Source organism: Pistacia vera, unplaced genomic scaffold, assembly GCF_008641045.1.
Source record: "Pistacia vera cultivar Batoury unplaced genomic scaffold, PisVer_v2 Contig829, whole genome shotgun sequence".
Classification (NCBI taxonomy): domain Eukaryota; kingdom Viridiplantae; phylum Streptophyta; class Magnoliopsida; order Sapindales; family Anacardiaceae; genus Pistacia; species Pistacia vera.
In genome coordinates, this window is record NW_022196700.1 from 853,249 (window position 1) to 993,321 (window position 140,073).

General features: G+C 35.4%; 11 protein-coding genes, 1 long non-coding RNA gene, 1 other non-coding gene and 1 pseudogene across 19 annotated transcripts; 9 read left to right on the forward strand and 5 right to left on the reverse strand.

Annotated features, from left to right (window-relative positions):
* Positions 1-1,005: 1,005 nt before the first annotated feature.
* LOC116118023 lies at positions 1,006-1,112 on the reverse strand. Its single transcript, XR_004126076.1, has one exon. It is a non-coding gene; the product is annotated as a small nucleolar RNA R71 (small nucleolar RNA).
* Positions 1,113-35,236: 34,124 nt separating this feature from the next.
* LOC116117995 lies at positions 35,237-43,335 on the forward strand. Of its 3 annotated transcripts, none has more exons than XM_031403977.1 (20): positions 35,237-35,358; positions 35,812-36,639; positions 36,741-36,809; positions 36,904-37,102; positions 37,176-37,230; positions 37,632-37,757; positions 37,872-37,934; positions 38,339-38,420; positions 38,523-38,582; positions 38,691-38,743; positions 38,826-38,992; positions 39,413-39,590; positions 40,290-40,347; positions 40,455-40,511; positions 40,595-40,840; positions 41,349-41,410; positions 42,124-42,180; positions 42,312-42,405; positions 42,519-42,659; positions 43,161-43,335. In XM_031403977.1, the coding sequence occupies exons 2-20, from the start codon at positions 35,917-35,919 to the stop codon at positions 43,254-43,256; spliced, it is 2,586 nt and encodes an 861-aa protein (XP_031259837.1). In that variant the 5' UTR covers positions 35,237-35,358; positions 35,812-35,916; the 3' UTR covers positions 43,257-43,335. The 3 variants fall into 3 exon arrangements, with proteins under 3 accessions (XP_031259837.1, XP_031259836.1, XP_031259838.1); XM_031403976.1 differs by having other exon boundaries at positions 35,258-35,576; XM_031403978.1 differs by having other exon boundaries at positions 35,258-35,491.
* A 1,824-nt stretch (positions 43,336-45,159) lies between these two features.
* Positions 45,160-46,990, forward strand: LOC116118020 (organelle RRM domain-containing protein 2, mitochondrial). Its single transcript, XM_031404010.1, has 3 exons — positions 45,160-45,315; positions 46,539-46,607; positions 46,701-46,990. The coding sequence occupies exons 1-3, from the start codon at positions 45,198-45,200 to the stop codon at positions 46,940-46,942; spliced, it is 429 nt and encodes a 142-aa protein (XP_031259870.1). The 5' UTR covers positions 45,160-45,197; the 3' UTR covers positions 46,943-46,990.
* A 5,389-nt stretch (positions 46,991-52,379) lies between these two features.
* Positions 52,380-54,588, forward strand: LOC116118006 (organelle RRM domain-containing protein 2, mitochondrial-like). Its single transcript, XM_031403994.1, has 3 exons — positions 52,380-52,625; positions 53,853-53,921; positions 54,015-54,588. The coding sequence occupies exons 1-3, from the start codon at positions 52,508-52,510 to the stop codon at positions 54,254-54,256; spliced, it is 429 nt and encodes a 142-aa protein (XP_031259854.1). The 5' UTR covers positions 52,380-52,507; the 3' UTR covers positions 54,257-54,588.
* A 3,053-nt stretch (positions 54,589-57,641) lies between these two features.
* On the forward strand, positions 57,642-66,119 carry LOC116118003 (arginine biosynthesis bifunctional protein ArgJ, chloroplastic). Its single transcript, XM_031403989.1, has 17 exons — positions 57,642-57,871; positions 57,976-58,101; positions 58,842-58,965; positions 59,202-59,275; positions 60,268-60,312; positions 60,524-60,574; positions 60,670-60,738; positions 60,840-60,898; positions 61,136-61,205; positions 61,555-61,635; positions 61,718-61,804; positions 62,211-62,333; positions 62,576-62,638; positions 64,553-64,630; positions 64,704-64,849; positions 65,490-65,560; positions 66,023-66,119. The coding sequence occupies exons 1-17, from the start codon at positions 57,812-57,814 to the stop codon at positions 66,103-66,105; spliced, it is 1,410 nt and encodes a 469-aa protein (XP_031259849.1). The 5' UTR covers positions 57,642-57,811; the 3' UTR covers positions 66,106-66,119.
* Positions 66,120-66,896: 777 nt separating this feature from the next.
* LOC116118010 lies at positions 66,897-69,684 on the reverse strand. Its single transcript, XM_031403997.1, has 3 exons — positions 69,067-69,684; positions 68,183-68,572; positions 66,897-67,553 (listed from the first exon to the last, which is right to left on the reverse strand). Exons 2-3 carry the CDS (start codon positions 68,537-68,539, stop codon positions 67,128-67,130), a joined length of 783 nt encoding a protein of 260 aa, XP_031259857.1. The 5' UTR covers positions 68,540-68,572; positions 69,067-69,684; the 3' UTR covers positions 66,897-67,127.
* A 992-nt stretch (positions 69,685-70,676) lies between these two features.
* LOC116118011 lies at positions 70,677-72,094 on the forward strand. Its single transcript, XR_004126070.1, has 3 exons — positions 70,677-70,824; positions 71,465-71,535; positions 71,998-72,094. It is a non-coding gene; the product is annotated as an uncharacterized LOC116118011 (long non-coding RNA).
* Positions 72,095-72,506: 412 nt separating this feature from the next.
* LOC116118009 lies at positions 72,507-75,151 on the reverse strand. The gene is made up of 3 exons (XM_031403996.1): positions 74,677-75,151; positions 73,793-74,182; positions 72,507-73,163 (listed from the first exon to the last, which is right to left on the reverse strand). The coding sequence occupies exons 2-3, from the start codon at positions 74,147-74,149 to the stop codon at positions 72,738-72,740; spliced, it is 783 nt and encodes a 260-aa protein (XP_031259856.1). The 5' UTR covers positions 74,150-74,182; positions 74,677-75,151; the 3' UTR covers positions 72,507-72,737.
* Positions 75,152-76,503: 1,352 nt separating this feature from the next.
* LOC116118008 (beta-glucuronosyltransferase GlcAT14C) lies at positions 76,504-80,091 on the forward strand. Its single transcript, XM_031403995.1, has 4 exons — positions 76,504-77,193; positions 78,354-78,429; positions 78,513-78,628; positions 79,418-80,091. Exons 1-4 carry the CDS (start codon positions 76,668-76,670, stop codon positions 79,930-79,932), a joined length of 1,233 nt encoding a protein of 410 aa, XP_031259855.1. The 5' UTR covers positions 76,504-76,667; the 3' UTR covers positions 79,933-80,091.
* A 1,680-nt stretch (positions 80,092-81,771) lies between these two features.
* LOC116117987 lies at positions 81,772-89,965 on the forward strand (annotated as a pseudogene).
* A 17,278-nt stretch (positions 89,966-107,243) lies between these two features.
* Positions 107,244-110,516, forward strand: LOC116118012 (protein FAR1-RELATED SEQUENCE 6-like). Of its 2 annotated transcripts, XM_031404000.1 has the most exons (3): positions 107,244-107,306; positions 108,644-109,536; positions 109,940-110,441. In XM_031404000.1, the coding sequence occupies exons 2-3, from the start codon at positions 108,804-108,806 to the stop codon at positions 110,029-110,031; spliced, it is 825 nt and encodes a 274-aa protein (XP_031259860.1). In that variant the 5' UTR covers positions 107,244-107,306; positions 108,644-108,803; the 3' UTR covers positions 110,032-110,441. The 2 variants fall into 2 exon arrangements, with proteins under 2 accessions (XP_031259860.1, XP_031259859.1); XM_031403999.1 differs by having other exon boundaries at positions 108,644-110,516.
* A 3,354-nt stretch (positions 110,517-113,870) lies between these two features.
* LOC116117996 (F-box/LRR-repeat protein At4g14103-like) lies at positions 113,871-116,256 on the reverse strand. Of its 2 annotated transcripts, none has more exons than XM_031403980.1 (4): positions 116,088-116,256; positions 114,694-115,663; positions 114,447-114,605; positions 113,871-114,323 (listed from the first exon to the last, which is right to left on the reverse strand). In XM_031403980.1, exons 2-4 carry the CDS (start codon positions 115,645-115,647, stop codon positions 114,024-114,026), a joined length of 1,413 nt encoding a protein of 470 aa, XP_031259840.1. In that variant the 5' UTR covers positions 115,648-115,663; positions 116,088-116,256; the 3' UTR covers positions 113,871-114,023. The 2 variants fall into 2 exon arrangements, with proteins under 2 accessions (XP_031259840.1, XP_031259839.1); XM_031403979.1 differs by having other exon boundaries at positions 114,694-115,684.
* Positions 116,257-126,893: 10,637 nt separating this feature from the next.
* On the forward strand, positions 126,894-129,970 carry LOC116117989 (transcription termination factor MTERF5, chloroplastic-like). Of its 2 annotated transcripts, none has more exons than XM_031403965.1 (5): positions 126,894-127,200; positions 127,562-127,638; positions 128,277-128,335; positions 128,429-128,644; positions 128,731-129,970. In XM_031403965.1, the coding sequence occupies exons 2-5, from the start codon at positions 127,568-127,570 to the stop codon at positions 129,738-129,740; spliced, it is 1,356 nt and encodes a 451-aa protein (XP_031259825.1). In that variant the 5' UTR covers positions 126,894-127,200; positions 127,562-127,567; the 3' UTR covers positions 129,741-129,970. The 2 variants fall into 2 exon arrangements, with proteins under 2 accessions (XP_031259825.1, XP_031259826.1); XM_031403966.1 differs by having other exon boundaries at positions 128,277-128,332.
* A 2,006-nt stretch (positions 129,971-131,976) lies between these two features.
* On the reverse strand, positions 131,977-134,408 carry LOC116118015 (F-box/LRR-repeat protein At4g14103-like). 2 transcript variants are annotated; one of them, XM_031404003.1, is made up of 4 exons: positions 134,322-134,408; positions 132,788-133,754; positions 132,534-132,668; positions 131,977-132,408 (listed from the first exon to the last, which is right to left on the reverse strand). In XM_031404003.1, exons 2-4 carry the CDS (start codon positions 133,748-133,750, stop codon positions 132,151-132,153), a joined length of 1,356 nt encoding a protein of 451 aa, XP_031259863.1. In that variant the 5' UTR covers positions 133,751-133,754; positions 134,322-134,408; the 3' UTR covers positions 131,977-132,150. The 2 variants fall into 2 exon arrangements, with proteins under 2 accessions (XP_031259863.1, XP_031259862.1); XM_031404002.1 differs by having other exon boundaries at positions 132,510-132,668.
* Between the last annotated feature and the right edge of the window lie 5,665 nt (positions 134,409-140,073).

Here is a 140,073-nt window from a genome sequence, read left to right on the forward strand (position 1 = left end):
GTTGCCGGGGATTTGTTTAAGTTATTTAATTTTCTTGATAACGTGTGCTTTAATTATTGATATTATTTTTTTGTATTATTTAATTTTTATTATTTTTATTTGGGTTACTTCCTTTTCTTTTTCTTCTTTGGTGTGTTAGTTTTTGAATGCAAGGTCATCGATCACTGGATAAAAAAATTAGTTCCTTACGTCAATCAAGTGGATTTGATTGGTAGACAGAGGAAGGAACCAGAACTTCTTGAAAATTCATCAGATTCAGAGTTGTCAGATTCATGTTCAGAGCCAAAGATAATGGCAGAATTACCTCGACCTATGAAGGAGTATGCACATCCTACCATAGGAACGTTGCCATCTTGCATAGTGCTGAATGAGGAAGAAAGGAATTAAGAACTGAAGAACATTCACTTTCAGATGTTATTGTCATTCCATGGCATAGCCACAGAGGATCCGCTTACCTTTATTCGTGATTTTTATTCTACTGTTCAAACTTTTCCTTTACAGAGTTTGACAGAGGATCAGTTGCGGATACCTTACATCGATCAAGTGGATTTGATTGGTAGACAGAGGAAGGAACTAGAACTTCTTGAAAATTCATCAGATTCAGAGTTGTCAGATTCATGTTCAGAGCCAAAGATAATGGCAGAATTACCTCGACCTATGAAGGAGTATGCACATCCTACTATAGGAAAGTCGCCATCTTGCATAGTGCTGAATGAGGTAGTAAGGAATTACGAACTGAAGAACATTCACTTTCAGATGTTATTGTCACTCCATGGCATGGCCACAGAGGATCCGCTTACCTTTATTCGTGATTTTTATTCTACTGTTCAAACTTTTCCTTTACAGAGTTTGACAGAGGATCAGTTGCGGATACATTGCTTTCCTTACACATTGAACGATGCAGCAAAGAGATGGTTCATGACCTTGACCCCGGCTTCACTTACCATGTGGGATGCAGTTTACAACAGATTTATTGGTAAATTCTACTCTCATGCTAAGACTGCCGAACTGCGAGGTAAGATTGCCACCTTTACTCAGATAGAAGGTGAGTCATTCCATGAGGCTTGGAAGCGTTTTAAATTATTGTTGGTTCAATGTCTACATAAAGATATCCTTTAGAATTGCTTAACCAATTTTTCTATGATGGACTGACATAGGCTTGCCAAGCCATAGTTGATAATGCTGCAGGTGGCGCTATAGGAGAGAAGACTGCACAAGAGACATACAAGCTATATGAGATGCTTGGAGCAAACTCGTAGCAGAAAAGTGTTAGAGGAAGATCCAAGGGAACTTATGAAGTGAACAATAACACTGAGCTAACAATGCAGGTTTCAGAGCTGACTAAACAAAGGAAGACTATGTGCAATATGCTGATGGGACAACGACAAATTAACTCTTTAGAGGTATGTTCTACTTGTGGTAATAGTGGGCATACAACTAACATTTGTCCTTCTAGTGAGAGTTTTCCAGAGTATGTAGAGCAAGCAGGTGCGATGAATTCCTACAATCAAAGGCCCAACAACCCATTTTCCAATACTTACAATCTAGGTTGGAGGAATCATTCTAACCTTTCTTGGAGTAATAATCAACAAGTGAGCTTTATTCAAGTCTCTCAGAAGAACAACCAGAATTTTGGGTAGAGATTTCAGTAGCAAGAGGCACCCATAAGGAAGTTGGAAGTCCAAATAGGGCAAATAGTAGAAGTGGTTCAAGGACATGTTCCTAGGAAATTACCAAGCCAACCTGAGCAAGCAAAAGCAATCACAACTTTGAGAAGTTGTAAGGTAATCACTAAAGAAATTAATTCTAAAACTAATGAGAAATTGGTTGATAATGTAGGGAATGATAAAGCCAAGGAGAAGCAACCAAGTGCACCCGTTCAGATTGAAGATATTAGCTCTACTGTGTAATATTCTTTCTAGCTAGTAGTTCTTTGGAAAAATATAAGAAAAACTCACTAAACATATTATAGAAATTATATATATAAGTATGAAATAGAGGGCCCATAACTATTTTTTCTTTATATACAAATCTCTATATCAAGTAATAAGTCACAAAAATAAACTCAAAAATACAGTCCGACAATGTTGCCTTTCTCCTCCGCTACTTGACGTCCCATCCGACCGCATCTAATCTACTACCTGCAAAAACAGTGAAATCAACGGAGTGAGAACTAATTGCTTAGTAAGTAAACCCACAATACTTCTATTCTTTCTCCATTACTCAGATCCTGGATTTTCCTTCCTTACACCAAACTTCTCAACTCTTCTCTGCTCTTTCAAAGATTCTAGTTTCTCACTTACCGATATGTAAGCACAAATAAGGAAACTAACTCAGGATAGTAGAAATGGCATGATGCATATGCACAAATGCATAAACTTTTTTCTATGCAATGCATTTTCTTTTCTTTTTTTCTGATTTTTTTTTTTTTTTTTTTTTTTTTTTGCATTTCTTTCTTTTTTCTGTTTCTCTTCTTTCTTTTCTATTTCTATTCTTTGTTTTCTGTTTTTCTTGCTTTTTTATTCTTTCTTGCTTTTCTATTCTTTCTTTCTTTTTTATTCTTTTTTATTCTTTCTTTCTTTGCCGATCGGACTCGGTTGAGGCATGGATTTGGAACCTTGGCCGTGTGAGTGTATTCTTAAATTCTTTCTTAGGTATAGTCCTCATCCACATGCACTTCTTACAGACTGTACAAATTATTCTTTCTTATTCTTAGGCCGCTCACAAAAGGCGGCGTGCATGCGGGGCTATTCTTCTTCTCGGTCACTCACGGGCTCCCCATCGCAACAACCTTCTCTTTTCTTATCCTTTTATACTTCTTTTAGTAAAATTTCAGTTTTGAAGTATTCTTTAATTATATTCTTTAGAGGATGATTCTATAATTTATTTCTTTTCTTTCTTTCTCTTTATTCTTTAATGTTCTCATACATGTATATGTGTATGTAAATATGCTCATTCTTTCCTATTCTTTCTAAATGCAAATGTAAGAATGTAAGAATGCATTATGGCATATAAAGATATCATTATGGAACCAGTATTCTCTACCATCAACATTTCCATAACAAAGTAATAATCTAACATACTCATATATATGCACTTTCTTTGACATTTCATCAAACACTTTACATGCACATACAATCCCTAAATTGGTTACACTTCCACATATTTCTCAAGTCACCAAAATTGGAGCAAACAACTCCCTAAAGCCAACAATCAACCTAGCCGAAATTCATCCTCAACCTTTCTACATCCATTCTTTCATTTTTCATCCAAAATCCCATCAGCTCAACACATACAAATACATCACCTCTCATCACATACTAATAAATCAATTCTCATCACATACTAATAAATCAATTCTCATCACATATAATAAATTACTTCTCATCACATATAATATATTACTTGTCATGGCCATGAAATTCACATATCAAACAACCTCAATTTTCAGTCCATAATTCTCATCATCCAAACACACATACAACATATAAAAATTTCTCTACACAAGTATTTATCCAATCAAAGCTAAAGTTGGATTTACTTACCTTGAATTTGAGCAATTCCAACACTATAATCTCTCTTTGGTAGAATTCCCCTTCCTCTTAAACCCTAAGCATATAAAACCATAAGAATTCAAAACTTCAAAATTTAATCTCACATCTTGGTGCAAGAATCTTACCTTTGGATGCTTAAGATTGAAAATCTATCAAAATTGAACTAAAATCCTATGAATTTCCTTGAAAATTGAGTGAGGAAATTTGAGAGAATTTAGGGTGAAGGTGGCGTGAACTATGGGTAGAGTGGCTAGGGTTTCTCTTCTTGAATCCTTATTACTACATAATAAGATACATAGTTTCCCATTTTACCCTTGCACTTTCTAAAAATTCCATCTATGTCCCTTAGTCAATTACAAGAAGGCCCTCATTTTTATTAACTTCTCCATGTTATTCTATTTCTTTTCACTCCCCACTTTTTCAACTAATTATGAGTGAAAAGACCATTTTACCCCTAATAACATTTTAAAGAATTTCCTTAACACTTGTCTAGGATAACTTTAACAGAATTCAACTAAGGGTATTAGGGCATAAATAAAGTTACGTACCTTGATGTGGGCGTTACATACTGTTGCTCCACCGAAACCTTATGTTCCATATGTGCCATTTCCGGGTCGATTAAATAAAAGCAAATGGGATAAGTCCTTCTCTGACATTTTTGATATTTTGTCCAAAGTGAATGTTAACTTGCCTTTGCTTGATGTGATTAGGAACATGCCTGCCTATGCAAAGTTCTTCAAAGACTTGAATACATGGAAGTGTAGATATGAGCCGAATGAAAAAGTGATGATTTCTATGATAGTAAGCGCAGTGCTTCAATGCAAACTGTCGCCCAAGATGAAGGATCCTGGAAGTTTTATTATCAATATCATGGTTGGTGTGGAAAAGGCAATGTTGGTTTTAGATGCAAGCATCAATCTCATGCCCTATTCGATTGATCAACACTTGGGACTGGGAGAACTAAAGCTTGTGACAATGACTCTATAATTGTCAGATCGTTCTATCAAGTATCATAGAGGTATCGTTGAGGACATTTTAGTTCAAATTGATACACTAATTGTCCCTGTTGATTTTGTGATTTTAGATATGGAGATGACATCAAATCGTGACAATGAATTGCTAATTTTGCTTGGACGTCCTTTCATGGCCACCACGAAGACGATTATTGATGTGTAGAATGGATGACGGTTTTAGATCAAACTATTGAATTTTCTGTTTTCAAATCTTTATCTTGTCTTGCAAATACTAACGATTGTTTTCTTGTTGGCTCCTTAGATCCTATTATTTTCTCTAGTTTTATGCAGAATGAGACGAAAGATAAATTGGAGTTCGCCTTGATAGTAGAGGATGAAGAGTTCCTTGACCAAGAAGCTGAGAAGTATGTTGAGCTACTGAATCGTGAAGTTGTTGAGATGATTGATAAAGAGTTGGGGATAGCAATAGAACAAGTAGATGTTAATATGGTTTCGTCCACTAACTCCCCACCTAAGTTAGAGCTCAAACCATTACCACTTATATTGAAATATGTGTACTTAGGAGATAGTCAAACCCTTCTAGTGATTATAGCGTCAGACCTCACTTTAGAGGAAGAGGAAAAACTACTTAGAGTGTTGAGTGAGTATAAAGCAGCCATAGGATGGACCATAGCTGATATTAATGGAATTAGCCCTACTATGTACATGCATAGGATTCTATTAGAGGAGGAAGCAAAAATTCTAGGGAAAGTCAAAGAAGATTAAACCCGAATTTGAAAGAAGTGGTTAAAGCTGAAATCTTGAACTCCTTGATGCTGGGATAATTTATCCAATTTTTTATAGTACGTGGATGAGTCAAGTCCATGTGGTACCTAAGAAGTCAGGTATTACAATGGTAAGAAATTCTGATAATGAATTAGTACCAATGAAGATGACAACGGGTTGGAGAGTTTGTATCGATTATAGGAAGTTGAATTCTGCAACAAAGAACGATCATTTTCCTCTTCCTTTTATTGATCAAATGCTTTAACGATTGGTTGGTCATACTTACTATTGTTTTCTTGATGGTTTTTCAAGTTACAACCAGATTCTTACCGCACCTGAAGATCAAGAGAAAATGACATTTACTTGTCCGTTCAGAACTTTTGCATACAAGAGGATGCCATTTGGATTAAGCAACGCTCCTGCCACATTCCAAAGGTGCATGATGTCCATCTTTTCAGATACAATTGAGAATTTTAATGAGGTATTTATGGATGATTTTTATGTTTTTGGAACTTTGTTTGATGATTGCCTTAGTAAATTAACTTTAGTGTTGAAAAGATGTGTAAAGACAAATTTGACTTTGAGTTGGGAGAATAGTCATTTCATGGTTAAACAAGGCATTGTTTTAGGACATGTAGTTTCTAGTAAAGGGATTGAAGTAGATAAGGCAAAGATAGATGTGATAGCTAAATTGCTGCCACCTACATCTATGAAAGGTGTGTGTAGTTTTCTTGGTCATGTAGGTCTCTATAGGCATTTTATTAAGGATTTTTCAAAAATTAGTAGGCCTTTATGTAACCTATTAGCTAAAGAAACAACATTCGAATTCTGTGATGAGTGCCTTATTGCTTTTAATACTTTGAAAGAAAAACTCACCTCTGCTCCTATTCTTATGTCACCCGATTGGTCTCTCCCCTTTGAATTAATGTGCGATGCTTTCGATTATGCTTTAGGAGCGGTTTTAGGATAATGTGTTGAAAAACTGTATCACGTTATTCATTATGCAAGTCAGACTTTAAATGATGCTCAGATTAACTATTCCACCACTGAAAAAGAGTTTTTGGCTGTTGTTTTTGCTTTAGAAAAGTTTTGTTCTTATTTGATTGGGTCTAAAGTGATTGTTTATTCTGACCATGCTGCTTTGAGATATTTGATGTCTAAAAAGAATGCTAAGCCTAGGTTGATTAGATGGATTCTATTGCTGCAAGAATTTGATTTGATTATCAAGGACAAGAAGGGAAATGAGAATGTAATGGCTAATCATTTGTCGCGACTAGTGGATATAACAAGCCACGAAGATCATAATCAAGAAGGGGATTATTCTCTTAATGAGACTTTTCCGGATGAACAACTTTTTTCTATACGTGGAAAAGAACCTTGGTATAAAGATATAGTGAATTACCTTGCATGTGATATTTTAAAATGTAATGTCTCACTTGGCAAGTATTCACTGAATATCCTATAGAGAGAATCTAGAGAATTGCTAGTTTAAAAAGGGTGTTCGTCTAATTTTTTTATCCTTAATCCAGTTATAACATACTATTACACAAAGATTATTTCTCACATATATAAATCCACATTAAATTTCTTCACTGAGACAGTGTGTGCAATCCTCTCACCAGCTTGACGTCTCCTGACCACTACAATCTAATACCTGCAAAAATAAGGAAAGCAACGGGGTGAGCTATAAATGCTCAGTAAGTAAACCAAATCTAATTATGCTCTTACTCAGTTGTCCCTATTTTCACAATACAGCAACTAAATTTTTGCTTGCTTTCTCTCCTTATTCTCAGGCGTACTACTTAGCAGTCTTCTATTTTTCTCAAATCTTTCTAAATCCTTCTAGGGCTATGCTATTCTTTATCATTTTATTTCTCTTCTCTGCTAGATTATAACTTTATAACTTTCTGTTTCTTTCTCTACTCAACAAATCACTAAGTTTTCTTGCTATTTGTCATGTTTCTAATTTCTGTTCTTTTCTAGCATGTATTTAATTTCTGTTCTTTTCTTGTATATCTCTAATTTCTTTTCTATTCTCGTAGGCTTCTATTTTCTTTTCTTCTCTATTCTCATGGGTTTCTATTTTCTTTTCTTCTTTATTCTCATGGGCTTCTATTTTCTTTTCTTGGCTAGTCAGACACGCAATAATAAATAAAATGTTTAATCTATGCATAAATGCATAAGATGCAATACACATGAAATGTCTGATGCATATGCAAATGATCATGTTTGTATTCTTTCTGAAAATTCTTTTCTTTTCTTTTCGAAATTCCTTCTGTTTTCTATTCTTATTCTATTTTTCTTTTTTTTTTTCTGTTTCTTATTCTATTTTTCTTTCTTTTTGAACTCTTTATGTTTTTTGTTTCTTATTCTATTTTTCTTTCTTTTTGAACTCTTTATGTTTTTTGTTTCTTATTCTATTTTTCTTTCTTTATGAAATTCTTTCTGCTTTCTATTCTAGTTTGTCGATCGGACTAAGCTGAGGCATGGATTTGGAACCCTGGCCGTGTGAGTGTATTCTGAAATTCTTTCTGGGTACAGTCCTCAACCACATTCACTTCTAACGGACTGTACAAATTCTGTTATTCTATTCTGAGGCCGCTCACTGATGGCGGCGTGCATGTGGGAAATTTCTGCATCTCTGTCACCACTAGCTAATGCAGCGAATGCTCATAGGTTCCCCATCGCAACAGCCCTCTGAAAACATGCTCTGTAAATCTGCAAAATAACTAGCTAGACATTTCCAATAATTATAAAATTTCTGAAATATATGCTATGTCATGCATTTATATGCTGTCTATGCATGATCCCAAAATACATGTCTGACTCTGGCATGTATTCTATTAATTCTAAGGCTTTTATTTCTATACTTTTTTGAAAAGCCCAAAGTTCTATTCTACTAACACACTTAAATTAAACATTTTCTATTTTATTCTTTATTTCTGAATTCTATGCATCGTGTGTACGTACGAGATTCTATAATTTCTACATAATTCTGTAATTCTTCAATTCTATCATGCTATGTAAAATGTACACGTACACAAGTACATTAGCTCTCACAAATTTTACTCTTCTATAATTCTGTTAGTGAGATATTAAAACGGCACAATTCAACTAGGGAATGAATTCTACATTTTGGGCAATCTGATTTCTTCTATAAAAATCTATGCCACAACTTAGGTATTAAGTCTACTAACTTGCCCAATTATACTACTAGTTTTTCTCAAACTTATATGTCACATAACCGTGTTATTAAACAACTCTCTAATATTTTTCTAATGTAAAAAACATGCCTTGTACAACTTTCTAAATACAAATCTTAATGCCATAAATTTTCATTCTCTTACATGACCATCAACTTCAATTGTTGTACATGCCCTTCTTTCTTCTCTTCTTTTGGCTACATTCTATACATTAATCTATATTGCCATATTAATCATTGTAGATTCAATCTAACATATGGCACAACATATATACTTTGGCTAAATTCTAGTTTCTTTCTAACATTCTTAACTAAACTTTTGGCCAATACAACCTATTCTCAAGATCTTATAGCACAAGTCTATAACTTGTAATAAATAACAAGGCATGAAAACTATACTCATACTGATCAATTTCTAAAATGGTCATGTATTTAATATATAAACCAAACTTCTATTTCTTTGATGTTTCTTTTGATATCTTTACTTGGGAAAGCATTTCTATTCTTTATACAATAAAATCACTTATTACATGTTGTTTATAATTAATCTCAAAACAAGAGACAACAATATACTCCTTTGGCCAAGCCATTATTTGGATGATCTTTCTAAATTCAAGTACACAAACTTTGAGAATTTATTATGGCATATTGATATGTCATGACATAATCTACCATTCTTTGCTATTAACAATGCCATATCAAAGTAACAATTTAACATACAATTCCTTTCTAACACTTTCCCAAGGCCATAAGTTTCACAAGTTCTAATTCAATAACTAAAATATAATGCGCTGTTCAAGAAATACTAAAGGTTCAAGTAACTTGAACCATGCACTAAGAGCCATTTATCTCATTGAACTAACATGGCCAAGTGATATTCTAAATTTTGGCATAACAAAATGCACTCTTGAATACTAAAATTTACACTTGGTTAAGCCTAACATAACCTTTCTACTCAAATTCTTTCCTTTCTCTAATAATTTCTTCTATAGGATTGAACCAACTCATGCATGCATTTCTCTTTGGATTTTCGTCAAACAATTCATATGCACATGCAAATACTTAGTTGGCCACACTTCCACATCTCTCCAAATCCACCAAAATTGGAGTAAAAACTCCCTAACTTTAGCTTTAAATCTGGCCGGTTTCAAATATTTTCAACACTTTAAAATTTCATCACTAATTCTTCCATATTTCATCCAAATCACCACATACTCAAGCACTACTTCTCATGGCTTAAAATTTACACATCAAAACAACCCATAATTCCCACCATACAATCACATACAAACATACAAGAATCAATCTACACAATTATTGCTCAAATCAAAACTAAAATTGGGTTTACTTACCTTGAATTTGTGCAACACTAATGATATAACCTCCCTTTGCTAAAATTCTCTTTCTCTTGGACATTTGGATGCTTTCGGATTGAAAATCTACAAAAATTTAAGCCAATTCCTATGAATCCTCTTTGAAATTTGGTAAAGAAGTTTGAGAGAAATTGGATGAGGGGTGGCATGTACAAGGGATAGAATGGCTAGGGTTTAGTTTATTGAAACCTTATAACTAAATAAATATGTATATTTCCATTTTGCCGTTGCACTTTTATGATAATTCCAATTATGTCATACGTGCATTTACTGATATACCCTCACTTTCAATAGATCTAACACATGTTCTTGGTCATTTTCACTCCCCACTTTTTCATCTAGTTGTGAGTGAAAAGACCATTTTACCCTTATTATTTAATTTCTTTCTATTACTTATTGTCCATAACCTTTCTACCACTCTATTCTCATGGCTAGCACACTTAGTACATTATATTTATCATACTCAATATTCACTTGAACACGTGATTCTGTGTGAAATGACCATTTTGCCCTTATTGAAACTTTTATAGAATTACTTTATAAAACTAGTAAAATATATTCACTATGACTATAAAATAATCCCTATTTGTTTAAAAAGCATATGTATGAATGTGGGTATTACATAAAACCTAATCTAACGTTTCAGGAAAAGAAGAAATTTTTATCCATGGTGAAGCACTATTTTTGGGATGACCCTTATTTGTTTAATGTAATACCCAAGATGTCAAAGGTATGTTCCCAACTCAAAATAGTCATTTAGATGTTAATTTTATTTTAAAAAGCATAAAATCTAACAAAGGGCAAAATAGTCAATTCATTTGGAACGGTATGAATCAATTATCCATAAAAGGGTATTAGGGGCAAAATAGTCATTTTGCCTATGGATAAGCATTGCAAAAGTCAAGGATGAGTAGGCTTAATTGCATTTAATGGCATTAATTAAGTAATGAAAATGTTTAGTGCCAAATGACCAAAGTGCCCTTTTATACCAAATGACCAAAATGCCCTTTTATAAAGAATTAAGGACTTATGAGTTATACAATTAAAATAATTGGGCCAATAGCATAATTTTGGAAAATTAACGAAATATTTACCTATAAATGAGAGGAAATTCGTTCAAGCCTAGGGAGATATCATTTCTTCAACCTTTCTTCCATTTTCTCTCAAATCTTCCATGAAACAAGCTTTCTCTCTCTAAGTTTTAAAGGAGTATTGCATAATTTTTCAAGGAGAACAAGATAGGAGCCTTGGATCTTCAATTTGAAGGGTTTAAGGTAAGGATTAAAAATCCTAGTTTTGATGTGATTTGAAGATTTGAGGTAGATGTTGAGATATAATGTTATATATGTAGAATTAAGGTGTAAAAGAAGATAAAGGCAAAGGATTTGGTGGGGGAATTCTTTAAAAAGGTAAGGAAGAACCTCCCATGACTTTAGGGATTATGCTAGGGTTTGTAGATTTTAATGAAACCTTAAATTAAGGTTTTAAGGCATGTAATTAAATGATGGCAAGTGTAGTTGAACTCATTAATGTTATTTATTGCCCTGAATTTATTATACATGAAGTTATTGCCATTAATTTTTTATGAGTTGTTATGTTTTAATTGAAGAAAATGAAGTATTGATGTTGATTGTGGCAAAACTTGTAGTATTGGAGGCCACATGGTGTTGAATAGTTGCTATTAGAAGTGCTGATGTGTTGTGTTAGGAAACGACCCAGTTACGCAGCGGAAAACAAAATTAACATAATCAACGTGGATCGTTCCTTAGAACCAAGATCCGGGTACAAACTTACAGTTTATACAATATATATTAAATCTGCAGAAAAATCAGTTCAAGGTTTGAGAAATCATACGCATGTTTGGAGGCTCCTCTAAGTTGTCTCTAAACGTATTTGCTACCGACCCAAGTGTAGAATCGAACCGATGTAGTCCACACGAAGATAATCGCAAGGAACTAAAGAGGGATTTGCTAGATACTCTTTAGCCTTAAGAACAAAGAAGAAAAATCAAAGAAAAACTTTGATTCTTAGCTAAACCAAAATCTGGCGTGGGAGAGTTAACAAAGGGGCTGTAGTTTTTCTCTTTTCAATGAAAAGAATGAATGAATAATATCTCTCACAAACTTTTAAGTAAACTTATTCTTTTATAGTCAAGTTTAATTGCCCTATTCCCTTATGGAATGGGCTTGGGCTCTAACCCAAACACCCCTTGTTTCCAAACACTCCCATTTGGATATTTTAATTTTAGTTTATCATTATCTCAATTAAAATCAATTAATATATATATTTAATACATTAACATTTGACAATAATGATAATTTATTTAAATATATGCGAACACATATTTAAACGTAATCTCACTTATTTAATTTTTCTAATAAATTAAATAAAGGCTACGACCTTAGCAAATTTAATTGCATTGTGAAATTACCAAAATACATTTTCGCCTAAAAAGATGAAAACACCATTCTTTCTTCCTGGCTCTTAAATTATCTTCTATGTGTGTGACCCATAGGCTCCTCATCATACCGTCAGTGTATGGTATCACGTTTAACACCAATTAATCGTCTGGCTTTACACAAACCAAGATTGACCTCTAGCAAGGCATCATGACCACCCGATAGATTCAGATTCAATAATGTAGCTACCTGTCAACGATATGGTTATCGTACAATTCGATTCTTTCATCATCCGTTATCTTGACGAGATCGAGGCATAGAAGTAGTGTCAACCTTCGGTTACCCTCGATATTGTGTATTCAGTTACTGGACCAATGACCTGTATTATAAACTAGATAGAGCAACAACTCAATCCCACTGTGGCCACAGTTTTAGTGTCATTGCCATTTACTGAATTGCACCGTGAGATAACTTCTCTCGTACCCGGGAGTGATGAATCCTCTGTTTATCCACCATAGTCTTTATACACTCCTTGATGTAGCCAATCACCACCGTATTGACAACTCTGAATATAATTGCGTTAGGCTAGTGTCAAACTACACCAATCGGTGCACAAGGCACTTTGGTGATCTCAAGTCTAAGGATCACATGCACCACCATTCGTTAGAGGATTTGTTCCATAAACACTGGGGTTACCATCCATATGGAATCCTTTGGTGAGTCAGTCCAATGAACTTGCCTACAGCAAGCACCCATGTATTGCACCAGGTTGTTACCAAACAACCTTGACAAGTGAGATCAGTCACTGCCTTTCGACAAGGTCGTTAAACACTATGATAGCCTTACCGTGTTATTTGTGCCCTTACTTCAGAATAATACTGGGGCTACAGATGTTTCTAGAATGGCCACCATATGTGTTCATAGGGTTCTCACTATCAAGATTTGAAACACTTGATACCCTCGTCATGGTTCTACCATTCTAAGGACATATATCTATACATACAATGATGATTTACGCGATATAGTATAAAATGCCGTTTATTGATCAATGAACATTATTATAAAGAGTCAATTCTACAATAATTGATTGGTTCTAGGGCATCTACTCTAACAATCTCTCACTTACACTATAGCCAATCATTCATGTATTTAATACCAAATGATCTCAAGTGCCTTTCATGCTTCTGCTGCGACAGAGGCTTTGTTAGTAGATCTGTGAGATTGTCGTCCGTATGCCCTTTACTGATATGTACATCTTTCCTCTAAACCATCTCTCTGATGAGATGGAATCGTCTGAGCATGTGTCTGGACTTTTGATGAGACCGTGGTTCCTTGGCTTGAGCAATTGGTCCATTGTTGTCACAATAGATGTCTATAGGATCAACAATCGTAAGAACCACACCAAGTTCAGTAACAAACTTCTTAATCCAGACAACCTCCTTGGCCGCATCTGACAATGCAATATACTCAGCCTCCATTGTAGAGTCCGCTACAATGCTTTGCTTGGAGCTCTTCTAGCTCACTGCACCCCCATTGAGACAAAATACAAACCCTGATTGTGATCGATAATCATCTTTGTCCATTTGGAAACTAGCATCATTGTATCCCCATTGAGACAAAATACAATGATACAATGATGCTAGTTTCCAATTGAAACTGAATCAGTGAGTGTAACGCCCTGCTTGAGGTACGTACTTTAGATTTGCTGTATTACTTAAAAGTTCATTGATTCAGTTTCAATTGAGTTGGTATGTTGTATTGGTTAAGTGTTTGTCATGGTTTTGGTTGAGATTTGGTGAATTTTGGAAATCCAATCTTCGCCGCGGCGATGAGGTGCTGCACCCACAAGTAGGTTCTGTCGTGTTTCGCCGGGGCGACGGAATGTTCTTCGCCGCGGCGAAGAGCCTACTTTATATGTATTTTATATGTATTTTATTATGTACATGTTTTATGAGTATTTGAGTAAAAAGCGGCTATTACATTTTTTGTATCAGAGCCGAGATTTTGGGATTTGACAGTGTGCCATTCTCATCGCCACGACGTCCGATAGCCGACTGTGTAAGTTAATTCTTTCCTTACTTTAAGTGTGTTCTTAAATTGATCAAGTATGGTTGTTTTATAGATGAGGCGTAGTAACAGGAGAAAGGGTAAGAGTGTGTTGAACGAGGGAGAATCCTCTAACCCACCCGAACCAACTCTCCCTACCCTGGACGAGATGATGATTCGAACAATTGTACAGCAGGTATTAGCGGAGAGTCAAGGAAGAGTTGGTCAGGAGAGAACCGAGACCCCCAGTAGAGTACCGCCCACAAGACCAGAGCGAGAAGGGCCGATACCTCAGACAGTACAGACTCAGGTTGATGCGATTTAGGGGCTTGCAAACTAGCATCAGCTGCCAGCATTTAGGGGTACTAGGGATTCGTTAGAAGCAGAATAGTGGTTTAAGTCCGTAGAGCGAACGGCCGCACTGTTTCCCATGAATGATAGAGAGAGGATCAGATATGCCAATTTCTTATTTAAGGGAGATGCCCAAATTTGGTGGGAACTAATGGAGGAGACTCATGATATGGCCTCAATGACCTGGGAAGAATTTAGAAGATTGTTTGAGGTCGAGTACCGAACAGAAGATCGAGTACATGAGAAAGTCCAAGAGTTTATTCATCTGAGGTAGGGGACTAGTACTGTGAAAGAATATTCAGTTAGATTCAACTCTCTCGCTAGTTTTGCACCCAGAATAGTGTATACACCAGAATTAAGGAGAGATAAGTTTATGCAAGGGTTAAGATTAGATATTGCCCGAGATGTTATGACAGGAGCCGAGCCCCCTCATACCTATAGTGAAGCTCTAGCAAGGGCTTTAAGGGCAGAGATCTATGTAAACAAATATCTGGCAGNAATGTATATATTTAATAAAAGAAAAATTTGGGCCCAACTTTTTATACTATTTTATTATGTACATGTTTTATGAGTATTTGAGTAGAAAGCGGCTATTACATTTTTGGTATCAGAGCCGAGATTTTGGGATTTGACAGTGTGCCATTCTCATAGCCACGACGTCCGATAGCCAACTGTGTAAGTTAATTCTTTCCTTACTTTAAGTGTGTTCTTAAATTGATCAAGTATGGTTGTTTTGTAGATGAGGCGTAGTAACAGGAGAAAGGGTAAGAGTGTGTTGAACGAGGGAGAATACTCTAACCCACCCGAACCAACTCCCCTACCCTTGACGAGATGATGATTCGAACAATTGTACAACAGGTATTAGCGGAGAGTCAAGGAAGAGTTGGTCAGGAGAGAACCGAGACCCCTAGTAGAGTACCGCCCACAAGACCAGAGCGAGAAGGGCCAGTACCTTAGACAGTACAGACTCGGGTTGATCCGATTCAGGGGCTTGCAAACCAACATCAGCCGCCAGCATCTAGGGGTACTAGGGATCCGTTAGAAGCAGAAGAGTGGTTTAAGTCCGTAGAGCGGACGACGGCACTATTTCCCATGAATGATAAAGAGAGGATCAGATATGCTAGTTTCTTATTTAAGGGAGATGCCCAAATTTGGTGGGAACTAATGGAGGAGACTCATGATATGGCCTCGATGACCTGGGAAGAATTCAAACGATTATTTGAGGCCGAGTACCGAACAGAAGATCGAGTATCGAAAAGAAGATCGAGTACCGAACAGAAGATCGAGTACATGAGAAAGTCCAAGAGTTTATTCATCTGAGGCAGGGGACTAGTACTATGAAAGAATATTCAGTCAGATTCAACTCTCTCGCTCGTTTTGCACCCGGAATAGTGTATACATCGGAATTAAGGAGAGATAAGTTTGTGCAAGGGTTAAGATTAGATATTACCCGAGATGTTATGACAGAAGCTGAGCCCCCTCATACCTACAGTGAAGCTCTAGCAAGGGCTTTAAGGGCAGAGATCTATGTAAATAAATATCTGGCAGAAGGGTTATCTCTAGTGGTACCCAGTGAACCATCCACTATCGTATAGCGGGAGAGAGTAGAGGTTACAAGGAACAGAGATGTAAGGGCCAAGAAGAAGTTTCAACCCAAGAGGAACATGAGAGACTGGCAGAACAAGCGACCCAGGACAAAAGGGTTTCCCCCTTGTGCTAAATGTGGGAGGAGCCATTCAGGAGAGTGTTTGAGGGACAGAAATGTATGTTGCAGGTGCCGACAGCCAGGGCATCTGATGAGGGATTGTAAAGTTCCCCTTCCACCAACTCCTCTTCCACCTGTGGCTCAGACTTTTAAAGGTACCAATGCCAGAGTTTTTACAGTGGCACAGGGTGAAGCCGAGGCCAGTCCATCAGCTGTAACTGGTCAGTTGTTATTTCATGCTGTTTCCTTATATGCTTTAATTGATTCTGGGGCTACCCATTCTTTTATTTCTCATGGAATGATCGAGAAATTAGGTTTAAAACCTATTAGAGTGAGTCAACCTATTAAGATAGAGTTACCTGATGGAGTGAGTGTGTTGACTCAAGAAATGTTATTGGGAGAATCCATAGTGATCCATGGACAAGAGTTAGTAGTTGATTTAATAGTTTTTGATATGCCTGACTTTGATGTGATATTAGGCATGGATTTCCTAGGGAGGTATGGAGTAGAGATTGATTGTCGGAGGAAGAAAGCGAGATTTAATCTCGATAGTGGAGATAAATTTAGTTTTGGAGAGGGCCATCAGTTGAGTATGTTAATTAGTAGAGTAAAAGCTAGAAAGATGTTGAGGAAGGGGTGTTCTGGATATATTGCTCATGTAGTACAGAGTGGTGATGTTCCACAACCAGATATTCAGAGGGTGCCGATAGTTCGAGAATTTTTAGAAGTGTTTCCGGAAGACTTACCAGGTTTGCCACCGGAAAGAGAGGTTGAGTTTAGTATTGAACTAGCACTAGGAACAACTATATCTAAAGCCCCTTACCGAATGGCCCCAGTAGAGTTTCAGGAATTAAAGAAGCAACTCCAAGAGCTTTTAGATAAAGGTTTTATCCGACCAAGGCATTCTTCCTGGGAAACTCCAATTCTATTTGTTAAGAAGAAGGATGGGATACTACAGATGTGTATTAATTACAGAGAGTTGAATAAAGTGACAGTAAAGAATAAGTACCCGCTACCTCGGATAGATGATTTGTTCGATCAATTGAAGGGAGCATCAATATTCTCCAAGATTGATTTGAGGTCAGGGTACCATCAAGTAAGAGTGGCTGAGCAGGATATAGCAAAGACTGCTTTTCGTACAAGGTATGGGCACTATGAGTTTGTAGTGATGCCGTTTGGATTGACGAATGCCCCAGCCGTTTTTATGGACTTGATGAATAGAGTATTCCATGACTGTCTAGATCAGTTCATCATGGTGTTCATTGATGATATTCTGGTTTATTCTAAATCGAGAGAAGAGCATGAGGAACATTTGAGAATAGTGTTGCAACGGTTGAGAGAAAGGCAGTTGTACGCTAAATTTTCTAAGTGTGAGTTTTGGCTCAACCAAGTAATCTTTCTGGGCCATACTGTGTCTAAAGAGGGCATTTCAGTAGATCCGAGTAAGATAAAGGCAATACTTGAATGGCAGAGACCGAAGACAGTAAAAGAGGTCCGAAGTTTCTTAGGCCTGGCAAGTTACTACAGACGATTTGTTGAGGGGTTCACCGAGTTGGCTAAACCATTGACAGCTCTTACCAAACAGAAGACTCATTTTGTATGGTCAGAAGCTTGTGAGGGATGTTTCCAAGAGTTGAAGAAGAGGTTAACATCAGCTCCAGTGTTAGTGTTACCATAGGAGGGTGTAGACTATGATATTTATACGGATGCCTCATTGCAAAGACTTGGGGCGGTGTTAATGCAATTAGGTAGGGTGATAGCATATGCCTCTCGGCAACTGAAAGAGTATGAGACAAGATACCCTACGCATGACTTAGAGTTGGCAGCCGTGGTCTTTGCATTAAAGATTTGGAGGCATTACCTTTATGGGGCCAAGAGTAACATTTACACTGATCATAAGAGTTTAAAGTATTTCTTTACTTAAAAGGAGCTGAATATGAGACAGAGAAGGTGGTTAGAGCTGGTTAAGGATTATGAATGTGAGATCAAGTATCAACCGAGGAAAGCCAACGTAGTAGCCGATGCCTTGAGTAGAAAAGCTTATTTGTCCCGACTCACTAGGCAGAAAGAGTTAATAGAAGAGTTTTGCAGAGAGCAGATCGAAGTGATTCCGGGAAGGATTGCCAGGTTAGAGATTCAGTCTACTTTATTGAAGGAAGTTAAAGAAAAACAAATGGCTGATGAGTGGTGTCAGAAAGTAGTGCAGCAAGTGTTTGAGGGCAAGACAGTGGAGTTCCACGTAGTTGATGGTGTCCTCTATTTTCGAAATCGGTTGTGCATTCCTCCGAATGATGAGTTGAAAAAGAGAATTCTTTTAGAAGCTCATGACACACCGTACACTGCTCATCCTGGAGCAACCAAGATGTACCAAGATGTAAAGAGAGGCTATTGGTGGCCAGGTATGAAGAAGGACATAGCAGAGTTTGTAGCTAAATGTCTAATATGTCAACAGGTGAAATCAGAACACCAAAGGCCGTCAGGATTGCTTCAGCCACTTAGTATTCTGGAATGGAAATGGGAGAGTATTTCAATGGATTTCATCACAAGTCTCCCTAGGGTACAGAGAGGTTATAATGCTATATGGGTGATTGTGGATAGATTAACTAAGTCCGCTCATTTCCTTCCAGTAAAGAAGAGTATTACCTCGGATCAGTTGGCTCAAATTTATGTGAAAGAGATAGTCAGGTTACATGGTGTACCCAAGATCATAGTGTCAGACAGAGATTCCAGATTTGTTTTAGCTTTCTGGGTGAGTTTACAGAGGAATTTGGGTACCCGTTTGGCATTCAGTACTGCCTATCATCCTCAGACGGATGGCCAAATAGAGAGAACNCTCAAACCAACCCATTGTTGAATTTGTTCATGGTGTTCTTCGTTTCGTTAAGCAATCACCAAAGTAGATATCAACAATTGAAAATATTAAAAAGATAAAAAGAAAGAATGAAAGCAAAGCAAAGCAAACGGAGATCTTCTCATTTCGATATTGATGATAAAAAAACAACTACAACACGGGAACTTAGCAAAAAAGCCCAGTTAAATTTTGACATCCGTGACCTTCTGGTCATCTTTTAACACATTTTCCGGGGGCTCCACCGCAGGTGAAGGTGGCGGCTGCGACGGAGGGAGAGGAGCACGAATCTGAAACGATGGCTGGGCATGATTCGATGGTGGAGATGAAGGCTTATCTACGATAACATTGTCAGAGATGGGGTGTGAGAGATCATCAAAGTCGATGAATACGCTCTGTGAAGGCCTTCTTTGATGGCGACTGGCTCTGGCAGACATAATGTTGTTTTTTTTTGGGACAGAGTGGGAGAGAAGAGAAAGAGAGATTGTGATTTGAAGCAGATTGCAGATAATGTATGTATGGGAAGAGATCAGATTTATAAAGATTTTCAATTGAAAAATATTTGCTTAAGTCATGGTTGACTTTTCTAGTCTTTCTATTAAGGCAATAATAGGTTAGGTAGTGATTATCCGATTCCTGGATTTATGGGCTCGGAGAAGATGCATTTTAAGATGTTAATATTTATTAAGTTAAAAATTAATTAAATAGTATAAGAATTTATTATATTATTTTAGAAACCTCGTTGGGGATTATTGTTATTATAAGTTTATAACATATTTTACGGGTATTTATGTCTTTAGCCCTTAAAATGTTCTATTTTTTTGTTTAATAGTATTTTTAGTAAGTAATTATATTAATTTATTAAATGTTAAAATAGTATTTAATTATTTACCATTTTAATATTCTTGATGTATCTCCCCTGAATTACACATTAAATTGACTAGATTAACTTCTGTAGTTTCTCCGATTTAAGAGAATTGATTTAGAAATTCAAATATTATTATCTTAATTTCTCAAGGAAGTTTCCTCACATTTATTGATGACCCTTTCGTGGTTAAAGAACTTTGCACTTACCTCATTTCAAACTAGCAATAAAGAATCGATTACAATTCAATCTTACAAATTCTCTTTTACAATTTTAATACGGCAACTTGTAATTGGTCATCTTGTAATTGATAAAGCAGAAAAATTTATCAGAAATCAATTACGAACTGTCACATGGGGGTTATGAGTGAAAATTTATGAGATTAAATTGTAAGTATAATATTGTCTTCAAATCAATAGTGTGTCTATATAACTAGGTCTTAATTGACACAAGATGAAAGAAAGTATTATCTTAATAATTTACTTTATTAAACTAACGGTTAAAAGGTATTTGATAAATACATTCAGAACGTGATTATATAAATTAATTATGAAATAATTTATTTTTAAAAAAAAAAATAATAAGCTCAAAAGTATTTAGGATTCAAAATCTGTTTTCAGAAAAGACAACTTCAAAAATATCCGAAGAGTAAATTCAAATCCTAACGTTTTTTTTTTTTTTTTTTTATAAATAAGTTTTAAATTAAAATAATAAAATAATAAAAACATTGAAAATAAAAAGTAAAATACTAAAATGGGCCGACAAATGCCTATGACAATTGACAATTAGGTCGGCACCATCAATGATGTCGGTAATTTGGTCAAAAGATGCAAATTTTGTCATAGCAAGCTAGAAAAAAATTCTCAATATGATAAAATCGTCAAAACGAAGTTATTAACAACGTATACGTGGCCCAGATGCTCATGACCCCATTTCTTGATGTTATGAACCCAGTATCCTAACCTCAAGAAATTGACTTCATGTCACGAAACCAATCATTTGAATCAATGAAATACCATAAAATTGCATCCGCCACCATAAAACATTCGCCAAACAATGATATACAAATAAACAAGGGCGTTGTATCATGTTGGGATGATATCACAACACCATTTGAGAATGACTATTGTGAAAAGAAAAATAGCGATTTAAAAGCCTCAACGATAGAATCAACTTCCATGTAAATAGAATCAATTCCTCCAACTACAAAAATCACAACTTAAGAAATGAGTTATAATCTATTAGTTGAACAACCGAAAACATATGAATAATACTATACCACCAACCCTCTCTACAAACTTTCTCTCATAACTCTCGCAATTGGTCAGTTTCCAACGAGTCTTATATAGGTCTCACTAATTAATTGCGAACTGTCACATCAGTGTTGTGAGAGAAAGTTTGTGAAAGTGGTTGTTGGTGTAGTATTGCTCGTTTACAGCAAATCTCACATGAGTCCCACTAATTAATTGCGAACTGTCACATCAAGGTTGTGAGAGATAGTTTGTGAAAATGGTTGTTGGTATAGTATTGCTCAGTTTATAACGAGTCCTACATGAGTCCCTCTAATTAATTACGAACTGTTACATTAGAATTGTGAGAGAAAGTTTGTGGAAAGTGGTTGTTGGTGTAGTATTACTCAAAACATATTGCTAAGCCCACATTTGAGCACAAAGCCCAATTTTAAGTATGAGGAGAACATTATCTTTTAGTGTTAAGAAATCGTTTCATGCCACAAAATTGGACATTTAGAATCACATTGAATCAACTATCACTTAAATAGAATCAATTCCTCATACCACATAAATCATACACTAAGCAATGAGTTACAATCTACTAATCAAAACAAAATCAAAAACGTATTACTATCCAAATTTGAGGACTGACCTTATTTTAAATACGAGGAGATCACATCTTAGTGTTAAAAAATTTGCTCATGCCACAAAATTGGACATCTAATCAATAAAACACTATGAAATTGCATCCCCTACCATAGTACTCACCAAGCAATGAATCAACAAATCAAAGGTGGTATCATGTAAAGGTTACTATATATACTAAGACACCACTTGAGTATGGATTTTAAGATACGAGGAGATTCACATCTTAGTGTTAAAAATCTGCTTCATGCCACAAAATTGGACATCTAATTAATAAAACACTATGAAATTGCATCCCCTACCATAGTATGCTCACCAAGCAATGAGATGCAACAAATCAAAGGTGGTATTGTCATGTAAAGGTTCTATATATACTAACACACCCTTGAGTATGGATATCAAAACAAGAAATAACGTTTTATATGACTAAAACAATATAATTGGCTCCTACTACATGTGAGTCACAATTTGATTTGTGTTGAAGTGACGGTAACGGCATATTATTAGTCAAAATCTGAGCACATATCTAATCTATTGACATGTAATGCCCCGCTTGAGGTACGTATTTAAGATTTGCTGTATTACTTAAAAGTTCATTGATTCAGTTTCAATTGAGTTTGTAGGTTGTATTGTTAAGTGTTGCCTTGGTTTTGGTTGAGATTTGGTGAATTTTGGAAATCCAATCTTCGCCGGGCGAAGGAGAATCTTCGCCGCGGCGATGAGGTGCTGCACCCACCGGTAGGTTCTACCGTTTTTCGTCGGGGCGACGGTGTTCTTTGCCACGGCGAAGAGCCTAACAAAAAGTTTCTTGAGTTTTCTAGAGAATTCTTCATTTGGGGCATAATTATTATTCTACCCTATTAGTAGGAATAGTGGGGAGTAAAATGTAAGGAAATTAAGTAGAGAATGTGTTGGTAATAAGGGTGTATTTGCAAAGAATCAAAAGATATGGATGGAATTTTCAGGAAGAGCAGGGCAAATGGGAAATGATGGATATTATATGAGCTAAAAAGGATTAAGTGTAGAGAAAATCTTCATTTCACCCTTTCCACCACGCCATAACCATTCTCTAACTTCTCTCAATTCTCCATCCAATCTTCCAAGATTTCTAAGGAGCTTTTGGGTAATTTTTTAGTAAAGATTTCATCTAAAGCATCCTAAGGTAAGATTCTTGCTTTAGATAGTTTTGCTTATATTTGTATCTTGAAGCCTTATGGTTTTATGGTTAAGGTGTAGAGAAGGGACAAGGTACTAAGGAGAAAGTATTATTGGACCTCTCCATTAAAGGTAAGTAAATCCAAACTAAATTGAGATTTAAGAATTTATGAGTAGAGATTGTGTATGTATGTATGTATTATGCTTGTTGAGAAATTGAGATGTTATGAGTATGTATCTATGTTGATATGAATTTAATTGTTTATGAGAAGTGTTGTGATTGCATGATGATGAGTTGAGTTTGATTGAAGTTGGAGGGAGTTTTGAGCAAACCCTATGGGAGTGTTTGCGCTTGACAGGAAAAGAGTGTATGAGGGAGTTTTCCTCCCATTTTGGATGATCAAAGAGAAAGTAGATTATAGATAAGTAAGCTTTGGCATGCACATGAGTTGTTTGAGGAAATGCTTAAGTGAATCTACCCTGTCACAGCTATGACTTTCTAAGTGAATTTTGGGCACTTACGGATTGAACTAGGCTGAGATCAAACATCAAAGTTGTAGCCCTATTTTAAGCTTTAAAACGAGACCAAAACCGTAGCAATTTGATGTGTATAACGCAAGTTATGCCCTTTTTAGTGTGACATGTGCCAAATGACTATCTTTGATGTACCATTGCATTTAGGCTTTTCATAAGTGCATTAATGAGCATGAGCCGTCCATGCATTAATTATGCATTATAGAAATAGTAGAGAACTTTGAGTGTGAGCTTTATTAAGAGAGAAAAGAGAGTAGAGTAGGTTGGCGATGGAGAGCCCGTGAGTAATGGGTAGAGTATTCCTGCATGTACGCCGCATTGAGAGAGCGACATAGTAGAGAGAGAGAAGTTGTGTAGCCCGTGAGAGTACATGCGGATGAGGGCTATTCCGAGAGTACCCGAGAGAGAGTTTATACGCTCACTGGCCAAAGGTTCCGAATCCAGGCATAACCAAGTCCGATCGGCTAGAATGAGTAGAAGGCATGTAGAGTGGGGGTGAGTCTCGGCCGTGCCTTCGGTAAGATAGGCCGTGACTACTAAAGAGAGTTAGTAAAAAGAGTTATGAGAAAGAGAAAATAGAGAGAACTATAAGAGGGAGAGTTGAGAATTGTAAGGAAAGAATAGAGAGAGATAGTTACGGGGATAGATGCGTAGAGGTTTACTTACTGAGCATTAGTTGTGCTCACCCCGTTGTTTTCCATGTTTTGCAGGATCTGGTGAGGACACGGTCGTGTGGCTCGCCAGCGAAGGGAAATGGCTACTGTCCACCTTGTTTTGATTTTTTGTACATGATACAACTTTGTATAAAGAATGTATATATTTAATAAAAGAAAAATTTGGGCCCAACTTTTATACTATTTTATTATGTACATGTTTTAGAGTATTTGAGTAAAAGCGGCTATTACATTTTTGGTATCAGAGCCGAGATTTTGGGATTTGACAGTGTCATTCTCATCGCCACGACGTCCGATAGCCGACTGTTAAGTTAATTCTTTCCTTACTTTAGTGTGTTCTTAAATTGATCAAGTATGGTTTGTTTTGTAGATGAGGCTTAGTAACAGGAAAGGGTAAGAGTGTGTTGACCGAGGGAGAATACTCTAACCCACCCAACCAACTCCCCTACCCTTGACAGATGATGATTCGAACAATTGTACAACAGTATTAGCGGAGAGTCAAGGAAGAGTTGGTCAGGAAGAACCGAGACCCCTAGTAGAGTACCGCCCACAAGACCAGAGCGAGAAGGGCCAGTACCTTAGACAGTACAGACTCGGGTTGATCCTTCAGGGGCTTGCAAACCAACATCAGCCGCCAGCATCTAGGGTACTAGGGATCCGTTAGAAGCGAAGAGTGGTTTAATTCCGTAGAGCGACGACGGCACTATTTCCCATGAATGATAAAGAGAGGATCAGATATGCTAGTTTCTTATTTAGGGAGATGCCCAAATTTGGTGGGAACTAATGGGAGAGACCATGATATGGCCTCGATGACCTGGGAAGAATTCAAACGATTATTTGAGGCCGAGTACCGAACAGAAGATCGAGTATCGAAAAGAAGATCGTACCGACAGAAGATCGAGTACATGAGAAAGTCCAAGAGTTTTTTCATCTGAGGCAGGGGACTATACTATGAAAGAATATTCATTCAGATTCAACTCTCTCGCTCGTTTTGCACCCGAAATAGTGTATACATCGAATTAAGGAGAGATAAGTTTGTGCAAGGGTTAAGATTAGATATTACCCGAGTGTTATGACAAGCTGAGCCCCCTCATACCTACAGTGAAGCTCTAGCAAGGGCTTTAAGGCAGAGATCTATGTATAATATCTGGCAGAAGGGTTATCTCTAGTGGTACCCAGTGAACCATCCACTATCGTATAGCGGGAGAGAGTAGAGGTTACAAGGAACAGAGATGTAAGGGCCAAGAAGATTTCACCCAAGAGGAACATGAGAGACTGGCAGAACAAGCGACCCGACAAAGGGTTTCCCCCTTGTGCTAAATGTGGGAGGACCATTCAGGAGAGTGTTTGAGGGACAGAAATTATGTTCAGGTGCCGACAGCCAGGGCATCTGATGAGGGATTGTAAAGTTCCCTTCCACCAACTCCTCTTCCACTGTTGGCTCAACTTTTAAGGTACCAATGCCAGAGTTTTTACAGTGGCACAGGGTGAAGCCGAGGCCAGTCCATCACTGTAACTGGTCAGTTGTTATTTCATGCTGTTTCCTTATATGCTTTAATTGATTCTGGGGCTACCCATTCTTTTATTTCTCATGGAATGATCGAGAGTTAGTTTAAACCTATTAGAGTGAGTCAACCTATTAAGATAGAGTTACCTGATGGAGTGAGTGTGTTGACTCAAGAAATGTTATTGGGAGAATCCATAGTGATCCAGGACAAGAGTTAGTAGTTGATTTAATAGTTTTTGATATGCCTGACTTTGATGTGTATTAGGCATGGATTTCCTAGGAGGTATGGAGTAGAGATTGATTGTCGGAGGAAGAAGCGAGATTAATCTCGAAGTGGAGATAATTTAGTTTTGGAGAGGGCCATCAGTTGAGTATGTTGATTAGTAGAGTAAAAGCTAGGAGATGTTGAGGAAGGGTGTTCTGGATATATTGCTCATGTAGTACAGAGTGGTGATGTTCCACAACCAATATTCAGAGGGTGCCGATAGTTCGAGAATTTTAGAAGTGTTTCCGGAGACTACCAGGTTTGCCACCGGAAAGAGAGGTTGAGTTTAGTATTGAACTAGCACTAGGAACAACTATATCTAAAGCCCCTTACCGAATGGCCCCAGTAGAGTTTCAGGAATTAAAGAGCACAACTCCAAGAGCTTTTAGATAAAGGTTTTATCCGACCAGGCATTCTTCCTGGGAAACTCCAATTCTATTTGTTAAAGAAGGGGGATACTACAGATGGTATTAATTACAGAGAGTTGAATAAAGTGACAGTAAGATAAGTACCCGCTACCTCGATAGATGATTTGTTCGATCAATTGAAGGGAGCATCAATATTCTCCAAGATTGATTTGAGGTCGGGTACCATCAAGTAAGAGTGGCTGAGCAGGATATAGCAGACTGCTTTTCGTACAAGGTTGGGCACTATGAGTTTGTAGTGATGCCGTTTGATTGACGAATGCCCCAGCCGTTTTTATGGACTTGAAGATAGAGTATTCCATGCTGTCTAGATCAGTTCATCATGGTGTTCATTGATGATATCTGGTTTATTCTAAATCGAGAGAAGAGCATGAGGAACATTTGAGAAGTGTTGCAACGGTTGAGAGAAAGGCAGTTGTACGCTAAATTTTCTAAGTGTGAGTTTGGCTCAACCAAGTAATCTTTCTGGGCCATACTGTGTCTAAAGAGGGCATTTCAGTAGATCCGAGTGATAAAGGCAATACTTGAATGGCAGAGACCGAAGACAGTAAAAGAGGTCCGAATTTTCTTAGGCCTGCAAGTTACTACAGACGATTTGTTGAGGGGTTCACCGAGTTGGCTAAACCTTGACAGCTCTTACCAAACAGAAGACTCATTTTGTATGGTCAGAACTTGTGAGGATGTTTCCAAATGAAGAAGAGGTTAACATCAGCCAGTGTTAGTGTTACCATAGGAGGGTGTAGACTATGATATTTATACGGATGCCTCTTGCAAAGACTTGGGGCGGTGTTAATGCAATTAGGTAGGGTGATAGCATATGCCTCTCGGCCTGAAAGAGTATGAGACAAGATACCCTACGCATGACTTAGAGTTGGCAGCCGTGGTCTTTGCATTAAAGATTTGGAGCATTACCTTTATGGGGCAAGAGTAACATTTACACTGATCATAAGAGTTTAAAGTATTTCTTTACTAAGGAGCTGAATGAGACAGAGAAGGTGGTTAGAGCTGGTTAAGGATTATGAATGTGAGATCAAGTATCACCGAGGAAAGCCAACGTAGTAGCCGATGCCTTGAGTAGAAAAGCTTATTTGTCCCGACTCACTAGGCAGAAAGAGTTAATAGAAGAGTTTTGCAGAGAGCAGATCGAAGTGATTCCGGAAGGATTGCCAGGTTAGAGATTCAGTCTACTTTATTGAGGAAGTTAAAGAAAAACAATGGCTGATGGTGGTGTCAGAAAGTAGTGCAGCAAGTGTTTGAGGGCAAGACAGTGGAGTTCCACGTAGTTGATGTGCCCTCTATTTTCGAATCGGTTGTGCATTCCTCCGATATGAGTTGAAAAAGAGAATTCTTTTAGAAGCTCATGACACACCGTACACTGCTCATCCTGAGCAACCAAATGTACCAAGATGTAAGAGAGGCTATTGGTGGCCAGGTATGAAGAAGGCATAGCAGAGTTTGTAGCTAATGTCTAATTGTCAACAGGTGAAATCAGAACACCAAGGCCGTCAGGATTGCTTCAGCCACTTAGTATCCTGGAATGGAAATGGAGAGTATTTCAATGGATTTCATCACAAGTCTCCCTAGGGTACAGAGAGGTTATAATGCTATATGGTGATTGGATAGATTAACTAAGTCCGCTCATTTCCTTCCAGTAAAGAAGAGTATTACCTCGGATCAGTTGGCTCAAATTTATGTGAAGAGATAGTCAGGTTACATGGTGTACCCAATCATAGTGTCAGACAGAGATTCCAGATTTGTTTTAGCTTTCTGGGTGAGTTTACAGAGGAATTTGGGTACCCGTTTGGCATTCAGTACTGCCTATCATCCTCGACGGATGGCCAAATGAGAGAAACAAATCAGGTGCTTGAGAATATGTTGAGAGCCTGCTGCATGGATTATAGAATGTCATGGCATGAATGTTACCTTGGTGGAGTTTGCCTACAACAACAGTTATCATCTACGATTAAGATGGCGCCTTACGAGGCTTTGTATGGTAGCGATGCAAGTCTCCATTACACTGGGATGAAATAGGTGAAAAAGATGAGTTGATTACCGCTCTTGGGCCAGAGATGACTCAGAAGATGATAGAGGATGTAAAATTAATCAGAAAAAGAATGAAGCAAGCCCAAGATCGACAAAAAGTTATGCCGATTTAAAAAGGAAGAAGTGGAATTTCAGGTGGTGATAAAGTATTTCTGAGAGTTTCCTCGTACAAGCAGTGATGTGCTTCGGGAACAAAGGGAAGTTAGCACTGAGATTCATAGGTCCATTTGAGATATTACAACGATGGGTAAAGTTGCCTACAGATTGGCACTTCCACCTGTATGGACAAGGTGCATGATGTGTTCCATGTCTCACTGCTACGAAGTATGTAAGTGATCCCTCCCATATTCTGAGTGAGAGGACATTGAGTTAGCAGGTCTTGTGTATGAAGAACGTCCAATACAGATTCTAGATCGAAGAATTAAAGAACTCGAAACAAGAGTATTCCGCAAGTGAAGATCCTTTGGAGGAATCACAGAGTAGAAGAAGCGACATGGGAGGTAGAACGAGACATCAGATTCGCTCCCGAGTTATTCATGTGAATTTTGGGGACGAAATTCTTTTAAGGAGGGGAGAATTGTAACGCCCCGCTTGAGGTACGTACTTAAGATTTGCTGTATTACTTAAAAGTTCATTGATTCAGTTTCAATTGGTTTGTATGTTTATTGGTTAAGTGTTTGCCTTGGTTTTGGTTGAGATTTGGTGAATTTGGGAAATCCAATCTTCGCCGCGGCGATGAGATCTGCACCCATGGGTAGGTCTGCAGTGTTTTGCCGGGCGACGGAGGTCTTCGCCGCGCGAAGAGCCTCAAAGTTTCTTGAGTTTTCTAGAGAATTCTTCCTTTGGGGTATAATGACTATTCTACCCCTAATTAGTAGGAATAGTAGGGAGTAAATGTAAGGAAATTAAGTAGAGATGTGTTGGTAATAAGGGTGTATTTGCAAAGAATCAAAGGTATGGATGAATTTTCAAGGAAGAGCAAGGGCAAAATGGAAAATGATGGATATTATATAGCTAAAAGGATTAAGTGTAGAGAAAATCTTCATTTCACCCATTTCCCTGCCATAACCATTCTCTAACTTCTCTCAATTCTCCATCCATTCTTCCAAGATTTCTAAGGAGCTTTTGGGTAATTTTTTAGTAAAGATTTCATCTAAAGCATCCTAAGGTAAGGATTCTTGCTTTAGATATAGTTTTGCTTATATTGTATCTTGAAGCCTTATGGTTTTATGGTTAAAGGTGTAGAGAAGGGACAAGGACTAAGAAGAAGTATTGTGGAACCTCTCCATTAAAGGTATAAATCCAACAAAATTGAGATTTAAGAATTTATTTGAGTAAGATTGTGTATGTATATGTATGTTTATGCTTGCTGAGAAATTGAGATGTTATGAGTATGTATCTATGTTGATATGAATTTATTGAGTTATGAGAAGTGTTTGTATTGCATGATGATGAGTTGAGTTTGATTGAAGTTGGAGGGAGTTTTGAGCAAACCCTATGGGAGTGTTTTGCCTTGACAGGAAAGTAGAGTATATGAGGGAGTTTTCCTCCCATTTTGGATGATCAAAGAGAAGAGTAGAGTTATAGATAAGTAGAGTTTTGCATGCACATGAGTTGTTTGAGGAATGCCTAAGTAAATCTGCCCTATCACAGCTGTGACTTTCTAAGTAATTTTGGGCATCTTACGGATTGAACTGGGCTGAGACCCACACACAAGTTGTAGCCCTGTTTTTAAGCTTTAAAACGAGACCAAAACCGTAGCAATCTGATGTGTATAACGCAAGTTATGCCCTTTTTAGTGTGACCTGCGCCGAATGACTGTCTTTGATGTACCATTGCATTATGTTTTCATAAGTGCATTAGTGAGCATGAGCCTCCATATGCATTAATTATGCATTATAGAAATAGTAGAGAACTTTAAGTATGAGCTTTATTGAGAGAAAAGAGAGTAGAGTAGGTTGTGCGATGGGGAACCCGTGAGTAATGGGTATAGTTTCCCGCATTGAGAGAGCGACATGAGTAGAGAGAGAGAAGTGGTTTAGCCCGTGAGAGTACGCATGAGGGCTTACCCGAGAGTACCCAGAGAGAGTTTATACGCTCACATGGCCAAGGGTTCCGAATCCATGCATAACCGAGTCCGATCGGCTAGAATGGTAGAAGTCACGTAGAGTGGGGGTGAGTCTCGGTCGTGCCTCCGGTAAGATGAGGCCGTGACTACTAAAGAGAGTTAGTAGAAAAGAGTTATGAGAAAGAGAAAATAGAGAGAACTATAAGAGGGAGAGTAAATGAGATGTAAGGAAAGATTAGAGAGAGATAGTTACGGGGATAGATGCGTAGAGGATTTACTTACTGAGCATTAGTTGTGCTCACCCCGTTGTTTTTCATGTTTTGCAGATCTAGGTGAGACACGGTCGGATGGGCGTCGGCAAGCGAAGGGAATGGCTACACTGTCCACTTTGTTTTGATGTTTTGTACATGATACAACTTTTTGTATAAAGAATGTATATATTTAATAAAAGAAAAATTTGGGCCCAACTTTTTATACTATTTTATTAGTACAGTGTTTTGAGTATTTGAGTAGAAAGCGACTATACATGACATTAGGAAATATGTACCCTAGTGTTGGAACATTCACTTTATGGGGGCATTTGGTTCAGGAATGTTAGTACTGGGATGTTGGATTACTGAGATAGATTACCTTGGAAGATTACTGGGAATCTTTAGGAAAATATGTTTGGTTAGTTGGTGGGTATGTTATATTAATATGTTGGTTATGAGGAATAAATTGGTGGGTATGCTGTTTAAATTACTAATTGTCCCTTTTTATTAATATAATATTATTTTTATTATTATTTTTGAATAATTTCTTTTAACCCCAATATTTCAGATTTAGCTAAAACACCTCTGCTTATATAAACTTTAATTTATGATGAATCACCCCCACCTCCTATCCCGCCTGCCGCCACCGTCGATGTCTCCAAAAGTCCCCGTGGTACGTCACCATGACCAAACGCCGGATATGGCTGTTTCTGGCCATATTAATGGCCGAAACGGCCTATCGGGCCAGATCTGGACCAGATCTATTCCGGTCAAAATAGATCTAGCCGTTAATAGCCAATTTGGCCCAGACCTGGCCGTTAACGGCCAGTTCCATTGATCTGGCCTGATATGGCCGTTTTCGGCCATCATATGGCCGGAAACGACCATATCGAAGCCTCCCGGAGCCTCCCACATAATTTCCTTCTTTTTTAGGGTCTCTGGCGATTTCTCGGCGATGGTCCGTGGTGGTTGGCCCGTCGTCGTGTGGTGCTGGGTGCAGTGGTGGTCTGTAAATGATATTAAATATAAGGGCATTATTGTCCAAAATTTTAATTACAAGGGTAAATTGAAATGATATTAATATAAATTGTTTTTAAGTAGGTATTATTGTCAAATTTTTTATTAATAAGGGAATAAATTGTAACCAAAAAAAAAAAAATCTTGGTATTCTCATAATACCTAAGAAAATGGAGGTAATCAGATTACCTCTGATATTACTAATAGTACCCACTATTGGTATTTGAAGATTACCGATATCTTATATTACTTGACAACCAACATGGTAATCAAGTATATAAGATGACATTACCTTAGTAATCCCACTTCCCCCCCAACCAAAGGCCCCCATGTGATAAAATGATTATCTAATCGGCAAATACCCTGAATCTCAATACCCTACACTCTAAATTGCACCAATAATAGATGCTCAAATCAAAGGTGTTAATATCAAGTTGGTTTACGTTGCCGTGGCTCTAATTTAAAACGACTTCGAGCGAGAAATAATGGTTTTTAATGCCTAAATGATAGAATATGCTCGTCATAACCAAGTGAATTGCAACATAAGTTGCAAGTTCCAATCTACTCTTGAAATGAAGCAAAGACATTACTTGCCCAAATCTGAAAACGTGGACAAAATTCCCTATATCAAGAAATCCATTTCCTTGCACCAAGGTAAATGCTTTATGCTAGGAAATTGACGTTATAATCAATAAAACACCATAAGATTGCATCCCCTACAATTTGCTCATTAAACATTAAGTTAAGTTGACCTGGTGTTAAGAAGGTTTGTTTTCCTCATTGACTTCCTAGATCGAACCACTTTGGAGCCACCTACCACATTCGTGGTTTAGTTTGGAACATTAGAATTGTAGGGTGTTTAATGTGTCTCAAGGATTAGTTAAGTACACACAAATTGGTCTGAACACCTCGATTATCGAAAAAAAAAATTAAGATGGGGCAAATCCAAGACATTATATCATTTGGTTTTATGATGCTACAAAATCAATTCAGAATGATCATTAGAGGAGATAAAGATTTTTGGACGGCCCTAAGATGATACAATTCACTCCTGGAACATGTCAACACAACTCAACTTGTGATTTTTAACCTACTTGTCCATGTCAAGCCAGCGACATTATTATTTGCCCATATTTTAGCTCATGACATGATTTTCTCGACACTAGGAGATTCATTTCTTTGTGTAAGGAAATTTACTTCGTGCCACAAAATGGATAATTTAACGATGAAACACCCCCTGTGATAGAATGCTCACCAAGCAATCACATGTGGCGAAGCAGGGGTGGATCCAGCCCCTTCGAGGGTAGGCCTCAATTTTTTTTTAAAAAAAAATTGTTAATATATAGGCTCACAAAAATTGCTATTAATATATACCCGATCCCACTCTCCGATTTTTAAAAAATAAGAACTATATATATATAAGCCTACAAAAAACTTGCTAGTAATATATATATTCCAAGCTCACATCATATTAAAAGTTTAAAACTTTTTTCACTCTTCTTCTCCACGGCTCCACCTGTTTTTTTATGATTTCATCCCTAAAATTTTTTACTCTCTCATTCTCTCGTCCTCTTTCTTATGCTATTCAATCTTAAAACTGTTGAAGACTGAAATTGTTGAAACTTTCATTACTTAAGGTGCAACAATTAACTCAATTTTCTATTTTATCACTTTTAGGTATGTGTATTGCTCATTTCAATTTAGTTTATTTTATGGTTGAATCATGTTTATTTTTTTAGAGGATTTTTATTTTAATTTGAGGGAAAAAGACATGGATCTTATGAGTTTATTTTTTGTTTTGTGTCTAAGAATGAACATGTCTTCCTAAATTAAAACTTTAATTATATTTTAAAGGATGTTATTTTTCACCCTTCACCAACTACGTTTCTATATTTCAAACGTCACCGTTCAACAACTCAAAATAATTAAAGAAATTTGAGTTACTATCTATGTTTATACCAATAAATTTTTTTTTTTATTAATTCATATTAAAAGTTAACACAGCGTTGACTTAATTTAAGTTTTGGTTGAGTTTAACTTAAGCTAGGTCTCATCAAAATCATGAAAATTTATATTATAATCTTTTGAAGCCAAAAATAAAAAAAATAAAAAGAAGTTTTTGCTCAAAGTTTACTCAACTCATTTACTAAAAATTTTGTTTTTCATAGATTTATTCAAGTATAAAAGTATTATGTTATTACATTATTTTCTTTAGGTTTTTTATATTTTATTATTTTCTTTACTTAAAGTTTGGTGATTTTTTAAAGTTTTCACTAGTTGTTTGGCAAATAATGACGGAGCGACGGAGGCCCCCCTTGACAAAAATCCTGGATCCGCCTTTGTGGCGAAGCCAATATGTTTTATCATTTCGAAGTTATGTTGCTTTGATACTACTTAAATAATGGTCATTGAGAGAGGAAAAATATCCAGCCTCTAAGGATAAGAGACATGATTTACGGTTTTCTTAGAAATTTGTTAATGAATTCAATAAAGATTGACTTAAAACCTAATCTTACAAACTTTGTCTCATAACTCTATCGTGACAGCTCGTAATTGATCAGTTAGTAATGAAACATGCATGATTCATTACGAATTACCACATCAGGGTTGTGAAAAAAAGTTTTTGAGATTGATTTATAAGTGTAACTATACCCTAATAGATTTGGTGAGATGTATGTTAGAGGACATTATTACAAACTTATGTATACATTTTAAATTAGAAATATTGGATCATTTAAATTAGAAATAAACTAACAAACTTAAAATAAATAATATACAAAATATACAATTATTATATCAATTTATAAATAATTTAGATACGTGACAATGACATTATTCGTTTGGGGTAGCATATATTCTTTTATTAGTCTAATTTCCGAAACCCGTGGAAGTTTATTTTAGATGTTTTTTGCGCCTAAATTTTAAGTACTATTTCCACAAACAGTTGCAGTGCCTGGCAGTTAACGAGGCTGGAGCCGTTAGACAGGAAAAGCCAACCCAAGATATGTCCATTATGGGCCCACTATCAATTTTAACTAATCAACAATCAAAATCGCAAGAGTTCACGTGTCAGTCTCGGTACACGTGTCCTAGATGATGCGAAATTCAACCTAAGTAGTCTCGGGTGTTTACGGCTGCAGTGTAGTTGGTCAGCCCACGTGGTAAGATCCTACAAGTCCGATAGGCCCCATTCTAAGCGATCAGTCCTACAAAAACCTATCCACATGTCCAATGTTCTCGTATCTTCCAAATATCGTCAGCAACAACTACACAAAACTTCTTTTCTCTTTTTTGTTTATTTTCACTTATTATTTAAAAGCAAAATACATATATTTAATATTTTTATCTCTCATCGTACTCTATCTTCTTTCTTTCTAAAAAAGTTAAATCTGGACCGCGAACCAAGCTTTTCGCTCTGGTTCGTTGCCGCCCTCCACATCCCCTCTATATATTTCAACAGGCAAAACCCTAGCCCTTACTTTTCAATTCAAGTTATTTATTCAAGATTTCTCTAATTTTTTTTTTAACAAGTATAAGATCTACAAGATTAGAACCAAATATTCGAAGCTGTTTCGCTTAGATTAGCAAGAACTGTAAGCTTTTTCGGATCTTGAGATTCTCTTCGTCCAGTTTGTGTAGATTTGGATCTATAAAGAGTTTTTTAAATTTTTTTGAGAGGTGAGTTTGGTGTAATTTACGCTTTTGAAGAAGATATTTTTAAACTTTTGGTTCAAGTAACGGTTTAGCAGTTATTGACTTCTTGAAATAGTTGTTTTAATTGGTTTTGTATTCTTTGTTGTTCAGTTGAGTTATTTTTTCTGGTATTTGATTAGTGTGAAGAAATGATGTTATAGATTTTTTTTTCCTTTTCTTTTTGGTGCTAATTCAAATTCAATTTTGCATTTGATTTCAGAAGTTCATACTTTCGGAGATAATTCCAGTAAATTAGTGTTTTCTAGTTTCGTGTTCCGGGCTTCTTGAATGCTGTTATTTAAATTTGGGGGAAGTTTGGAATTCAATGGGAGAAAGTGCAGTTTGTGCGGAAATTCCAACAGATGGGAATATGATTGTTGAATGTCCGTCAGGAACTGAATTGAAGACAGAAGATGACTGTTTAAAAGACAATGTTGAATCAGAGTCATTTATCGAAAAGAAGCAAGCAAAAGAAGAGGCTGTATATGACGACATCAAATCTGAAGTTTCGAATCCCATTGTTTCTCCTAAAGAAATCACATCAAGCTTCCACGATATCATTAGCCAACAAATCGAATCAGATACAGTTAACCGTGTTGGGTGTGACAAGGTGACGTGCACAAGTTCAGAGGAAACTTTAAGCGAAGCAGATCGTAGTGAAAGTTCCCAGACCGAGACTTCTCGGAACAACAACACTTCAGGTGATGTTTCGACATCTCATGTAGTGTTAGAAATCCCAAAGCATCTTAGTTCATCATCTGGAATCAGGAAAATCACATTCAAGTTCAGCAAAAGAAAGGAAGATTATTTAGTCAAGTCTTCTGCACCTTTAGGGAATGAGGAAGCCGGCAGCCACTCTGTTTATGATGATGTGTATTCTTATAGGAAAGACTCACCTGAAGGGAGTCACCGTCACTTGTGTGCTCCAAACATGGAAATTAAGATGTCCAAGAAGGTTGTTCCGAATGAATATCCCACAAATGTAAAGAAGTTATTGTTAACGGGTATTCTTGATGGAGCGCGGGTCAAATATATTTCTACGCAGAAGGTAAATTTGGACTACTTATGTTTTTCTAGTATTTGCTACTTAAGTACATTTTAATTCATTTTGGACTTATTTGTTTATTTGTTCATCTTTTGTGAATTTAGAGGAAGCTGGATGGAATTATAAATGGTGGTGGTTATTTGTGTGGTTGTCCTTTATGCAATTTCTCAAAGGTAAGTCACTTTCAGTTTCAGTTTGTATTGTTTTCAGTTACAATAGTGTTTGTGTTGGTAATTGTGATAGTTAAATTATTCTGTTGTACACCAGGTTGTAAGTGCCCATGAGTTTGAGCAGCATGCTGGTGTCAAGACTAGACACCCGAATAATCACATATACTTGGATAATGGGAAGCCAATTTATAGTATCATTCAAGAACTAAAGAGTGCTCCACTTGGTATACTTGAAGAAGTGGTAAAAAATGTTGCTGGTTCTTCTGTCAATGAGGGATCTTTCCAAGTTTGGAAAGGTATTGTACGTTTGTCAATGTCTAGATGCATATTGGGTGCGTCCCTATTTCTGACATGTTTTTGTATTTGCAGCTAGTGTTCAACAAAGCAATGGAATGGTTGAGCAACACGAAAAGTTTAATGCTAGGTAAAAGAGCCTCAACTTTCAATTATTTCCATTTTTGAATGCAGATTCAGTCTTTCACTCTTCTTGGTCTCCTGCCTCCAAACAAAGTATATAGGGGTCACTTTTCATTTAGGTAGAATTTTGCTGACTTAGGTGTTGAGCTAGACTGGAATTTGCAGACTTCTTAGTCCTATGCCTTCTTACTTCTGTATGTTTCAACTAGCAGATTTACCTGTTTCTACCTTATCCCGCACAGTACCTGATCCTGCATACTGAATAATGCACAAAGCAAATACCAAAAATTTGACATGATTTGGTGGCAGTGATGTTTGATCTAATTGCATTTTCCATTTTTTTCCTTTGCATGTACTTTCTGTTTTTCTGATCATGTACTTTTCCTAACCAATGCGTTGAACTTGCAGCTGCTTCAGTCTATCATTAGAAGAAAGCATCAGCCCTTCGTCATGTTCCTTTGTGCAGAAGAATGGTGCTAGGCACCAATTATATACGAAGGAGATGCTTGAAGAGCAGAAACGTGGAGTGAAGAGGTTTGTTTGTTTTCATTTTCTTGACATCTACTATCTGGTTTGTAAATTTTATTTTCGTTTCTTGTCTTTATAATTATCTACTGTCTCGGAACTGAGATTGTGCCTGTTGTGCAGGCCTAGCTCCTATAGCTCTGTAACGCAACAAAAGAGAACTGCTGAAGGTGGCACAAAGAGAAGGTACCATTTCTGGTCTGCCATGCTTTTACTTCATTCTTCTTTGAAGTCTGTTTTGGTTGTTGGAACTCCAGAACCTGCTTGATTTAGACCCTGAGCACAATCAAAATAAGGAATACAGGAAATTTAAAAAAAACCATGTCGTGATTCAGAATAAGTGGTTGAATACCATCAAACAAATTTGAAAATTGAAATAAAAAATTTATTTTCTCTGTTTTCCTTGGGCATTAAAATATGAAATTAGTTTTTGATAAGATCTAGCATATAGTCAGTTATTAAAAACACTGAAAATACTACTGAGATAATTAGATTGTATCTTATCTTATGAAAATCATTTGCAGATTTCAAAATAAACCTTTGCTTTTCATGTAGTCTTTAACATGCAAAATTCGTTTGTTTATTGGCAGGGATAATGATCTACATCGGCTGCTTTTTCTGCCAAATGGACTTCCTGATGGGGAATTATTGACTTACATTGTGAAAGGACAGGTGCTACATTCGATGTCTATCCTAATTGATGATTGTATGATATACTGCTACTAGTACATGTCTGTTGTTGTAAATTTAATTGTTATGATGTGTTTTTTCCAGAGATTACGTGCTGGCTACAAGCAGGGAAACGGTATAGTCTGTGGTTGCTGCAACAGAGAGGTATAATTATACTGTAGAGTTTCAATGAGCATATAATTCTACCTTTCTTCTCCCTTTTCTCTCCGTCTCTCAGCTTATTATTTTTTTTTTTTCTTCCTTGATGAGCAGATTAGCCCTTCTCAATTTGAAGCTCATGCTGGAATGGCAGCCAGGCGTCAACCGTGAGTAGTCCTTAATGTTATGTGATTTCTTGTTGGAGTGTTTTCTTTATCATTTAAATTGAATTTATACGTCTTTGTGCAGCTATCGCCATATCTACACTTCAAATGGACTGACACTTCATGATATAGCCATGTCATTGGCACATGGGCGAAGCCGTTCCACTGGTGGCAGTGATGATATGTGCACAATATGTGGAGATGGAGGGAGTCTGCTTCTTTGTTATTGCTGCCCTCGGGCCTTTCATCCAGGTTGGTATTTCGTGTTTGATCAATTATTTTCTTACCAGTGCTTCCTATTATAGCTTATAGATCCATAAATATGTTATTTCTCTTGATTGATAAAAAATGTTATGTGTTTTGGTTTTTGTCAGTGAATCATGGTAATCTTTTCCAGCAACTGTTTTAATTATTTTTGTTGGGCTTGGCCTAAGCTTCTCAAAACTATATGTTATTTGTCTTAGTTTTGCTACCTTTCACTTTTTATTTCAATAACGCTTCTTGGTCTCTGAAGTATCAGAATATTGGATAACATGTCAGCTTATTTTTCTTTCATTTGTTTTATTTTGGGAGTAATGTCGTAAATAATGTATTTTGTTTTAATTTTGTATGTAACTCAATATTCTTGTTTTGGTGTTAAAGCTCTGTTTCTTGATTGATGTGTTCTTGCAGCGTGCTTAGATTTACAGTGGACTCCTGAAGGTGATTGGCATTGTCCAAATTGCAGAGAGAAATTTGGCCCTGATCGGGTGGATGCTGTTGGAGATTCTTCTAGTATGGCCAGATCAATGCTTTTGCAGAGAGATTTAGAATTACCAGAAATCGATATTGGTGGTTGTGTTGTTTGTAGGTTGGTTCTTTTTGAATATTTAGTTAATCTTTTATTTGCTTGTAGTAGTAAGATGACATATTATTTGTTTGTATGCATGCACATGAGTTTATGTATATTTATACTTGGAAAGAAACGAGATATAATTTATTTAAGAGTAGAAATGTGCTTGAAGCTCTTATCTTTGTTTTAGAGGTATAAAGACTTGTTTTGAATGTTCAAAACCATCAAGAATAAGGTATGGTGGATTTTTTATTCTTCACTTGTTATGTAATGATGATAAAAGCAAATTGTTTGCTGGGTACCTTTTCCCCTTTCTTTTGGAAATATCTCTAGGCATTCATATGCATTTTTTTCTGCTTAGATCTCATCCTCTTTTCTTATGGTATCTCTGCAAAAGACATTTTGAAGATGGTTTTCGAGGAAAAGATTGATATTTGGTGGATAAATAGGGTTGACCTGAAGAAAACTGACTGTAGAAAACCAATTTGTAGCACTTAGGTGTGAAAGTAATTAAATCTGTATAAGTTGGAAATCGAAGCTGTCAGTTGCTTTAGGGCTTCCCATTAATAAGTGTTCTATACTTGCTTTCTGGGTTGGAGGTCTTTTACTTTTGTTTCTTCGATTTATTTGTTTGATTGTTTCCCTGTTAGGTGCCATTGATATGATCTACTTTTAATTAATTGTGTTAATAAATTGTTACTGTTTCCTTCTGTTCAGGGCTCATGATTTTAGTGCTGGCATCTTTGATGATCGAACAGTTATTTACTGCGATCAAGTATGTTTGCGCTTTTTGCTTGGCAATTTTGTGAATATATTATTCGAAGTCTGGCCATTGTTCTTTTCTTTGTCTTTTTATTTTACTTATACATATTTTTTTCTTAGTGTGAGAAGGAGTTTCATGTTGGTTGCTTGCGGGATAGCGGGCTTTGTGATTTAAAAGTAAGTCTAGATACCATGTGATAGTTTTATATGATTGTTGCTTCTAGATGAAATGCTTATGGTTTTCCTGCATCTTCCTTCAGGAAATCCCCAAGGATAAGTGGTTCTGCTGTGATGACTGCACCAGAATCCATGTGGCCCTACAAGATTCTGTTTCTAACGGAGCGCAAATGATTTCAGCTTCATTGTTAAGTACAATAAACAAGAAACATTTAGAGAAAGGTATTTTTTCTGCTGGAGCTGCAAATGATGTTCAATGGCGAATCCTAAGGAAAGCCCAATCTATGGAGGAGAAATCATTACTTTCTAGCACTACTGCAATATTTCGAGTAAGTTTCTTTGGTACCTCACTGGATCTTCTCTTCAATTTTATTTTTTGAAAATACACAACTGTTATTGAGGAAGCATAATATTCTGTTGCTTTCTATCTGTTTCCCTGGATGGTTTATCCTAGTTGCTGCCATTAGTGACTTATCGAAAATGTGCATATTATTTCAATACATCACAGTCAGTAATTGACATGTCCTCATTATTTCTTATGAAAAAGAAAAAAAGAAAATCTGTTTATTGTTGTTTTAGTTGTATGCTCGTACTTTCATCTTCTATTAAGCACACAAAGAAAATCATAAAAGTTATGATTTTGGAAGTAATGGGGGACTCTGAGGAGTGGCTGCAACAAAATATCATATATAATAAAGAATTCACTCAAGAGTAATGACTCGTTGTTGTTAAAGTATTGCATAGCTTAAGTCTGGATAAGTTGATTATTCTGCATGTAAGATGTATTTATTATATTCTTTGTATACTTATTATCTTGTCTGTGCTGTTTTTCTACAGGAATGTTTTGATCCAATTGTTGCGGAATGTGGACGTGATCTGATTCCTCTTATGGTCTATGGGTAAGTCTTTTAGTTAAGTGGCAATTTAAGCTACTCTGCAATGTTACTGTACTAGGTGATCTTTTTCTACATTGTTTTTGGCACTTAGATTTTTTTTTTTTGTTGCCATATTGAAACTGTCAATTCCATTAGGACAGTGAGGTCTATGATTTGTGTAATGGGGCTTCTCAAAGAAATTGTTGCAAGCCTATAGAAGGATGGGCTTTTTTGTTTCTAGTTAAGCAATAACCAATTCCTTGTTTATCTTTTGATGTAATTGAAGCTCATTTACATCCACTTTAACCAAGAAATGACTTGCTCTTAGATATACATTTATTGAGGCTATTATACATTAGACATGTACGTTTACACAAGGAGTTCTTTCTTTTTATTGCGTTACTGTGGATGAGCTTATATTGTGTGCTTTGCTTCCTGAGCCTTGTTAGGAGGGGAATATATTCTTTTCATGACTTTCAGATACAAAATTTGTCAATTTGTTGATTTTAGCTTAATATTTTCTCATCATTTTATCAGTGTGGAAATATAAGACTACCAAGTAGTGTTAGAATTTTATTATGATGCTTATAATTTTGAATTACACGAAAATGATTTTTTTTCTTTCAAATTGTTTGTTGATCATCTATCATGTTTTGATTTCACTGGACTTGGTATCTGTAAATTCGTGATGTTCTACCGTTATATATTTTAATCATTGTTCTTTGAACGGATTGCAGGAGAAACATATCTGGTCAAGAGTTTGGAGGAATCTATTCTGTCATTTTAATGGTGAAGTAAGTTTCTCTGTGGTCATATTTTCACTTCTGTTTGTGTTCTTAATTTCTCGGTATCGATTTTAATTCTACTTGTATTACTGATTTCTTATTCCATTAATTTGATCGTTGCATGCTTATTTTGTCTGCAGTTCTGTTGTTGTATCTGCTGGCCTTTTAAGGATATTTGGTCGGGAGGTTGCTGAGCTCCCCCTAGTGGCTACAAGTAGAGGATATCAAGGAAAAGTATGCATTTAATATCTTGGATGAGACGAACCTTCATTTAGCTGTTAATATTAATTTTTTGTACATATTTGAGGTACCCAGGCTTACATTTTATTTTATTAATATTTTTAAAGGGTTGTTTCCAAGCATTATTCTCGTGCATTGAGAGGTTGCTATGTTCCCTGAATGTGGAAAATCTGGTGCTCCCTGCGGCTGAGAAGGCTGAGTCAATCTGGACAAAGAAATTTGGCTTCAGGAGGATGAGCAAGGAGCAAGTAAGTGCATTTTTTTAACATAGGTTTCGCCAAAGTCATAGTTCTTTAATTATAAAGCGGTAAAACCATTATTGGTTGAATAGGCCTAGAGAATGCTGGTTAAACAATGCTTTTGTATTTAAGCTGCACAAACAGGCTATGTAACAGAATGTGTTCACATGGAAACATTATTTTCTATGCGAACGTAGAAACAAAAAACATTAAGAAACAAAACAAAACTAATGCAAAGTCTTCAAAATCTCCATGTGCACAACATTTTTGAAAAAGCATCAGGTTGATTTTGAGTGTGCTAAATACTGTAAGAAATCTTAACCTGTTGACAAACAAATTAATCAGCAGAACAAATTGGGGAAAAATAAACAAAGAACAGAAACTTTTTTTTTTTTTTTTTTTTTTGGACTCCTTACTGAAGTTTATACTTAAAAAGTTCAAATATCGTCATCTTCAATATTAGATTATGGAACAAGCTGATGGCACTCATGAAATTATTTTGTTGTTTAGCTATCGAAGTACCAAAGAGAGATGCAGCTAACCATTTTCAAGGGAACATCAATGCTAGAGAAGAAGGTTCAGTATCAATCAGAGAATTCGTTGTGAAGCTTCTGGTCAGACATTGCTGTGTTTGGTGTTCGCTGATATTGTATTACTGCCGCTAGTTTGATTTTGTTTAATATTTTTTCCTATTATTTTTTTTTTCCTTTGGTGGGGTTGGATTTGGAGTGTGTGGAGCAGTGAACAGTCTGATTGAAGATTGTTTGTTCTGTCCTTGTACAATTTAGAAGTAGAAAATGTGAGGGGGTGAGGGTGTGATAGTGAAGAGTAAATGTACAAAGAACCAGTGCATGCTGACCTTTTATTATGCATGCATGAGGCAAGGAAATTTTTTTATTAAATTCTAATTTATGTTGCTTGAATGTAATCCCTTGTCTAGATGTAAAAATTTCAGCAAGTGTTGGCCATTGAAGAAAATTTAACTGTCTACTTTTTATGATCATATCCAGAGTTTTGATTCAGATGGGAAAAGGATTCTTCTCTCTTATTTATTCATTTTTGTTGTATTTTTTATTTTTGTTTATTAAACTTATTTATGATTCTTTGTGGATGCGTTCTTCACGCTTAATATGATAGCCTTCAGGTCCTTCACGATTCAGCTGATTCATCAATACTTAACAGTTTCTGTTAAGGTGTGTTGTCTACGTCTCTCTTACAAGACACTATCTTCTTAATAATAAAATTAATCACTATTATTCATGATAACTAAATAAGTAAAAGAAGCTAAGCCCTTTTTTATTCTAATAATAATCTTAAAATTTGAATACAAATGCAGTTGTGAAATGTATGTAAACAAAATTGGAATCGAGGTCCTTGGGTCATTATAACTTTTATCTGGCTAGTAGTTTTAAGCACTATTTTAAAACTCAATTCGGCTTAGTCGGTTTAATTGGGACTCGAAAGTTTATCGAGTTATGTTAACATTATTCATATTCACCCAAAACCTTAGAATTTGGGATGATGATCGGCGAACAATTGAAGATCGGGATATTGAGGCTTTTCAAGAGAAAGTGTAGGTGAATGCAAGGGTGGTGAGAGAGTAGATTTTCGGTGAGTGAATCGACCGAAAATTGAAAAAAAAGTAGCAACGGCAACAATCGACTTTTGTCGGCGATTGGTGAGGTTAACGAGGGTAGGGTGAGGTGGGTTTTGGTCGGGAGGAAGAGGGGAGTATTTTTGGGGTGATGGGGAGGGTTGTCGACGTCAGCGTCGGTGAAATCTGGCATCAGTGAGATAAGATTTGGCCTGGAATGTCGATGCCAGTGTCGGTGAGATTTAGCTTGGAATGTTGATGCCGGCATCGATGAGATTTGGCTTAGAATGCTGACGCAACCGATTTCGACAAGATCTTGGGTAGATTTTTAGGGGAATGGGCTCAAGGGACGATTAGGGTTGCATTTCGGGTGTCGTCGTCGTCAACCAATTGCTGACCGATTTGTATTTGGAATGTGTTTGCTAAATTTCAAACTTATAGGAGCTTAACATAATTTTTAGGGGTGTATTTGCTGAATTTTAAAAATTGTCCCCGGTTTGACTGGTCGATCAAATTGGTTAAACCGATCTACCTAGGACCCAACAACTTTGCCGGGTTTCACCCCGGATTGGGTTTTAAAATATTGATTTTAAGGTCTTAAAAAATTAGTTAAGACACGTGTAAACTAACCCGAATACTCTGTCCAAAAAAAATTAGAAACGAGACCTATAGGTATACATAAACTGACAACATTCAGGTCACGAAAAAAAAAAAAAAAAAAAAAATCGAGACCGATAGTAATATCAGTATCAACAAAAATAAAATATAACAAGTATCACTGGGGCCACGTCGATGGTGATGATATTATATTGTACATGGTACTTCATAGTGGTGCTGGTACCGTATAACTCGTTTCGCGAGGATTCCACTGGTTCACTAAACCCTAAAAAGTCTTAAAACCCTAAATTCCTCACCGCCGTTTCTTTGAATCGAATAATCCAATATTTGATTCGATGGCGTTCGCTTCCAGCTTTCGTCGCGTCCTTAGCTCTGGCTCTTCCGTTCTCCAATCTCAACTGGCTACCGTTCGTTTTAGTTCAACTCTTACTTCCCCTAAACTCTTCGTCAGTGGTAATTATGTTTGTTTTATCCTGTATGTTTGTTTTGTCGTTTAAATTTTCCATGATTCAATAACAACTCTCAGGTTTTAAATTTTCTTTATTTTAAATTTATGTTTTAATTTTATTGACTGTAATGAACCAATTTATTATAAATTTTCGTTAACATAAGATATATACGTTAATACTGAATAAGAATAATGAAATTTTTTAGCTGCATTCATTGCAACTTAAGCTAGGTTGTTTAACAAGCCAGTAGTTTGAGATTGGGAGGAGAAAATTATAAGTATGTAATTGTGAACCTAGTCATTACTGTGAGTTAAATGAGTTTGAAGTATAATACTAGGGTGAGTGGTACTAGAGCTCTTATTCCTGAATGTATCTGTGAATTGAATTTTGTTTGTGGTGACGTGTGAATCGGCTGCTAATCCCCTTTGAAATATTGGAAACAAAAGTGTCTACAGTGAGTTAAAAAAAAAAAAAAAAAGGACATATCGTTTGGACTGGTTATTTACCATTTCATTGAATGGTTCTAATCCATGCTTCTGAATAGGTTCAGCTTAGCGTTTGCCTGAAGGAAGTCTTTCCCTTCTTATAGTAGAGTAGGGGAAGTCAATGTCATACCTGGACCTAGATGTTGTTTAATCTAGCAACAAACTCTGAAAGAATGGTTTCAGACTCTCTCTAGTAGTCATCGATGTGTTTGGGAGAACTGAGTTGCCATCTGACATTTCAATCAAGCAACAAACTCTGAAAGAAAGGTTTCAGACTTTCTTTAGTAGTCATTGGAGTGTTTGGGAGAACTGAGTTGCCATCTTACGTTGTGTATCGAAAAGTGGATTGTATTACCATTCTGTGGGATCTTGGTCTATGTTAGAATGACATTATGGTGTTCTCTTGCATCATTAATACCTATGTTCTTTTTACTGAAATACCTCAAATTTCACTATTGCAGTTGGTTAATACATGTCACAACTGTAAAGCATTTGCTTGAAACCCTATTTTTCATTGACATACACTATTCAGAGGCATCCCTTATCCTTGCTCTAGTGATATCATAACCCGAAGCCAAAAAAAAATTTTTTTCTTTGTTTTGTTTTTAAAGGTGATTAGCCACTGATGTATGATTCTCTGCATGAACTAGATATATTTCTTGAAGCATATTACTAAAAATTGCCTGTTAGGATTTAGACAGTTTGTAGATTTGATTAACTCCCATCATGGTATTATAAGCAGGTCTGTCAAGACTTACAACTGATGAAAGGCTTAAGGAGGCATTTTCTTCATTTGGACAGCTTCTTGATGGTAAGTTAAAACGTAAAAGTATATTGTTGGTTGTATTTATATTCCACATCATTGTGGTTTAATCTTATGCTTTCTAATGCATTCATTCTGCAGCAAAAGTTATAACGGACAGAATGTCTGGAAGATCAAAAGGGTTTGGTTTTGTTACGTATGCAACCATAGAGGAAGCTGAGAAGGCTAGAGAAGGAATGAACGCAAAGTTCTTGGATGGATGGGTTATTTTTGTTGACCCTGCTAAACCAAGGGAGTCCAGACCACCTCCTCCGCGTCAATCAGAATCGCAACCCTCTGAGACAGGTTTCAGAACAAACAAGACAATCGGATGGTGTGGGTGATTTAAGGTGGTTGACGGTATTCATCATACTAGAAGACTATTTACAGAATGCACTCCCTTATTTTTCCTACTAACATCTTGTATTCATGAAGATGAGGGATTGGTGGTCATAATTTTGTTATGATTTATTTGGACAAAAGTCATTTTGGATTGGTGGTCATAATTTATTTATGATTTATCAATTGATTTATTTGGAATTATGGGAACCTATAGCACTTCACTTGTATTCATTCTTGATCTGGTAATTGTACGGTGATATACATCTTTTGGTTCCTGTTTAAAAATAAAATCCTCAAAAGTAGTCATAACTCAGCTTGTTAGATAAATGTTTTAGATAAATACTGTGATAATGTCTGTCAGATTTATTTTGCTCAAATACATTAGCCTGCAAAAATATGTAAACGAATAAAAATATAAAGGAAACTTGTTTTCACAAACAAAATTTGCATTAAGAGATGATATAGATCCTGTAAAAAAGGAAATACACTTTGGGGCTGTTTGGATCGGTTTGATATTATATAACGGGGGTAATATATTTTAAATTGGGCATAGAATCATGTTTGGTTATTTTGTAAAAAAACATTTCCGGAAAAAAAAATGTCAAATAGTGCTAAATTGGGGGTAAATCAGTGGGAATAATATTTAGAGGGGGGCGGGGTTTGGTATTAAAATATTATTTCGGTAATCCAAATTTCTGTCCAATTTTGTCCCAAAACAGTAGACAATGTAGATGAAAATATCCTTGGCTTTGTTAATAATTATAAAACATCTAATTTGCACAAGAAGACGGATTTGTCATTAGTTTTTTAATTTTTCAGACAAAATTGCCCTACTTAGTATCAATATTTTCATAAATGCCATGAAATATTGTTGTGCCTATATTATCCTTACATATTTGCATATTGTGACCAAAACACTCCCACCTACCACAGTGCCAGATTCTGGCCACCACCGTCGGAATCTGGTTGGAATCTACCGTTACGACTCAGACTGGTCAAATCTGACCAGTGGTGTGTCAATCTGGCATTTTCCGACTGCAAAAGGCCAGATTTGGCCGTCGTTGACTGTCAAGGACAGTCATTTCTTTGGCCATCGTTGACGGCTAGATCGGTGAATAAATAGCCATTTTCGATCGTTTTTAGGCCGTTGTGACAGATTCTAGCCACCACTGACTGTGGTTGCGGGAATCTGGCAACTATGGGTGAGTGGGTGGGGTTGTTTTTGTTAATTTTTAAACTTTTTTTTTTCTTGAGGTGTTTAATTAAGTTAATAAACTTAAGGGGTCTAAAAGTAATTAAAAAATGAATAATGTTTCCCAAATAATTAAACAAACAAGTATTTTGGGAATATGATAGGGAATAGGGTTTGAAATAATAAAACAAACAAGCCCTTAATTATTTATATCTCGTAATCATCTAAAGGACATTTAGTAAAATGTAATCAAAACATCCGAGGGGCATTCTAGTAAAAGGGTATTTCAGGACATCTGTTATTATTATCAACCAAATACATGAATTATTAATACATCCCAATTGAACCAAACACAATAATAATTTAAACTCGGTAATCCACAATGTAATCTTTCTTTCCGGTAATCTTATTACTAAGATAAAAAAACATTATATGATCTAAACGCCCCCTTTGGGTGTGTTTGGTTCAGGGAATGCTATATTACTGAGGAATGTTGTATTACTGGAAAGATAGATTATTAGAGAATCTTTAGAGAAATGTGTTTGGTTGGTTGGAATAAATTGATATGTATATTATAATATTATATTTGGTTGGGAGGATAAATGAGTGGGTATGTATGTAGATTATTAAATTGCCCTCATTTTTAAATAATAATAAATTATTTTTTAACCCCTTATATTTGAAATTTTGCTAAAACAACCAACCATATAAAACTTTAATTTATAGCAAAATCACCCCCACCCATCCCAAGCCACCATCGGCAGCCAGCCACCATCGTCGGTAGCTGCCGTAATGGCACACGACTAGCCGGATGTGGCTGGTCGTGCGCCGGTAAGGCCTAATCAAAGATCCATGGCAAAAAAACGATTAGATCTGGCCGTGAATATGGTCGTTTCACAGCCAAAGATGTGGCCGTGAAAAAGCCAGATCTATGGTGTTTCATGGCCACATCGGCCAGATCTGGTCATTTTCGGCCATGGATCACAAATCCATGGTTGGAAATGTCCTTACCGACACACGACTGGCAAGATCCGGCCGGTCTTGTGTGAATATGATGACTTTCACCAGTGGCTAGCGACCGGCGGTGGTCTTGGGTGATTGGGGGTATTTTGTTAACTTTTAAACTTTTTGTGGCGGGGTGTTTTAGCTAAATTCTCAAATGTAGGTTGTTTGGATAATTGTTATTTGGTAGACATATGAGGGAAAATGTGTGCAAAATGATAAAAGATTAAGGGCAAAATAGGGTCAAAATTAAGATTACCTCGGTAATCTTATATTAACGTCCCTTGGGAAGGTAATCTGATTACCCATAATATTACTAACAATAAATATTATTTGCAATAAAAGATTACGTAATATTTTATTACTTAACAACTAAATGAGGGAATCTTGAAAATTAAACAAAGATTACAAGATTAATCTTATATCACCCCGAACCAAACACAACCTTTAGAAATCAAGAAAAAAAAAATACCGTTCAAACGATCATGTTCTTTCAATGCTCACCATCATATTTAATAGCTGTGTGTCATCAACATCACATTAAGGGATAATAAATCTTTTCTCTTGTTGTAACTTTTATTCTATTTATTTATTTATTTTTATCATCGGGGGGTGTCTGACTAGTTTGTGTGCATCTCAATTAACCCCTCGTGGCACTGAAACTGCCAACCGAGTAAGAGCTCCAGTAGCCACCTTTGTTAGTGCGTTGGGGACTTGAACTTATGAGCTCATAGAACTCTTTTTGCTCTTTTACCATCATAGCACTTTTTACTGAAATACCTCAAATTTCACTATTGCAGTTGGTTATACATGTCACAACTGTAAAGCATTTGCTTGAAACCTATTTTTCATGACATACACTATTACAGAGGCATCCCTTATCCTTGCTCTAGTGATATCATAACCCGAAGAACAAATTTTTTTTTCTGTTTGTTTTTAAAGGTGATTAGCCATGATGTATGATTCTCTGCATGACTAGATATATTTCTTGAAGCATATTACTAAAAATTGCCTGTTAGGATTTAGCAGTTGTAGATTTGATAACTCCCATCATGGTATTATAGCAGGTCTGTCAAGACTTACAATGATGAAAGGTTAAGGAGGCATTTTCTTCATTTGGACAGTTCTTGATGGTAAGTTAAAACGTAAAAGTATATTGTTGGTTGTATTTATATCCACATCATTGTGGTTTAATCTTATGCTTTTATGCATTCATTCTGCAGCAAAAGTTATAACGACAGAATCTGGAAGATCAAAAGGGTTTGGTTTTGTTACGTATGCAACCATAGAGGAAGCTGAGAAGGCTAGAGAAGGAATGAACGCAAAGTTCTGGATGGATGGGTTATTTTTGTTGACCCTGCTAAACCAAGGGAGTCCAGACACCTCCTCCGCGTCAATCAGAATCGCAACCCTCTGAGACAGGTTTCAGAACAAACAAGACAATCGGATGGTGTGGGTGATTTAAGGTGGTTGCGGTATTCATCATACTAGAAGACTATTTACAGAATGCACTCCCTTATTTTTTCTACTAACATCTTATTCATGAAGATGAGGGATTGGTGGTCATAATTTTGTTATGTATTTGGACAAAAGTCATTTTGGATTGGTGGTCATAATTTATTTATGATTTATCAATTGATTTATTTGGATTATGGGAACCTATAGCACTCACTTGTATTCATTCTGATCTGGTAATTGTACGGTGATATCATCTTTTGGTTCCTGTTAAAAATAAAATCCTCAAAAGTAGTCATAACTCAGCTTGTAGATAAATGTTTTAGATAAATCTACTGAAGTCTGTCAGATTTTTTGCTCAATACATTAGCCTGCAAAAATATGTAAACGAATAAAAATAAAAGGAAACTTGTTTTCACAAACAAATTTGCATTAAGAGATGATATGTTCTTCACGCTTAATATGATAGCCTTCAGGTCCTTCACGATTCAGCTGATTCATCAATACTTAACAGTTTCTGTTAAGGTGTGTTGTCTACGTCTCTATTACAAGACACTATCTTTGTATTTTTTAATAATAAAATTAATCACTATTATTCATGATAACTAAATAAGTAAAAGAAGCTAAGCCCGTTTTTATTCTAATAATAATTTTAAAATTTGAATACAAATGCAGTTGTGAAATGTGTATAAACAAAATTGGAATCGAGATCCTTGAATCACTATAACTTTTATCTGAGTGATAGTTTTAAGCACTATTTTAAAACTTAGTTCGGCTCAATCGGTTTAATTGGGATTTGGAAGCTTCATCGAGTCAAGTTAACATTATTCATATTCACCCAAAATCTTAGAATTTGGGATGATGATTGGTGAACAATTGAAGGTCAGGATATTGGAGCTTTTCAAGAGAAAGCGTTGGTAAATACAAGGGTGGTGACGGAGTTGATTTTCGGTGAGTGAATCGACCGGAAATCGAAAAAAGTAACAGCGGCAACAATCGGCTTTTGTCGGCGATTGGTGAGGTTAACGAGGGTGGGGTGAGGTGGGTTTTGGTCGGGAGGAAGAGGAGAGTATTTTTGGGGTGATGGGGAGGGTTGTCGACGTTGGCGTCGGTGAAATCTAACTTGGAATACTGACGGCGCATTAGTGAGATTTGGCCTGGAATGTTGATGCCAGTGTTAGTGAGATTTAGCTTGGAATGTTGATGCCGACGTCAATGAGATTTGGCCTAGAATATCGACGCCGGCATTGATGAGATATGGCTGAAATCAAACCGATTTTGATAAGATCTTTGGTAGATTTTCAAGGGAATGGGCTCAAGGGACAATTAGGGTTGTATTTGGGATTTCGTCACCGTCAACCAGTTGCTGACCGATTTGTATTTGAAATGTGTTTGCTAAATTTCGAACCTATAGGAACTTAACATAATTTTTAGGAGTGTATTTGTTGAATTTTAAAAGTTGTCCTCGGTTTGACCGACTGGTCAAATTGGTTAAACCGATCACTCGAGACCTAATAACTTTGTCGGCTTTCACCTCGGGTTGGGTTTTAAAACATTAATTTTAAAGTCTTAAGAAATTAGTTGAGACTAATGTAAACTAATTCGAATGTTCCGCTCATCCAAAAAATTAGAATAGAGACCTATAGGTATACATAAACTGATAACATTCAGGTCACGAAAAAAAAAAAAATCGAGACCGCTAGTAATATCAGTATCAACAAAAATAAAATATAACAAATATCACTGGGGCCACGTCGATGGTGATGATATTATATTGTACATGGTACTTGATAGTGGTGCTGGTACCGTATAACTCGTTTCGCGAGGATTCCACTGGTTCACTAAACCCTAAAAAGTCTTAAAACCCTAAATTTCTCACCGCCATTTCTTTGAATCGAATAATCCAATATTTGATTCGATGGCGTTCGCTTCCAGCTTTCGTCGCGTCCTTAGCTCTGGCTCTTCCGTTCTTCAATCTCAACTCGCTACCGTTCGTTTTAGTTCAACTCTTACTTCCCCTAAACTCTTCGTCAGTGGTAATTATGTTTGTTTTATCCTGTATGTTTGTTTTGTCGTTTAAATTTTCCATGATTCAATAACAACTCTCAAGTTTTAAATTTTCTTTATTTTAAATTTATGTTTTAATTTTATTGACTGTAATGAACCAATTTATTATAAATTTTCGTTAACATAAGATATATACGTTAATACTGAATAAGAATAATGAAATTTTTTAGCTGCATTCATTGCAACTTAAGCTAGGTTGTTTAACAAGCCAGTAGTTTGAGATTGGGAGGAGAAAATTATAAGTATGTAATTGTGAACCTAGTCATTACTGTGAGTTAAATGAGTTTGAAGTATAATACTAGGGTGAGTGGTACTAGAGCTCTTATTCCTGAATGTATCTGTGAATTGAATTTTGTTTGTGGTGACGTGTGAATCGGCTGCTAATCCCCTTTGAAATATTGGAAACAAAAGTGTCTACAGTGAGTTAAAAAAAAAAAAAAAAAGGACATATCGTTTGGACTGGTTATTTACCATTTCATTGAATGGTTCTAATCCATGCTTCTGAATAGGTTCAGCTTAGCGTTTGCCTGAAGGAAGTCTTTCCCTTCTTATAGTAGAGTAGGGGAAGTCAATGTCATACCTGGACCTAGATGTTGTTTAATCTAGTAACAAACTCTGAAAGAATGGTTTCAGACTCTCTGTAGTAGTCATCGATGTGTTTGGGAGAACTGAGTTGCCATCTGACATTTTAATCAAGCAACAAACTCTGAAAGAAAGGTTTCAGACTTTCTTTAGTAGTCATTGGAGTGTTTGGGAGAACTGAGTTGCCATCTTACGTTGTGTATCGAAAAGTGGATTGTATAACCATTCTGTGGGATCTTGGTCTATGTTACAATGACATTATGGTGTTCTCTTGCATCATTAATAACTATGTTCTTTTTACCGAAATACCTCAAATTTCACTATTGCAGTTGGTTAATACATGTCACAACTGTAAAGCATTTGCTTGAAACCCTATTTTTCATTGACATACACTATACAGAGGCATCCCTTATCCTTGCTCTAGTGATATCATAACCCGAAGCCAAAAAAAAGTTTTTTTCTTTGTTTTGTTTTTAAAGGTGATTAGCCATTGATGTATGATTCTCTGCATGTACGAGATATATTTCTTGAAGCATATTACTGAAAATTGCCTGTTGTTAGGATTTAGACAGTTGTAGATTTGATTAACTCCCATCATATGGTATTATAAGCAGGTCTATCAAGACTTACAACTGATGAAAGGCTTAAGGAGGCATTTTCTTCATTTGGACAGCTTCTTGATGGTAAGTTAAAACGTAAAAGTATATTGTTGGTTGTATTTATATTCCACATCATTGTGGTTTAATCTTATGCTTTCTGATGCATTCATTCTGCAGCAAAAGTTATAACAGACAGAATGTCTGGAAGATCAAAAGGGTTTGGTTTTGTTACGTATGCAACCATAGAGGAAGCTGAGAAGGCTAGAGAAGGAATGAACGCAAAGTTTTTGGACGGATGGGTTATTTTTGTTGACCCTGCTAAACCAAGGGAGTCCAGACCACCTCCTCCGCGTCAATCAGAATCGCAACCCTCTGAGACAGGTTTCAGAACAAACAAGACAATCGGATGGTGTGGGTGATTTAAGGTGGTTGACGGTATTCATCATACTAGAAGACTATTTACAGAATGCACTTCCTTATTTTTCCTACTAACATCTTGTATTCATGAAGATGAGGGATTGGTGGTCATAATTTTGTTATGGTTTATTTGGACAAAAGTCATTTTGGATTGGTGGTCATAATTTATTTATGATTTATCAATCGATTTATTGGGATTATGGGAACCTATAGCACTTCACTTGTATTCATTCCTGATCTGGTAGTTGTACGGTGATATACATCTTTTGGTTCCTGTTTAAAAATAAAATCCTCAAAAGTAGTCATAACTCAGCTTGTTAGATAAATGTTTTAGATAAATACTATGATAATGTCTGTCAGATTTGTTTTGCTCGAATACATTAGCCTGCAAAAATATGTAAACGAATAAAAATATAAAGGAAACTTGTTTTCACAAACAAAATTTGCATTAAGAGATGATATAGATCCTGTAAAAAAAGAAATACCCTTTGGGTTCGTTTGGTTCAAGAAATGTTATATTATTGAAGAATGTTGTATTATTAGAAAGATAGATTACTAGGGAATCTTTAGAGAAATATGTTTTGTTGGTTGGAATAAATTGATAGGTATGTTATAATATTATGTTTGGTTGAGAGGGTAAATGAGTGGGTATGTTAGGTAGATTAATAAATTGCCATCATTTTTAAATATTAACGTATTATTATATTATTTTTTTAACCTCTTATATTTGAAATTTTGCTAAAACAACCCAACCATATAAAACTTTAATTTGTAGCAAAATCACCCCCATCCACCCCAAGCCACCGTCGGCAACCAGCCACCACTGTCGGCAGCTGTTGTAATGGCGCACGACTAGTCGGATTTGGTTGGTCGTGCATTGGTAAGGCCTAATCAAAGATCCATGATAAAAAACGATTAGATGTGGCTGTGAATATGGTCGTTTCACAACCAAAGATGTGGCCATGAATATGACCGTTTCATGGCCAAAGATGTGGTCGTGAAACGACAACCATTTGACGGCCAGATCTATGGTGTTTGATGGCCACGTTGGCCAAATCTGGTCATTTTCGACCATGGATCACAAATCCATGGCCGAAAATGTCCTTATCGGCACACGATCGGCAAGATTCCGCTGGTCTTGTACTGATATGATGATTTTCACTAGCGGCTAGAGACCGACGGTGGTCATGGGTGGTTGGGGGTATTTTGTTAACTTTTAAACTTTTTGTGACGGGGTGTTTTAGCTAAATTCTCAAATGTAGGTTGTTTGAGCTAATTGTTATTTGGTAGACATACGAGGGTAAATGTGTCTGAAATAATAAAAAATTAAGGGCAAAATATGGTCAAAATTAAGATTACCTCGGTAATCTTTTATTAACACCATTTAGAAAGGTAATCTGATTACCCCTAATATTACCAACAATAAACATTATTTGCAATAAAAGATTACGTAATATTTTATTACTTGACAACCAAATAAGAGAATCTTAAAAATTAAACAAAGATTACAAGATTAATCTTATATCACCCCGAACCAAACGCAACCTTTAGAAATCAAGAAAAAAAAATACCATTCAGACGATCACGTTCTTTCAATGCTCACCATCATATTTAATAGCTGTGTGTCATCAACATCACATTAAGGGATAATAAATCTTTTTTTCTTGTTGTAACTTTTATTCTATTTATTTATTTATTTTTATCATGGGGGGTTGTCTGGCCAGCTTGTATGCATCTCAATTAATCCCTTGTGGCCCTGAAACTGTCAATTGAGTAAGAGCCTCAGTGACCACCTTTATTAGTGCATTGGGGACTTGAACTTATGAGCTCATAGAACATTTTTTGCTCTTTTACCATCATAGCACATAGTGGTGGTTACTTTTATTCAAATTCATTGATGGTGATTTTATACTTTTTGAGAGGGAAAATTTAATGTTGGTGTTATGATTTTTCAATGTTCTTTGTTTTTGGATTTTGATTGAGGGAATTTAGAGAATATGTGATTTTTGATAACTAAGGCCTCGATTTTATTTGCTGTAGCAGTAGAATGATATTAATGTCTTCTTTTTTAAGTTTTAGGGTGCGTTTAGTTTCGGGAATGTTGGATTACTTGGAATGTTGAATTACTAAAAAGTTAGATTACCTTGAAGATTATTAAGAATCTTTAAGAAAATGTGTTGGGTTAGTTGGTGGGTATGTTATATTAATATGTTTGGTTGGGAGAAATAAATTGGTGGATATGTTATTTAAATTACTTAATGTCCTCTAATTAAATATTATTATTGTATTATTTTTTAATATTGATTATTATTTGGATTATATAACCCCCCTGCATTTAAAAATTTAGCAAAAACAACCCCATAATAAAAGTTTAGAAAACCAACAAAGTACCCCTACCAACCCAGCCACTGCCGCCCGCCAACAACCACCATTGGCAACCTAACAGAGCACGGAAGGCAAGAAATGGCCTCCGTGCGTCGTATGACCATTTTCGACCAGAGATTTAGCCATCAACGGCCAGATTGATGACGTATCTGGCAATCAATGGCTAGATCGATAGTCGTTAATGGCCACAGACATGGCCATTTACGGCCATTGATCTAGCCATTGACGACCAGATCAACGGATTTGGCCTTTGATGGCCAGATTATATCTGTCACGATCTGGCCATTTTCAGCCTTCCATGCGCCGTTCCGGTGGCGGTCACGGTTGGCTGTGGCGGTGGTTGCTGGCGGCAGGTGGGTAGGGGTGGTGGCTTGGGTGAGCTGCAATTTGTTTTGAATTCAAGGTTAATTTTGTCCAAAAAGTTAATTAATTGGGGTGAAATAATAAAAATCATATTCATGTAAATAAATTTAAAAATAAGGGCATTATTGTCCTAAAATTTTATTAATAAGGGATAGAATTGTAACAAAAAAAATTACCCTGATAATGTTAAAATACCTAAGAAAATTGATTACAATATTACCAATAATAACTACTATTGATATTTAAAGATTATCAAAATCTTATATTACTTGACAACCAAACATAATAATCAAGTAATATAGGATGACATAACTTCAATAATCTCACATTATCTCCTATCAAACGCCCTTTAGTTTTACCCTTGAGCCAGAAAAATTGAGGGTGATGTTAATTTTTTGAAATTATGAGGCGTGACGAAGCCTTATTTAGGAGGTTTGAATGTGATATACCAACTGAACATGTTGTACGTGTGTGGACATGTTCAAACTTCAAAGTCTTGGTACCCAGGGTGTGGCATGCCATTTTTTAAGGACCATCACTATGTCTGCAATTGAACTCAAGCCCTTTGTAATATACAGTATATTATCTTTATGATGTCACAAATCTTCAGTCAGGAAATTTCACTTAAGTGTGCGCTAACGACAAAAAGAACAAAAATGATGCTCATATCAATGAAATTTTGGAACGGAAATTCTATCAGCATAGTTAAGTCAAATCACACGTATTTTAAAAAGCCCATTCTTAAGCTAAGTCTAATTGTGAAAGCTCTGCGTAAACCCTAAGCTGCCACTGTCAGACTTCAACCAAAAATGCATTCATGCATTCTTCACTACGTTCCTGTTAAATCTCCTCTTTTATTTGCTCCAAAGGTTAGTTATCGATCCTTCAAATATTCACTCTACTCATTTCATATAAACCAATTTAATAATAAATTAATTGATATTTTCAATAATGAAACCAACTCTACTTGCAGATGACGACTTCATTTGGTTCGTCTCACCGAGATTATAAACTATGTGCCGTTTCATCGAGCTTGAAAGAGGCGTCAAATTACATACCAGCTGCTCCTATATTACTGCCTGAAGGACCATGGAAGCAAGTTAGTGAGCTATTATAATCATCAAACTATCTGTGTTTTGTTTTTATTTTTGATTAATTAATTAATTAAAATAATTTTTCACGTATGTAGAAGCAACGATAATATCAATGTGAGTGTTGCAGAGCTGATATTCTTTTACTTATCAGTTAAGATGTTAATTAAACTAATGCTACAGTTTATAATGTGTGATTTATAATTCCTTCTGCAAATTTTCCTTTGAATAGTTTATACTGATGCTATCGCCTAATCTGTAAAACCTATATAAAGTAATACATTTGGAAGTAATAATTTGTTTAAACCAATATTCCAGTCTCAAATTCAGCATTATATAGAAGGCAAGAAGCCTTTACATTTTGGTGATTAATCATTTTAAATTGTTTGTGTGTATATAAAGGTAGTATGTATGGGACTTGTCTGAATTAATATTATTTTGTTTGTCTGTTACAGTCGTGCATTTTTTGTCACAGAAATTTCTTGTGAGTCTGTTTTAATTTATGTGTGGCTATCAACATTGTTATGTTGGATGAGTCGCATTTAGTTTTATCATTTCTAAAGTCCCCAATCTGATTGAATATTCATGAAGTTCTTTCCTTTGTAATTTTATGACATGTCAAAGGTAATTTACGCTCCTGGCCCAACAATAGGGAATTAGTAGCCTTTTTTTTTCTGCAGTTTTATTATTTGATGTGATTTATGATGCCAATCCTTGCTGATTAATTTAACGACCACGGAGAGTGTAGATTCCTGGTGGAGTTACTGCAGCAGAGGGGTTTAATGCTGCAGGTATTTTTGGAGGGCTGCGTGCCAAAGGAGAGAAACCTGATCTGGCACTTGTTACTTGTGATGTTGATGCAACATCTGCAGGTTGGCTTTCATTTTTTGTAGATTGTACATGCATTCATGTGTATGTTCACTTGTCCTAGATTTGGTTTAGGAATATTGTTTTTCTTGCTGCTATTAATTTAAGTATTTAAGTTCTATCATGAAAATAATTTAATTATTTTTTACTAGGATGTGTTTGGATGTTTAATCCAAGAAATGTGTTTGTTAGGATAATGTCCACTTTCTGTTATTTAATTATTTTGTACGATATCTTTCAGGGGCATTCACTACAAATGTGGTAGCAGCTGCACCAGTAATATACTGCAAAAATGCATTGAACGTTTCAAAAACGGTATTGTAGAGCATCATATATGGCATGATAATAGTTAAAGACATAGATACAAACTTCATGTGCAAAATTCTTTTGTGACTAAATAAAATAAATCAGAAACAATTGATAGATTTTTAACCAACTTAAAAATGATATTCCTTCATTCAAATGAGATGATTGGATTGAGAGGTGTTATTTAATGTGCTTGAAGCTTAGCTTTATATGTACCAGGCGCTGGCTTCCTTTTCCACTACTGGCAGCATTGCATCTACTGTTCTTAGGATATCTATAGGCTCTCATTTGGCTTAATTAAATAGGGGTATTCTTTGCTCTGGAAGTCCTCAGCTTCATTTATATCCGGACTTGGAAGTGTCAGCCATAGGATGTCCAATGGTAATATTTGTTTAATTTAAAAAAAAAAATTAAAATGAAGACTAGATACAGTTTCACTGACCCTAAGTATTATGCAAAGAGCCACCAGCAAAGCTAATTGTACTTTCTAAAGTTTGTATGGTTTTTTCTGTGTGTTTTTTGTTCTCACTCTTTCAAAACTCTGCCAGGCATTAGCACTTCTCTTCTTCTACTAACCATGTTTTCTTATTTTTTCTTCATAATATTCCTGGTATTTTGGATTTCTCAATTGTGTTATTTTCCTGTATTATTTATTTATGATGCTGGAATTCAGATTCTGCTCAACTTTTGATTTGGTACTCATCACCTATCCATGTAGAAAGGTGTTTTCATGTTGTGTCTGACATTTCAAATAAATATAAATGAAGTTCAGGATGTCCTGAGTAGGGAATCTCCCTGTTGTACTCATATTGATACCCTAAAAATATGTACATACAAAACATAATATACTGCAAATAATATCAACCAACAGATCTGATACATTGCTGGGATTGAAAATATTTATTCATTTTTTTATCAATTTACTCACAACTTAGAATCTGTAACATTTGTTTATGTTTGCAAAATTGTTTATTACTGACTCAATTTCATTTTTTTTCCAGGCACGTGCGTTGTTAATAAATGCTGGTCAAGCCAATGCAGCCACGGTAAGCTGTGTCACAATAATAAGATGTTTCACATATACTTCTTGTTGGTACACCATGTGCTTCTTTTCTCTAGTAAATAAGAGGCAACATATTGTGTTTCCTTGTCTGATTTGGATTGATCAACTAAACATGGTTCTTTGAGTCTACCTTAGTCTACCTTATAATCTGCGTTGCTAGTGTCCATGGCTAACAGATCTTTTAATGCTTACAGGGAGATGCAGGTTACCAGGACGTTATAGAATGTGCCAATGCCGTTGCCACGGTGTGCCACTCCAGACTGTTTGAACTCCATTTCCATGGTAGTCTTGAATATGCTGGATTTGTGTTCACCTTTTATTGTCATTGCTATTATTGCAGCTACTAAAAATGAAGCCAGAGGAAGTTTTAATTGAATCCACTGGTGTAATTGGTCAAAGAATAAAGAAGGTAAACAGCATAACTGTATTTATGTCCCACAAATTATGTTGGTGACGTAGTATGCCATACAATTTTATGGTATTGATACGTTTTATGATACTGGTTTGCAGGGTGCACTTATAAATTCACTTCCCAGATTAGTTAATTCGCTTTCATCTTCTGCTGACGGGTAATTTGCACTTCCGCATCAATCTTCTTGTAGTTTAGCTTTGGCATGCTTTCAATTTTTATTTAGGGATGAAAAGCACCCTTTTGGTTTATTGATCTCTTCAATAATTATTATTATTTTTTCACCTTTTGTTTATTACTTTATTTTTGTGTAAATCATGTGGCTCTAAATGATCACCTGTGTCCTTTGTCTTCTAGTTTGTTTAGGCATTCTTGAATCTTATCAGTGGATGTGCAGGGCAGATTCGGCAGCTGTGGCAATAACGACAACTGACCTTGTCAGTAAGAGTGTGGCAGTTGAATCTCAGGTGCATGAAACTTTTTTTGTGGATCACTTTGTGTGCATTCCCTGGTTTTATACATCAATTATATACAATACCAAAATTGGTCTATAAAATAATGCTACCACAGAAGTTGATATGGATTAATATGCATGGTATACACTTTGCCTCCTGATTCCTGCTGGGATATTAATAGCAATGCTGGAAAACAAAGTCATTATTGCATGCTTTTACAATATTTTTGTGTTTGAAAAACTACATTTTCAGGAATCAACATTGAATCACCCTTAGTCTCCCAAAGTTCTGCATTTAGTAGACATGAAGCTCTTGAAAATAGATACTTTGTGGGCCCTTATATTAAATGTCAATCAAACAGGTTGGAGGGAAAAATATACGAGTTGGGGGAATGGCAAAAGGTTCTGGCATGATTCACCCAAATATGGCTACCATGCTTGGTGTAAGTCTCTTCTGGTGCTTCTTGCTTGAAACTAACTTTAAGCATATTTTCATTGCATTCTTCAATTTGGTGTTTATTTCAGGTGGTAACTACTGATGCACTTGTTAACTCTGATGTATGGAGAAAGATGGTGCAGGTTGCTGTTAACCGGAGTTTTAACCAAATTACTGTGAGTAGTGTAATTGCTCCATGTGTTTTGATACTGCTACTGGAAAAAGTAGGAGAGCTAACTGTCTACTTGGTTATCACTGGATTGATTTTAGTAAATCCCCAAATTCTGTGGATTTGTTGTTTACATACAGTGACCCAACAGCTATATATTTTGTCATATTCTTAAGTGCGTGTTAGATAATCTAAGATTGTTCATATTTAAGCATTCGCACATAAAATTTAGTGCTTGAGTCTCCTATGACTCTTATTGGTTTGGCAGATATATATCCTTAATTCTAATGGTTTCTGGTGATTTTTTTTTTTTTTTTTTTTTCTCTTATGGTATGGTTTTATTACATTCCCTCCTTGGTAGACTATTGCTATATTTATAGATTTAAGCTGGTTTGCTTATGGTTTTGCTATAGGTAGATGGAGATACTAGTACCAACGACACTGTCATTGCTTTGGCCAGTGGATTATCTGGAGCAAGCAGGATATCTTCAATTAACTGTAATGAGGCTTTGCAACTTCAAGCGTGCCTTGATGTGGTAAGTTTGCTTTACTGAAGGTCCATACATATTTTCCTAGCTGGTGAATATTTCTATTAATCTACCCCTTCTCTGCAGTCTAACCCTTCATCAAGCGTTGTTACTATACCAACTGCTTGCATGAACTTGTAGGATTTTGCCTACTTGTTGGGTTGGGAGGGTGGCACATGATTTGTCTGTGATATTTGTGGAATGATTGATGTGTTGAATCTGTCACAACTTTGACACTTTTCCTTTCTCAGGTAATGCAAGGTCTTGCCAAATCTGTGGCTTGGGATGGAGAAGGAGCGACTTGCTTAATTGAGGTCTACATCATATTTAAAGATCTTTCATACTTGTCTGAAATTTAAATTGCATGTGGGCATCCCTAACTCCAATCAAACATCCAAAATCTCCACATTCATGCAATCTGTTTGTTCACTTGTACTAAATATGGCAAACGTGAGGTTTAGTTCACAAAAAACCTGCTGTGTAGATGAGAACAAGAAAATAGAAATATAAATTATAATTTTTTTATGTATTATGATTTCTAACTTGTTATTCCTTCTAGGCTTGCCCATTGATAAGTTGTATAATCCTTTTGTAATGTCAATTACTTGTCAGCTCATATTTTCATGTGTACTTTTTATGATTGCTGAGCCATGGAATTTAAACCTTCTTTGTGATTTCTCTTCTACATTTCTATAGTAACTTACTTGAACTGTTTATTGTATTTGGAAATTTGATTTTTTTTCTTTAATTGGAAATGTTCTTTTTAAAATACCCTTTAAGAGAATTCTAGATAACTGTGTGGGGGTGGATTTATGAATGATGATACTTCAGGTTTCTACTGGTTTGTTTAGATGACATTGGAGATTTTCAGGTTCTGCTAATTCTAACTTTCAATCTGTAGGTCACGGTAATTGGTGCTGACAGTGAGGTTGAAGCAGCAAAGATTGCACGCTCAGTGGCATCTTCATCTCTTGTANGCGTGTTAGATAATCTAAGATTGTTCATATTTAAGCATTCGCACATAAAATTTAGTGCTTGAGTCTCCTATGACTCTTATTGGTTTGGCAGATATATATCCTTAATTCTAATGGTTTCTGGTGATTTTTTTTTTTTTTTTTTTTTCTCTTATGGTATGGTTTTATTACATTCCCTCCTTGGTAGACTATTGCTATATTTATAGATTTAAGCTGGTTTGCTTATGGTTTTGCTATAGGTAGATGGAGATACTAGTACCAACGACACTGTCATTGCTTTGGCCAGTGGATTATCTGGAGCAAGCAGGATATCTTCAATTAACTGTAATGAGGCTTTGCAACTTCAAGCGTGCCTTGATGTGGTAAGTTTGCTTTACTGAAGGTCCATACATATTTTCCTAGCTGGTGAATATTTCTATTAATCTACCCCTTCTCTGCAGTCTAACCCTTCATCAAGCGTTGTTACTATACCAACTGCTTGCATGAACTTGTAGGATTTTGCCTACTTGTTGGGTTGGGAGGGTGGCACATGATTTGTCTGTGATATTTGTGGAATGATTGATGTGTTGAATCTGTCACAACTTTGACACTTTTCCTTTCTCAGGTAATGCAAGGTCTTGCCAAATCTGTGGCTTGGGATGGAGAAGGAGCGACTTGCTTAATTGAGGTCTACATCATATTTAAAGATCTTTCATACTTGTCTGAAATTTAAATTGCATGTGGGCATCCCTAACTCCAATCAAACATCCAAAATCTCCACATTCATGCAATCTGTTTGTTCACTTGTACTAAATATGGCAAACGTGAGGTTTAGTTCACAAAAAACCTGCTGTGTAGATGAGAACAAGAAAATAGAAATATAAATTATAATTTTTTTATGTATTATGATTTCTAACTTGTTATTCCTTCTAGGCTTGCCCATTGATAAGTTGTATAATCCTTTTGTAATGTCAATTACTTGTCAGCTCATATTTTCATGTGTACTTTTTATGATTGCTGAGCCATGGAATTTAAACCTTCTTTGTGATTTCTCTTCTACATTTCTATAGTAACTTACTTGAACTGTTTATTGTATTTGGAAATTTGATTTTTTTTCTTTAATTGGAAATGTTCTTTTTAAAATACCCTTTAAGAGAATTCTAGATAACTGTGTGGGGGTTGATTTATGAATGATGATACTTCAGGTTTCTACTGGTTTGTTTAGATGACATTGGAGATTTTCAGGTTCTGCTAAATCTAAATTTCAATCTGTAGGTCACAGTTATTGGTGCTGACAGTGAGGTTGAAGCAGCAAAGATTGCACGCTCAGTGGCATCTTCATCTCTTGTAAAGGCATGATATAACTTAAAACTTCATTTGATGCTTCAACTTTGTTAGTCAATTAATTCTCAATGATGGTTGTCAGGCTGCTGTATATGGTAGAGATCCAAATTGGGGACGCATTGCATGTGCTGCAGGATATGCTGGGATTTCTTTTGACCAAAATAAGCTGCGGATATTGCTTGGGGATATTTTACTCATGGAGGGTGGGCAACCGCTTCCATTTGACAGGTAAAGTTTAATTTTTTTTATTATTATGTTATTTTATTTTATCAAAATCTTGTAAAATTTCTGATATGTGTGACAGATTGTTGACCTCTTTTTCTGTCTGAAAACCATCCATTTCATGCATCTGATATTTCTGATTCACCATATGGAAGGAATCTCTTCCATTTTGTGGAGACAGATTCCATCAACAGCTGATAGGTTTTTGAAAATTTTACAAAATTTAGCTACGATGGTTATCCAAATATTGTCTGCTATGAATTGTGAGCCAAATTGACACCGTTATTCTGTAACTTTATTGAAAGAGTGCAATGATGCTTGATCATTATGAGAAGACTTATATTCCATTGTTTGAACAGTATCTGTTTAGCCAAAATTCCCTGAGGGGGCACATTTTATTTGCAGTTGCCCAAGTTGTATGTTTTTTAATTAGTGTAATATCAAGTAAATGAACTTTTATATGTTATACTTGCCAGACCTAGAGATCTAGGTGCATCTCTGTGTGCATCTTTTAGATAGGACTGGAGAGGAAAAGTCATATATATCTTTTTGTCAAATTTCAGTAAGAACATTATTATTTTTCCCAGAATATGAGAATTTTATCTTTTGATCTATAAGTCTCCTAAGTAACACGAGACTTTTTCAGGGCTGCGGCTAGCAACTATCTCAAGAAGGCTGGCGAGACCCATGGTACAGTAACAATCCAAATATCTGTCGGTAAGCTTCAAAATATTTGCCCATACACGCGCTTATCATTTACTGCACAATAAGAATATCAGAATATCTTCATCTCTTGCATGTACAACTTTAAAGGCGACAGAGTTACATAGAAAATTATCTGCAGAGTATGTTGACATACCCGACAAGATATTTACTTATGTATAAAAAGCTAATCAAGGTCCTGCATGAGCCTTGTCTTCCTGGTTTTGCTTCAGCTTGGAGTGCTACATTCTCTTATGTGCACTCTGCTATAATTCTCGCACCTTCATTGTTAACTCATAACTGTTATCTGTGGAGTCTTTAGCTTTCTATAGAAAATGAAATTCTAAAGCAGGAAAAACCGTGGTTTAATTTACCATCTCAGTATATAATTAAAGAAGTGAAGATGAGCTGTCACAATAACAACTACCATTAATGTCTATAATTTATCTGCGTCCTTACTTTCCTTTGTTCCAACAGGTGATGGACCTGGAAACGGACAAGCGTGGGGCTGTGACCTAAGTTATGATTATGTCAAAATAAATGCAGAATACACGACATAGAAGACCTTTTTTTTTTTTTTCTTCAACTTTTCCCGTTTAGGAAATAGCATGTGATGGAATGGACTGTTACAAACATTCGAAGATGCCTAATTATGGTGTCATTGTTGGCATTATTGATAGAACTAGTAGAACACATCATGGCCACTACGCTCCGGGACTAAACAACTTACCTCAATAAGAATTTTACGGCGAACATGAATTCCATTAGATTTGTTTTCTATTATGGGCTTATTTATTACTGACCATTTTAAAGTTTAAGATTCTATCGTAAATCAATCATTCATTAAGCTGGAGTAAAACCCACAATTACTAAAGACAAAAGGATAAAATCCCAAAATAAATCTATTTTAATTTTCGAAAGACGGTCTGGAAGAACAAAACCTAGTGGACAAATGCAGGAGCGGGATGGCCTTAAATGCAAGTGAATTAAGCAGTTATCAATATTTTTATATACACGGCAAGTTCTAAACACTGCTGTTTACAGGACACAGCACACAACAAACAATTAAAATCTTTTAATAGGTTCCACACACCATCAGGCATCAGCACAACAGCAAACAGTAGCAACTTAGGAAGCAGACAAATNTATGGGCTTATTTATTACTGACCATTTTAAAGTTTAAGATTCTATTGTAAATCAATCATTCATTAAGCTGGAGTAAAATCCACAATTACTAAAGACAAAAGGATAAAATCCCAAAATAAATCTATTTTAATTTTCGAAAGACGGTCTGGAAGAACAAAACCTAGTGGACAAATGCAGGAGCGGGATGGCCTTAAATGCAAGTGAATTAAGCAGTTATCAATATTTTTATATACACGGCAAGTTCTAAACACTGCTGTTTACAGGACACAGCACACAACAAACAATTAAAATCTTTTAATAGGTTCCACACACACCATCAGCACAACAGCAAACAGTAGCAGCTTACGAAGCAGACAAATCAGAAATAAAAACCTTGATTCTTATTTATACACAAGCGTATGAGAACAGGAAATGAAAATGGGAAGGGAGTTTTAGGTCATAATGCCTCTGCAACTGAGTAATGCACCTTGCTGAGCGATTGTTTGAGGAAAATGCTGCCACAGTAGGATTCGCGACCACCGACATCAAAGTCTTTGAGGTCATCTGAAAGCTCCATTACTCTATCACGAATGTCCATTGATTTGAAACCCTTGTCAGTACTCCCAGCACTTTTACGGAATTGCCTCTTGTCTTTGCCGCTACCATGTGAAGAGTTGCCTCTCTGCCCTTTCTTTCCATTTTTCTGTTTCTTTCTTTCGTCTTTCTTGAACTTCTGCTGCTTCCTGCCTCTATTAACTGTGTGGGATACTATTGTTGGTGGAGGATCATACACATCAGGGGCCCACTTCACGGTCAGTTTCCTTGGTGATCCACCCTCTCTCTCACGGCTGCCTTTCATAGCAGACACAAGCTTAAAAGGAGTCTGTATGAAGTGAAGCCAAATTAGAAAACCAAAATAAATAATGCTGACATGATTTCTTGAGAAGCACAATGAAGGCTAAACCAGTCTTAAGCCAAGACTTATCAACTTCACCATAAATGACAAAAGAGAGAAATTTCATGCTAAATTTTGCAGGCTCTAAATTGATAGAAGCACACAACAATCAAGGTAGTTGTCTTAGAATAACTGAATTTTTCATGCTTCTGCATGGGTGATAAAAAAATCCTCTGTCAATCAATATCACAATCATCAGTTGTGACACAAGGCAAATATTACCATGAATCCTTTAAAAAAGGACAAAGTCTTGGTACGTTGTAATCATGAAAAAATAAATCAAATTAAAAAGTATCTGGTGCGCTATGAATGTCACAATCACACACTTAAGATAGTTAGCTCAACATAACAGAAGAAAAGCGAAACAAAAGCATGCAACAGAATACCAAAAAAGAAATCACACCACTGAAGATTGAAAATTCAATAAAAGCTCTCAAGAAACAGGCAATAACCCCTTTAACCACTAGCAGAGAATGCAAACAAGAAAACATGATACAAAAATAGCAGGTTCCTTGTCTAAACAGCCATGCATGCCATCAGATCTGTAAAAGACTCACAGGCAAAGATGGTGAGCGAGAGGAGGGCACGTGTGTAGAATCTTCAGAGAACATTTGCTGCAAGGCTATCATAAGTTCTTCATCTTCATCTTGTTCATCAGAAGTAGCAGAATTTGAAATCTTAACAGGAGAGGGAAAACCAGGGCACTTGTGCAAGATCTTTGGACTAGATTTAGCCTCATCCAGTTTCAGCTCTTCAAGTCCCTTCCCAACATCACCGATACCATCTCTGTCAGATGTATTATGTTCACAAGAATCCTGAGTTTGCAAAGATCCACCAAGGTTGCTGTCTAGGCTTTTTACTAAATTACTTGAAGAATCTGATTTTTCCTCACCACACAAAAAGCCGATGTCCATAGATGACAAGGAACCAGTAAGTTTGATACAGAACTGCAAATCAAATACAAAGCTCTCATGACAATCATTGTAAAACAAAAACAGGATAAGAAAAAGAAACCACCCGTCGATTACAATACCGAAAAAGAAATCACACTATTGAGGATGAAAATTCAATCAACAAAACCATAAATTACTTGTAGTTCAATAGCAACATATGCTAATAATTAACACTCAAAATATTGATAGCTCACAGTTCAATAAGCAAAATATACCCCTATAAGAATGCATCAAAACACTCAGTTACAATTAAAACGCAAATCCAATTAATTTCAAGTTGAAAAACGCAAAGTCATAACTCCACAACAGTCTACTTTGATCTAGGTTGAATATAATATCCAGAGAATCACATGTGAGAAATTATACAACATTCCATAAAATAATCTTTATCCACAAATTCAAATCAAACATCAACAGAAACAATCCAGATATCAAGAAATGAATCAAAACTAACATTGAGAGCCAAATAAAATTAAACAGAAATGTACCTTATACAACGTCAACGCCAATCAGAAAAAGTAACCTTTCTCAGTCAAACTGATCGCCGACACCTCGTACGGACAACGAAATGAAGATAAAACCAAAAGCAAAGCCGATAGATAATTAAACAAGATAGAGAAGAACTAAAACAAATAAAAGCTAATGTTAACTAAGGTTACCACGACGATCACTTTTTTCAAGATGTTTCAGACGATGAGAACACAATCCACTATTAAAACGTGACAAAGTAGGCACTAATGGAAGCTTATTCGTTTCTGTGAGCTCCGAAGGCATTATGGAGATGCTCTTCGAAACCCTAACACACGCAAAACCCTAATTTTTGTAGCTTCCAGATCAATCAATAACAGAAACAGATCGAAAAAGTAACGGCAAAAATAACTTAGAAGGAGAGAATCTATTTATATTAAGGATAAATCAATTGAATCATCGAGTTAACTCAGTGAAGAGATAAGCCATTGACAGACAGGTAAGAAATGGAAATATGAGAGAGGATTGAGGAGGAGAAAGGGAATAGATGGAATTTATATAGGTGGCGGAATCTAGCGGGTCAATGGATCAAGTCAAGTGCGAGACAGTGGGCGAATGGTGAGACGACATCAGGGACGTACACGTATCAATCACGGTTTCTATGATTTCTATTCTGACTCCTGATATTTTTGCTCAGTTAGAGAGCTTTCTTGAGGGAGGGTTTAGGTTGATTATGATATAATTATAGAAATGAAAAATCGTTATATACGTGTTTAAGGGTGTAAATCCGACCCGACAGAGTGGGTCTTGTTGACTTCAGTTGGATCTGAATGATTGCAATTGCTTCATTTTCTTCAAATTATAAATTTTCATAAAACTCACTCAGTAATTCTATCTAATTTTTTTAAATTAAATAATTGAACAAAAATTTAATGTGGATTAATTCTTTAATTAACAACTTTTTATGGTTTATTTTTTTAATTGGTTGGGAATGTTTGGACTAACTTATACGTACCTTAATTAATCATCTAGAATTCTAAAATTATTAATTGGATAAGAACTTCAGTGATCACCCCTATTAACAACTAACAAGGGAATTCAAATTTGGATCACGGTGGACAAGTTAAAAAAAAAAAATAGTTGTTGAAAAAAACAATTTTGGTCTAAGAGCATCATATCATTTACCTAATTCATAAAATATATGGTAAAATATATAGGATTAATAAAATGTAAAAACTTTTATTTTTCATTAAAGATATAATGATGACCCCACGTCTAATTAGTATAGAACAAGCTTAAAAGGAGTCTGTATGAAGTGAAGCCAAATTAGAAAACCAAAATAAATATGCTGACATGATTTCTGAGAAGCACAATGAAGGCTAAACCAGTCTTAAGCCAAGACTTATCAACTTTACCATAAATGACAAAAGAGAGAAATTTCATGCTAAATTTTGCAGGCTCTAAATTGATAGAAGCACAACAATCAAGGTAGTTGTCTTAGAATAACTGAATTTTTCATGCTTCTGCATGGGTGATAAAAAACATCCTCTGTCAATCAATATCACAATCATCAGTTATGACACAAGGCAAATATTCCATGATCGTCAATTAATTCTCAATGATGGTTGTCAGGCTGCTGTATATGGTAGAGATCCAAATTGGGGACGCATTGCATGTGCTGCAGGATATGCTGGGATTTCTTTTGACCAAAATAAGCTGCGGATATTGCTTGGGGATATTTTACTCATGGAGGGTGGGCAACCGCTTCCATTTGACAGGTAAAGTTTAATTTTTTTTATTATTATGTTATTTTATTTTGTCAAAATCTTGTAAAATTTCTGATATGTGTGACAGATTGTTGACCTCTTTTTCTGTCTGAAAACCATCCATTTCATGCATCTGATATTTCTGATTCACCATATGGAAGGAATCTCTTCCATTTTGTGGAGACAGATTCCATCAACAGCTGATAGGTTTTTGAAAATTTTACAAAATTTAGCTACGATGGTTATCCAAATATTGTCTGCTATGAATTGTGAGCCAAATTGACACCGTTATTCTGTAACTTTATTGAAAGAGTGCAATGATGCTTGATCATTATGAGAAGACTTATATTCCATTGTTTGAACAGTATCTGTTTAGCCAAAATTCCCTGAGGGGGCACATTTTATTTGCAGTTGCCCAAGTTGTATGTTTTTTAATTAGTGTAATATCAAGTAAATGAACTTTTATATGTTATACTTGCCAGACCTAGAGATCTAGGTGCATCTCTGTGTGCATCTTTTAGATAGGACTGGAGAGGAAAAGTCATATATATCTTTTTGTCAAATTTCAGTAAGAACATTATTATTTTTCCCAGAATATGAGAATTTTATCTTTTGATCTATAAGTCTCCTAAGTAACACGAGACTTTTTCAGGGCTGCGGCTAGCAACTATCTCAAGAAGGCTGGCGAGACCCATGGTACAGTAACAATCCAAATATCTGTCGGTAAGCTTCAAAATATTTGCCCATACACGCGCTTATCATTTACTGCACAATAAGAATATCAGAATATCTTCATCTCTTGCATGTACAACTTTAAAGGCGACAGAGTTACATAGAAAATTATCTGCAGAGTATGTTGACATACCCGACAAGATATTTACTTATGTATAAAAAGCTAATCAAGGTCCTGCATGAGCCTTGTCTTCCTGGTTTTGCTTCAGCTTGGAGTGCTACATTCTCTTATGTGCACTCTGCTATAATTCTCGCACCTTCATTGTTAACTCATAACTGTTATCTGTGGAGTCTTTAGCTTTCTATAGAAAATGAAATTCTAAAGCAGGAAAAACCGTGGTTTAATTTACCATCTCAGTATATAATTAAAGAAGTGAAGATGAGCTGTCACAATAACAACTACCATTAATGTCTATAATTTATCTGCGTCCTTACTTTCCTTTGTTCCAACAGGTGATGGACCTGGAAACGGACAAGCGTGGGGCTGTGACCTAAGTTATGATTATGTCAAAATAAATGCAGAATACACGACATAGAAGACCTTTTTTTTTTTTTTCTTCAACTTTTCCCGTTTAGGAAATAGCATGTGATGGAATGGACTGTTACAAACATTCGAAGATGCCTAATTATGGTGTCATTGTTGGCATTATTGATAGAACTAGTAGAACACATCATGGCCACTACGCTCCGGGACTAAACAACTTACCTCAATAAGAATTTTACGGCGAACATGAATTCCATTAGATTTGTTTTCTATTATGGGCTTATTTATTACTGACCATTTTAAAGTTTAAGATTCTATTGTAAATCAATCATTCATTAAGCTGGAGTAAAATCCACAATTACTAAAGACAAAAGGATAAAATCCCAAAATAAATCTATTTTAATTTTCGAAAGACGGTCTGGAAGAACAAAACCTAGTGGACAAATGCAGGAGCGGGATGGCCTTAAATGCAAGTGAATTAAGCAGTTATCAATATTTTTATATACACGGCAAGTTCTAAACACTGCTGTTTACAGGACACAGCACACAACAAACAATTAAAATCTTTTAATAGGTTCCACACACACCATCAGCACAACAGCAAACAGTAGCAGCTTACGAAGCAGACAAATCAGAAATAAAAACCTTGATTCTTATTTATACACAAGCGTATGAGAACAGGAAATGAAAATGGGAAGGGAGTTTTAGGTCATAATGCCTCTGCAACTGAGTAATGCACCTTGCTGAGCGATTGTTTGAGGAAAATGCTGCCACAGTAGGATTCGCGACCACCGACATCAAAGTCTTTGAGGTCATCTGAAAGCTCCATTACTCTATCACGAATGTCCATTGATTTGAAACCCTTGTCAGTACTCCCAGCACTTTTACGGAATTGCCTCTTGTCTTTGCCGCTACCATGTGAAGAGTTGCCTCTCTGCCCTTTCTTTCCATTTTTCTGTTTCTTTCTTTCGTCTTTCTTGAACTTCTGCTGCTTCCTGCCTCTATTAACTGTGTGGGATACTATTGTTGGTGGAGGATCATACACATCAGGGGCCCACTTCACGGTCAGTTTCCTTGGTGATCCACCCTCTCTCTCACGGCTGCCTTTCATAGCAGACACAAGCTTAAAAGGAGTCTGTATGAAGTGAAGCCAAATTAGAAAACCAAAATAAATAATGCTGACATGATTTCTTGAGAAGCACAATGAAGGCTAAACCAGTCTTAAGCCAAGACTTATCAACTTCACCATAAATGACAAAAGAGAGAAATTTCATGCTAAATTTTGCAGGCTCTAAATTGATAGAAGCACACAACAATCAAGGTAGTTGTCTTAGAATAACTGAATTTTTCATGCTTCTGCATGGGTGATAAAAAAATCCTCTGTCAATCAATATCACAATCATCAGTTGTGACACAAGGCAAATATTACCATGAATCCTTTAAAAAAGGACAAAGTCTTGGTACGTTGTAATCATGAAAAAATAAATCAAATTAAAAAGTATCTGGTGCGCTATGAATGTCACAATCACACACTTAAGATAGTTAGCTCAACATAACAGAAGAAAAGCGAAACAAAAGCATGCAACAGAATACCAAAAAAGAAATCACACCACTGAAGATTGAAAATTCAATAAAAGCTCTCAAGAAACAGGCAATAACCCCTTTAACCACTAGCAGAGAATGCAAACAAGAAAACATGATACAAAAATAGCAGGTTCCTTGTCTAAACAGCCATGCATGCCATCAGATCTGTAAAAGACTCACAGGCAAAGATGGTGAGCGAGAGGAGGGCACGTGTGTAGAATCTTCAGAGAACATTTGCTGCAAGGCTATCATAAGTTCTTCATCTTCATCTTGTTCATCAGAAGTAGCAGAATTTGAAATCTTAACAGGAGAGGGAAAACCAGGGCACTTGTGCAAGATCTTTGGACTAGATTTAGCCTCATCCAGTTTCAGCTCTTCAAGTCCCTTCCCAACATCACCGATACCATCTCTGTCAGATGTATTATGTTCACAAGAATCCTGAGTTTGCAAAGATCCACCAAGGTTGCTGTCTAGGCTTTTTACTAAATTACTTGAAGAATCTGATTTTTCCTCACCACACAAAAAGCCGATGTCCATAGATGACAAGGAACCAGTAAGTTTGATACAGAACTGCAAATCAAATACAAAGCTCTCATGACAATCATTGTAAAACAAAAACAGGATAAGAAAAAGAAACCACCCGTCGATTACAATACCGAAAAAGAAATCACACTATTGAGGATGAAAATTCAATCAACAAAACCATAAATTACTTGTAGTTCAATAGCAACATATGCTAATAATTAACACTCAAAATATTGATAGCTCACAGTTCAATAAGCAAAATATACCCCTATAAGAATGCATCAAAACACTCAGTTACAATTAAAACGCAAATCCAATTAATTTCAAGTTGAAAAACGCAAAGTCATAACTCCACAACAGTCTACTTTGATCTAGGTTGAATATAATATCCAGAGAATCACATGTGAGAAATTATACAACATTCCATAAAATAATCTTTATCCACAAATTCAAATCAAACATCAACAGAAACAATCCAGATATCAAGAAATGAATCAAAACTAACATTGAGAGCCAAATAAAATTAAACAGAAATGTACCTTATACAACGTCAACGCCAATCAGAAAAAGTAACCTTTCTCAGTCAAACTGATCGCCGACACCTCGTACGGACAACGAAATGAAGATAAAACCAAAAGCAAAGCCGATAGATAATTAAACAAGATAGAGAAGAACTAAAACAAATAAAAGCTAATGTTAACTAAGGTTACCACGACGATCACTTTTTTCAAGATGTTTCAGACGATGAGAACACAATCCACTATTAAAACGTGACAAAGTAGGCACTAATGGAAGCTTATTCGTTTCTGTGAGCTCCGAAGGCATTATGGAGATGCTCTTCGAAACCCTAACACACGCAAAACCCTAATTTTTGTAGCTTCCAGATCAATCAATAACAGAAACAGATCGAAAAAGTAACGGCAAAAATAACTGAGAAGGAGAGAATCTATTTCTATTAAGGATAAATCAATTGAATCATCGAGTTAACTCAGTGAAGAGATAAGCCATTGACAGACAGGTAAGAAATGGAAATATGAGAGAGGATTGAGGAGGAGAAAGGGAATAGATGGAATTTATATAGGTGGCGGAATCTAGCGGGTCAATGGATCAAGTCAAGTGCGAGACAGTGGGAGAATGGTGAGACGACATCAGGGACGTACACGTATCAATCACGGTTTCTATGATTTCTATTCTGACTCCTGATATTTTTGCTCAGTTAGAGCTTTCTTGAGGGAGGGTTTAGTTTGATTATGATATAATTATAGAAATAAAAAATCGTTACATACGTGTTTAAGGGTGTAAATCCGACCCGACAGAGTGGGTCTTGTTGACTTCGGTTGGATCTGAATGATTGTAATTGCTTCATTTTCTTCAAATTATAAGATTTTCGTAAAACTCACTCGGTGATTGGGCTGTTTTTGTTCCGTATTCCAACTCTATTCAAAATATATATTTATTTTATTATTCTTAAAATCTAATCTTATTTGATTCAGTTCAAAATATTTAAATTTTTTTAACTTTTTAAGTTTGTTAATTTAATTAAATATCTCTAACCAATCAGTCGTGCACTATTCTGATAACTTTCGACCACCCTCTAATGGGGACATTTAATAAGTGTGTGAAGATATTTTTATTAATTTTAAAACTTTTATTGTAAAAGGTGTTTAACAAATTAACAAATATAGAAATTAAAAAATAATCTTACCAAAGATATTTTCAAATTTAAATTTTATCTTCGTAATTATAACCCAACTCAATTTTTTTAAAAATATTACTCAAAATAATAAAACAAACACAAAGATTTCTATCTTAGTTTTTTAAATTAAATAATTTAACAAAAATTCAGTGTGGATTAATTCTTTAATTAACAACTTTTTATGGTTTATTTTTTTAATTGATCGGGAGTGTCTGGACCAGCTTATAGATACCTTAATTAATTCTCTAGAATCTTGGAACTATCGACTGGATAAAAACTTTAATAATCATTCCTATTAACAATCATGGTGATTCAAATTCAGAAGATCATGATAGATAATTAATAAAAAAATAGTTGTTGAGAAAAACAATTTTGGTCGAAGAGCATCGTATCATTACCTAATCCATAAAATATATAGGATTAATATAATGTAAAAACTTTTATTTTTCATTAGAGATATAATGATGACCCCACTTCTAATGTTGATTCAGACGATCAACGGCTACAAAATACTCTACGACCGGAGCCTATACAAACGGTACAAAAGTACGCGTAACACCGTCTCAGTTCAAATTAAAATTTAACATTCCCTCGCTTGCGCCAGCCACAACATACACACGCGCACGCACGCACGTTCGCAACAGCTTCAAAATCAAACCAACTGGGGCCGACACGAACACTTCACCTGCTCAAATCTAACCACCACCCAACCCAACCCAACTCCTTTCTCCCCCAAAAATCCCCCGAAACCACCAAATTTTTGTCCCCAAAACCTAAATTTTAGCTTCTGTTGTCCAAAATCATTTCAATTTATTCCAACCCTAAGTTTAAACTATGAAAAAGTCTCACATTTCCAGCTCTCTAGATCGACCATGGCTTCTCCCACTGATTTCAGTCGGTGTTCTCTCTCTTATAATTATTCTCACAGTATCTTTAAGTCACGGTAAATCTTCTCCAAGTTCAGAGTTCACGGCCTCTGACCAGATTTTAGGAGAGCAATTGAGGCAACAGGCATTGCCGAGACTTGCTTATTTGATATCGGGGACGAAAGGTGACGGTGCACGTGTGAAGCGGTTGTTGCAAGCGGTGTATCATCCGCTAAATTACTATGTATTGCATCTTGATCTGGAAGCTTTGGATAGCGAGAGGCTTGACCTTGCAAAATATGTGAAATCGGAGAATGTGATGAGAGGTTTCAAGAACGTGATGGTGATTGGTAAAGCTGATTTGGTTACTTATAAAGGCCCCACGATGATTGCTTCTACGCTTCATGCCGTAGCTATTTTGTTGAGGCAAGCTAAGGATTGGGACTGGTTTATTAATTTAAGTGCATCGGATTATCCTCTCATGCCACAAGACGGTAACCATTTTTGTTGTTCTCTGTTTTGACCCCTTTTTTTTTTTTTTTTTGGTATTAATTTATTTTGATACGTTAATAGCATTAAACTAGAATTATTTGAAGGCTTATTTGATACGTTAGTAATTGGGTATTTTTGTCATACAAGTTAGTAATTGGGTATTTTTGTCATACAAGCATGTGCGTAGTATTGCATATAATTATGCTATTCTATTCAAAATTATTTTATTCTTATTTGGTAATCTACAAAATTAAGTGTTACTGATCAAATCTGAGCTGCCTGGTTCATCTGCGTGCTAGCTAATTGCTTGATGAGAAGTTTACTAAAATGAAACTGTTGGCTCCCCTTATTCTTGATCGCCACCCCTTATTCTTAGATTTGATGGGCTATCAAAGAGTTTACAAAACAAGCGTGATTAAGAATACAGGTTCCAACAATCGTTATGCAATTTACTAGTAAGCATATGAAGCAGACAACTCAGATTTGGTAGACTATTAAAGAGTTTATGATACAAGGGTGATGATTAAGAATAAAAGAAGCTAGCAATTTTATTTTATTGAACTTGGTCGCTAAGTAATTAGCTAGTAATCATACAAAGCAAACAGCTAAGATTTGATTAGTAACATCAAGTATCTATATATCTAATACGTTTAATTTTGTTACATCAAAAGCTGAAAACCCGATTAGCATAATTTTTAGCCTCTTTAGATCCATTGGAGAATTTTTGAAGTATATGTTGCATAAATGGTAGAAACGCATAAGGAGTTTTTCTGAGCATATTGTAGATTGGGAGTTAAGTTAATTTGGAAATAGGATGTTAGAAATCCTAATTGTACAGGCATTGTTAATTTAATAGTTAGAAATAAGATGATATAAATCCTAATTGTACCACACATTTTTCTGTGTTGTCCTAATAAAAGATGCTGAATTACGCCTGGGATAGAATGCAATGTAGTTCCTTGACAAGTGTAATGTCTTGCCTCTCTTCTTTTTAGTTGCCTCAGTTTGGAGGAGGTCAACACGTCCTACTTAGTTTTTTCATTTTGAGAGGGTGAGGAGGGGCATTGTATTTTAGTTGATATAAGTGTTTTGGATTATAGTATTTAAATAGGCGTATATGATTACCAGTTCTGCTGACCTCTTATTTTGCTTTGGATTTCAGATATTTTGCACATTTTTTCATACTTGCCTAGGGACCTGAACTTCCTTGAACACTCAAGTAGCATTGGTTGGAAAGAGTGAGAATTTATACTTTTTGTTAAACATGTCTCTTTTGGTATCAAATCGGTTGATTATCATTTATTCTGTTGAATGCATACAGGTATCAGAGAGCAAGGCCTATCATCATAGATCCAGGCCTGTATCATTCAAAGAAATCTGGAGTTTTTTGGGCAAAAGAAAAAAGGTCCATGCCTGCTTCTTTCAAGTTATTCATGGGTAATATTTTTACTTTAGCTTCAATTTTGAGTCTTATTAAATCTGGATTATCTCTCATTCTCTGTGTAGTTTCCTGTATCTGTATGAGGATTTTGCAAGTTGGATTTATAAATTCTTATTGTAACTTGTAAATAGATTAAGTTATAGATACAAATTGATATTGGGCTATCTAGGATCTCAAAAACTGCATTTAGTTAATGAATCCTGTTAGCATATATAGATGATTATGAAAATTTTCAATACTAGTTTCTGAGCCATAGATTATTATTAATTGAAACACAAAATAAATCTGTAGGTGTCCAATTTGAAGGAACAAAGCTTCTTGTATTTGTTTATCTGAAATATTCAGGATATACAACCTCTTACTTTGCATTACACCTACATAGCATTACCATTGAGCTCCGGCAGCTTTCTAGAACTATATGCTAGATATTAGATTTGTATTGTATTCAAGGAAGCCTGTAGCAGATGCTGCTATGTGAGTAGAAGACTGAGTCAACCTTGCATTACAGTGTGCTGTCTGAAGATAATTTTCCATGTTTGATCTCCCTAAGTTGGAGTACGATTTCTAATATTTGGTGTCATAATTTAGTCTCATAGAATACTGCACTGACAACACTCTATGGTCAATCCACAAATTGTGTTTTGATATTAGTTTGTTGGGAGTCTTACCTAGTGTTCCTGTATCTTTGAAGTAGAAAGTAACATCTTCTAAATATAGTAATTGCATAGGTAGCTTTGATGTTTTAGATTTATTATACTTCAGATTTTAAACTTCTAAGTTTGCAGGGTCTGCATGGGTGGTGCTGACAAAATCGTTTCTAGAATTCTGCGTGTGCGGATGGGATAATCTCCCTCGTACTCTCCTAATGTACTATACAAATTTCTTGTCATCCCCTGAGGGTTACTTCCACACTGTCATCTGCAACCATAAAAATTACCAGAACACGACCGTAAACCATGATTTGCATTATATAAAGTGGGATAATCCTCCCAAGCAGCACCCAATGACACTAACGCTACAACATTTTGAAGACATGGTTCAAAGTGGTACCCCGTTTGCTCGAAAGTTTGCCAAGGATGATCCAGTTCTTAACAGAATCGATGCGAAGCTCTTGAGGAGATCAAATAATCGGTTTACTCCTGGTGGTTGGTGTGTGGGCAATTCCGCTCTAGGTAAAGATCCTTGTCTAGTTTATGGAAATCCATATGCTGTGAAACCAACTGTAAATTCTAAGAGGTTAGAGAAGCTAATGGTTAAACTTCTTGATACAGAAACTTTTAGATCTAAACAATGTAAATAATTTTGTAATCCTTAAATTTTCTTTCCTACTAATTTGCCATCCCATTATGGTGGTTTGTGCATTGTTGGCATTTCTCTCTTCTATTTTGAGTTGTTCTTGCTAGTGTTTTGTCAAATCCAAGAGCGTTCATGAGTTCCTTCTTCTCTAAGTTGCAAGTTCACCACAGTTCATTGAGGCAGAAAGTGACAAAACAGTTGTACTGAGAAAGGAATCGAAATAAATATGTTGAGTTTATAAAATAAATCAAAGTTAATTATCTTATGAAAAATTATGGAGTCCCTATAAACACCTGGCAAAGGCCGATGGCATTTTTAGTTCATTTTAATATATCGAAATCATTTAAATTCACCAAAACTGAATCAATCGGTATTTACTCTTTGGATTGAGTGCGTCCACACCTTCATATTTCTCGATGAAAGCTAAAGCGAGTACATGACACGTGGTAATCTGAGGGACAATAAGTTAAGGGTTATTTCGTCCGAAAATTTCAAATTTTTGCTGCTATAGCTATCCGTTCATATTTCGCGGGAACATAAATCCAATTGTTTCGAAAAATCCCTTTGCTGGTTAGGGTTTTCTATTCAGTTCAGTTTATATTCTATGCAACAGTTTGATTCTCAGGTGCGTCCTCATTATCCTTCTTCATCTTTGAAAATTTAAACTAATGAAATTCTTTTTTTTTTGTGTCTCTGGATTTGAAAATTTTTACTTGGTATTGTTTGAAATTCATTAGTGCTATTTTATTGGTTTGTTTTGATTCATTATATTTATTTTATTTATTGAGGATAAATTAATTCATAGCGTGATACAAATTTATTGAGTTAATATTATGTGCCCGTTCTTACTAAAACTAAGCTGTGCTCTTCAAAAAATTGGAAGCTAAATTTAAAAGTGAGCCAGAAGTTTCACCCTTATGTGAAGAGTGTGGATGTTTAAGTTATATTATGGGAGGTCTGACCTCTAATTCGAACAAAGCTGGCATTTGAAAATCTTGTGAAGCGAAAAAGCATTGCTAGTGTTATTGATTTGAATTGTATCCTGGTTATCTTGAAGTGACCATTCCCCAGCACGACATACTTGGCAAAATGTTTTCAGCGTTCGTATTTATCTAAATTGCAAGTGGTTGTTATTTTCTTTGGAAGTCACTAATAGAGCAGTCGTCAACAACCTCTCTTCCGTTGATTGTGTTGTTTGTTATCTTTATTTTGAATTTATTTGACTTGTACCAAGTTTAAATTTGTATTTTAGTTTTTCCAGCTGTGTTGGTTTTCGTAGCAATTAGTTTCGGAAAGTTGGTTCCTGCGTTGAGCCTTGTATTATACTCTTGTATATATATTTGATTATTGAATAAAAAGTCTGTGCGGCCACACTTTTTCTCCTCTGTTCGTCACTGTTTTCCTTACAGTCACTTGTATTCTTAGTGAATTAATGGGTGATTGTGTTGATGAGAAATGAAACAGTAATCGACAAAGCCAACTATTGCTTGAGAAACTAACAACCACATGGAGCTATTGCGCATTTGAGCTAAAGGCTAGTGGTGGGTTTGCATTCTAACTTTTGCTTCTGTTGTGGAAGTCTGAATAAAGTTTAGTTGAGGAATGATACAAAATTGTGCTTCCTGGTCGATATTTTGATTTACTCTGCATAAAGTTTTTTTGACCATAGCTTGTATAATATTTTGTTACTCTATCTCCAGCTTCATTGCAAAAAGAATTTACAGCTTCGTTGGTTTTGTACTCATCTATTTGGCTTATGCAGCTGTTGCTTGCACCATAACTAGGAAAATTAGAGGATAAGGTTCACCTATCCTTTAAGTAAGGCAAATAGCTACAAGATAGTATGCGTAGCAGGTGCTCAGAGGATAGCGTAGTGCCTGCCTTTAACAATCTATTGGAAAAGATCCTTCCACAGCTTCATTGGGTCACAAAGACACTTTGACTGCTAAGAGTACTCGTGGACTGAATCATTTAGCTTTCAATCATGAGATTGCTACTGATGGTGTTGTTCATGGGTGAAATTATTAGTTGCTTACAGACTATGTTTTTTCTTTCCCCTCTTTTTTCCTAGTTAACAATGGCTGAATGGAGTAACTGTAATTATATCTAGAAAGCTGAATAGCTGCTGAGATTGGTGCTATTAAACTTATTTGTTTTTCTGTTTTATCTTTGAAACGCACCCTAACACAAGTTTTTTCTTCTTTAAGTTGTGACTTAGTAATTTTGTTCTTTTGTATAAATTCTCTTTAATTAAAAAATAAAAAATAGTGCGGCAAGGAAGAGGAGGGTTTCATGAATCATTGGAGGAGGGTTGCGTCACTTCAGTGTTATAGGTAAATTCTTATTGTCAAGTTAGTTCAAACTTTCTATCATTTGGTGCCTTTGGTGCTATCTTGATGTCCTGTGTTACAAGATCTAGGTACATTGCAGTTTCAATGGATCTTCTGTGTTTTTATTACTGTTATGAATTTTCATTTGCTTCATAAACATCTAAATTCCTTGTTTTGGTTTTGCCAGTTTGTAAGATATTGGAGAGCAAGGGAAGCACCGCATACAGTGAGGTATTTTTCTCCATACATGTGACAGGTAACTTGGAATTTGTTTTTGCTGAAACATGGATGGAGTTAGGAAGATGTTTACAATCTTTTTACTTTCATGTATTAATATTTTTCCGAGTCAAGTTACATTATGTTTTCCATATCCCTATATGTATAACAAACACCAGGAACTCAGTTTAGGATGTAGTGAGATTGAGAATGTATGGTGCTAAAGAATATACTGTGCAATCTACTTGTCAAAGAATTTGAAATTTTTGGTCGCATATCATTGCTTTCTCTGAACATAAAGATCTGCTTGAAAGTTTAAACCCGTTGTTTAAGTTGTCATGTTATTATTGAGCAATGGTAGTAACAGATTGTACAAACAAGCTTAGGAGGTAAGTCCAGGAGGTGACTTTCCTTCTTTTCTTCAACTTTTCCTTAGAAACTTCCTTTGAAATACAGCTAATAATACGCGGTTATATGCTTTTAATTTTCTTTTGGCCCATCATCATGCTTGTATTGTCTATTTTAGCACCTCTTTCTTTTTAAGTGATCCTGAAATCTACAACATTTGTTCAGTGATTGTCCAGGTTGCAGAAGAAATTACTGTGGAGTTTGCTACAAGCTGGAACGATAGAGCAGTATCTTCTGATGAGGTTCAGTGAGACCCAAGAATGTGAACTTTTTATTCTTTACCTGTATGATGCATACCACTTGACTTCACTGTGATAAAGGAACATTTTACATTATCAATTTAATGAGAAGAATATTCAACAGAACGTATGTGACTTTAAATGTCCCGGCCATTGTAGCATGTGTGTTGCCTAGGGCATAAGAGGCATAATGTTCTTATGGCACTAGATATCATAACTGGAGACAAAAATGAAATTCGGTGGAGGGGACATTCAGGTACATGTGTGAAGGACTTGGAAGAGATTAAGGTGGATAGGTGGCTTCATGAATGACCGCTTTCCTCTCTCTCATTATATTCGATTTACTAGAGAAACTAAAAATTTATGATAAATGTGTTGATTTGAGCTTCTGTTTGTATGCTTGCAGACTCTATGTGATAAGCTAATGACCAGGTTTGGAAGAACTGGTAATGCTGTTTGATTACACGCAAAATTATAAACAATAGCCTTAGTAGATTTGTTTTAGTGCAAGTGGCATAGCTCACCCTGCCTGTGTCAATGGTAACTCAAAATTCAAGCATTTTTTGCACTGGCAGCTAAAAGAAAGATGATAGAACTCCAAGCAACTCACTCAGTCACACAACACAATAAGCAAACTCAACAGAGACAAACTGAATGATAATACTCAATGTAATGCTGGATCAACTAAATATGATATTAATAGAATAGAAATGACAATTTCTAGAACAGTGCTCAATTACAATGAAATAGAAAATGCAACAGATAATCCTAGCAATTCGAGGGGTTGGGGACTTCCTTAATTGACTAATGATAATTCTCTCCTCTCCCACTTAAGCTCTCCCTTTCATACATGAATCAATTAACTGAATTATTCCTTTCTAACTAATTCATTCTTCACACGCCACACGCCTCAAACCATCCTCCACTAACGCATGCACTCTTACGACTTTTCACTATTATGCCCTCTGTATTGGTACACCTTCTTAATGGGAGGTCTATCAATACCCCTACCCCCCCTCATTTGAAGAGCCACCTTGTCCTCAAGGTGGAAGTGAGGGAATTGAAGCTTGATGGTGTCCGACAACTCCCAGGTGGCTTCAAATGGGGTTAAGTCTTTCCACTTAATGAGGACTTCTTGAGAGCCATTCACCAACGTGCGAACTGCCAAAACAGATTTCGGTTGTACCTGTAGCTCCATGTTCTCGGTGAGGCATGAGGGTAGGGGTTGGATGGGAACTGAGCTGTGCAGGCTGTGCTTAAGCTGTGATACGTGAAAAAGGGGATGGATCTTGGCTGTTGGAGGTAGCGCTAGTTTGTAGGCGACCTACACAATTTTCTCTAAAATGGGAAACAGTCCATAAAAACGTGGACTCAACTTTTCATTGAGTTTAGAAGCCAAAGACTTGAAGCGGTATGGTTGAAGTTTTAAAAACACCTGGTTTCTTGGCTGAAAGGTGAAATCCCGGCAATGGGCATCAACATGGGTTTTCATGTGGGCCTGGGCAACACTTAAGTTATGTTTCAGTGTATCCAAAATGGAGTCACGCTCAGTCATCTACTGGTTCACTTCTTCGACCAAGGATGGGCAGTTAGTGAAAGTAGGCGGGTCGCGGCCATAAAGTGCTTTGAATGATGTCATCTTGGCTGCACAGTGATAGGTAGAATTATACCAAAATTCAACCCATGCTAACCATCTTGGCCAGTGTTTAGGTTGGTTGCTACAAAAGTAACGGAGATAAGCTTCTAAACAATGGTTGACTACCTCCGTTTGTCCATCAGTTTGAGGGTGATACGCCGAACTGAATTTCAGCTTGGTACCTGCTACCTTAAACAATTCTTGCCAAAATTGACTATTGAACACTCGGTCTCTATCAGACACAATTGACTTTGGGAAACCATGCAGTTTGACAACCTCCAAAACAAAAAGAGCAACCACCTCTTTGGCCGTGTGGGGATGACATAAGGGAAGGAAGTGACTATATTTGGTTAATTGGTCCACGACCACCAGTATCGTGTCCTGACCTTTAGCTTTGGGCAACCCCCCTATAAAGTCCATACTAATGTCCTCAAACACCTGGGTGGGAATAGGCAAAGGTTGGAGAAGTCCTGCTGGCTTAAAGGCTAATTGCTTATTCAATTGACAGACCGAGCACTGCTGCACAAAAGCTTGAACATCACTCTTAATGCCCTCCCAATAAACCAGATTTGTCACTCGTTTATATGTTTTAAAAAAACAAGAGTAGCCTCCTGCTGGGCTGCTATGAAATTCATCTAACAACCGAGGAATAAATTTAGAGGATTTTGGCAGTACTAACCTGTGTTTGTAGAGAAGATAGCCACGACGGAGACTATAGTTTGGGTGGCTATGGGGATCAAACATCAGGTCTTGGATGATAATCCGGAGTTTTGCATCTTGCTGTGCCTCAACCGCAATATCATCAAATTATGAGAAAGTAACAACAGATACAGCAACCAACTTTATGTCTTCTCTTCGAGATAGGGCATCAACCACTTGATTAGAGCTACCAGGTTGCTAAATGATATCAAACGAGTAGCCCAGAAGCTTAGAAATCCATTTTTGTTGTTAAGGTGTCTTCACCTTTTGATCTGCCAAGAATTGCAAACTGCGCTGGTCCTTTTTGATAATGAACTTCTGTTTGCTAAGGCAGTGGCTCCATTTGTGAACCGCGAACACGATTGCCATTCCCTTTCATATACTGACTTTTGTTGTGACTGGTTGGAAAACGCTTTGCTAAGGAAGGCTATGGGACGTTGGTTTTGAATTAATGTAGCTCCCAACCCTAGGTCGGATGCGTTTGTGTGGACTTCAAATGGAAGACTGAAATTTGGGACAGCCAACACGGGAATTGAGGACATAACAACTTTCAGTTTTTCAAAAGCTTGTTGAGCCTGGTCATTCCATTCGAATGCGTCTTTTCAAAGCAATTTAGTCAATGGCTGAGCTATCAACCCATAATCCTTAACAAATCTTTGGTAGAACCCTGTCAATCCCAAGAAACCCCTCAGACTTTTGATGGTATGTGGAACGGGCCATGATAACATTGATTCAACATTTGCGGGATCTGCCTCTACTCCCTCCGAAGAAATCAGATGTCCTAAGTATTCCAACTTTAGTTGCGCAAAGAGACATTTTTTGTGGTTGACAACAAGCGCATGTTCAGTCAAGATTTGGAAGGGATATCTCAGGTGATTGAGGTGAACTGCTAGGTCTGGGCTATAAATTAAGATGTCGTAAAAAAATACCAATACAAATTTCCTCAAAACTGGTCTGAAAATTATATTCATCAATGCCTGGAAGGTGGAAGGGGCATTTGTCAACCCGAATAGCATGACCAGGAACTCATAATGCCCCTCATGAGTCCTGAATGCGGTTTTTGGCACATCCTCTGCCCTCACTCTTATTTGGTGATATCCAAATTTCAAATCCAGTTTAAAAAATATTGTAGCACCCACCAACTCATCTAACAGCTCATCAATGGAAGGTATAGGAAATTTGTTGGGTATGGTTATGTTGTTGAGGGCACGGTAATCGACACAAAAATGCTAGCTGCCGTCTTTCTTCTTAACCAATAACACCGGACTTGCAAAAGGACTAGTACTCGGTTGGATTATTCCTAACACCATCATCTCGCCCACCAACCTTTCTATCTCATTCTTTTGGGCATAGGAGTACTTGTAAGGACGTAGGTTAGAGGGTTTGGATTGGTTTTAGAGAGTTATGGCATAGTCAGTAGGTCTTTTGGGAGGTAAACTGTTCGGTTGTTCAAACAAATGGCGGAACTCCTTTATTAGGGTAGCAACCCCAGACTTCATGGGTTCAATCTTCTCATCTCCTTTACTCTCGATAGAGCAAAATTCGACCACATACCCCGCTCCTTCACTCTGCAGTATCTTGAGCATTGCTTTAAGAGAGACTACAGTCTTAACTAAGGAGGGATCACCTTGCAACACTATTTTCTTCCCGTTACTGTTGAACGCCATGGTCAAGTTTTTCCAATTAGAGCACACATCTCCCAAAGTACTCAACCATGATATTCCTAGCACCACATCTGCTCCTCCTAGATCAAATGGGAAAAAGTCCTGTGTCAGCTCAACCTCCTGAATTCTTATACTCACATTCCTGCAAATTCCCTCTTCTCTGACTGTGAAACCATTCCCTCCTATCACTCCAAATTGTTTTCCCTTCTCAATTTCCAGGCCTAGCTTCCGCACTAATTCCTTTGAAATAAAGTTGTGGGATGCCCCACCATCCACCAAAATAATTATCTTCTCATCTCCAATCAACCCTCTAAGCTTCAGAGTTTTGTCAGTTGTCATACCTACAATAGAGTTCATCGACAATGCCAAAGGGTTACCTGCCATGTTGACTTCATCGTCAGCTTCAAAGTTGGGCTTCTCATTTTTCGGTGTGTCCTTATCAGTTACCAATAAAATCTACAGCGACCTCCCTTTACACCGATGATTTGGACTATATTTTTTGTCATATCTGAAACAGAGCCCGCGTTCCTTCTTGCTATGTATCTTGGCGTTAGTCATGCACTGAAATCCTTCTCCGCGAAATCTTGGCGTGGGGGTCTCCGTTGATCTCTCTCTTCGTTCACCATATCTACTTGGGGTGAGGTCCAGAGTGCGTGAAAATAGGCTGGGGCTCCACGCATTTGAGCACCATGGATTCGGGTTAGGAGTGACCTAGTTATAATGCTCCATTTTTGTGTTTTGGGCTCTAAACGATTCGGACCTTCTCTTCTCCAAAACCCAATTCTTCTCCTTTACTCGATGGGCTTGTTCAATTAGTGTAAAAAGTGTGGTTGGTTGGGCCAAGCGCAGTTTGGTCTGGATCTCCTCTTTGAGTCCATTGAGAAATACCCCAATTAACAGTTCTTCCCCTACCTTGCGCAAAGGTGCAGAGTGTGCCTCAAAGTTCTCCCTATATTATGTGACTGTTTTGATCTGTTTTAATGTTACTAGTGCATCGTATGCTGATCCTTTGAAGGATGGATGAAACCTTGCTACCACAACAGCCTTAAAGGCTTCCCATGAATTGATTGGTACCCTTGATTCAACCCATTGATACCAATTCAGTGCACGCCCCTCCATACAAACGGCGACAGCTTCTACCTTCTCTTCCTCCACATAATGATTGGCTGAGAAATAACGATCCGCTCTAAAATTCCACCCATAGGGGTCTTCCCCATTGAGAGCACCGGTAACTCTAATTTCTTACTCTTCCTCTCATCCTTAGAACTCTCGTTTTCTTTATTCCAATCAACTCCGCCCCATTGTCATTGTTATTTGAATTCTCCCCCAAAGTCATTTTGCCCTGATCGCGACTAACACTGGCCTCCCTTTCGTTCTTCAACCTCATCCATTCTCGCAGCTCAAGGAGATATCCCTTGATACTTCCCAACTCTTCCTTCATTCCCCTTAGCTCATTCTCCATACTACCCATTTCCTTCTCCAATCCCTCAACCTTCTCCATTCTCGATTTAGTCATTACCCAGACAAGACTTTGATACCAATTTGATAGAACTCCAAGCAACTCACTCAATCACGCAACACAATAAGCAAACTCGACAGAGACAAACTGAATGATAATACTCAATGTAATGCTGGATCAACTCAATATGGTATTAATAAAATAGAAATGAAAATTTCTAGAGTAGTGCTAAATTACAATGAAATAGAAAATGCAACAGATAGTCCTAATAATTCGAGGAGCTGGGGACCTCCTTAATTGACTAATGATAATTATCTCCTCTCTTACTTAAGCTCTCCCTTTTATACATAAATCAATTAACTGAATTATTCCCTTTTAACTAATTGATTCTTCACACGCCACAAGCCTCAAACCATCCTCCACTAACGCACTCTTACAACTTTTTACTCTTATGCCTTCTTTATTGGTACACCTTCTTGATGGGAGGTCTATCAAAAGAAAACAAAAAGGTAGTTGCTTGTAGCATTGCAAACATACGCATTATCAAGTGCTTGAGTGTTGAATTCACTTCCCCTATAAATAAGTAGAAATGACAAGGAGCAATGAATGTATGAGCAAGAAGACAAAAACAAAGGATTCTTAATTCTTGGTCATCTTGGATTCGAGTGTGTGAACTTAAAGAAAGGTGTATATAGGTTCAAGGCTTGAATTTCATATTGAATTGTGTTGTTTAATTTTGTACTTTTGTTTTCTCTATTTTTTCTTAACCATATGTATTACATATAGTCCAAGTATGTATCTTTCATCTTTGATTTCAACTGGTTGAAAGTTAAAACATTGTTGTTGTTCTATTTTATGTTTGTCTGATTGCTTTTTGAAGAGTAAATTAGACTTATTACTAGAAGTAAGATGCATTTGAATTAGTTTGATAGTTTTTGACTTCTGCATAATACACATATTCTATCTCTCATACATATACAACACATACATAATTTATGTTACAAATATGTATTTATCTGTCACCACACCCCAACAACATATATAATATTGCATCTGCATTTGTTGTTTAATGTAGATAGTAGATTTATATACCATGACTCAAGCATATTGCGTTTCTGCATGTTATAGACTACATATGTTTAGCCCAACTTATTTGGTCTCCTATATCTTTAGACTAGTTCTCATACTATGATTGAGATTGAGGTTTCTGCCACAAATAATTAGCATTTTCCTCTGCTATAACTTGTAATTAGGAATACTCTCATTGGTAGTATGCCTTTTTGGTTGCATGATGATGCTTATATTTTGAAATCAATGAGATGCTACCAAGTACCAGAAAGTAGACTAATTTCTTGAAGTTCCTCAGTTACTCGTCATTGCATCTGAAATCTGGGGATGTCTATCTGAATTCTATTTCCAATTTGCAAATATTTTTATGGATTTATTGTGAGGTCATGTTATATCAATGACCAACCAACTCAAGACATATTTGGAGATTTGTGTATTTGGCATATAATGGTTTCAATTTAACATATTCGAATTTTTTTCTAATCAAAGTACAACTTTCGTTTTGAAGTTTTTTAAATTCATTGCTGTCATAACCTTCATTTGCATTTTGATAAACCTTCATGTAGAAGAGGAGTTTTATTATCAACATTACTAAATAAGTTATAGCATTAAAAAAAAAAATTTATTATCAATTACGCAATTATAAATTGTGGTAATAACACAGTGTTACAATTTATATATATCTTGTTGCAAGTTATTGATTTAACACAAGTTATTAAATCCTATTGTTGTGATTTGATTCAATTAACTACCAAGAACAATTCTTGCAAGCACACACAAACAACACACAAGAATTACCATGGTTCACCTATTCACGAGTAAATAGACTACGTCCACGTTGAGCTCCATAATTGATGGGGCTCTATGCACTAATCGATTCAAATATCCAGATTACAACTCAGTCAAGACTCAATCTCTTTACACAAGCTCAAATCCCTCTTATCAAGACAAAACAGACCCGTAATCAAACCTAGGAGAAACTCTAACTCGGATACCCCTAACCTGAGAGCAATCAACCCTCTACGAGTGAATTTCAACCACACTCAATTGATTACAACAGATCTTTAAGAAGAGCATAAAAATACAGAGCAAGAATCACTCAAAAACATAGCAAAAACGTGAGCAAAAGTGAGAGAATATCTGATATTTTGTTAACTTGAAATCTGGGAAAAGTATGCTGCTTTTATATTGTTGTAGATGTGGCTGAATGAGAGGCATGAGATCTTATTGGGAATCAATGGTTGGATATGTGTTTTAACTGTAGACAGATATGGCGGCGTTTCCTGACTTCACTTACAACAATCTCCACCTGGAAGTCAGGTCTCTTGAAGTAATGTAGTAGCTTTCAGCAGTGCAGAGGACCCAATCATCATATTGTTTCTTAGCTTTTTCCATGGCTTTTAGGCAATATACAATAAATCCAAGCAATGTTTGAATTTTGTAGTTGTAATCACTTTGGTGCCCATATTAGTAGGGTTATCTTCAGTTGGAAATTTCTTGAGGTCAATTACCCCTTTTGTAACCAAATCCCTTACGAAATAAAATTTGACGTCTACGTGTTTAGTTCTCTTGTGGTAGACAGGGTTCTTGCTCAGGTGGATAGCACTCTGGTTGTTTGAATACACAATGACAACATTGTCTACTAGCTTAGCTTCCTTTAGGATTCCTTGGAGCCACAAGGCCTCTTTGAAGACATCAGCCACTGCCACATATTCAACCTCTGTTGTGGATAAGACTACAAGTGGTTGCAGTTGTGACTTCCAGCTAACACAGTTTCCCCTTAGGGTAAAGTAGTAGGATGTTGTAGACTTCCTTGTATCCCTGTCACCTGCAAAATCAAAGTCTACAAAACCTACAAGATCAAGTGAGTCACTTCTTTTAGAGTAATTTAAACCAACATGTGAGGAGCCATTAAGATATCTCAACCCATTTCAATGCAACCTAATGTTCACTGCCCAACTAAGTAATGAAATTGCAAATGCTAAGTCAGGTCTTGTACCAATTATAACATACATTACAGACTCTATAACATTAGAATAAGGAATATTTTCCATCCTAATTATCTCTGTGTCAGATTTATGTAATTGACTTAGGATAAAATGACTTGCTAAGGGCATACCAATACATTTAGAATCAAACATGACCATTTTTTTTCAAATATGACAATTGATGAACCTTTAACTCATGCTTTTTTCTATTTCTATCTATTGTCATTCCCAAAAATCTTCTTAGCACACCCTAGATCTTTCATATCAAACTCAGAATTCAGTTTTGATTTCAATTCACTTATCCTAGATTCAGACTTACTAATCATGAGCATATCATCAACATATAAAAGCAAATAAATAGGCATATCATCAATGGAAGCATAATAAAAGCAGCTATCATACTCACTCCTAGAAAATCCAATATTCAATATAAAGGTGTCAAATCGTTTATACCATTGCCTAGGTGATTGCTTTAGACCATACAATAATTTATGCAACATGCAAACATGATTGGGCAATTTTTTGTCTAAGAATCCATTAGGTTGAGTCATAAAGATTTTTTCTTCGAGTTCACCATATAGAAAGGTTGTTTTAACATCTAGTTGTTCAATTTCTAAATCATGGTGAGTTGTTATAGCAAGCATTAACCTAATTGTTTTAAATTTAATAACAGTTGAAAAAATCTCATTAAAATCTATTTCAGTCCTCTAAGTGTAGCCTTTAGCAACCAAACGGGCCTTATACCTAGGAGGATCAGTAGAAGACATACCTTCTTTGAGTTTAAATAGTCATTTGCATTCCATAAGTTTATGGTCTCTGGGTTTAGGGACCAAAGACCATGTGCCATTTACCTTCAGGGATTACATCTCCTTCTCCATTATTGATTTCCATTTCTCTTTCTCTTTGGACCTTATGGCCTCATCATATGTTTCTGGTTCAAACCTCTATGTACCTGCAAGCAAAGTTGTGTAGATTAAATCTGCATATGAAAACCTAGCTAGGGTTCTTATTTCCCTTCTAGTTCTGTCCCTTGCTAGTTGGTAATGGAATAGGTCATCTTGTTGAGGTCCTTCTACATCTTTAGCTTGAACAGGGTCATGTGGTATGGTTTCAGCCTCTCGTTCAGGTTCCAAATCTCGGTGAGATGGTTCAGTTTGCTATGGTGTTGACTCCGCCCCAATTGGAGTAACATCCAATTGATTTTGGTTAGTGGCATTGTCATTTAGATTAATTTCAGTCCTGATAGTAGACTTACATGGAAAAAAAATCTCATTAAATACCATATCTCTACTAATTATGACTTTAACCCCTAGTGTATCTCTATCCCACAGCCTATAACCCTTGGTTCCTTTTTGGTATCCTAGGAATATACACCTTATAGACCTAGGTTCCAACTTCCCATCATTTGTGTGTGCATAAGCAACACACCCAAAAATTTTCAGATGGCTTAGGTTCAAATCTCTCTCTGACCACTTTGATTCTGGGCACTTAAAATCTATGGCACTGGATGGGCTTCTGTTTACTAAGTATGCAGTAGTGGTAAGGGCTTCTCCCTAGAAAGACTTAGGCGAACTCGAGGTAAACAAGAGACATCTTACCTTCTCTAGGAGAGTTATATTCATTCTCTCAACAATACCATTTTGCTGGGGTATTCTTCTAATTGTCCTATACCTTAGGATTCCCTGGTCACTACAATACTTATCAAATTCTGCATTACAAAACTCTAGGCCATTATCAGTCCTAAGAGCCTTAACCCTCCTATTAGTTTGATTTTTCACTAACAATTTCTAGCTTTTAAATTTGGTTAAGGACTCATCCCTAAATCTAAGTACACCCATACTTTTTTATTGAAATCATCCACAATTGAGAGGAAATAATTATTTCCTCTATGGGACCTAACCTGTTCAAGTCCCCACAGATCAACATGAAGGTATTCTAGACAATTAGTAGCTAGATGGGTTCCTTTTGTGAAACTACCCTTGTGTTGCTTGCTTAGTACGCATGTTTTGCAGAAATCCAAAGATTTAAGGGTCTGCTTGGGAGTTTTTTTTTCACTGGTTTTGGGGGGTTTTTAATTAGACTGGTTTTGAGGTGTTTAAAAACCTCCACTTGCCAGATTTTTAATAGGCTGGTTTTGAGGGGTTTAAAAACCCCCCAAAACCAGTGTAGTGTATTTTTGAGGGGTTTATAAAACACCCCAAATCGGGGTGTTTTCACTGGTTTAAAACTTTTATCCCCAAAAAACCCATTTCCACTCCCTTTTACAAATCTGTCGTTGCTGTAGATTCTCTCTAGCACACAAATCTCTCAAATCTGTCATTGCTGCACACGAATGGTTTTAATTTGCTGCACACAAAGCCATTTGCCGCACACAACTCATTTGGGTTTGTATTAGATTCTCCTCACTTTCAGCAAATTAGGCGTCAACCAAGAGAATAATTACACGAGATAAGGTGATTTCCCATCTGGGTTCTTGCTTCTTTTATGGATTTGTCAATGTATTTGCATGATTGGTCATTCGTTACTTTTGCTTTTGTTGAATGTGATTGTCATGATTGGATTTTGATGCCTGTTTATGAGTTGATTCATTATTTCACTAGCTTTTCTTTGATAATAAGAGGAGATGGTCATGGGTAGTGCTGTTGATTGGTGGACGTTTGGTATTTTCTTGTATGAATTACTGCTTGGTAGGAAGAAATCCCAAAACCTGTTGATCTGTCATTCTTAAATCAAACAACCCGAAAGCGTGTAATAGATATTCTCAGACTCAGATGTTAGGCCTATACTGTTGTTAGTCTTACATGTATGAAGGGATGTGTCCTGACCCACATTGATTAAGATTATGAGTTTGATATTACTTCATATACTTTCTGGGCAGTGCAGTTTTGATTAACGTTTGTGAGATGATAATTTGATGAGGGGTTAGCAGAGTAGGTGGGTGACATGAGATGGCTTCAATGGAAGATGTATGGAAATAGTCAATGGAAGAGAGACAGGTGTTGGATCAAAAAGGGCTATGTGGGGTAGAGTTTAACCAAGACTGGACATTTGTGGAGCTATCAATTGAGTTTAACCAAGACTAAGACATTTGGGGAGATATCAATTATTGTTTCTGCAGTGATTATGTAGTATCTTATAGTTTGCACTTTGTTGTACAAATAAAAGGATTGCAACACATTGGCAATATATCAGTACCTGGGATCTGAATATAGGCATGATTAATTTACCATTTAAATGGACATGGCCATGTATTTCAACAGAAAGATTAATTATTGTACACTATACATCGAAAAGAAAACAGACTTGTTTATTTCAATTAAAGAGTAAATAGTGGCCAAATGTAGTTGAATCTTAATGCAGATATTAAGCAAAAGAAGTCAGATATGATTAATTTTATATGTGTAGATGGATCACAGTGCTGCCAAGGTTAGTTAATTCACCAAATTTGTTTTTCTTGGTGGGAAACAATTATTATGTAGCAGATTAATAATTAATCAACACTACTAAACCAAGTTTAAAAAAAAAAAACTGTGTGAGTGAGCAGCTGCCTCTGCCTCTGCCCATACTAATTTTAGGTTCAGATTTGGGGTCCCCTTCGTGTCTGCCTTATTTCATTCATCCATCTTCTTAATTGATCAATTGGAAAAATTCAATGCAATTCCCATTTCCACTTGTGCCCATACTTTATGTACTCTCTTGCTTCACATCCAGATCAAAGTATGGCTACTAAACCAAGTCATGGTAAAGTTTTTGCAATGGTATAAAAACTGTGTGATGCCTCTAGCCATTGAGATTTAGCCAACTTCAGCAAGAAAGTTGTTTCATATGTGACATTATATTGCTATACTTTTTGTTCTTTTAATCGTTTAATTTGATAATAACTCTTTTGTTGTGTGCTCATTCTTATTTATTAGATGGCTGACTATGATGACTTAAATAATGATGATTTGATTCGCCGGAAATGGCACAGTTTTCGTTTACGGTTAAGGAAATCGATTTTAGGGTTCAACAAATCGATCGAAAATCGCGACTATTTCGCCGAAAATCGCGACTGTATTCGGTTTAGGGTTCAAGAAATTGATTTAGGGTGCAAATCAATTGGTGTTCGATCGGAAAAAATCGTGTCTCCCTTTCGTTCAAGAAATCGCGTTTTCAACTGATGAATTTCGATTAAGCGAGGTGAATAGTTAGTGGGGCTTGTTTTGCGAAATTTCAAATTTTGAAAACTTTCATTATTTCTGATTCGGCCCACATATGTTTTAATCTTTTCATTTTAACCCCTTTTACGTGTTTAATTAATCCTAACTATGCCACGTCATCTTCTCTAAATTATAAAAAAAATTGATGAACAGTTTCAAGGCCATTTTCTTAAATACATACTTGGGAGGACCGGGCAGCTAAATTTTCTCGGTTTAGTATGGGTTTGTGAGGTTGTTTGTTGATGTATGAAAAAAAAATAAGTAAAAGTGGCGCATAGTAAAGAGAAGCCGAAGTATGCCAAGAGAAAGAAGAGAGAAGATAAACTTCTATATATATTTTTATTGTATTGTTTACATGTAATCTGTCTTATTTATACAGAAAATGTAAATGCAAGTATGGCAAATAATATCTGTATTGAATGTATAATCACCCGTAATCAGGAAACGGTTTTACAAGAATCAAGCTTATATCATCATCATAATGTAAGGCATAATCTCAGAACTAAGATCATGGATATAATTACTGCATTCCATCACAACATTAAACTTAATTTTTGAAAGTGATGTTCCGAAATGTTTGATGTCAACTTATTACTTAAACGAAATGAAATATTGGAAATGAGATCTGTTTTTTTTATTTAACCTTTCTTTCTTACAAATATTACAAATTTTAGGGACAGCCTTTACAGGTTTTTGACAAATTTTAATAGAAGTTTTGGTCAATTTTGAGAGAGGTTTAAATCAACTTCAAAATATTAAGGGTATGCTTGGGAGTTTTTTTTTCACTGGTTTTGGGGGGTTTTTAATTAGACTGGTTTTGAGGTGTTTAAAAACCTCCACTTGCCAGATTTTTAATAGGCTGGTTTTGAGGGGTTTTTAAACCCCTCAAAATTAATGTAGTGTATTTTTGAGGGGTTTATAAAACACCCCAAATCGGGGTGTTTTCACTAGTTTAAAACCTTTATCCTCAAAAAACCCCTTTCCACTCCCTTTTACAAATCTGTTGCTGCTGTAGATTCTCTCTAGCACACAAATCTCTCAAATTTGTCATTGCTGCACACGAATGGTTTTAATTTGTTGCACACAAAGCCCTTTGCCGCACACAACTCATTTGGGTTTGTATTAGATTCTCCTCACTTTCAGTAAATTAGGCATCAACCAAGAGAATAATTACACGAGATAAGGTGATTTCCCATCTGGGTTCTTGCTTCTTTTATGGATTTGTCAATGTATTTGCATGATTGATCATTCGTTACTTTTGCTTTTATTGAATGTGATTGTCATGATTGGATTTTGATGCCTGTTTATGAGTTGATTCATTATTTCACTAGCTTTTCTTTGATAATAAGAGGAGATGGTCATGGGTAGTGCTGTTGATTGGTGGACGTTTGGTATTTTCTTGTATGAATTACTGCTTGGTAGGAAGAAATCCCAAAACCTGTTGATCTGTCATTCTTAAATCAAACAACCCAAAAGCGTGTAATAGATATTCTCAGACTCAGATGTTAGGCCTATACTGTTGTTAGTCTTTACATGTATGAAGGGATGTGTCCTGACCCACATTGATTAAGATTATGAGTTTGATATTACTTCATATACTTTCTGGGCAGTGCAGTTTTGATTAACGTTTGTGAGATGATAATTTGATGAGGGGTTAGCAGAGTAGGTGGGGGACATGAGATGGCTTCAATGGAAGATGTATGGAAATAGTCAATGGAAGAGAGACTGGTGTTGGATCAAAAAGGGCTATGTGGGGTAGAGTTTAACCAAGACTGGACATTTGTGGAGCTATCAATTGAGTTAACCAAGACTAAGACATTTGGGGAGATATCAATTATTGTTTCTGCAGTGATTATGTAGTATCTTATAGTTTGCACTTTGTTGTACAAATAAAAGGATTGCAACACATTGCACATATACGTACCGGGATCTGAATATAGGCATGATTAATTTACCATTTAAATGGACATGGCCATGTATTTCAACAGAAAGATTAATTATTGTACACTGTACATCGAAAAGAAAACAGACTTGTTTATTTCAATTAAAGAGTAAATAGTGGCCAAATGTAGTTGAATCTTAATGCAGATATTAAGCAAAAGAAGTCAGATATGATTAATTTATAGTGTAGATGGATCACAGTGCTGCCAAGGTTAGTTAATTCACCAAATTTGTTTTCTTGGTGGGAAACAATTATAGTAGCAGATTAATAATTAATCAACACTACTAAACCAAGTTTAAAAAAAAAAAACTGTGTGAGTGAGCAGCTGCCTCTGCCTCTGCCCATACTAATTTAGGGTCAGATTTGGGGTCCCCTTCGTGTCTGCCTTATTTCATTCATCCATCTTCTTAATTGATCAATTGGAAAAATTCAATGCAATTCCCATTTCACTTGTGCCCATACTTTATGTACCTCTTGCTTCACATCCAGATCAAAGTATGGCTACTAAACAAGTCATGGTGAAGTTTTGCAATGGTATAAAAACTGTGTGATGCCTCGGCCATTGAGATTTAGCAACTTCAGCAAGAAAGTTGTTTCATATGGACATTATATTGCTATACTTTTGTTCTTTTAATCGTTTAATTTATAATAACTCTTTTGTGTGTGCTCATTCTTATTTATTAGATGGCTGACTATAATGACTTAAATAATGATGATTTGATTGTTACGCTATCATTTGTAACATCATATTCTATGATGTTTTACTACTAGTTGGATGTGTTTAGCACAACAACCCACAGCACGAACTACTTCACGTTTGAGTAGAATTAATATGCAATACGCTTGCAAAGTGAGCGAATTCAGGATGAAATAATGCAACGTATTGCTGGACCAAGTGGTAGACATTTGATTCGAATGGGTCCCGCAACATTTGTAGAATTTTGTCGAATTTTAGCAACGGAAGGGGGCTTGTTCAACTCAACGAGCTACAGTTGAAGAAGAACATGCTAAATTCCTTTGGATTATAGGTCAAGACACTAGGCATAGTGCATGTTCATTGCTTTCCATCGCTCCGATGAGACGGTTAGTCGTCACTTTCATAAGTGTTGGAAGCAATCATAGAGTTAGAGGATAAATACCTCTTACAACCAAATGGACTCCAAGTGCACTTAAATACAAAACCATAGTAGATTCTATCCAACTTTAAGGTATACAACGCAAGCAAACACTTTAAATACTTATACTAGTACTTTTACCTAAATAGATAAATAATGACAGGATGTGTTGGGGCAATAGATGGCACGTATATTCGTGTTAAAGTACCAGTTGTACATGCTGCAAGGTACCATGGTAGGAAGGATATCCAAATATGAATGTTTTGGCTGCTTGCACATTGACTTGAAATTCACCTAGTGTTGACTGGGTGGGAAGGAACTAATTCTGACTCTAGGATAATGAAAAATGCCCCCCACAAGAGATTATCCACTCAATTCCAACAGGTATTAGTTTGAAATTTGGTTTGTTTTGCATTTGAAATTATTATGTTGACGATAAACGTGGTAATGTAGGAAAATTTTATCTTGTGATGCGGGTTTCATGCTTCGAAGTGGTCTCATCACACCCTTACAGGGAGGCGTTACACATTAAGGAGTACTCACAAACGAAACCTTCCTAGAAATGCTCGTGAGCTTTTCAATCACGACACTCTTCATTGCGCAATGCAATAGAGAGAGCATTTGGTGTACTCAAGAAACGTTTCCCCATTATGGAAGTGGGACGAATCGATGTATAACATTCAAACACTAAAACTAATTGTGTCTGCTTGTTGCATAGTTCATAATTTTTCATGGGAGTGGATCGGATGAAGGTCTTATTGCCTAGGTTGATGCAGAAAATGCTACGGAACCTATAGAGCATACAAACCATGCCCTTAATTTAGATAATCACGAAGATGCAAGAAAAGGAGAGTTAATTCGAGACTCAATAGCAAATGCAATGTGGGAAGCATATCATTTGAACCAGCATTGAATGCCAATTACATTTGTGTTGTACTTTTTCAATGTACTTTTTTTTTTTTTTGGTTTAACAGTAAATGGTGTGATGTGGTGTAGTGACTTGCTATTATTGCTTTATAATAAGTTGGATCATTTGTATTGTATTTGTAATCCTAATATAAATTATGTTTGTTTGTAAACTTTTTCTTTTTGGATAATTATGCCTTACAGGAAAGTGATGCCCACAAGGTGAAGAAAGAATCAAATATGCGCTGGACCCAATCAATGGATGATTTCTCATTGATGCCTATTTGCATGAGCATGTGCAAGGAAATAGGGTGGGGGGACCTTACATCACAAGCCCATGACCAAATATTGCAAACAATGAAGAAAGAGTTTCCAAATATCATATGGGAGAAAGAAAAGATCCAAATCATATGAAATTTATCAAGAAATCATGGGCATCTTGTCATGATAATTTTAAGGATGGATTGAGTGGTTTTGCATTGATAAAACTACTTTGACATGGCACGGTGAACCAGAAGTGTGGGACAAACTTATCGAGGTGGGTCATGTTTAATTGTTTACATACACTTTAAATATGTTGTTGGAGAAATATATTGTTACTTACCATGTGTGTATTTTATATAGTCAATCCTAGTGCTGTTGAATGGAGGAGCAAGCCTGTATATAACTACGACAAGTTGTGGAACTCTTTGCAAAGGATAGGGAATGGGGAAGATGGTGACACCCCTAGGGAGATGAAGAGAAAAAGAGCTCATTTATCTTAAAACAATATAGAGTGCCTACTTCAGTTGAGGACATTGATAACATGGTAGCACAAAATCAAGCTTCATTGAATGCTGTCATGTTGAAGAAAGTGAGAATGCTGTCAAACATCGTTTTGATAGTGAGGAATCGGGTGTCTCCAAGGCAAAGTGTATCTTAAACGTGAGGTATTGAGAACCTAAATTCTCTGTTGGTTGCCGGGAAAATGAAATCAAATTTCGAAAAACTTTAACGTCTAGTTGCTTCTTTGAAAAAAAAAAAATATATTGGAACCGAGAAAAATATATGTTTAACTTAGCTGACTAACTTGAATTAATGAATTTTAGTTTTTAACTTTGGTTAGGTATGGTACCCAGTAGGTGTCAGACTTTTATTCAAGTTATGTTTAGGGGATAATTTGTTTGATTGACAGTTTGGATGGTGAATTTGGCTTTGTCATTGTAGCTTTTCATGCAATATGGGTATACAGCGCAAGGGCGTCCCAGGTTTGGGGGGAGCTTTGGACTTTTGTTGATGCTTGAACACATTTTCGGTTCCTGGCCATTCAAGCTTGATTGAAATTCAATATCCGGGGCTGACATGGAACTTCTTCACAAAAGAAGAATTTATAATTCTTTCGAAACAATATATAAGAGCTAAATATATTACTTATGGCTCACATGTTTTACTTTTGATGTAGGAATTGAATTAATTATAAAGTTAATAAAAGCTGTTGTGTGAAAATTGAATTAAGCAAATGTTTTAAAGTTGAGCCAAAATGTAGGCATTATTTGTATTTATCAAAGTTAATTCAGCAAAAGAGAGTGTTTTAACTTTATGGGCATATATGTAAATTTATCATTTTAAAAAACTATCAGAACCGTTAGAAAATAAACTCCCAAGCACAGGTTGGGTGTTTTAAAAACCGCTACTAAAAACCCCTCAAAACCGCTACGGTGGTTTACCCTCAAAACCGCTACGATGGTTTACTCTCATAAACGCTACCCTGAAACTCCCAAGCAGACCCTTAGGGTGTGTTTGGTTAGGGCTCTAGAAAGATAACTCTGGTAACATATTTTTAATTCCGGACATTCCCTTGTTTGGTTGTCAAGTAATAAAAGATTTTGATAATCTTTCAATACCAATAGTGATTATTATAGGCAAAATATGAGATAATTAGATTACCACCTCAGGGTAGGGATGGGCATAAAACCGAGCCCCGCAAGACCCGCCCCGACCCAGCCCGAACAGGGAGGAGTTTCCCCAAATCATTCGGGATTTGGGCCGAGATCGGGCCCAAAATTAATCCCAAAATTCGGGGACGGGCCGGGGTGGGGATACGTCTTGCCCTGCCCTGCCCCAACCCCGCCCCAAAATCCCCAGCCCATATATATATATATTAAAAAGTCAATCATATGTATTATATATACCTATATTAATTTTAATAATTAAAAATTAATCATATATACCTATATTAATTTTAATATTTGAAAATCAATCATATATTATACAATAACAAATTATAATTGTGTAAGTATTGTATGAAACCATATACAAATAGGTAATAAATAAAACTAAATTAAATATAATAAATCATTATAAATATTTGTAATATATATATATACATTATACATAATATGTTAATGCTATGAAACAAAAGTTATACATTCGACATTATACATTGTATATTATACATTATATATGGTATACATTTGACATTATGTATTATACATTGTACATTATACATTATACATTATATATGGTATACAAGTATAATGTATGTAACATATATATGTTATACATTATACATAATATGTTATTATCTATAATCATATGTTAATACATAATATATATGTTGTATATGTGGAGTATATCATTTGGTGTTTTGATTGATTATAATAAATCATTTTAAATTTTTTTTTTTTTTTTTTTTTTGGTCCCTCATTGAATCATTATTTCATTTCTATTGTAATATATTATCAATTTAGAATGATGGTCATTATGTTTAATATGTACATTATATATTTAATTTCTTTGTGGATGTATGGTCTTCATGTTTAATATATACATTATAGATTTAATTTCTTTTTGGATTGTATATTATAATTTAGAGAAAATGGTAATAAGGACACAAAACCCCCAAACAGGCTTTATTTGAGGATTCCCCGAATGAGCTGCAAGCCGGGATTAGGGAATGCCCTTGGGCTTTCGGGTTCGGGTCGGGGCTACTCCGTGCCCATCCCTACCTTAGGGGGTGTTATTTAAAGATTATCGGGATAATCTTAATTTTATGTCCTTAATTAAATACCATTCCAGACACAATTGCCCTAAATGTCTACCAAATAACAATCGACCCAAACCTGTTACATTTGAGAAGTTAGATAAAACACTCCATCCAGAAAAATATTACAAGTTAACAAAATATCCCCAACCACCAAAGACCATTGTCGGCCACCGGCAATAGTCACCAAATTGACGGATGACCGGTGGCATCTGACTAGCCTTGCGTTGATTTGGTTGTTCTCGACCAAATCAAAGGTTGAAAATGGCCAAATTGTCGTTAATTTGACCGAAAACGACTAGAATAGATCTAGCCGTTTATGACCATTTCTGACTAGATCCATGGCGATCTGGCTGTTTTCGACCTTCGATCTGGCCGAAAATCACCAAATCGATGTGGTTCTGGTTGAAAATAGTCAGATCATTATGGATCTGGCTGTTTTCTAGATCCATAGTGATCTGGTTGTTTTCGACCTTCGATCTGACCAAAAACAGCTAAAATAGTGCACAACTAGCCAGATCTCACTGATCGTACGCCGTTTTGGTGACTGACACCAGTGGCGGGCAGTGGTCTTGGGTGGTTGGGGGTATTTGTTAAAATTTAAACTTGTTGTTAGGGTGTTTTAGCTAAATTTTCAAATATAGGGGGTTAACAGTAATTTACTTAAATAATAATAATATTATTATATTATAAAGGAAGGGCAATTCAGTAAAAGCCTCTGTCAATAATATTTTATTCCTCTCAACCAAACATCTTAATTATTTATACCTACTAATCTAATCAAACATATTGGTATAACATTCCCCCGTAATCTTCAAAGTGATTTATCTCAATGGTAATCCTACCTTTACAGTAATAAAACATTCTCCGAACCAAACGCACCATAATCGTAGTCAAAACCGGCAAAGTGACTAGGTCGTTGGTTGACATTAGCAAATTTTTTTTGAAAAAATTAACTTAGTCCCTAATATTTTAATATATTACAAGCATACCCTTAAAAATTTGCAAACCAGCCCCAAAATTTTAATTTACTACAAAAAAGTCCACAAAATTACAATGTAATCCCTAAAATTTTGAAGTATTATAAAGTACCCCTAAAAATTTACTGATTAGTCCCTATATGTTTAAAATCTAGCAAAAACCCCTGTAGAACCTGAACCAAATCGGAGAGGTTGACGGCTCCTAATCCAAATTTCAAAACATTGGTTAGAAGTTGTGTTGGTCAAAGGGGTTATCTGATTTGATTTTCTAAATTACTTATAAACTAGTATATTCACGAATGATGGTAAAATGGTATTTGTGTATAATATTATACACATCTGTTAATTTTTACTAATGTATGTCAAACGTTTGGGTGTACTTGTTACTTTCCGAAAGATTTGGGTGTGTACGTAGTTAGGGAAAACTACATAATTTTCTAACCCGTTTGCTTTGTATATGGAAAGTAAAACGAGTAAATATTGAACAACTTGTATTTAATAACCAGGCAGTCATTCAAAATGCAAATGAATGTTTAACTTTTAATTAACTTCTCGGCCTATAAGATTGATCAAATTAAGAATTTTAGGGGCTAGCCGTTTACATAAATAACCAAAGTAATTTGCTACTTGTTGAATAATATTCACATGGCAAAAGCTTTATTTGGTGAGCCTTGTTGTGCTTTAATTTCACATTTACACATGGACAGAGAAAACGGTGAATAATTAAGAACAACTGTTTGTAAAAAGAACCATCAATTATTCCAAATTATTATGATTTGAGATTTCAAGTTCGTATAAATTATGCTTCAAGCATGATAGATAAAAAAGGCAAAGGGACAGATTGAACTTTCCACTTTCCTATACTCAATTCCACGCATTCATCTAACCTTCAGATGCTTCGAACACAAACCTGTCCGAATTGATATCGCGACAAGGCAAGGGTAACTAGGGTGTATGAAAGGAGAAATAAGGTAGAAAGTGGTGGATAAAAGTTTAAAAGAAGTTTCCCATAAGCAGCAGGCGGGGGTTTAATGCATGGACAACAAGGGAGAGTTTGTTACACGACTGGGAGTAGCTGGAGAATAAAATAATGCATGAGAGAATTTACGTACGAAGAGAACGAGCTAGCCCTCGAAGCCTAGTCTAATCTTCTACTGTGTATTGGTTTCTCTCTTGTTTTTGGCTGCCATTTTTGCTATTCTTCTGCTGTTTTCTTGTTTCATTGATTATTGGAAGAGGAACCTATCAATTTGGTGTCAGAGCTTTCTAATTGTGGGATGGTTGGTAAAATAAAAATCTTACTTTCAAGAACAAAACTAAAAAAAGATTCTCATATAAAAATTTAAATATTGTCCTTTATTTGTTTATTTTTTTATTAAAAATTATTTTATAATTTTGTAGATTAAAAAGTTTTATTTTATTATTCTTAAAAAGTGCAAAATGACAAGTATACCCTTATATTTAGTATTTAATTTTTTCTAATTATACAGGGACTATAATGGCAGTTTCAGATTTTACTGGACCAAAGTATTTTCTTCAAACCTCAGGGATGAAAATATGTTTAACTCCCACATACAGGTACTTTCAGTAGGAATGACACTATCTTTTTTTTTTTTTTTTTTTTAACAGAAATTATTTCATATTCAGTGAATTAAATTATAGTTTGAGTTAAATGTTTTTTTTCTAAGAATCTTGAATAGAGAAAATGATTTAATTCAACTACCTCTAGGTGGCTGAATAGTTTAATAGGACTTTGGGTATATTACTTAAAAGATCCTAAGTTCAAATCCTATGGGTTGTTAATAAGGGTAGTCATTGCAGTTTACCCAGCCAGTAGTTCTAGGATCTCGAAGGATTAGTTGATTATCGGTTGCTAATAGGATAGTCATTGGAGCTCTACTCAACTAATAGTTTCAAGGTCTAAGGAATTAGTTAAGATGCGTATAAGCTGACCTAAACACCCGGATCATTAAAAAAAAATGATCTAATTCACATTTACCTATATATATATATATATATATATATTGATCTATTCAAAACTTATAATAACTGTAATACCGGAGGGATTTCTATATTAACACATCATATTTTGATTAATGTTTAGCTACATTGATATTTTGGAGAAGATTTTAAATTTTTTTTTTTTTCTTTTGAATAAATATTAAATGAACAAACTCTTATACACAAACTATAACAATAAAATTGAAGGATAAGTTCATATAAAATTCAACTCAATAAATAGGACAAATGTTACATTATATTATTTACAAAACTATGAAATGGCTTTTCAAACTTGGAGCCTAATCACTCTATATTAATTGCTACATATGTAATCTCTTTGTCATTAGCTTTACATTGTCAAACTAGTAATAGCAGAAGAAACCCCACCAATTTGGCATGAGGTTTTTTCACACAGTGTTAACATAAACATTGATTCATGTAAGTGGGCATTAGGTAAAATAGTTGAATAAATTTCTTGAACATTCATGAACAAGGCAAGGTTGATTGGGGGGAATTTTCTTATGTGGAATTTACTTAAATGTTGTACAATCATGGCCTTCGACTATTTCCTCATCCCTGAGATATACGTCAAGAGTTGCATGTTGCTACTAATGCCACTTTTATCTTTAATTGAATTCTTCAATAATAATTTATTAAACCACTCTTGGGTGATTAAGTGATTGGATAAAGACTTTTAGGTATATTACTTTAGAGTTCTTGAATTTGAATCACCTCAGTTACTAATAAGGATGATCACTGCAAGATATGTTTGAATCACCTCGATCCCTAATAGGGATGGCCAATGAAGAGCATATTAGGTCGTTAACTTTAGGGCATCGATGATAGATGGATAATTGAGCATTAATTTTAATATTGTAATAAAACCTTCCACAATACACAACATTTAGGTATTTTTAATTTATTAAATTCACACACATAAAAAATAAAAAATAAACAAATAACATGTCATAGTGATTAATGTATCTAGATTTATAAAAATGTATAAAAATTGAAAGCAAGTATATAATTTTTTTTTTTTTTTTTCTAAAAGCAAGTTTTATTTAAATTAAAAAAATAATAATTCTTGAATAAATCTAAATGTAAATTAGTCATCTAACAAGAGCAGCAGTATATAAAGGAGAATTTTTCAAATTGATATTCTATTCATGTATCTTTTTATAAAAACATAATATTTTAGAAATCGCTGTTCTTAAGAATCATTTTACAGTTCTAATCAATCTTAATATTAGTAATTTTAGGGACTGCCGATAAGATATTTGGAGTTGCAGAATCAAAAATCAAGTTGTCATACTTTTGGGTTTCCGATTTCTGCAGTTGTAAAACGATCAAAAGCAATCAAGGAACAATTTAAGTTTCAATTTCTGTTCTCGAATTTCAACTTCAGTGCCTAGCTGAGTACAGGGCTTTAGTCTTTTGGAATTCTGCGGAAGCCCCGATCCCATCTCGAGAAACGTTTCTTTGCTCGACGGAACTGATTAATCTGAGGTGGGTTTCATTTCAATTTTATGTTTTTCCATTTATCTCATAAATGTTCGATGGAATGTGTGTAAGAGTTGAAGTGTGACTTGCTTAAAGAAATCGTTTCAATTCTTGTTCCACTTTGTTTATGTTTCTATGTTTATTGTGGAAGTTTGATTTTTCTATGTTTATGGAGTTTCAGTGTAAAGGTCTGTGTATTAGCAATTTTTAATAATTAAAAAAAATAATGGTGTTTGGCCCAAGGAATGTGTACTGCTATGAGGGCGTAATTGAAGAGCTTAAGAGTGTTGGGGATTGATTTTCAAGGGTTTTAAAACGTATTTTAGCTTGCGAGTGGAGCTTAATCTTACAAAATGAAGGGATGTTTGGATAAAAGAAGGAAACTTGTGCTACTTAAGAGGAGATATTTCCTTGAATGTAGATGCTGTATACTTCGTATTGAATTTTGTTATGGAAAAAAACAAAATACTCTTGAAACATTTTAAAATGCATTTGGCTTTAGCTTTGGTTGTAAAGAAATGAGGTGGGCTGCTGAAGTTCTTGTGTTAAGTTTTATCAAATAAAATAAAAGAAGATTTGAAGGAGAAATAGGGTAATAGAGAGAGATTTTCTCTCCAAATTGTAAGAGGATGAGTAACTTGAAAAATATGCAGTATCGACTTCAAATTATTTATCCTGAATTCCTATCTTGAAGATATAACAGAAATAGATGTGACACTGGTCTTGTTATTTCTTTTGCCCCCTCGTCTTCGTTTCTGTGTTTCAATTTTTTTATGTAAATGAAGGCTTCAAGAAGTGATATAAAAGGGTTGATTTTATTTGATTTATATTTAAAATCTTGAGTGCAACCTTGCTGATTGTAGGCTGTGGTTCAACATGAAATTGCCTGTATGTGGTTTGTGGTTGTTCTGTTTACCATTGAGGCAGAAATGTTGACGCATGACTCAATAACTTTTTACGACCAAATTCAAATGTGGATTAGCCTATTCTTTTGTGTTTCTTCTAGTCAAGTTCTTATGTCATAAATTTATGTGTTCTGGTGGTTAATTTGATCCTTGGTATAACTGAGAAAGGAAAATTGAGGAAAAATGATTTTTGGTATGATCAAGAAAGGAAAATAGAGGAAAAATAAATACAAGTGTAAGTGATCATTATGGATTCAAATTATTAAAGCTCAAGTTTTAAAAGACCTTTTTTTAAATTCCTTTAATTTTGTGAAATATTGAGATAAATAAGCAGCCTTGCAGAAGCAAATGTCTAGTTTCTTCATATCAATTTTTTCAGCATTCATTTTCTTTATTTTCTTTTTTTATAAAGCTCACTTTCTCCTACATGTATTGCAGATGGATGAAGTTTCTCTCAACACTGAGCCAACAGGTGATGATGATATTGATGATTTTGAGGTTGTTGGGGATTATGCAATGACAGAATATGTAGGTCAAACTGGTACAATCCAAAATCCCCTGCCTTCTGCAGTTGGAATGGAGTTTGAAACGTAGGAGGATGTATATTACTTCTACAATTGCAATGCCAAAGAACAAGGATTTGGTGTCAGAGTTAGCAATACATGGTACAGAAAAAGTAAAGAAAAAATACGGAGGAAAACTTAGCTGCAATAGTGCAGGTTTCAAGAAGAAAAGTGAAGCAAATCGCCCAAGACCAGAAACAAGGACTGGTTGTCCAGCAATGATAAAGTTCAGGTTGATGGAAAATAAAAGGTGGAGAATTATTGAAGTCGAGCTTGAGCACAACCACTTGTTTAGCCCAGCAAGTGGAAAGTTTTATAAGTCACATAAGCACATAGGTCCTGGAACCGAAAGAACATTGCAGTTAGATGGTGCTGATGAGGTACAAAAAATTCGGCTTTTTCGAACTGTTATTATTGATGCTGAGGGAAATGGAAATGTAGATGTTAACGGAGAATTTGGGAATAATGTTGACCATGCCAATAAATTGAAGCTTAAACCAGGAGATGCCCAATCTGTTCATAATTTCTTTTGTCGCTTGCAGTTGATGGATCCTAACTTCTTTAATGTGGCAGATCTAAATGAAAAAGGATGCTTGAGGAATCTATTCTGGACTGATGCAAGGTCAAGAGTTGCATATAGGTATTTTGGTGATGTAGTTTCAATTGACACTACATGCTTGGCAGACAAATATGATGTGCCTCTGGTTTCATTTATTGGCATGAATCACCATGGACAATCAGTGTCACTGGGCTGTGGTTTACTTGCAGGTGAGACCATTGAATCTTATACATGGGCGTGGCTTGCATGCATGTTGCTGTTAGTGTTGCTGATGTTTTCCCAAGTGCTTATCTTGTTTTTCCTTATCGCATATCATGCAAAATGTTCCAAATAAGTTACAAGGATTGTTTGAATATGAAGCAATTAGAGTGGCCTTAGAGAGTGTCCTGAGGAATTTGAAACATCTTGGGAAGACATCAGCGGCAGACCCACATGGGGTCACATGGGGTCAAGTGACCCCATTTGGGTTTTATTTTTTATTTTTTTCAATTTTGCCCCATAACAAAACTAAATTATAAAATTACGGTAAACTAAATTAATTAAAAAATTTGACTTTCTCTAATAATATCTTTCCCCCTTTTTTCCCCAATCTCAACTTTTTCTCTTGCCCAGCGTGCTCCACTCCATCTCTCCAATCCCTATTTTCCTCTTCCCCAACCCCAGCGTGCCCCACCACTCAAATGAAGAATAGCCGCTGCTTTTAGAATCTCTTTTAAGAGTAAGAATATTTGTTGATTTCATTTTTTTACTTGATTCAATTATTGAGTTTTGTTTAATTAATTTCATTTTAAGTTCTCTAGAATGTTCTTTATAGTGTTGTGCTCATGGGTAATTTTGATTAGCTTTCACTATGTTTCTTCAAGCACATGTAGAATTTTATTTTTTTTCTGCATAAATGGTGAGGTTGTTGGCATGTTGCTGTAGTTTTGTGTTTGGCTGACTACTACTTTTTATCTTATAAGTGTATTTTAATTTATTGAGCTGTCAAGCAAAAGCAAGAAATGGGTTGTTGACTTGTTCTTGTATCAAGAAGACAAGAACTCTCGATAAAAAAAAAAATTAATCTTATTGGAAAAAAAAAAATTAATCTTATTGGAAAAAAAAAAATTAAAGTTTTTAGAATTAAATTTCTTTTGTTGTTTTGATTTATAACATTAGAATGAATTTATGCTATTTGAATTATATGTAACTTCAGATCATGAATATGAGATTAAAGAAAGATATACAATTGAAATTAAGGGGTTAATTAGTTGAATTTACATATAGTTTACCGACGGGTTTAATGGCTTGTAGATCAAGCATTTTTGTGAAATACTATTGATTTTAAGCTTTTGTTTAATTTCTTGCTGCAATTTAAGTTCATTTATTTAACTTTCATATTTAAAATTATTATAAATGTTAGTTTAATTTATACTGAATTATATACTGCATTTTTTTTAATCAAGTAATAATATATTGTTGTTTTGACATAGTATGAAGAGATATTTAAAAAAGAAGTCAACAATAATCTTATCATCTCAACAAGAGGAAAATATTGATGATTCAAGAAAAAATGTGGATGTTGGTTTGCGAGATCTTTCTATGGATCCAAGTTTACGTCCCTAAATTTTAGATTATGATCCTAATATTCAAGATCAAATTCGAAGAGTATGTTTGAAAAGTGGTCCTTGTCAACCTAAAGGCCATGAGTTTCCTTTTAGAGATTTTGATGGATTTTCAAGAAAATTTGTTGTTTCTTGGTTTGATGAATTTGATCAATAGTTGGAATATAGGATAGCGAAAGATGTAGGATTTTGTCTTTGTTGTTATCTTTTTAGGTTAGATGTTAGTGATAAAAGGGGTGGTGATCACTTTGTTGGTCAAGAGTTTTCAAATTGGAAAAAGAAAGAAAGATTGAATGTTCATGCGAGAAGTGTTGCTCATAATTAAGCTCAAAGAACGTATGAATCATTATTAAATCAAGACCAACACATTCATACCTTTTTTGATAGACACTCTTCTAAAGCACGAATTGAGTATCGAACACAGTCAATTGTGATGGTCTGAATGTGAATCAAGACCAACACATTCAAACATTTTTTTACAAACACTCTTTTAAAGCACGACTTGAGTATCAAACTCGTTTAAATGCTACACATTCAGACCAACACAATTAACTGTGTTCGGTACTCAATTCGTGCTTTAGAAGTGTGTCTATCAAAAAATGTCTAAATGTTTTGGTCTTGATTCAATAATTATTCACACATTCTTCGAGCTTGGTTATGAGCAGCACCTTTAGCATGAACATTCAATCTTTCTTTTTTTTTCCAATTTGAAAACTCTTGACCAACAAAGTGATCACCACCCCCTTTATCACCAACATTTAACCTAAAAAGATAACAACAAAGACAAAACCCCATTTATCACCAACATTTAACGTAGAAAGATAGCAACAAAGACAAAATCCTCCATCTTTTGTTATACTATATTCCAACCATTGATCAAATTCATTAAACCAAGAAATAAAAAATCTTCTTGAAAATCCACCAAAATCTCTAAAAGGAAACACATGGCCTTTAAGTTGACAAAGACTCTTTTTCAAATATACTCTTCGCATTTGATCTTGAATACTAGGATCATAATCTAAGATTCGGGGACGTAAACCTGGATTCATAGGAAGATCTCGCAAATCAACATTCACGTTTTTTCTTGAATCATCAATAGTTTTCTCTTGTTAAGATGATGAGATCATTGTTCACTTCCTTTTGAAATATTTTTCTATGCTATTTCAAAACAACAATATATTATTACTTGATTAAAAAAAAAATACAACAAATAAATTATAAGCCCGATATAAACTAAACTAACATTTATAATAATTTTAGACATGAAAGTTAAATAAATGAACTTAAATTATAGTATGAAATTAAATAAGAGTTCAATATCAATAGTATTTCACAAAAATGCTTGATCTACAAGCCATTAAACCTGTTGGTAAACTATATGTAAATTCAGCTAATTAATCCTTTAATTTCAATTATATGTCTTTGTTTAATCTTATATTCATGATTTGAAGTTATATATAGTTTGAATGGCATAAGTTCATGTTATAAATCAAAACAACAAAATAAATTTAATTCTAAAAGCTTTAAATTTTTATTTTTATTTTTTTGCTTCATCACTTTTTTTCTAATAAGATTATTTTTTCTTTATTGAGAGTTTTTGTCATCTTGATACAAGAACAAGAAGTCAACAACTCATTTCTTGCTCTTGCTTGGTATCTCAATAAATTAAAATACACTTAGAAGATAAAAAGTAGTAGCTAGCCAAGCACAAAACTACAGCAACATGCCAACAACCTCACCATTTATGCAGAAAAAAATTCTACATGTGCTTGAAGAAACATAGTGAAAGTCAATCAAAATTACCCATGAGCACAACACTATAAAGGATATTTTAGATAACTTAAATGAAATTAATTAAACAAAACTCAGTAATTGAATCAAGTAAAAAAAGGAAATCAACAAATATTCTTACTGTAAAAGAGATTCAGAAAACAGTGGCGATTCTTCAATTTTAATGGTGGGGCACGTTGAGGAAGAGAAAAATAGGGATTGGAATGGTGGAGCGGGATACGTTGGGCAAGAAAAAAAGTTGGGATGGAAAAAAAAAGGAAGAAAGATATTATTAGAGAAAGTCAAAAATTTTAATTTATTTAGTTTACTGTAATTTAGTTTTGCTATGAGGCAAAATTGAAAAAATTTTAAAAATAATAATAAAAAAACCCAAGTGGGGTCACTTGACCCCATGTGGGTCTGCCCCTGTTCCAAATACTGCAATATTTTCTTTCCCAAAGGTTGAAGCAAAGAGAACATGTAAGATTCAACCAATTTGCTGCAAAACTCATGCTGATTGTGAAAGAGATTGCCCAAGCAAAGAAGGATTTTGTTGTACAAATCCAAAAAGCACCCGCTGCCCAATAGGTGTTGTGCTTGTTTACAGAGCCAACGAGTTCTAATCTGACAAAATTATATGAGAGTAATACTACGTTCATAACTCAATCTTACAATCTTTCCTTACAATCCTAACGTGGTAGTTGAGTTGACAACTATCACGTCAACTCTCACCACACTCAAGACACTAAATGATTTTAATTAGACACGAACGATTGTTTTTTAAAGACGAATCGATCGTTCCTTCATAGGCAATGCCTGTTTTTTTATGAAGAAACAATCATTCATACATCAGGAATGATTGTACCATTCTTTATGAAATCATGTTATTCCTTATGAAGGAACAATCATTCCTTATGAATGGAACAATTATTCTTCATTAATGAACGATCATTCGTTTCTAAAGAACGATCGCTAGTCTCTAAGAAACAACTGTTCTGTTTAGTCAAAGTTGTCAGTTAACATAATAATACCAACTTTGCTGTCACTGAATTTGTAAAAGAAGGTTGTAAGATTGAATTTTAAACGTAGTATTTTTAAATTATGTAATCAACTTCATAATTATATAAATAAATAAACTTGATAAGTATTTGTAAGGCATGCAACTCCACTTGCTCAATTTGTTTTATCTAATAGATTATACATTCAACTTCATAATCGAGTTCGAAAGCGAGTAAATCCTGGCAAATGTAGTGCCTACATCGCGTCATCATGTTAGTTAGATCATACATTTAACAACATATTCAAGTTCAAAAGCATATAAATCATGGGAAAACGTCGGGTTCCTGATTGCTTTCGTCACAAAACTCAATTACACAACTCTTTGATCTTATGTGAATTGGTTGTAACTGTTGGTTGATCTCCTGCTTCACCAATTCTATCTCCGAGTCAACACAAAAGATTTTCACCCTCTCCAGCACGGTTGCATTCTCAAGCATGTATTTTAAGAACCATAGTTCCCTGACATCGTCCCCATCGATGTTTGAGATCATGACAGTTTTGAGGCGAGTATTGAAACATTGAGGTACAGCAGTTGATAACCGATCACTGTCAGGGTAAAAAACCTGCATGACAATCACAAATTGTTTAGGGAGGAGAAGGCTATTGATCTCATATAATTTAAGTTCTCCGGAAATCAAATTGCAACCACAACCTCTTAACTATATGTTTGGAATTCAAATAATTACCTCAGGAATCTCAAGAGATTCTATATTGGGTGATTTTTCGAGAAGGCACGTCAGTAATTGATCGCTTAGGTACTGAGACTCTCCAAAGTTCACCTTAAGATGAGTCAAGCTGGAAAAAGTAGGAAGGCCAGCTTGGAGATTTTCTTCCAAATAGAGACACTTGACACAACAGAATAAGAAATTAGTGTTAGAAAGGAATTGTGAGAAGTCTGTTTAAAAAAAAAGAAAAACAAAACAGTTATCATACCTCCATGGTATCAGTTGAAAGTGTGAGAGATTTAACATTATGAATTCTGCTAAGTAGGCTTATTGCACGCTTAGGAAATTCATCTTCCGTGTGTTCCAAATACGTAATATCAACATATGCATCAACATAAGCACTTTCTAGTGAAGTTAGGTTACACGGTAAGAGTCCAATTGCTAGACAACTTGTGTATCGAAGAGAGGTCAGATTTTCTGCATGAACTATGATAACACAATCAAGTAAACCATCTGGGGAGAAAGGGCCATTATAAATTGTCAATGCCCTCAGAGTAGGAATACAAAGGGTGATACTCTTGTTATGATCCCAGACACAATTGTCCAAAACCAACTCTTCGAGAACTGGACAACCAGAAAAAAACCTTTCAGTGGATCTGTCATCCGGAAATGTAACAGCAAGATGTAAGGTTTTAAGGTTTGATAAGCGTATCAAACAAGGAAACTTGAAGTATGAGCCCATCCTTAACTTCAATATGCTAATCGATTCAGAAGTGAAAAGACTATAGTGCAACACAAAGTGTTTTTTAACAGGTAGGAAAAGATCAAGCTCTTGAACATTATGACTTACTGCAGCAGATACCCATGAATTAATGCGTTCCACAATGATACGCGTTTTCAACACAAGATGAAATTTCCGTATATCTGAAGGATCATGCCGGAGAAGGACGTTATCCACAGAATCCAAGAAGCTAGTCTTCATGTCCAACCTTAGTTCGTGATTGTACTCATTAAAATCAATCTCGGAAACAGAAGTCCAGAGATATTTCCATCTTTTTGACAAAGCAGAAGTTCTCAAAACATCTTTGATTGGAAGGTGGGAAAGAATGTAAAGGAGGACATCCTCAGGCAATTTGCTGATTCTATCTTCACACCCAGATGCAACCAGTCCTAATGAAACCTTCCGGGTTTCTGAATCAGCAAGTGAAACGATCGCGTCCATGTTCACATTTTCCTACCTAAAAGAACGAATTTAAAATCTGCATAATAATGAAAAAGGAAACCAAGACTTCCATTATCATTTACCAAAATGATAAAAAACTAAAAAATGCTTAGAAAAAAGAAATTATTTAAAGAAACTATGATATTAAAAACCTATTTTCTTCTTTTCTTCTCATTTACAACAGTTAAAAAAAAAACCATTTTTAGATTTCACACATTCAACTAAGACAAATTTCCAAAAGTCATTTTACAAAATAATGGATAATAAACATGGAAATATGAAACTCCAAACTCTTTATCTACAACTTCTTTAAGTATTAAAATCATAATACAACAAATAATTATTAATAAAAAAGAGAAAAATAAATACCCACTAATCATTCAACTCAAATACATCAAAACCAAAGAACGTAATCAAATTTAGTGGCGGATCAAGTGTACCTGAGTGAAAGATGAACTGGGTTTAGGAGATTTGAAGCTACTTCACGCCATTTTTTCACTCTCTTCAGCTTCTTAGCTCACTTGTGTACTGGGTTATCACTGCCAGCAATAAATCTCTTTCAATTATGCATTTATTAGCGGCCGAACGACATCCTCCCACCCGAACTTTGCCCGACCCAATTTACTACAAGTTTGAAAACGACACTTTAACTACTTTCCGTGTGATAGTATAATCCTTTTGGAAAGATGGTATTATTGATATTCTTTATCCTTAAAGGGTAATTTTGACTTTTTATATTTTATAAAATCAATGATTTTTTTCTCCTATATATTTATTATTTTTTACGTCACTTTCTCTTTCTTTCCATCTCATCCCTTCATCCTATTCGCCTCTTCTCTTTCTCTTATCTTCTTCTCTCCCTTCCTTTCTTTTCTTTCTTCCCCGTCTCTCTACTTCTCTCCCTCCCTCTCCTTCCTCTTCCTCCCATCTTCTTCTTCCTCATCTCCCCCTCTTCCCATCTTCTCATCCGCCCAATTCTCACCCGAATGGTGCGATTCCTACCGAATCGAACCTAACAACCCGCCACCATTTCCTCTATCCCTCTCCCTTCTGTTGTTTAAATGTGAAGTAAATCTTAATTTGTATTTTAATTTTAGTTGAGGGATGATTTGAGGATTTTTAAGTTGGGAGGTGATTATGTTGTTCTTGAAACTTTTTTTTTCCGAGCCAACTTGGTTCTGGCCCTGGTGGAGGTGTGGACGTGGATATGTTTGCTGTTGCAATGGATTCTAGAATTTTTTAATTAAAATTAATTGTAAAGATAAAATAATGAAAATTGAAATGAGAGAGTTATTATAAAATCAATATTAAAGAACGAGACGTGGTATTATATTTTTTGGATGCATCAAAGTTCAAAGATCATCATCGTATCCTTTTTCTAAGCGGATTTTACTAATAGATTAGGATGAAAAGTGGGTAATTGTCGTTTTCAAATGTTAGGGTCAAGTTCGAGTGAAAGGTGTTAAGCAATCTAAAGAAATAATAAAAAGAGGTGGCTAGGGTTTCATTGATACTGCACAATTCAATTGAATACAAAAAAAATATGATTTAACCTAAATACAAAGATATATATAGGCTAAACAAAGGAAATAATGAAAAGACAAATATACCATTAATAAACAATAAAACAAAATAACTCATATTTCTTAACATCTCCCCTCAAACTCACGATGCTGCGGCTACAAGCATTGAGAGTTTGCCAACTAGAAAATGAAAACGGGAAATAGAATGCGACTTGGTAAAGAAATCTGCAAAGAAGAAGAAACAAAGGGCAAGGTAATGGTGCCATGCTTGAGATGATGACGAGTAAGGTGACAATCGATCTCAATGTGCTTAGTTCGTTCATGCAAAACCGAGTTGTGAGCAATCTGAATAGAACTCTGGTTGTCACAATACATAGGAGTGGGATGAGAAAGAGAAACGCCCATATCTGCAAGTAACCAACGTAACCAAACAATCTCTTTGGTAGTAGATGTCATAGCACGATATTCTGCTTCGGTTGAAGATTGAGAAACAATGGATTGTTTCTTGCTCTTCCAAGAAATAAGAGAATCACCCAAAAAGATACAGAAACCAGTAACAGAATTGCGATCCATGGGATCACTGCCATGATCAGCATCAGAGTATGCACGCAACTCCAAGGAAGAGGTGGATGGAAGTAAAAGACTTTGAAAGACTGTACCCGAAGATATCACAAAATACGAAGAACAGTTGCCCAATGAACTGTAGTAGGAGAAGCAACAAACTGACTAACAACATGAACAGCATATGCAATATCTGGACGAGTAATAGTGAGATANAAGTGTTCTTTTCACATTCTATTGAATTGAAAAAGATAATTAATAATAATTAATAATTAATAAAAAATGACTAAATATTAAATAAACATTACGGAATATAATTTCTTACTCAAACGTTTACAATATCAAAAGATTCACTAAGCGATCGCTAATAAGTTATTAACCGATATATTAAGAGTTAGATAGATTTTAAAAAACATTTGCAAAGTCGCTTAAGCGATCTGGTGTATCACTTAAGCGATCTGGTATAAATAAGCCTGATCACTTAAGCGATCTACTGCCATATACCCGATCGCTTAAGCGATCTGCTACCATATGCCAGACTTTTACCAGATCGCTTAAGCGATCTGCTACTATATACCAGACTTATACCAGATCGCTTAAGCGATCCATTAGCTCCAAAATACATTTTTAGTCATCTTCACCTATAATCGATGCTAGCACCCCCAGCTACGCACAATACAAGAAAATCATCAACAAATCTCACTCCTTTTAACTTGCATTACATCAAACACAACCCAAGAACCTAAACCACTAAATCAAAATCATAACCCAAACTTAATCCATCATTAAATCTTTTATAAATAGAAATATAAAATGCAAAGAGGAGATATACATCCCTAGACGAAATGTTAGGAGTAGGAAGAGGCAGATCTTTGGCGAAGAAGATGTTAATGGTAGAGGAAGAAGAAGGTGTTAATGGCGGAAGAAGAAGAAAGTGTTAATGGCGGAGGAAGAAGAAAGTGTTAATGGCGGAGGAAGAAGAAGATACAGAAGAAAAAGAAGATGTAGACAAAGCTTAGAAGAAACAACAACAAGGGGAAGGATGCGTTAATGGCGGGAGGAAGAAGAAAAAGGTGTTTGGGTTTGTTTGCAAGATTTTTGACTCTTTGGAGACTTATTATAATTTTTAAAAGATTACACAATTATTCATTGATCCTAATTAACCCCCTAATTATGTTTAATTAAGCTTAATAAAAAACAAGGCCATTTAGTTAAAATTTACAAACTCTATAACCTTTTAATTAAATTTTAAGTTAAAATGGTGTTTTAATAAAATGCCCCAGTTTGAAAACGACACTTTAACTACTTTCCGTGTGATAGTATAATCCTTTTAAAAAGATGGTATTATTGATATTCTTTCATCCTTAAAGGGTAATTTTTACTTTTTATATTTTATAAAATCAATGATTTTTTTCTCCCATATATTTATTATTTTTTACTTCACTTTCTCTTTCTTTCCATCTCATCCCTTCATCTTATTCGCCTCTTCTCTTTCTCTTATCTTCTTCTTCTCTCCCTTCCTTTCTTTTCTTTCTTCTCCCTTTCTCTCTACTTCTCTCTCTCCCTCTCCTTCCTCTTCCTCCCATCTTCTTCTTCCTCATCTCCCCTTCTTCCCATCTTCTCATCCACCCAATTCTCACCCTAATGGTGCGATTCCTACCGAATCGAACCTAACAACCCGCCACCATTTCCTCTCTCCCTCTCCCTTCTATTGTTTAAATGTGAAGTAAATTTTAATTTGTATTTTAATTTTAGTTGAGGGATGATTTGAGTATTTTTAAGTTAGGAGGTGATTATGTTGTTCTTGAAACTTTTTTTTTCCGAGCCAACTTGGTTCTGGCCCTGGTGGAGGTGTGGACGTGGATATGTTTGCTGTTGCAATGGATTCTGGAATTTTTTAATTAAAATTAATTGTAAAGATAAAATAATGAAAATTGAAATGAGAGAGTTATTATAAAATCAATATTAAAGAACGAGACGTGGTATTATATTTTTTGGATGCATCAAAGTTCAAAGATCATCATCGTATCCTTTTTCTAAGCGGATTTTACTAATAGATTAGGATGAAAAGTGGGTAATTGTCGTTTTCAAATGTTAGGGTCAAGTTCGAGTGAAAGGTGTTAAGCAATCTAAAGAAATAATAAAAAGAGGTGGCTAGGGTTTCATTGATACTGCACAATTCAATTGAATACAAAAAAAATATGATTTAACCTAAATACAAAGATATATATAGGCTAAACAAAGGAAATAATGAAAAGACAAATATACCATTAATAAACAATAAAACAAAATAACTCATATTTCTTAACATCTCCCCTCAAACTCACGATGCTGCGGCTACAAGCATTGAGAGTTTGCCAACTAGAAAATGAAAACGGGAAATAGAATGCGACTTGGTAAAGAAATCTGCAAAGAAGAAGAAACAAAGGGCAAGGTAATGGTGCCATGCTTGAGATGATGACGAGTAAGGTGACAATCGATCTCAATGTGCTTAGTTCGTTCATGCAAAACCGAGTTGTGAGCAATCTGAATAGAACTCTGGTTGTCACAATACATAGGAGTGGGATGAGAAAGAGAAACGCCCATATCTGCAAGTAACCAACGTAACCAAACAATCTCTTTGGTAGTAGATGTCATAGCACGATATTCTGCTTCGGTTGAAGATTGAGAAACAATGGATTGTTTCTTGCTCTTCCAAGAAATAAGAGAATCACCCAAAAAGATACAGAAACCAGTAACAGAATTGCGATCCATGGGATCACTGCCATGATCAGCATCAGAGTATGCACGCAACTCCAAGGAAGAGGTGGATGGAAGTAAAAGACTTTGAAAGACTGTACCCGAAGATATCACAAAATACGAAGAACAGTTGCCCAATGAACTGTAGTAGGAGAAGCAACAAACTGACTAACAACATGAACAGCATATGCAATATCTGGACGAGTAATAGTGAGATATACCAAACTCCCAACAACAGTACGGTATAAAGTAGGATCTGATAAAGGTAAACCATCAGAGAAAGAATACTTTGCGTTAACTCAATTGGAGTATCGACGGTTAATCAGTAAGTCTAGCCCGCTCCAAGAATATCTACAACATATTTTGACTGAGAAAGAAGATAACCTCTAGGTGAGTAGGCTACCTCAATACCAAAGAATATCGTAGAGAACCCAAATCCTTCATTTCAAACTGTTGAGCTAACTTGTCTTTAAAACTGAAATACCATCAATATCATCACAGTAATAATCAGTCATCAAACTATAAAGACAGAATGATATGACCGCATCAGTGCATTAACAAAAAGAGCAGAATCATGACTACTAGAAGCAAACCAAGGGAAGAGATCACAATAGAAAATTTCTCAAACCAAGCACGAGGGGCTTGTTAAGACTATATAACGCTTTCTTCACGCTTGCAAACATACCCATAATCATGTGAAACACCAGGAGGGGCGCCATATAAACTTTTCTTGAAGATCTCCATTCAAGAAGGCATTTTTAACATCAAGTTGACAGATATGCCACTGACGAACCGAAGCTACTGCAAAAGAGTACGAATTGTAGTCATTTTGCAACAGGAGCAAATGTCTCCTCATAATCCATACCATACTGTTGAGAGTACATTTTGCAACCAACCTAGCTTTGTATCACTTAATAGATCCATCGAATTAGTCTTGATCTTATACATCCAACGACAACTAACAACAGTCTTACCAGGAGGTAGAGGAAACCAAATCCCAAGTACCTGTCTTATGCAAAGCAGAAAGTCCTCATCCATAGCTTGCTGCCAAAGAGGATCAAGAATTGCCTTTTATAGGAAGAGGGCTCAGAGAAACAATGTATAGAAGCTAAAAAAGAAGCAAAAGATGAAGAATAACAAGAATAAGCAAAATCTGGTAACTTTGTGGACTTACGAATGCATATGGATTGACGTACAGGTGGATCCACAATCTCAGACGAAGCTTGAGTGACCATAGAAGAAGAGGGAGCTTCAGGTGTGCTGGAGAGTAAAATGTCAGTACCTACAAAATGATCAGTACTAGGAACCGAGATGACAAACTATCAGAATCCTCAGAAAAATGATCTATATGAATTAGAAAATCTAGTCAAGGTATGAGTGTGGATGGAATAGAAAAGAAGGTACATGCTTAAGAAAAACAACATGACGAGACGCATAAAGTTTCTGAGTTATTGGATCAAAACAACGATACACCTTTTACCTTTACATAACCAAGAAAGACACAAATAGCAGATCGAGAGGATAACTTGCTGCGTTCTACATGAGGACGAAGAACGAAACAAGTGCAACCAAATACTTTAAAGGAAGAATAATCAGAGGCATACCCATATAACTTTTCGAGAAAGAGAAAAAACTGAAATATGAGAAGATGGAATGTTATTAATCAAACCTACAGCAGTAAGAACAAACTTAACCCTAAAACACACTAGGAGCAGAGGCAGACAATAAGAGAGAATAAGCAGTTTCAACAATGTGCCTATGTTTTCTTTCAACAACACCATTTTGCTTAAGAGTATCTGTACACGAGGTTTGGTGAACAGTTCCATCTAATGCAAGCAACTCACAAATTTATTAGAAGTGTATTCCCCACACAAATCGCACCTAAAACATTTGATAAAGCAGAATGTTGAGTTTTGACAAGAGCTTGAAAGGCTTGTATATATCTCAAAGAATTCAGAACGATGTTTCTTAAATAAACCCAACAATAACGAGTATAATCATCAATAAAAGAAACATAATATCGAGACCCTTCTTTTGTGGCAACAGGAGAAGGTCCCCATACATCAGAATGAATCAAATCAAATGGAGAGAAGAAACAAAAATACTTCGATTAAAAGGTAAAGCTGAAAATTTTGCCAGTTTACATCCACTACAATAAGAAATTTCACAAGTTTGCAAATTTCCTAAAACCCCTGTGATGCCAAAAATCTCAAATGAGAAGACGAAACATGACCTAAACGGTGCATAAATAAAAACTAGAAGAATAAGGACTCAAACAAAAAGAAGACAAATCAACACTAGTAGCGGCAGCATCAGCACTAGTAGCAGCAGCAAATGGCACTTTTAACTCATCCAAAATATATAGTCCCCTTCCTACGACCTGTCCCAATCAGCTTCTGAGACTATAGATCCTTCACATAACAAGAAGAAGAGGAAAATGTGACTAAATTACCAGAATCACATAAGACCAACAGAAGCAAGATTTAATGTAAGTTTGGAATATGATAAACATTAGAGAGAGACAAGTGAGGTGTGACAACAGAACAACACCTGCTAAAGGCATAGGAGTGCCATCAGCAGTCATGACAGGAATAGAAGACGAAGGAGACACAGAAGCAAAAGATGAAGAATCTGGAGACATATGATGTGAAGCACCAAAATCTAAAACCCATACAGAAGTGACATACCTGAAGAACTATGAGGTAACTGACCTACGGAAGAAGAAGCAGACATAGCTTGTGGCTATAAGGGGAGAAACTTCTGAAATTGCTCAGCCAGAGTACTAGGATCGGTGAAAGGACCTGATGAACTACTGCTGCATTTTAGACTGTGGGGTTTGTACCTGAGGTGGTCTAGCAATTAGATTGTGATGGTGCCAGGCTTCCAAGCTTGAGATTGCTACTTCGATTGATTCTGTTGCCTCAACTTAGGACATGCAGCCTTCCAATGACCTTTTTGCTTATAGAAACTGCACTGTCAAAGGCAACCTTGTGTAAGGTTTTCTGATATTAAAGATTGGCTTCGAAGGTACTGCTAACACAGAAGGATTAGAAGTAGAAGCAGAAAGAATTCCCTTTTCAGATAAGACTTAAGACGTATTTCTTCAGCCAATAAATACTGACAACTAAGTCAACAGAAGGCATAGAGAACGATGCAAAATTGAACTCTAAGTCCTTCAAAACACTGTGAAGTGCCGTTAAAAACTGTACCAACCGTTGTTGCTCCCTATGAGCAATATAGGCACCACATGCCTTTAATTCTGCAGATTCTGTAAGAGCCAATTGATCCCAAAGATCTGTCATAGCAGAATAAACTCATGAACACTCATATTCTTCTGCTGAAGAGCTCGTATGTCATTCTCCAATTGTATTGCTTTGCAAAATTTGACTAAGTAATAAACCTTTGTAGATGATCCCAAATCTCCTTTGCTTCTCATACTTCGCTAACTCTTGTACCTATGGAAGCCTAACAGAATTGTTAATCCAAGTAATAATTTTTGCATTGTTTGCTTCCTAGGAATCTATCAAAGCATCAAAACTTATCAGATTCTTAGGTTTCACAGAAGTTCCACTAACATATCCCCACATCTTTTACCCTTAAGAAAATTTCTCATCACATAACTCCAAAACGAATAATTCTTGTCATCTAACCTCACACTTACAAAAGAAGCGAATCGTCCCTTTAAGTAGTCATATTCAGAAAACAAAGAAAACCAGAATGCAAAAGAAAGGAAAACGAAATACCAGATTGTCGAAATTGAACGAATACCAATGAAATACCAGATTGCAGAAACTGAACGATACCTTTCCAAAATTTTCAGGGCGGAACCCGACAGGGGCCCTGCCCCCTGTAGACCCCCAACCAACTCACCACGGAGTTGGATCCGCGTAAACCAGTTTAAGATTAAGCCTCGTCCCATGAAACTCTACTTGATACCATGTTAAACAATCCAAAGAAATAATAAAAAGAGGAGGCTAGGGTTTCATTGATACTGCACAATTCAATTGAATACAAAAAAAATATGATTAACCTAAATACAAAGATATATATGGCTAAACAAAGGAAATAATGAAAAGACAAATCTACCCTAATAAACAATAAAACAAAAATAACCCATATTTCTTAACAAAATGATGTTCTTCGACCTTTATTAGTGCAACAAGTATATAAACGGCGTATTTTACGGCTTGTAATGATGTATTCTTTTAGATTTATTGTCCAACATCTTTAACCTTATGCTCAATCCTATACCTAGAAACAACAAAGGCGGCACACGGGTCTACTTTGGTGAAAGAAGAACAAAACAAGCCAACCAAAAACCTCAAGAGAATTACAAAAAGGAGAAGTACTTTTTGCTTTCCCCTCATCAAGCTCCCAAGTTACCTTATTGTAAAGAATATTTCAATCCCAACGTCGAAGCCAACAAATATATCTGATATCATTGTCTTGACTATCGTAACAATAACGTCCCTAAATACCTCTCTTTAAAAAGGCATCATCCACACAAATAAAAGACGAATATGATCTTGAATGCCCTTTTTTACATTCAAAAGTTGTTTTTCTCGTTTCACAAGGAATTTAGGTTCTTTTATTCAATATCTAATGGTTTTAGAATAGTATTTTAGAAAAAGTAAAGTTGAGGTGAATTGGGTTTTTTTACAAAAAAGACAATTGTTAATTTTGAGTTGAATAAAGTAAGATTAGATTTTGAAAATATTGAAACAAATGCATTTTTTTTAGTTTTTAGGATAGGATAGTGAAATAAATGCAGCCTTAATACTCCAATTAGTATTAACAGACAAATATGTGTCAAGCTTTGAAATCCTTAGTGCATTCCCATACTATGCATCGCTCATAACTGCTCTCATGATCTTTCTTAAGTATCTAGTAATAGTCCTAGCACATTAAATTTCAACTCTCGGATCCAAAAGATTTAAAGCATTACCCACAATAATAAAACTTAAAAAACATATACTTAACAAATATTAACACAATTCATAACACATATTCATAAATTGGCTCATCTTAACCCTAGAACTGCGAAACTCGGGGCGTGAGCCAATGGAGCAGTCCGGTGAAGATCTTGGTGGTATAGCAAATATGAAAATGAGAACTTTGAAAGCCGAAGAGGGGAAATGTCCATGTGAATGGCACTTGTACATGGGTTTGAGAAGTTGAAAGAACTCCTAACCACAACCCAATTATACAGCCACCCGATTGAAGTCTTTCATTCGAGTTGATGTGTGGCAAAAGCGATTATGACGTTGGAGCTGTTTTAGGACAACGTGTTAGGAAATTGCCACACACTACCAATTGAGGCCAAGGGTTATAAAAAAGATGGGACTAATCATCAAATAGGAATTTCACTAAAGTCTCGTGTGGGTAGTCACTCGAAATTTACGAATAATGTATGTATGTATGTAGTAGACTTAACACAAAATGGAGCATGTGACAAGTGCCAACTTCAACATGTGTTTACAAGTACCTAGTCACACCAACATCGACAGGATGTATTAAATATAACCAACATTCACAAACATGTGACAAGGGAGTAACATAAAAGTTTGATATAGAAAATAACATAAGTGTCTTGCAAAAACATGTCTCATTGTACAATACAATTTACAATTGAACAGTTTGAAGATTAATTCCATTTTCATACCGTCTAGGGCTAGAAGCTATTTAGATCACATGCTTTTTGGGAGCTGTAAGCTGGGTTAGGTTCATGAATTCCTTCAGAATGTTTGAACATAAACATAATTTGTATTAAAAGGATTACACAACAGTATTCGTATCACCATGAGCTCATCACCACGAGCTCGTTTTGAAATTTACGGATTTGAACAAAGATATTCTTTCCATGCTATCATTCGTTTCATTGTTAATCTATTTATTTTTTAAATTCGATTTGTAAACTCAATTGTAGCTTGAAAATATTTGAATGAATATGCCGAGTATAACAGTACGATTTGATTATTACAAAGAGCGTAACTTTATCTAACATAACGACAACTACGAGAAGAATGGAAAGGATTATTATTATACCACGCCAGCGATACTATCATGAGAAAATCTCATTTTACGGAGGTACCAACTCAGAAATCTAAGTTGGCATCTCTAACCACTCATAATTTGACACATGTGAGATTTAACTAAAACATTAATAAACTAGATGATCAAATTAAAATAAATCATGAACAGAGGCTGACTCCAATAATAAAAAAATTAATAGAGGAGTACAATACAATCATATAGGAATAGGATACGATTTCTTTGATGGAAAATTGATAGATACAGGGGGGCGTTCCGGCGTTTATCGGTGACTTGAGTTAGTCCACTTTTGCGGAATCAAAAAATCTATTTAACCCCCTGATATTTGGGATAGGTTCGAAACCCCAAGGTATGAAAGCTATCTTTTATTTCCCCTACATTTCGTATATTTTCTTTGACCTCCCCTCTCAAAACCCGAACCCTATAGCAGTCGACTTATCAAACATTCAAACGAACTCTTCAAGAGCCACCATGGAAAACCGCTTTCACTTTCTACTTCAATCTTCCAATTCACCGATTCTTCCTATTAATCAATTGATTTAAATGTAGAAAAAGGAGCCCCAATAAGAGAAAAGAGAAAGTAAATGATAATTGAAAAGATATTGAAGGTAGTGAAGAAGCGGAAATAACGTCATTGCTCTTCCTCAGATAAGCTTCAAAATCTTCTTGTTCCTTGTTTGTAAGCTCTGCAATCTTTTCTTTAATCTCTACATATTTTGGTACTAAAAAAATTATCAGTCGTTTGAGGGTTTTTTATTTATTATTATTAATTTTTTTTTTTTACCGTTATTTCGTCTTTAAATTGAGTCAACCATATTTTAGGTTTGATGCATTTTTACTGTACAGTTTAGTTTGGTCTATCTGGGTTTGCAATCTCTTTAACTTTTATGGGGATTTTGATCAAAATGATTTTTTTTTTTTAATGTTTTCTGAAAGTTCTGAAGTTTGAAGCTGAAATAAGTGTGTAAACATTAAAAACTAAAAGATCCATTGAGTTTGTGCACCTTTCTTGTATTAAGTTTCTGTTTGGCTTCTTCAAGCTGAAAATGCAGGCCCTTTGTGGAAGTCACTCTTCAGACATTTCATCTCTCTGTAGAGGAGCTTTCTACATCATAAGGTATTTTATTCTTTTACCATTTGTCTTTATGTTTCAAATTCCTTGCTACAGAAAAGCTGCAAGCTTTTTTTTTCGTGAGTGTGTGTGTGCACGCACGCACGCTAACTGATAACGGTTGAAAACAATATGCTAAAAAAATGTAAGAGTAAAAATTTCAAAATTTTATACTTCTTTGTAAAATAAGATATTTGGTAAACCAAAATTACTTGCATGAAGACCTTGATGTAGTGGATTTAAATGGATGCATTCTGGTGCTAGGATGGAAAGAATTGGTGAAAATGAGCATTTACAGATTAGCTTAAAGGTAGAATTAAGAAAACTATAGATAAATATTAACTTGAATATGGTAGTAATCTTACTGCCATTGGAGGACAAATTTGGTTTTGGCATTTGACAAAGTCCATTATATGTTTATTCATTGAATGTTAGTATGCATCTTTAGGATAAAAGCATTTACCCTGTTCTATGTTGTGTGACTATGTGGTGAATTTTAAAGCATCTTAATTAAGACTTTTAAGGTCTGTTGTATAAGTTTTGTTAAATAGAATGTCCAAATCCCCTTTCTCACTTTTCTATAGACTTTATTTATGTTGTTTGTGTGTGAGGTATAACATTGATTTCCTTGTATTCTTCCGCAGGACTCAACTTACTTCTCCCGAGAAACTCTTCTGTTGCTGGGCAAGCAGTTTTTCTAGTAGTATTTGAACCATCTTATACAAGCTGAAATTATGGTTTTTGCATGTATCTTTCCACTTCATACTATTAACATGGTGTTCTGGTGTAATAACAGCTGATTCCTGTGTACATGGATCATTCAACTCAAGAGTAGAGCCTCCAATGAAGTTAGCAGCTGAAAAGGAAGAGACCAAGTCTGTGTTCACTTTGTTCTTGAAGAAACAAGGTCTGAGCAAGGAATTGGCTGCAAGAACCATCACTAGATCAGATCTTTTCATCAACCACTTAGTTTCAAGGATTCATGCAGCTCATAGATCTCGGTGTCTTGTAGGTTGGGTTGCATTGTGTGTATTTCTATTTGGGTTTCTGTATCAGTGTCTTTGTTTCCATTTTAATCAGTTTTTCTTGCCATTGAAGTAAGAGAGCTCACAAATCTGGAGGTCAGGGACACCCTCATTCCTTACCTTGAATCTCTGCTTGAAGAGCATGGAAATGCTTTGGTAAATGTGGTGGAGAACTTTCCTGATTCACTTGTCAAAGAAAAGCCAGCTGAGCCAGTTTCTCAAAACCATTCCAACCTCAACTCCAAGAAGCCGAAAGTGGTCTCTCAAGTAATTGACACAGGTCTAGCTGCAGATCTGCACCCTCAACTTATCTACCTCATAGAGCTTGGCATGGATCATGAGCAGATCAAGGGAATTATTCGTAGATATCCAAAACTTGTCTACGACAGCTTGGAGAAGAAAATCAAGCCGCTGGTTAAGTTTCTTCTTGATCTTGGGGTACCTCAATCAGGCATTCTTAAAATTATCTGCAGCTGTCCTCAATTATGCGGACTTAGTCTATTTGCAAATGTAATCCCCACCTTGACATTCTTAGAAGGTGTGGGTGTAGACAAGAAACAGTGGGCAAAAGTTATACATCGTTACCCGTCACTTCTCACTTTTAGCAGGGATAAGGTTCAGGCAATTGTTGATTTCCTCTATGAGTTGGGCCTGTCAGCAGAAAGCATTGGTAAGATCTTAACTCGGCACCCGGTCTATATAGGCTACAGTGTGGAAGACAAGCTAAAGCCTATGGCCAAGTTTTTCTTGGAGAGGGGATTTAGTATTGAAGAAGTGGGGATAATGGTTTCTAGAAGTCCTACTTTGTATAATATTAGCTTCACCAAAAGCTTGATACCAAAATGGGAGTTTTTAATGACCATGGGTTACTCAAAATTTGAGCTAGTTAAGTTCCCTCAGTATTTTAGTTACAGTTTGGAAGAGAGGATTAAACCGCGGTATGCACTTGTAACAGAGTGCGGAGTGAAAATGCGGCTGAACCTGATGTTATCACTGTCAGGCTGTGACTTTGAGAAAGCTTTAAAAAGGAAAAGGAAGAAAATGCTTTCCAATGAGGGTTCAAGTGGTACAGATAGTAAGTAATGATCTTTAATCAAGAACTAGACTTGAATGGAAAATCCCAGTGCTACATTGTCTGATCAAAACTGTATATCAAGTTTTACAGTACTTGGGCGTTGCTTTGCATTTTTATGATAAATTAAGGAAATGGATAGGAAATTTTGCATTCGGAGAGTCTGTGCGGAAAATGGCGTTACCTTCTTTACCAATTTTGGCGCTTCATTACTGGTAGGAGGTAGGGTTGATACCTAAATTGGAACTTGGTATTAGTAAAAAAATAAAAAAATAATAATACTATATTTATAAATAAATCTTACAAATATTTACATACAAAGTGAAGTGGTAAAAAATGAATAAAAAAGTGAAATAAAAAATCAAACTCATTAAATTTACTCTTTTATTCTTTTTTTGTCACATTATTTTGTGTGAAGATCTTTGTAAAAAAATTTTGTAAGTGTAGTATTACTCAAAAAAAAAAAAAAAAAATCCTCTTTACTCTTGCCGAGTCACATTCGGAAAGGGCTGCGTTGAAATGGAAGTGAAAATACACTGATTTGGTGAAGAAGGTGAATTTTCAAGAAAGCACTTAGAACACTTTTTTGTTTGTTTGAGGCATAACCGGAATCACGTTCAAATGAGTCAACTCTAGAAATTTAGGAAGACAATCTTGGAGCTTTTCTTCAACAAAGAGACTAAGAAATATTTAAGAATTCAGATATCTGCCTAGATTATGAACATAAAACATGACAAATAGACTTTACGTAATTGAGAAAGGATAAGTCATCGTACCTCAAGAATTTCTGTTGACAGTGTCAAAGTTTTGACAATATGAATTCCATGAAGTAGGCCTGTTGCACGTTGGGCAATTTCACTTTCCGTATGCCCCAAAGATGTAACATTAGTATATGCATTAGTTAGTGAAAACAGGTCACATAGGAAAAGTTCAACTGGCACAAAATTAGTGTATTGAACAGAGATAAGATTTTCTGCATAAAATGCAACAACAATTTCAAGTAAATAGTTTGGAGAGCAAGGGCCGCCATCAATAGTCAGTGCTTTTACACTGGGAATAGAAATGGTGACTCTCTTGGTACAGTTCCAAAATGCAATCATATTTTCAAGGATTGGACAACCGGAAAAGAATCTTTCGGTGGATCGATCACCTGGAAATGTAACCATAAGATGTAAAGTCTCAAGGTTTGGAAAATGTACAAAACTATGAACCATGAAGTATCCCCCACGCGTGCCCGCCCCCGCACCCCCCCCCCGCGTAAATTCATCATGCTGAGTGATTCAAATAAAAAGGGTATCAGGCAACACAAAATGTGTACTAAAAATCAGGGAAAGATCAATCTCTTCAACATTATGACTTATTGCAGCCGATAACCATGAACTAACACGCGGCGCACTAACACTCATACAACACCTTAGATGGAATTTTTTGTATATTCGAAGCACCATGCAGGAGGACTATTTCTTCTGCAGAATTCAGAAAGCTAGTCTTCATGCCTAACCTCGATAGATTATGACTATTCTCATCAAAATCAATGTTGGTAATGGAAGTAAAAATGCATTTTCATCTTCTTGACAATACAAAAATTCTCAAAACTTCTTTACTGGAAAGAAACGAAAGTATGTAATGTAAAATATTGTCAGGTAATTTACTGATATAATCTTTGCCCTTGCCCTCGCCGTTGCCCATCAAAATCTTCCTGGCTTTTGAATTAGGCTGTGAAACAACAGCGTCCATGTTCAGAATTCACTCTTACAAGAAAGAACTATTAAAACCAAAAACATAAATTGAACTTCGAAATCAATTTGGCTGGAAAATTAAATTGACCAGAGTTGGGTTATGAGATGTGATAATTTTAGGTTATGAGATGTGATAATTTTAACGCTACTGATGAGCTCTCTTCTGCTTTTCAGGCATTGGGATAAGAAGGTTAAAATTAATCTAATACTATAATCAAACTATTTTGAAGTATATTTATTTATTGGTTAGAATTGGATTCTATAATATATTTATTTATTTGAATATAAGAAATAATTTTTAATTAAATAATAGAGAGTCACATCATCCAATGTAGATTAATCTAATATATTAATTCAGAAATTCCCTTAAATAATAACTGATCAATCATCACTCAAGAATATGCCAAAATTTGATATAAAAATTATACTGATGCAGTGACACCAAGAAAGTAAGTCAGCTAAAAATATAAACACATCTAAAATTGGCATCAACACTTCGCATTACACAGATTATATAAAAATATAATATAGATATGAACTTAACAAGGTACTGAAATTTTCTACAGGCAAGCTACCAAAGCACACCAGGTTCAGTGTCAATACATCATGGATATTCAATTATGCAGTCATCAAAACAAATGACTTCTAAACGTATAAATTATCAGAAAATGCGATCACGATCTCAATCACGCTTAAAACCTTTACGAAACTCAATTTCACAACTGTGAATTGCTTGTAACTCATGGTTGATCTCATTCAGCTTCCGCAAATCTCTGGCTAAGTCCTTTCCACAAAAAACTGTAAGCCTCTCCAAAACGTTTGAATTCCTAAGCAAATGTTTTAAGAAAAGAACTTCTCTATACCAGCCTTCAAAATGTGCGATGCTAACAGTCTTGATGCAAGACTTCAAACATTGAGGGAAAATGTTTTTTACCCAAACCTGCATAATGAACACAAATTATTAATGGAAAAGGAGGCTTCACATCCCATAAAATTTGAGTTCTATGGAGATCAACTTGCAGCTATAATTGATATAACTACCTCAGGTAACTCAAGAGTTTTTACATTAGGTGATTTCTCAAGAAAGGACATCAACACTTCCTCATTTGTATAATCGTACATCTTCTTAATCACCTTCAAATGACTCAAGTTATGAAACATTGGAAGACTAGCTTGAAGATTTTTTTCACGAGCGAGACACTTGGCACAAAAAGGAATAAGGGTTAATGTCAAAAGAGAATTATGTTATATCTATCCATAGAATGAACATATGAAGAAAGAACTTCTAAGACCAGTTGCTCAAGAAGAAGTTGTCATACCTGAAGGGTATCATATGACAATCTAAGCGACTGAACATTATGCATTCCACCTAATACTCCTATAACACGTCTACTAAATTCATTATCCTGATATCCGGAACATTCTTCATCAATATATGCATCCTTCATTGAAGATAGGTTGCTTAGTACAAGTTCAACTACTGCACAACTTTTGCAACTAAGAGAGATCAGATTTTCTGCACAAACTGTGACACAACATCCATATAATTGATAGTCTAGGGGGAGAGGATGACGGATTTCCAATTTCCTTAAAGTAGGAATAGAAATGGTGATTCTCGTGGTATCCACCAAAACGCATTTGCATAAAACCAACTCTTGGAGAACTAGACAGGCAGAAAAAAGATGTTCAGCATATTGGTTACCATGAAATTTAACCTTCCTTAGAGATAGAGTTCTAAGGTTTGAGAAGCGTGTGAACCTGGGAACCTTGAACACTATTTCCATATTCAATTTCAATATGCTGAGCGTATCAGAGGTAAAAAGGGTATCAGGCAACTTAAAGGATGGTGAAACAGGCAAGTCAAGATCAAGCTCTTCAACCTTATGACTTATTGCAGTCGATACCCATGAATTAAGACGTGATCTGCTGACACTCCTTCTACTCCTAAGACGGAACTTTTGTATACTTGAAGTATCATGGAGGAGGAATACTTTATTCACTGAATCCCGAATGCTTGCCCTCATGCCTGATGGAAAATTATTACTAGTCTCATCAAAATAAATATTGGAAATAGAGGTCCAAAGATATTTCCATCTTGTCGACAATACAGAAGTTCTTAAAACATCTTTGATGGGAAGGAAGGAAAGAATGTGAAGTAGAATAGAGTCAGGTAATTTGCTAATTATATCTTTGCCCACATCAGCATTCCGTTCCATAAGAAATTCTCTGGCTTTCAAATTAAGCAGTGAAACAAAAGCTTCCATGCTCATAATTGAGTCCATCTCCCTAAAACAAAGAATTCAATCTCAGTATAAGAATGATATAACTAAAACTTTAATCTACTATGAGTATATTCTTTTAAGTTCCACAAGAAATTATCAACATCAAAACTCAGTAAGCATGACAAATTAACTCTAGGAGTTAACATCAAACTATGAAATTAAGAAACTAATCTATAACTTCTTCTCAAAAAAATAAATTTTAAAAAATAGATATTAAACAAGAAAAGTAAAAGCAGAAAGCTAAAGGTTTCATGTTTACAACTAAAATAAAAATAAATAAAAAAACCCTAATTTCAGCTACAAATTAACGATGAAAATTACAGATATGACAACTGTTCAACAAAATATCAACATGATTCACCCAATCAAAACTTCAAAATAAAACTATTACGATCCACATCAATGATCAAAACCCATTATATTAATATCAATGAACATGTAAAGCTTCAGTATAATTGTATCAATGGACAAAGAATTACTGACACACAGTAAATGAAATACCCAGAAAAAAAATTCCGCTTTAAATTGGTCAAAACTGAAGAAATGAATTTGGCTAGGAAATTGGAAGAACCTTTGACGGGAAGAATTGGGGATTTAGGTGTTGGAAGACTTCACTGTTGAAGTCGTCTACTGAGTGCCCTTTTCTTGTTCACTTTGAACTAGAGACCGCATTGTACAGTGAAGTGAGAAAGAAAACGATGTCCACACGCGGACAGACTTTGGACTTTGACATGAAAGAATTGGATTATAAAAATTGTTTCACTAATTTCCCATTATCCAAACTCAAAAATACGTTTTTTTTTTGATATTCTAAAAATCCAATCATATTTTATCCAACTCAAAATATTGACAATTATCTTTTTCATAAAAATAACTTAATTTTATATTATAATAGTGAACCAAACGGAGTCTAGTGTATCTCAGTATTGAATTTGATTATAGATTAATATATATTTCTAATTTATTCAGAGAAATTACAACTAATATATCTTCGCTTTGTCGTTTAATATTTGGTTTTCTTAGTTGAGTTCAAGTGGAGTGAGAATTAAATATGTCGTTTCGTTGGCCTCTCCTAAATTTCATAACTAAATAAATTTATGAATTTAACTTATCATTTCCGTGTTGTAATGCACACTATTCGTATCAATAACACTACATATACAACATTCTCTTACAATATGATATGGCATATGCTGCCTCATCTGTCACATCACTTAGATGCCATGTCACTTCCCTCCCAAAATTTAAAAAAAAAAAAAAAAAAAAAAAATTCCTTACAACCCTAAATTTTAAATTTCATTTTCCCTAAATCAATTTCATTTTCCATGAAATTCAAACCCTAAAGTTTTTCCCAAATTTCCTTTCAATTTTTAGAACCCTAGCCACCACATTTCCCAATCTCACGCGAAACACAGTCGCCACCACAGCTACACCAAGTTGACCTCTACACCAACTCCACGACCTCTACAAGTAATGTGGCAGATGAGATGGCATATGCCACTTTAGATGCCATGTCATATTGTAAGGGAGTGTTGTATGTGTAGTGTTATTGATACGAATAATGTGCATTACAATACGAAAATAATAAGTTAAATTCATAAATTTATTTAGTTATGAAATTTAGGAGAGGCCAATGAAACGAAATTTATTTAGAATCTAATACACCTCATAATATTTCCCCCCTTCCTCCCTATGCTGCTTCAGCTCCCAGTGGTTCTAGAGGTCATTCTCGTAATCGTCGTCCTCGTCCAACATCATCTGAAGTAGAAGCGGGTTTATCAACTGCAGCTATCGGAATCGAAGACAAGCACACATCAAACGTTTAGGTGCATTTCGAAAAATTTTACGAGACAGAAAATTGAGTTCAAGTGAAGAAAGTAAGATGCAAATATTATGGAAATGTTTATAAAGCTAATGCAGGTAATTGTACTAGTACTTTAAAAAGGCATGCTGGTAAACATATAAATCATCATGGAAATAGAGAAACCAATCAGACTCAAATAACTAGTATGGATAATACTTATCGTTATAATTCTGATGTATATAGGGAACAATTAGCTTTATATATTGTTGCAACTGATCAACCTATTAATATGGCTGAAGATAAATATTTTGAAAGATTTAATAAAAATTCATTTTTACCAGAATTTAGAACTTATTCTAAAACTTCAACTAGAAATGATTTAATAAATTTGTTTAAGAAAATAAAATTAGAAATAAGAAATAAAATACATAGTTGTTATGTTAGTGTGGCTCTAACCATTGATATTTGGAGTGATAGAACTAAACAAGATTATATTTATGTGACTAGTCATTATTTTGATAACGAATGTAAATTAAATAAATCTTTATTAGGATTTAAATTAATGGATGTGGATCACAGTGGTCAAAAATTTTATTATAAAATTGTTGAAGTTTTAGAATAATATGATATTGTTCACAAAGTGATTAGTCCAACTTTAGATAATGCTAATACTAACAGTAGAGCTGTAAATTTTTTTAAAAATAAATTTTCCTTTTTATGAGAATTTGAAGTTTTTTCATCAACGTTATGCATGTCACATTACTAATTTAATTGTAAAAAGTGGTATGAAAAGAATTAGAAATAATATTGATAGAATTATGAATTGTTTAGCTTGAATTATTAGTAGTAATAAAAGAAATTCTGAATTTTAAGATGTATATAAAAAATCAAATTTGTCTTTTAGAACTTTTGTATTAGACATGCCAGTTAGGTGGAATAGTACTTATTTAATGCTTGATTCATGTTTACTTTATGCAAATTTAATTAGTTATTTTATAACAAATAAGAGGAGTCCTCATTATTTGGTAGAAAGTGATTGGCATATAGCTCAAAAATTTCATTCTTTTCTTAAAACATTTTATCTTGCCACTTTAAAACTTTCTGGTGTATATTATCCTACTAGTCTATTGGTAATACATACAATTTTTAAATTTATTTGCTCGAAACAGAAACAATGAAATTTTAGCGAGACCAATAGAAGCAATGGATTTTAAATTTAAAAAATATTAGAAACTCATTCATTTTCTTTATTGTTTAGCTGTCATATTTGATCTTATGCTTAAATTAGTGGGTTTAGAAAATGTTTTAGACATGTTAAGTGAAAATTTACAAAAAGAAGCGTATGCCAATCAATTAAAACAGATAAAAGAGTATCTTGGAAAGGTATATTTACAAGAGAAATGCTAAACTTATAAAGACTTACAAAAAGTCTTTGTACAAAGTGACAGTAACGGCAAGCCACATCACCTGCCACGTCTCCACTTTCCACATCAGCATTTTTAAATATTTAATTAATTATATTAATTAAAATATTTTAATTAATCCAAATTCCAAAAAAAAAAAAAAAATGATTCTATTAAATAAAAAATCCCCAATTCCTTTTCTGTTATTCAAACCCTAATTTTCCATTGTTATTTCTCATCCTTCATCTTCTTCCTCTTTTCTGCTTCTCTTTTCCTCCTCTTCCTTTCTTATCTGTTTTTTTTTCTCTCTCCTCTTCCACCTTTCTTCTCTATCTCCTCCTTATTTCTCATTCTCTTTCTCCATCTTCCTCCAATTGCACTTGGGAAATGGTTGAATCTTGCCACCACTGCCCAAATCCGATGTTTGGCCACCACGACCCAGATCTGGTGGTTGGCTCAAATTTTTTATTTCTTCAGTTTATTATTAATTTTTCTTAAGAAATTAGATTTGGTGAATTTGGAGATTGAAGGGTTGTAATTAATTATGTTTATAATGTATTTTTTTATTAAGAGTAAGAAAAAAAGAAAATAGAAGAAAAAACTAAAATGTAAAGAAGAGGAAGATAAGGGATTGGTGGTTGGCCACACCTTGGCCTTGGGTGGCCTAGTGGCTGGCAAAACCGTGGCCAGATGTGGTATGGTTGGTAGTGCCACGAGAGGCAAGGGATTGGTGGTTGGCCGCACCTTGGCAGTGCCTCGTGAATAGTAACGATGCGTTACGAGTGATGGTCGAAAAGGATATACGACGATGGTGCAGTTGAGATTGGGAAATAAATAAGAAAGGAAGAGGAGGAGAAGAGAAGAGAAGAGAAGGGAAGAGAAGAAGATGAAGGATGAGAACGGATTTTTGATATAGTATAATCAATTTTTTTTTTTTTTTTTTTTTTTTTTGTGAATTTAGGTTAATTGAAATATTTTAATTAATATAATTAATTAATTATTAAATATTTAAGAAAATGCTAACGTGGAAAGTGGTGATGTGGCTTACCACGTTAGTTGTCACATCACTTTGTACAAAGACTCTTTGTAGAAATTTTTGTAAGTCTAGTCTTTCTCTATTTGTAATATGAAAGTCGGTATGGGAACGAATATATTGTCTTCTATGCAGCTACAGAGTAATGAGCTTCACCAATATTTTGAAACCCCTGACTTGTTACTAGCAGATCCACAACAAAGAGCCAACTTTGATGTCTTAGAATATTGAAAAACCAGAAAATGTATTTTTCTGGTACTATCAAGACTTGCCCTGGATGTTTTCTCAGTTTCTGTCTTAATCGTCTCATCCGAACAAACATATAGTGTAAGTGGAAGAATTTTAAATGAAATGAGGACTAAACTTTCACCGAAATTGATTTAAAGTCCTTACATGTCTTCGAGATTGGGAACGATCACGCCATCAGGATCAATACGAGGTTGTCGACGATACTTTAATAAAATCATTTCAATTTTGTAATTTAGATGATACAGATGAGGGAGTCTTAGTCAACCCTCAAATTAGTTGTTGTGTAAATTGTAACTTTGTAATTTATAAATTTAACTATCAATTATTGCACTTTTTTTTCTTTATCAAGTTTTATCTCAATTGTGCTTTTCTTGATAAGGTTTCTAACGAGACAATAATTGTTGTAATTTCTTATTTCCTATTTTATTTTTTGATAAATGAATAAATTTAATTTTTCTGATATTACAATTTAATTGTATTAAAATTGAATTAATATTTGAAATGTTAAGTTAAAAAAAATTAATTGAATTGAATTGATATTTGAAAAGTTAACTAAAAAAAATTATACAAAAGAAAAAAAATAATAAAAAAAATTTTTTTGCTGGTTTGGCCTGTACAAAAACCCACCGAATTAGGGTTGGCAGGCCGGGTTGGGCTGACCCTTTTGAACAAAGAGACGGTTAGGTTAGGCCCGATAATTTGCACTACCTCACCACGGGTCAGGTCACTTTTCTACCTCTACACCTACTTTCTGTCTTTTGAAATGCTTCCGGGTTTTTGAATTAAAACCATAGTATCTTTGTCCATAATAACAACGAATTTTAACTATGGGAATAAGTTTTCTAGGTTTCACAGTGAAATTATCAACATGAAAACTCAGTATAAAGATAATAAAACTAATTCTTGAAAACTGTGAAATCATCATGTAATTTTTATAAGCATATTATGCCTAAACACGATATAAGAAATTGTACAGAAACTGTAGGCCAAAATATCAACATATTCATCCGAAAAAAGCTCCAAAATAAATATGTTCACTTTAACATTGATGATTAAAAATTAAAAAATCTAACGCAATATTTAATAATCAAAACCAAATTCAATTATCAAAATTCTGTATAAGAATTAATGGATTTAACATTAAGATTAAAACACGATCAATACATCGACGTACGTGGAACTGTAACAAAATCTAAAACATAAAGTTGCTAAAATTTACATAAAAGGTCAAAACATGCACCAAAGTGATGGAAATTTGCAGGAAAAGTAAAAATACCAGAAATGGTAAGGAACTCTCCTCAGCTTCTCCTTCCCATCGAGTTCAAGTGAAGTGAGTATTGAAACGCTGTCGTCAATATACTTATGCCTCTCTTACATTGATGGGCTTTTGAGGCCTCGGAGTTGGGCCTTAATTTGTTGGATCGTAGAATAGCATTTGATATGAGTGATTACTTGAGATTATTTTAAGGACCAGCACACCTTGTAATTAATGACATTTTTTTTTTATTATTTAATGTATATATTTATAACAGAGCTTATTTCATCTTAGTTTGAATAAAAAATTTTATCCTCATTTTTTAGTTTACTTGATTTAACATTTTTTCTTCCTATTCAGGTAATCAATCCATATTGTGTATACACTCTTTGTAAGAATAATATTATTCTAAACATAAACTATCGAATAAAATATCAATAAAATTATCCATAAAAAGCTCTAAAATAAAACTTAAATATTCGTATCGATGATCAAAACCCGTTGTAATTGTATCAATGAACATGCAAAGTTTCAATATCATTTTATAAGTGGACAAAGATTTATTAAAACCCACAAAAG

Excerpts from the sequence above, each read along its gene's own strand:
- LOC116117989 (XM_031403965.1), top strand. The coding sequence starts at position 127,568 with ATGCAGGCCCTTTGTGGAAGTCACTCTTCAGACATTTCATCTCTCTGT. Across the intron at positions 127,639-128,276 it reads GGAGCTTTCTACATCATAAG|GACTCAACTTACTTCTCCCG; the intron begins GTATTTTATTCT and ends ATTCTTCCGCAG. Across the intron at positions 128,336-128,428 it reads GGCAAGCAGTTTTTCTAGTA|CTGATTCCTGTGTACATGGA; the intron begins GTATTTGAACCA and ends GTGTAATAACAG.
- LOC116118010 (XM_031403997.1), bottom strand. The coding sequence starts at position 68,539 with ATGGACATCGGCTTTTTGTGTGGTGAGGAAAAATCAGATTCTTCAAGT. Across the intron at positions 67,554-68,182 it reads CTCGCTCACCATCTTTGCCT|ACTCCTTTTAAGCTTGTGTC; the intron begins GTGAGTCTTTTA and ends CACTTCATACAG.
- LOC116118008 (XM_031403995.1), top strand. The coding sequence starts at position 76,668 with ATGAAAAAGTCTCACATTTCCAGCTCTCTAGATCGACCATGGCTTCTC. Across the intron at positions 78,430-78,512 it reads AGTAGCATTGGTTGGAAAGA|GTATCAGAGAGCAAGGCCTA; the intron begins GTGAGAATTTAT and ends GAATGCATACAG. Across the intron at positions 78,629-79,417 it reads TTCTTTCAAGTTATTCATGG|GGTCTGCATGGGTGGTGCTG; the intron begins GTAATATTTTTA and ends CTAAGTTTGCAG.
- LOC116118020 (XM_031404010.1), top strand. The coding sequence starts at position 45,198 with ATGGCGTTCGCTTCCAGCTTTCGTCGCGTCCTTAGCTCTGGCTCTTCC. Across the intron at positions 45,316-46,538 it reads CCCTAAACTCTTCGTCAGTG|GTCTGTCAAGACTTACAACT; the intron begins GTAATTATGTTT and ends TATTATAAGCAG. Across the intron at positions 46,608-46,700 it reads ATTTGGACAGCTTCTTGATG|CAAAAGTTATAACGGACAGA; the intron begins GTAAGTTAAAAC and ends TTCATTCTGCAG.
- LOC116117996 (XM_031403980.1), bottom strand. The coding sequence starts at position 115,647 with ATGGACGCGATCGTTTCACTTGCTGATTCAGAAACCCGGAAGGTTTCA. Across the intron at positions 114,606-114,693 it reads TTTCAACTGATACCATGGAG|TGTCTCTATTTGGAAGAAAA; the intron begins GTATGATAACTG and ends TGTTGTGTCAAG. Across the intron at positions 114,324-114,446 it reads AATCTCTTGAGATTCCTGAG|GTTTTTTACCCTGACAGTGA; the intron begins GTAATTATTTGA and ends ATTGTCATGCAG.
- LOC116118003 (XM_031403989.1), top strand. The coding sequence starts at position 57,812 with ATGCATTCATGCATTCTTCACTACGTTCCTGTTAAATCTCCTCTTTTA. Across the intron at positions 61,805-62,210 it reads GGAGTTTTAACCAAATTACT|GTAGATGGAGATACTAGTAC; the intron begins GTGAGTAGTGTA and ends GTTTTGCTATAG. Across the intron at positions 64,850-65,489 it reads CAACCGCTTCCATTTGACAG|GGCTGCGGCTAGCAACTATC; the intron begins GTAAAGTTTAAT and ends AGACTTTTTCAG.
- LOC116117995 (XM_031403977.1), top strand. The coding sequence starts at position 35,917 with ATGGGAGAAAGTGCAGTTTGTGCGGAAATTCCAACAGATGGGAATATG. Across the intron at positions 40,841-41,348 it reads GCACTACTGCAATATTTCGA|GAATGTTTTGATCCAATTGT; the intron begins GTAAGTTTCTTT and ends GTTTTTCTACAG. Across the intron at positions 42,406-42,518 it reads GTAGAGGATATCAAGGAAAA|GGTTGTTTCCAAGCATTATT; the intron begins GTATGCATTTAA and ends ATATTTTTAAAG.
- LOC116118006 (XM_031403994.1), top strand. The coding sequence starts at position 52,508 with ATGGCGTTCGCTTCCAGCTTTCGTCGCGTCCTTAGCTCTGGCTCTTCC. Across the intron at positions 52,626-53,852 it reads CCCTAAACTCTTCGTCAGTG|GTCTATCAAGACTTACAACT; the intron begins GTAATTATGTTT and ends TATTATAAGCAG. Across the intron at positions 53,922-54,014 it reads ATTTGGACAGCTTCTTGATG|CAAAAGTTATAACAGACAGA; the intron begins GTAAGTTAAAAC and ends TTCATTCTGCAG.
- LOC116118009 (XM_031403996.1), bottom strand. The coding sequence starts at position 74,149 with ATGGACATCGGCTTTTTGTGTGGTGAGGAAAAATCAGATTCTTCAAGT. Across the intron at positions 73,164-73,792 it reads CTCGCTCACCATCTTTGCCT|ACTCCTTTTAAGCTTGTGTC; the intron begins GTGAGTCTTTTA and ends CACTTCATACAG.
- LOC116118012 (XM_031403999.1), top strand. The coding sequence starts at position 108,804 with ATGTATATTACTTCTACAATTGCAATGCCAAAGAACAAGGATTTGGTG.
- LOC116118015 (XM_031404002.1), bottom strand. The coding sequence starts at position 133,750 with ATGGACTCAATTATGAGCATGGAAGCTTTTGTTTCACTGCTTAATTTG. Across the intron at positions 132,669-132,787 it reads TGTCATATGATACCCTTCAG|TGTCTCGCTCGTGAAAAAAA; the intron begins GTATGACAACTT and ends TTTTGTGCCAAG. Across the intron at positions 132,409-132,509 it reads AAACTCTTGAGTTACCTGAG|GTTTGGGTAAAAAACATTTT; the intron begins GTAGTTATATCA and ends TTCATTATGCAG.